General features: G+C 40.8%; 3 protein-coding genes across 9 annotated transcripts; all 3 read right to left on the minus strand.

Annotated features, from left to right (window-relative positions):
• Positions 1-8,367: 8,367 nt before the first annotated feature.
• LOC146498920 (uncharacterized) lies at positions 8,368-108,248 on the minus strand. Of its 7 annotated transcripts, none has more exons than XM_085136788.1 (8): positions 104,148-108,248; positions 54,247-54,560; positions 47,975-48,068; positions 27,332-27,404; positions 21,510-21,640; positions 20,354-20,487; positions 13,651-13,738; positions 8,368-9,381 (listed from the first exon to the last, which is right to left on the minus strand). In XM_085136788.1, the coding sequence occupies exons 1-4, from the start codon at positions 104,153-104,155 to the stop codon at positions 27,386-27,388; spliced, it is 435 nt and encodes a 144-aa protein (XP_084992914.1). In that variant the 5' UTR covers positions 104,156-108,248; the 3' UTR covers positions 8,368-9,381; positions 13,651-13,738; positions 20,354-20,487; positions 21,510-21,640; positions 27,332-27,385. The 7 variants fall into 7 exon arrangements, with proteins under 7 accessions (XP_084992914.1, XP_084992915.1, XP_084992913.1 ...); XM_085136789.1 differs by lacking the exon at positions 21,510-21,640 and adding an exon at positions 15,518-15,558 and having other exon boundaries at positions 13,651-13,736; positions 104,148-108,247; XM_085136787.1 differs by lacking the exon at positions 21,510-21,640 and having other exon boundaries at positions 104,148-108,247.
• sox2 (SRY-box transcription factor 2) lies at positions 48,315-53,606 on the minus strand. Its single transcript, XM_085136784.1, has one exon. It carries the CDS (start codon positions 50,387-50,389, stop codon positions 49,421-49,423), a length of 969 nt encoding a protein of 322 aa, XP_084992910.1. The 5' UTR covers positions 50,390-53,606; the 3' UTR covers positions 48,315-49,420.
• Positions 79,748-93,683, minus strand: LOC146498922 (uncharacterized). The gene is made up of 3 exons (XM_085136795.1): positions 93,070-93,683; positions 91,970-92,059; positions 79,748-91,881 (listed from the first exon to the last, which is right to left on the minus strand). The coding sequence occupies exons 1-3, from the start codon at positions 93,172-93,174 to the stop codon at positions 91,768-91,770; spliced, it is 309 nt and encodes a 102-aa protein (XP_084992921.1). The 5' UTR covers positions 93,175-93,683; the 3' UTR covers positions 79,748-91,767.
• Positions 108,249-144,179: the final 35,931 nt, after the last annotated feature.

Here is a 144,179-nt window from a genome sequence, read left to right on the forward strand (position 1 = left end):
GGACAATGGAAGGAGAAGTACAGAAAGACAGACATGTGATGGGGAGAAAAAGTCTTGTCTGTTGTGTCTCTCACACTGAGACTGTATTGTGTTTTGTGTTTGCGGCAGTCATTGCCATCAACTCCAGTCACTGCCTGCACTTCATTAGAGCTCTGTTCAGTCGTTCATTCAGCCAGAAGTAAAGAGGCGCACAGTGTAAATGTCATGACACGATGTGGAATCACATTAGTTTACACCTATTATGAGAACATGAGAGAAGAAGCTTCACGGGGTTAAGAGATGAAGCAATGAGTGAGGTGGAAGAAAGGAGTGAAATAAGGTGAGGAGAGAGGGGACAACATGACACCAAATATACGAGCGATATTTCAAGTACACAATATTTTTTGTGCTCATTTCTTGTCATTTCTTTTTTAATGAGTTCAATATTTATTTCTCACGTGTAATCCTACTCTTTAGTTTCTCGTTTAGCTTATTTGTACCCAGAAGTGTGACATAACACTGAAAATTGACAAACAATAAATATACAGCATCCTTTGCATAACGAACCAATCCACAAGAACCTAAACGCTGCATTGATTATTACAAAGCATGTTGCGCAGCTCAGCTCATTTAGGTACTAAAGTCAATCTTAAATTGTATTGGAGATCATCAGAATTTCAGGAGCGGGACCACGCCTCCAAACACTTTCCTTCCAGCTATCATCTACATAGGTTCTCCCAGTTCTGCGAGCTGTCACTCTCGTTTACATGAGCCTCCCTACTTCCCCTTTTCAATTCCTAAACTTCTTCACTTCTATTTAGTACATGGGGATCTGCCAGCCCCGGGAGCCGCCGCCAGTCCCCTTTAAGGCTTTCCCCAAACCGCAGCTCAATTCATGTCCAAGCATTCACCTTTACCTACTAAAACGCTGTCAAACATAAAATGAGGACGTGGGCCCAGCTAGTGAACTGAACCTGTACCAGTACCCCCATCAATACATGGGGTTCAAGGTTTGAAGAGGATGAAAGTTATGTCACTCATTATGTGACTCATATTGTTCTGACCATCACAGTTACCAGATCACATCCCAAATTAATCATGAAAGAATGGCGCTTCATACTCAGGTAGAGGTCTGAAGCTGTGAAGAGAAGATGGATTGAAGCTGTTTTGGTGATACCCTGGTGTATCTGTTAATTTGTCATCTGTCTATCATTTCAAATGAAAGACATATTATCTATAATATATGGAAGCCCATTTCCGCCACTTGGAAAAAAAAAAGGATCCATAGCTCGAAATTTTGAGTTATTTTCTCGAAATTTCGACTTATTAACTCGAAATTTTGAGAAAAGTAACTCGAAATTTCGAGTTAGCACTGCCAACCAGTAATCTACGTGAATGACATAATTTCCTTGCTACCCGGAAGCTGAAGCCCTCAGGTACAAATGCTACAGCTAAGCTACCAGTATTACATCCAGTCATGAATGCACAGATTGCTGAGTATTTTCAGCGTGGCTTCAAAAATGATAAAATCCTTGTGTTATTAGCTGAATCACATGGCGTTACTATCAGCAAACGTACTCGTGAAAGCGCGAATTTGTTGCGATACGGTTTTGAGTGCGTGTTACTCTGCACCATATGCTTCCGGGTAACAAGAAAGTGACCTCATTCACATAGATTACTGATTGGCAGAGCTAACTCGAAAATTTGAGTTATTAATTTGAAATGTTGAGTTAATAACTCAAAATTTTGAGTTAAAAACTCGAAATTCCAAGTTATGGATACCTCTTTTTTTTGTTGTTGTTGTTTTTTTAGTGGCGGAAACGGGCTTCCATAATAATACATTAGTGTTTGTTTTTCTTCCTTTTTTTTTTTTTTTACATCATTGTAACCTGTCTATGTCCCTGCCTGTCTTCTTCCTCCAAACAGATAATTACCTGAGGTCTCCTTCAAAGGGTGAAATCAATTTTATAATCTTGTGCCAGATAGACAGAGAGGTGAAGCACTGGTAAGACGGATGTCTTCTTACTGAATATATCTGAACTCCAATAGTGTTAAACCAGTTTGCTCTGTTTCGTTCTACTGTGTGTGTGTGTGTGTGTGTGTGTGTATGTGTGTGTGTGTGTGTGTGTGTGTGTGAGAGAGAGAGAGAGAGAGAGAGAGGTGGAGGGGAATGAGATGAAGAGTATATTCCAGAGAGCTTAAGGGCATTTCACAATGTTAAAGAGGTAGGATTTCAATTACAGTATATGTGTGTATGTGTGTGTGTTCACATGACATATCTCTGAGCCAGCTAGCTCTGAGCCAGCCCACTGTAATACAACTCTTTGACACCATAATTGACAGGATAAAATACCTTCTGTTTGTTTTTCTTATAAGTGTGATCTGGCAGGCCTGAGACCTAAGTCTTTCACAATTTTCATATTATCACGCAATTACACCTCATATGAGAGAGCTATGTACACTGCTCAAAAAAAAATTAAAGTGACACTTTGATACATCCATACTGTCACGGACTGTGTAATGTGTAGGAACACATTAACAAAAAAATCCTTGCAGCAACTCAAAATGGTACTCAGGAGTTTGATTGTCCCCCACATGCTTGTATTCATTCCTGACAACATCCAGCATGCTCTTAATGAGACAAAGGAGGGTGTCGTAGGAGATCTCACTTGCCAGATCTCAATCAGGATATCACTGAAGTCCTGGACAGTCTGAGGTGCACGATGTTCCTGAGGTGTGTGTGGGGACGACCGGTGCCTACACACCAGTAACTCTCAGTGCTATGGCAGTGGTATCACCAGCAGGACCTAGTGCATTAGCTTTGGATCTGGCAATGGGTTCAAGAGTTCATCCTGATACCTAACAGCATTCAGGGTGCCGTTGCGTAGCCTGTAGAGCACTGTGTGTCCCTCTGTGGAGATGCGTTACAGGCAGCATAACATTCTCCATGGCATCAACACACACTTTTATGTCTGTCACGTTATCAGGGTGAACCTGCTTTCATGTGTGAAAAGCACAGGGCACCAGAGGTGGACCTGCCCAGTCTGGTATTCTATGGCCCCCTGGAGGACATTGGGTCTTCAGACCACCCTCATGAAGTCTTTGTTTGGTCATAGCTCCCTCACACCAGCCTCCAGCTGGAGGTCATGTTGTAGCTCTGGCAGTTCTCATCCTGTTGCTCCTTGCGCTAATGAGTACATACGTGTGCCATTATTGAGTAAAAGACGTTCTACGGCCCTGTCCAGCTCTCCCAGAGTAACTTGTGTCCTGGAATCTCCTCCATGCTATTGAAACTGTACTGAGACAGTAAACCTTGTGGCAATGGCCTGTATTAATGTGTCATCCTGGAACAGGAACTACCTGTGCAACCTCTGTATGATCCAAGTATCGCCTTATGCTACCTGTAGTGAAGCCGACCCAAGCCAAATGCAAAACTAGTGAAAACAAACACTCCTGTTTTGGGGGTTGTCTCGTTGTTGACCCTCTTGTGCACCTGTTCATCAACAGCAAAGCAGCTGAAACTGACTAACAACCCCCTTTGCTACTTAGTTGATCAGATCAATACCACAGAAGTTTAATTGACTTGATGCTCTACTTTGATTAAAAAATGTTTATTTAATTTTTTTTAGCAGTGTGGTTTCCCTTCTGATTAGGTGAGCTTTTTGCAACAAAAATAGTTATTTCACAATAAAACACAAGAAATAGAAGTATATCATATCTATAACATAATAGGGTATAACATACAATACTAAGTTATTTAGCAACAATTTGGATGAAAAATGTCTTCACTTGCTGTTTGAAAGAGTCAGTGGAGTCTGTACCGTGGAAAGACAGCGAAAGAGAAATCCTCAATCTTGGTGGCACCGCTTGAAAAGCCCGATCCCCGACTGCGGTATCCTTAATATGACCATCACAGGCACAGCAGCTTCACCCACCTGTGGTTCAAATGTTCTGTTTATAAGGAGCAGACGAGAAATCCCGTAAACCTTGACTTTAGTTGAGTCAAAAATTCAAAGTATGGTGATGGAAATTAGCTTTAGGGACTACACTTAAAACTGCAGAAAGTCATGCAAAGCTAGGAGCTTACTTACATATATGCAGGGGTGGGGGGAAGACAGGACAAAAGGTGACATATCAGTTGAAATTAAGTCACTCATTTTGTGTTTTGATTCAATCGGTGGTAATATGATTGGTTGATTGATTGATTTAATCATCCACTCATTGTTTTGTTTTTTTTTTATCTCGGTTCTGCTACATGTAGTCATGCTGAACCAAATTCATTCGAAGGTCACCCATCAGGACAAATGGCTGCTGAAGAATTTAGCTTGGGGAAATTGTTTCAGAAGCACTAACCTTCAGTATCTTTGTTCACAAGTCCAAAAACTCACAGAGTCACATTCCACAGCTGTGGCATCTGCTCCTGACAGTTTACCAGACACCTTGTGCAGCATCAAAGAAAAACATAAGGGCAACAAAGTTGTGGCATTGTATGTGGGATGCAGGTAAAAATTTTTACTTCAAGTTTTGATTGTACAGGAGAAATGTTTTCTATGTTATGTTAGGTTATCTAATCTGTTCCACATACAGCAAGTGGCTCAAGGGAACGAATGAAAGGTCAAAGAAAAGGTAGAAAAACTTAAAGACCGCTAAATGAAGACACTGCTTTTTGAGTTCTGCCCTTTTCATCACAGCAGGCTCTGCATGTTTTAATCGGCAGAATTTTGTGCCAAATGTCCTCCTGATGCAATCCCCACCTAAATCTGCTAAATGGGAACGTAAATTTGCAGGGGTGCAGTTCCAGGCCTGTGTATTAATAGCTAGCTGTACTCGATAAGATGTTTGTCATCTGCAGACCTGATACAATGCTGCTGTTAAGACCTTTCAAGACATTTTTTAAAAAGATGTAGAAATAATTGCTCTATAAAGTTTTACTCAACAGATATGTCTGCATTGCCGTTTATATTGTGAGACTTTATGGATTTGTAGTCTGAGGCCTCAAATTCTTTGTTAAGATTTTTTTTTTCAGAATATACCAAAAATGAAGTGATCAAGCGTTGGAATGTGGCCTCTCTGTCTGGATTTCACACTTGATTTTTGAACGTTTAAATGTAATGCAAGGCCATTATGGCTGAAACTGACACTTTTTTGTTTGTGTCTCAAGTAAAATATTTTTAAAGTGTCATTCTGGATCTATGATGATATTGGAGAGACAAGAGAGAGCGGTTACACTCACAAAGAAATAAAACCTTCCATGTATTTCTTGAGAAACAAGCCTTTCGGACATATACGTGACTAAGAAATGGAGACAGTATTCACAAGTTATGTGAAGTTACTAAGTTAGTTACTGTCACTGCTGCAATTGCACTTGACTGTTGCAGAGCAAGTCAGAGATGTTGAATTTCACTGTCATGTACTGCAGTAAACGCTCTATTTTCATGACATTATCAGGCTTCAGCAATCATGTCACTCTTCAGTAACAAGAGAGAAGAGCGGAGGAGTTGCAAGGAGCTGAAATCAAGGATGAAAGCAAATACGGGCTCATCGACTCGGTTTTTTTTTCTATCGAATGAAAATGACAAAAAACATAAATATATACTCATTGAAATGGAAAAAGTGAGAAAGTGTTTTACGGGACAAACTTGGAGAACTCTTGGGGAAGCTCAAAATATGTAACTACAGTGACATTAAAGGCTGAAGATCGAAAAAAACAACAACACTAAAAACAAACAATGCTGCATGTGGACGATAAAGCGCACCCTTCATTCATTGTTCCGCATCGTTACACTGCAACTTGTCTTACAACCTCACAAAATCACAGAGTGGCTGTGGTTTAGGAGGTAGAGATAATCGCAGTTTTTGGTTCAATCCCAGGCATCTTCTTTCTGCAAAAGTACTGCCAAAGTATCCTTGGGTGTGTTCATTGGAGTGTGAATGACAGATAGAAAGCACGTAGACATAGAAAAAAAGTTATTGTATGTATTGAGCCTCATGCAGGCTAACGTTGAATGAGAAAATGTGCTTTTTGCATAGATCTAGATATAAATAAAGACCATTTATATTTTTTATTTGAGGTTTTATCAAAGTCACCCACCCAAAGCAGGTGAAAGCAACAGTAAGCTAGTTTCTGCTAGTGCATTTGTAGGTTTTTTCCATCAGGAACAATGATTTTTGCTTGTGTTTGAGCTTGATCTTTACCTCTGACAAAACACACGCGCGCACACACAAACACACATACTCACACACAGGGGATGGTTCCTGAATGGGGCCGGAGGTCAGCAGCCGCATGCACGTGACAAGTCACAGTTAATTCCAGCATCACAAAGGATGCTCTGGACACCAGCAAACACACTCTCCAACAAACAGTCACACACACCAGATTATCCCATCAGGCCAGCTACAAAGGTCAAAAGCAAATGTTCAACTTTTGGTCCTTTAGCTCTTCTATTGTTAACACTTAGATGCTTACTTTATGCAAAACCATCAGTGCATCAATATGATATTTATGGGGGTTAATGCATAACAGTAGACACCAAGGTTATTATAGTTAACTGAAACTAAATTTAGATGTGAAAAACAAAAAAAAAACTAATTGAAACAATTTTGTGAACTTGCAAAACTAATTCAAATAAAGTAAAAATACAGTGTTTTGGTTTGATAATAGTTTAATTAAAATACATAGACAAGTTTATCGACACTTTAGATGACTGAGAATCAACTGCTTTCAGAGCATTCTGTGTCTTTATTGTAACACCTGCACTGATTTTCCTGAATCCCTTCTCCATAAAATAATAATTAATTAGGACCTATTATTGTAGAGTTTGTACCTTACAAGAGAAACCGCCTTGCGGTGACTGTTGTTGTGATGTGGAGCTATATAAATAAAATTGAACTGAATTAAAACCAAGATTGAAACTAGACTGAATTAAAAGCAAAAACAGAGCAATAAAAATAAAAACTCAGCAGAAATGATTGCTTCTAGTCCTCTAATGAAGGTATTGCCCATAAAATGTTTAACAGAGATATTTTTAATGAACTTTTATTTTGCTTAATATGAATAATTTGCATTAGAAATTCAAAACTGAATTGAAATTCAAATTTTGATTGATAGCAGGAGTAAGAGTTTCTATTTGTCTTAATTTGCTCCTTTATTCCGAGAAGGCTGCAAGTATAAATCATGGCATGCTTTTGATAATAACTCCACACACAAAAATGTGGAAATGTCATTGCTACACTGACGTTGTTACACTGATGTTGTTACACTGATGTTGTTACACTGACGTTGTTCATGTCCACGAGTGCACTGTAAGGCTAAAATTGGGGCTTTTATGACCAAAATCGACTCGACTTCGGCTGTTATTTATCAAACAGCTACTTTCATACAATCAGTCTGGTTTGCTCTCACTTCACTGGTCATCAGGTTTCCGTGTCCTCCAACTATATAAACATTAAAAACAGAAGTTTACAGTAGTCTCTGAGACCTATTTGATTATTGGCTGGTTTTCCTCAATGTGAATTTTATATTTCTGACATTTTGCTACTTCCTTTTGATTCTTGTGCACCAGTGTAATTCTCTATAAATATTACTGCCTTGTCATGTAAGAAAACACATTGTTAATCAAAGGGTTTAGTGAAACTAAAGCCATTGTCACTATGTTTGTATGGCTGTGTGTGTGTGTGTGTGTGCGTGTGTGTGTGTGTGTGTGTGTGTGTGTGCGTGTGTGTGTGTATGTGTCTCAGTGCTCTTCAGGTCACTGTGTTTACTGATTAGTCTGCCATCCATCACTATCAACTCCTCTCCGCCCCAGTGATGGATCATCCTGATTTGTATCAATGGGCAAAACCTTATCAATAAGGTTAAACACACTAATGTGGGTCTAAAGTGAGAACAAATACGTGTGTGTGTGTATGTGTGTGTGTGTGTGTGTGTGTGTGTGTGTGTGTGTGTGTGGACCAGGCAGGACGATAGGTGGGGGTAGGAGTCATTTGTTCTGATGTAACAGAGTCAGTTTCATCACCCGAGGCATCGAGGATGAGGAGGAAAGAGAGAATGCACAGAAGGGAAAGGAAGTGACACGATGAGTCTAAAATGACTGTCTCTCTGTCTCTCACACACACACACTCACACACACACACACACACACACACACACACACGCACACCCTGGGTGTCAGCTTCCATCAGCAGCATGTATGACTGTGACTTATAACCACAGCTATGCGATCATTTACACTCAGTGCAGCAGATAGCCAGAAGCTACTGTCCCTCTGTACTAGTGTTCAGTGATTTAGTGTCTGAATTCACAACACTTGCTTGGATGTATTAGTGCATATGTTTTTACATGCCATATACATACACATATACATATAAATGAAACACTAATACATTAGGAGTCTTTCACAATGTTTTTTTTATTTTTATTTTATCTTTTACACAGTGGAGCGCAAGATTCAAGAACAAGAAGGTAAAATAAAAAAAGAAGAGTTTGTGATTAAACCCACATTTAAACCACGTCAAAAATCAGCTTGTGAAGAAGTAACTTATGACTGGCACGATCACACTGAACACATACTTGTTTTTTTTCTTGTCATGTCTCAGTTAAACTCAAAATGCAAAGGTCACTGAATCTGGAGTTGCTTAGAGAGCAGATCTGCTGTACCGGTTATCCTAACACTCTTTAATTGAATCAAGTGTGAAGCTCAGATGGAAAACAATAATTTGCCATCATTACAAAATATTAAGCAAGACTAATTTTGTGCAGTTGTGGTTAAAAAGAAAAACAAACGATTTGAAACGAAACGGCACCAGCTAGCTTAAAATAGCCTCTAGATTTATTTTTAAAAATCGAATTCTGTGTCTAATATTTAATTCCACAATAATGAACAGACTGTTGGCACACAGACAAAAAAGGAAATGTCACAGTACACTAATGTACACTTTTGATGGTTATGGCACAAGCTCAAATACAAAAACAGATCGGACACAAATGCTGAGAGTCCGGAGACGTACGGTTTAATAAATGTTATAGAACGTAATGTAAACATGAAAATGAAAAAAGGAAATAAGTGAATGCAGAACAGGAAATCTAGCGAGGTCACCTCGAGAAACCACAGTGTGCCATCTGCATTATTTCCAAATTATTTGTCATCTAATTTTTTTCCCTCAGCACCTTCAGAGAGCTGTCCAGCTGAAGCCTTCTTTTCAGCTCAGGTCATTTCAGTTCAGCCTGATTCACTTTAATTCAGTTTTCTACACTAGGGAATGACTCACACTCCTGACAGAAGACTCCCATTTACTGTCTGCCTGCATGTGTGTGTCCGTGTAGGCTTGTGTGGGGTTTTTTTGGGAAACGTCAGCATCTTCTCCATCTCTCGTACTCGCCTGATGTTACACCGTCAGCATCACCTACAAGGAGACAGAGAAACAGGATTGTGGCGTGTTGTCAGCAACAAATCGGACTCCGGTCTGTGTAAAAATAATGCCTCGTTCTTCCTCGCTCTCTCTCGTCTAGCATCATCAGTGTGATGTAATATGAAGAAATCACAGCTCTGGAAATTCTGCTTTTGAGGAATTATGGAGATAAGCTTGTGTTTCTTACTGTTAAACAATAAAGATGACGTGTATTTGTAAAAAATAATAACATTTTTCTCATACTTAATGAATTCAAATACTATTAGACTGTGGTGGAGGTGCAGCGGAGGGGTGAGGCGTCTTAGTCGAGTCAAGCTCTCTGTTCTCACTCTCACACACACAGACACACACATACACACACACACACAAACACACACAAAATTCAATCATGTTTCTGCTGCTGCCTGGGGGAACTCACTGTGGAAACCTCACTATAGTGGAAAATCACCTTTTCCATGTTATTTTACACAGCAGCACCTACGCCACATACTCGCAGACACACACCTACACAGTCTGTCTGCATTTACACAAGGAACCCAAAAGATCTGATTTTTTTTTTTAACTCTTTGTGGCGCTGATCTCACACCGTCATGCCTGTCTCAGCCAGAAGTCAGCGAGGAATGAGATTTTTATTCAGCCATGAAGAAAAAAAACATGCCTCAGAGAGTTAATGTCATCCTGTGACAATACAGGGTTTGTTGCTGTAAGCGTGCTTAGCTAGGGTTGCATCAACCTGATACGTGACCTTATCATGAGTGGCCATGTTGAATCGCAGAATCCTGAATATACTTATATACAGACACTTTTCTCTATAAAGTTATTTGGCAATGAATGAGGAATAAAGAGCAGGGGGCAGTTAATTTTGTAGACTATCCACAATATCAAAAAATCAGTCTTTTATTAATTACTGTGGTCAAATAATCAATACTTTTATTTTACATATAAATATATATTTATTATTAGTAGTAGGGCTGGTAGTACTGATGTTGACTCTGACATGGGAACATTATTTAGCTCAGAGAGTAGAATAAGAACAACAGTACAGTAACCAAAATTCCATCTAAGGCCTGAGTTACACAGGTGTAGGGATCAGTCAGAGACACGCTGACAACAACCAGTTGTCAATGTGAAAAATGAGCAATTCCCGACCAGCTGGCGAGAGGTTGTTGGCTGCCTCTGGGTGAAACTGCCCACAAAGCCTTCTTGTGATTGATTTGGTTGCTAGCAGATTGCCACAGTTGCCCATGATTTACATGGAAGATACCAGCCTTCATAGTAAAAGTTGTGCCTTACTTCTGTAACCAGCACAATTTTACTTTGAATGCAAATGTTCTGCATTTCAAGTTTGTGGCACACTTGTCACACAGTAGTTGGCGAATGCCTGTATACTTAGTAACTTCCTATACTGATTTTTCTTTCTATAACATTCTGACAGGGAGTTTTAAACTTTTTACATTTTTGAATGGTATGATCCCTTCCTAGCAATTTGTGTGCACCCTCATGCTATGGATATCGCAGGGAGAGCGATCAAACTGAGGGCCAAGAGCAAGAACGTTGTGATTGTTGCATGGATTCTAGATGGTCTGTAAGAGTTCGTCATGTTGATTGCTCACGGCGTCCAAAATATCCTCGGGCCACTAGGAAATATCCCTGTGCTCCTGTTGAACAGCCTGACAATGAAATGGCATCATATGAGGGTCTAAGATACAGTATTTATATATAATTAAACTTCACCTGAGTAACATTTGTTCATAAGCCATTGACACACACATACACACACAGTTTGTGCTACAAGGAACCCTCTCATCAACCAACCACATTACAAGCAGATGGTGAATATTATATGTGAAGTAGAAACATAATAACACCTTACATGAAAGAACTTTACTACAGAGTTGCTTCTGACTTAAAGGATAAGTCCTGTCATGTTCTGTTCTGCCGTTGCTTTCAACAAATCCCATGTGTCACTGTAATCCAGTAATCATTACGTGTTAGCTATAGCTTTTTTAGACGTCATAGTGGTCCATTATTGTCCATTAACGGTTAAACAAATATCACCGGATCTCAAAATTTCATAACAAAATTAAAGTGCCACAGACAAAGTAGAGCAACTGTTGAGAGTAGTAAATATTGTTTGCTGTGGTCACTTCCCAGGAGGAACAGAAATTATGGGTGTATCAGTAGGCGTATTTGTCCTGAAGCATGAAGAACACAATGTTAAGTTTGGTATGAAATGTCCTCAGAGCAGTACGCCCTGGGAACTAAACTGCCATGGATCTATTTATGGTCACATACTCGCACTCCCCAAATGCTCCACCCTGAAATTTTGGCAGTTCAGCAGTAGCTGTCCATCAGGTACGATGTGCTAGTAAGGTTAGCTTAAGTTTTTTTTCTGTAGAGCTAATTGCCCATTTTCATGTAGCACATAAGCTAAATAAGTTAATGATAAAGTCAATTTAGAGTCCATCGCCATTAGAAACTGCAGGGCTGCGCCGAACAAAACTGGGGTTTGCCAAGTTTTTCTAGAAACCTTTTTAAAAGAAGAGGTAGCTAAAAAAAAAAAACTTTAAAAAAGCTAATGCTAAATTAGCAGCAAACCTTTCAGAGCTAATCTGCACCAGAGGTTTTGTCAGCTTGCAAAATGCTTGTCATATTGTCGTAGTTGTAATCTCTTGTTAAATATTTTACCGTTGCTGACAAAATAAATTCACAGTAGTCTGCAGACAATGAAGTCTATTGTCTGTAGAAAGATGTAAAAAACAAAGGACAAAAGTGATCTGTACACTTCTTAAAAGAAAGTTTTCTATTTTGTTAAACAGCTCAGGCTTTTCTTATTGTCAAGATAAAGAATCTGAGTGTATTAACTGTTACAATAAGAGCAAACAATGGGGAAAGTGCCATTTTTGCTTTATTTTTTCCCTGCTTTGCTGAAAATATACTGAAACCTGAACCCAGCACAAAGTTTTTGTATATGTTACAACACCATATTGGTCATATTGGGAAATTTACATAAAAATATACATAAATATTTGTTAAATATTTGTTTTAGAGTACACATCCACTTTTAGAACTAAAGTTTAAAGTAAGTAAGTTGGTTACACAATCTGAATTATGGCACTTTTGAATGTAATTAACTTTTATCTATTCTTTCCCATCGTTTATGTTGTTTTTCATGGTTTCTTCCTTTTGCTCTTTTTTAATCCCCTCATGCCAGATGGCTGCCCCTCTCTGAACCTGGCTCAGGGAAGAAGTTCCAGTTCAAAGGAACTTCTTCCTCCTCACTGTTGCCAAGTGCTTGCTCACAAAAGACCGTCTGAATGTTCTTCCTCTAAAATTGTGTTTGTAATATGAAGTAGTCTGTTGTAAACGACTGCTTTTGAAACATAAAAACTGTATAAAGTATCTGGGCACTACTGCTGTTTACATACTGTATTGAGGTCTTTGCTGGACAAATGTCATATGAAACTGGAAAACGCCCGACTGAGAAGATGTGAACAAGCTTTGTGTGTGTGTGTGTGTCTGTCTGTCTGTGTGGATCTGCAGTGCTCTGCCAATGCTACAGACATTTCAGAGCCCTGTGGCGTAATTCAGTGTGTCAGATACAAGAGGAAATAATGTGGTGAGCATCTCGTCGAATCGCTCCGGCTTAAACGGTCTCTCTCCAGAGTGTGTTTAGGAAATTAAAGGCCGGGGATTTTTTTCATAATTGTCTAGTTTATCATTTTATTACAGCTAGCTTTCCTCTGATGGGCTCCCTTTATGATTTATCAAATACAATTACTGCATGACTTATTTTAGGACCATTAATGTGTGCACGTGTGTGTATGTGTGTGTGTGTGTGTGTGTGTGTGTGTGTGTGTGTGTGTGTGTGTGTGTGTGTGTGTGTGTCAGCTCTGGTGTATTTAAATAGCATTAAGTAATTGGAAAAACAGGACGAGAAGCTGGAAAATCTAAATTGTCTTTGTGGATTTATACCCCCCATTCAAACACACACACACACACACACACACACACACACAATCACACACACTCTCCTTTTCCTTTTCTCTCTGTTGGTTCTGAGTAAATATCCAAAAAGCTTCTATTTTAAACGTAAAATAAGAGAAAATTGTGTTTTAACTGATAGAAGCTAATCTGAAATAGTTTCATTCTTGTGCTGTGACAATATTTCACAATATTTCTCAAGGAATGAGGAAAATGGGGATGTAGAGAAACAGAGAAAGGAAAGAAACAGTCACAGAGAGAAAGAGGTTAATTCCATACCTTCGCCTTCCAGCTAATGAAGTGTAGGTGGCGTCCCGGTCACTTCAGCTAATTGAACAGTGGAGATTACAGCAGCCGCTGCTCCCCTCTGTGAAAAGAGGGCCGTGTTCATTAGTCGTTGCCATATAATATTCATTCTCTGTAGAAATATGTAGATAGTAATCTATGCAAAGAGCTGCTGGTATGATTATAAAGCTCTCAGCATGTTCTCTGGTAGCAATAACTCAAACAACCATGATTTAAAATACTGCATGTTTAACTTTATTGCTTCGCACTGAATTTATGGGCCATTATCAATTAGACGTATACTCAGAAGAATCTATTAATATTTATGTAGGGCAATGTATTAATTTTGACATTTAACAAACCAGTAAAAACAGTAAACCTAAAGTATATCCGTATCTGAGTATTATTTGAATTATTTGAATGGCTTTAGAGAGCAATAACTCCTGCGCAGATAGTCATAATGGGCACAGTTGATAGTCTTGGTAACACTGTGACAGATTTCACTGAGGCATGTCAGTGCAACTCTAGGCTGCCCTAAGTAAAACAGAGTCTATGGACGGAGAGTCATTGAATCCCCTAGCTGGAATATGTGTCAATTTAAAATCCTCAAGAAAGCAAGCTAGTCATGAAAGGCTCAGTTTAATTCAGCTTTATTTATATAAAGACAAATCACAGCAGCAGTCACCTCAAGGCGCTTCGTATAGTAGGGTCAAAAGCCTACAATAATAAAGGAGACCCCAATAATCAGACAGGTTAGGCAGCAAGAAACTCAGGAGCAGCCCTGAGTTTGAGATAACATGCGGCGTCCTGTTGTATTCAAATTGATGGTGTATAAACTGGAGTTGTGGCCATCAGAGAGTTGTCCCGTTTTTAAAACAGGCAGTCTTTAGTCACCAAAATCCTGAAACAAAATTGTCAACGGACTTGTCTCACATTATAATCTTGGCCTTTTTTTTAATGCACTTCTTCAAAAGCCTTTCCACCACATTTGTAATAATAAAATGTTTATTTGTCATTACCAGCATTCTTCTATTTTCAGTCATTCTGGAATAGAAATTACGGCCATTGTCATCCAACCTATTCTGTGCATGAGAAAATTGATGCTGCTAATTACAAGGTATGTCTTTGTACCCATGTACAAAGATTAAGGGAATGTGTGTACAAAGCAATGTTACATAATTAAAAGCTGCAGCAATGACACTCGTGTAACCGTGAGGTTGATTAATGTCTCTGGTTTGTTGTGTTATGTTCACGAATTTCATTGTCGTCTTCACGCCATGTAACGCTCATGTGACAGGTCGTTAGGCTTTGATTTTGTAGTGCGGTCCTGTGATAAACGAGCAACATGCTATAAGCTTTTCTTACATGTACAGTGAGTTGTGTGACTAAAACGACCGTCTCGGTCATTTGTTTCTACTGTCTGAAAAGGCCCACGTGAGTAAGCCTTCCTAAAATGACATACAGTGCTGTTTCACTCCAAAGGACCCAGAGAGTCCACATCAGGAGGCAGGTGGGTTTGTGGTTTCACAAACACACCCGGCTCCTGTCTCGCGGCTTTCTACCATTTTTGAGTTTCACTTTTACTCCCTTGGGCGGTGGTTAGCACCAGCACCTCACAGCAAGGAGGTCCTGTAGGTCCAGCAGCTGGGGCCTTACTGTGTGGAGCTCGCATGTTCTCCCCATGTCTGCATGGTTTCTCTCTGAAAACTCTGGTTTCCTCCCAATGACATATATGGGGTGAGGTTAACTGGTGATTCTAAACTGGCTATAGGTGTGAATATGAGAGTGAATGGGGTCCCGGCTCTAGACATTAGCCTAACGACAGACTGGTGATCTGTCCAGGGTGTACCCTGCCTATCACCCTATGGCAGCGGGGATAGACTCCAGCACCCCCAAAACACCCTGATGAGGGCAAACAGAAGAAAATGAATGAACTTTTACTCCCCAGTAACTTTTATTGTCATTCATCATTTGGTTAGGTTTAGCGAGCAGCACTTCTTGGTTAATGTAAGGAAAAGACTTTGGTTTGAAGTGAACATACAATAAAATAAATACATAAATAAATTTATAAACACAACAAATTTACCATTTACAGAAACCTCCATTTAAAAAAACGCTAACGTACTATCAGAAATTTACAAGGACATTTTCCATGTTTTTATGCATATTTTTTGCAGTGTAGGATTTAATAACATCAACCATAAATGACAGCGACAGAGCCTTTTTCTGAGGGGAAGTCTCTATTAATAATGGTGGAAAGTGTAATGAAATTGCTACTAAAGCAGAATTACTGTTACATAACTGAAATGTTACTCAACTAAAAACACACTGCCATTAAATAGAAAAAAGTACTTAACATAAAAGCATAAAATAACCTTCGAAACATACTAGGGATGTTTAATGTCAAGTGTTATGTGGGTGTAACAGTTTAGAAAATGGATGGATGAATGTTTAAATGAAGTTAACTGAAGTATATCGCGGAAGGGTTTGTGAATCAGTAATGGGGGCAGTTGTGAATAAATGAATGAAAAAATAATGATCAAGAACGTCCAGTGAGAGCAGAGTTTATTATACTCACAGCCTTTACTGTGAATTTATGACAAACACACCAATTACTTATCTTAACTAGTTTATGGAGTTATACAGACTGCAGGTGTGTCCATGTGTGTGCGGTGCGTGCGTGCATTGACAGACAGAGAGAAAGAGGAGGCAGTGGGCACGACCTGCAGAGGTGGGAGTGGGCCCGTGTAGGAGTGAAAGTAGGCAGACAAAAGAGTTAAGCAGGAAAGTTTGGATGGTCTAACGTGACAGTTTTCTTCTAACTTTCTTCTGGGAAGGACAGAAGCAGGAATGTGTTGCAAGTTAGTAAAAGGCGAGAAAGAAGCACTAAAAGACTAGCACGACCTGTTCATATTCGTACTGCCGAGTCTATCCAGTCTTAAACGTCTTAAAACTTATTTTTTTACTTTGGTTTTTGATTCTGTCTAGTTGGCTGGTCTAGCATGTTGTGTTGTTACCTATTGTTTGTTGTCCTCTTTTATTGTTTGTTTTAACAGTCTCATGCTTTTACTGACTGTGAAGCACTATGGTCAACACTGTTGTTTTAATATGTGCTATATAAATAAATTTTGATTTGATTTTGATTTGACCCACCTCACAGTCACAGTGAGTAATAAAATTACTCAAATATATGTTAGCGTGCAGTCTTAAAGGAATTATATTTAGGATCTAATAACACACAACTTTTGAACTTTTTTTTGTCTTGGTGTTTTTTTTGTCTGATAGCTTTAAAGCTCAAATTGTGGCCCTTGCTTAGCATTTAAAGCAGTAAAATTGATTTTCTAGTGTAAATCATACTTTTGTAAGTTGTGTAAATTGCAACTTGGAAAAAAAAAAGTACTGGCCAGAAATGATTTAATTGGAGTGGGGAAAATATTGAGGCATGCGCACTCTTTCTCCCTGTGAACTGCACTAATCAGCCTTCCCCACCCGTGCGTTAATATTTGCTAACTCACTATCGCAGGATTCATGTTTTTTAAGTCACCTGATGCCGAAGTCACTGAACAGAACTCAGCAAAAATTCGTCATGTCTTTATCAGGACAAAAACAAAACTCCTCTCTGCTTCTGTCACTTTTCTAACCCCACTGAACCCCCTCCTCCCTGCCTCTTGTTGCCTATCCAGCACAGTGGGACCATGTCTCTCTCTCTTCTCCTCTCTCTCTCTCTTTCTACCTCTCTCGCCCCCTCCCTCGGGGCAGAAGTAAACCACGCCTTGAGGCCCTGCTCCCATTGTGTTTTCTCTGCTACTTCTGTTTGGGGCCTTTGTGTGCCGCTAATCAGCCGTGGGGCCATGCTCAGCCTCGAGTGTGTGTCTGCGAGTGTGCGTGCGTGTGTGTGTGTCCCTTGCCCTCATTACGTAGCCACACTGGGAGGCCAGCATGGGAAGTTTCTGCTGCCCTCCATCGCCCCCTCCACCACCACCACCTCACCCCCCTCTAGCTGTCCATCACTCACTTCCTCCCCCTATCCTCATCTCACCAACCCTTGGACCGGCCACAATTTTAAAATAAAACTGCACCTGCTTCAGTGGCTACATCAGAAAGTGATGCAGCAGCGGAGCAGAAAAACAACAGCGCTTTGTTCTAAAGTCCTCACGGTCACAGATATTTGCTGCGATGATTAGCGTCATTATTTTCGGAGCTGGAATGAAGCGATTTTGCGACAGGAACGGATTCTCTGTGCAAATCACAAAGTCTTTTCAACTGAATTTAGCGACAACAAAAGCGGGACTCTTCCACCCTAACACAAGGCTGAAAGAGTAAAAGTTTTAAGTGAAACTTCTCACTGCTTTTCAGGTCTTTTTTCCCTTCTTTTTCCAAACACGAGCACTTACAATACAGTAGGCAGGATGTTGTAAGAGAATTTTTTTTTTTAAAACCAGGCTATAGTTGTTATGCTTTAACAGTTTAACTATCATGACTTGTTTAATAGCTGGTGAACATTCTGTGAACAAATATTGCCGTAATGTCACTGTCATCTGGGGATACAGTCATCTATACTGTCAAAGTCCTGGCTGTATGATTTCAGCAGGATTTATTAAGTAGCGTATTGTAATAGTAAAGAAAAAAACCTGGGGGTTGGAATAGTGTGCAGACCAATAATTAGTCATTTTATTTGTGAATGATTTAAGGCGTCCTCTTCAGAGTTTGAGCTTTTCTTCACAACATCAACAACGACACTTTCTTTTGTCTCACGTTCACGTGTTTAGCATGAGTCAACTGATGATGACTACTTCTCTCTTTTAAAAAGACAAAACTGAATTTCCAATTGTTCTTTGTGACAATCAGTTTGTTTGTTTCTTTTTTTTTTTTTTTTGTCTTTCTTTTCATAATTTATGTCTTTGTGTGCTTCACTTGCCTCGAGACAAATTTTCTCTTTTGGACATTGAGTTAAGTTAAGAGGAAAATGTTGCCCTCGCTGACAAGTAGCCTACTGGGTTCAGTATCAGTGCAAAGTCCAAGAAAACAATCTCAGTTTACACAGCCCTGTTTGTTTGGCGGGTTGTCTTTACAGAGATTAATGAAAGTTCAGTGCAGTAACGCAAAGTAAAGAAAATTGAAGAGTTATTTTTTTAGATTATCTTTCACTTTCAGTGTTACTTAAACACATCAGTAAGCTGGACTGAGTGAACTGTCCGCTGCCCTTTAGTGCTCCTCCCCGTCACCTGCTGGATGCCTCTCTACCCTCATGTTCCCTCCCCGCTGCTCCACCGCCTCACCTCCTTCCCATCTACTTTCTCCCTCCTTCAAGTCTTCACTGTTCATGAAATGTCACCTGTTCACATGAAGTGTGTCTCTCTGTCTTGATGCCCGATGAAGCTTAAGCCGCTGGACCTCTTTGCCTTGAGGACAAGCATAGCCTGTTCATTGCTCATGTATACACACACACACCCACACCCAAACACACACACACACACGCACACACACACAGACTCTGTCTCTGTTCAGTCAAGAGCTACATGGCTGTCTTAAATTTCATTGTGGGACAGAGAATATCCTCCCTATATATGTCACTCTCTCTTCCTTTAGCTCATTTCTTGCTTCCCCTGACTTATCACACACCCCTGGCCCGTCCTCAGTCCTCCTCTGCTGTCCGACAGTTTAGCTCTAGGTCATCAGCTTCGTCTACTTACTGACCTAAATTCACGTTACGCCACATAATTAGGCTGTGTGCTTGTTTCCGTTCCCACTTTCAAAGACAGGTCTAAAGAGCTTGAGAAGCGTCTTGAGAGGGGAGACTTCTGTCCTGTGTCCAATGGCACTCAACAAGTTCTCCAACTAAACGGAGCATAGGAGCATACTGGCAGCAGGAAACAGGCAACAATAAACTGTTAGAATTTTTGTTAGGTTAGAGGAAAAACCCTTGTTTAAATCATCGTTAGATGTCCAAGACTGTGAGTGTTACAGTGTTTCCTTCCCACTGTTGCCAAGTGAACAAATTCCAGTTCCTGGGTATGGGGCCGTCTGATTTTTGAGGTTTTCGCTCTATTATTATATAGTCTGTAAATTTTCCATGAAATTTTGGTACATCACAACGTCATTGAATCTGGACAAATAAAATGTACTTGACATGTATATGAAAGTATGTTTATACCAAACATACTTTCATTGGTGATTAATTATTGGAATTAAAAAAAAACTTTGATTTTTCTATATTCCAGTTGCATTTAACTCAGAACTATTGGTTCATGTCTTTGAGGCTGATGAAACCCTCCATCCACCTTAACCTCCTCTGCAGTGGTTCTGAAACCACAGTAGACTTCCTTTGCAGCCGAGGAGCCTTTGAGAGAAGCACTGAATACTCATCTAATTCTAGTGAAGCGAATGAAACATTTTTTGAGTATAGACACAAAAATACACGTCTTTGACATATCGCCTGGAGCTGAACCGCAGTATATTACTAGGTTCGGACACAACCCACATTTTGTGAACACAGATTAATATATAAATAAAGTAACATTTCCCACAAGAGTCCAATAAAAAAAATGCCTCAGTCGGGGTACAAAACTGACATTTTCACCTTGTGCAATAATTTTTTGCAGAAAACTAATCTCAGAGCTAAAGGTGCTTACTGTTACCTCAATGACATTGCACATGTTTCAACAGAGAATCAACAGCATGAATGTCTTGTTCTCACCTGGAAAAATTTCGATTGGTTTCCTTGCTGGCTCAAAGCAGCAATCTCAGCTCAAGAGGACACACAGAGGAAATGTTGTGAGACCCCCAACACCACGGGTGGCTCTGCAGGAACAGCGGACCAACAACTTAGCTCTAAAGAGAAACACGGGCAATGTTTAGTACAGGAAAATAAGTGCTCTTCCATAAACACCGCAGAAGCCAAAACATTGAGATTAACAAAAATTGCAGAGCAGCAATAATTTACATTCCTCAAAACAAAAAACAAGTTCAGGCCAATCTTCTTTTTTTTTTTGGATTGCTTTAACATGACGATCTGTCATGTAAACCCAGGACAGAGTAAAGGGAAACCAGAATCATAAAATAACAACACGCCTCATAAACTACCGCTATAAAGGTTTAACTAAAGCCTTAAAATAGCAATTACATCAACTGAGTTTCGTTTACAGAAAAAAAAATCAAGTACACAGTGAGTGTATTAATATATATATGTGTGTGTGTGTGTGTGTGTGTGTGTGTGTGTGTGTGTGTGTGTGTGTGTGTGGGTGGGTGGGTGGGTGGGTGGGTGTGTGTGTGTGGGTGGGTGAGAGAATAAAGAGTAAGAGCAAGAAAAAGATGGTAATTAGTTGTGACTCAAGGTTTCCCTGACCATAATCCTCTGAACAATCTACACTCATACAGGTGTTCACTAAATCCAATTACCAACAGAAGAGGCAGTGGAGAGGAGAAGGCTAAATTATTTTTAGCATTAAATAATACTGAAACATTTTTGGGGGGTTGCCAAATAATAAAGTTGTATGTTGCACCTTGAATCGCCTTCAAAATGCATTTTCCAGTCACTCGGGGAGACGGATATGCAAATGAAAATATTCGCAGAGCATCTACACTTCAGTCAGACTTTGAGTTTGTAGTTTACTTTTTCATAAATGACTTTGTGTTTATAGATTTCTGTCTTTTAAATAAGGTCAATAGCACTACCAACACGGAGCTTATGCATAACAATAGCTGATAATATAGTGGACTCATATGACTGCCCCTATGTTTACAGAGCGCAACAAAGACGAGGCATTATATTTCAAAAGCCGCCTATTTATGTCAGGAGAGCTCATGCTCTTAAAAATGGTAATTGAGCTTTGGTTCAGCACATGCATAATTACCTCTTTAAGACTGTCTCTGCTATTTCTTTTGTATTCCCGTGTATCGGTTTTGATATGTAAGTCCAGATATTGTGTACAGTAGATCCAGTATGTGTCACTGTGGTATTGTGCAGACCTCATCCTCTGATCCCCTGTATGGTTAAGCAGACCACAGAGCTCTGAGCAGGCTTTTGCAGCTTATTCAAATCAGAGCACTACTCCATCAAAGCTTCTGTTAGTTTAGCTTAATTGTAACTGAAATGAGATGAGATTAGAAACAAAGGCAGTCATTCTGTTACATAGTAAGCATGGGCAAGATTCTTCTAAACAGCACAAAGTAGTCAGCATAAAACTGTTAATGATTTTATGTCGAAAATTGCTTTCACCTGATTTGTACAATCAAATTCTAACCAAAATAAGACATGACCTGATTGAAAAAGTAATAGAGAGTTAATTTTTAAATAAACGTGCAAAGTATTAAACTTCTTCAACTGAACATCCCATAATAATAATAATAATAATAATAATAATAATAATAATAATAATAATAATAACTATTATAATGAACATATACCTGACATGCGCATCCTAAACTATGGAGGTGTGCAGTGTGGAAAAAAGTTAAAGTTATATTAAACCAAATTACATCATTACACCTCATAGTGCATGTAAGGTAAAGATGCCACATTAATAGAGCGAAAACCCCAATATTTAAAATGAGCGTCTATGAGCAAGCACTTGGTGACAGTGGGAAGGAAAAACTCCCTTTTTACATGGATAAACCGCTGGGTGTGAAGACAGTGAAGAGTAATAATAATAAATGATTTAATGCAGAGTCGTGTATGAACATATAGAGAGTGCATAGAGGTGAGTGAAGAAGAAACAAACAATGCATCAGAATTCATTGTATGTCAGATTTATAAATTACCTGCATTATTTTACCAATATTCTAAATATGTTTGTTGATATATTTATTTACTGCCAATATAAGGTATACGGCATTGCTTGGTGGGCTTTTAACCCTGTTAAAGTACCATTCAATTTTTGGCATCTTTATTTCAGCACTGTCAGAATGTGAGAAAACCCCCAAATGAAATCGTAAACTCAAATAAAAACTTGGGAGTTCTGATCTTAATTACTTTTCTACTGCTTTGTAATATTGTTGTGACCAACTGCCTGTCTATGCTAGTGAGCTTGTTTGTGCTCTTCGTCCTCACCTGTAACTGGCGCTACAGGGAATGCTTGCCATGCTACTTGTGATCAACGTGTAGTCAGAGAAGATGATTTTGGCTTCTTGTATTTTTTTTTTCCTCAAATAAATATCCAGAAAATAAATTGTATCTTGTTTAAATGCTAGCACATCACTGGTATACTTCAAGGACACTTACATAACATACAAGTGAAGAAGAGCTTTGCGAGTGAAGATGAAGGTGGTTTACTGAAGTGAGCAGAAAGGGGAAAGAAGAAGAAGATTCTTGCTCCACTCCCTCCAAACTTGTAATGGAGGTTTGATTAGCAAGCATGTAATGTACTTTACCCTGAAGCTAAAGGCGGGGGGAGGGAGGAGTGGGGGGGGGGGTTAGAGGAGGCAGTGAAAAAAAATGGAGGGAGCGTTATGGCAGGAAGAAGGTGGAGCGCATATAAGCTGCCCTCTCAGCAGGTCTCCTCATCCAACCTCTTCCCGCCACCCTGTCCACCTCCTCCACTCCTTAAGACGAGGACACAAGTTTCCCCCCTACTTCAAAACCTTATGTCTAATGCCACCTCCCCATCCACCGCCACCTTCACCCCCTCCCATGCTGTATAAGCGGTGGAGGTGGGTGGAGTAGGATGGGGTTGGAGGTCAGAAGCAGGAAGAGTTTTTTTCTTTTTTTTAACAAGCTGCACGTCTGCATGCAGGAAGTTGTTTGTGCACAGACACAATGCAAGTTTATTTGAATCCAGCAGGGAACAGTGAGCAATGTTGTCACTCAGCTGGTTTTAAGGTCAAAGGTTAAAGAAAATGTTGAGGTAGCACCCACCAGTATGTTGCCTTCACTGGCAAAAAGAAAAATGAAACTAAAAGTCAGGGGGGAAAAAGTGTTTCTTTACACGCAGCGACAGAAATATTCATATCTGTATGAACAACTCTTCAACACATGCCCCTGGGAGTCAGGTTAAATTGAGTCTTTATCAATTTAAACTAAAAAATTCACTTTATAGATGATGGTGTAGTTTTAATAGTAACAATTCAAGGCACTGATGCTTTTAAAGTGACCCAGAAATTGTTTATCTTACTATGAATGAGCTCCCAGCCTTCAATCGTCATTTTCTCCTTTAACATAACTGATTATCTGCTAAAGTCACTTCCTAAATGTCAGGAAAGTTCCACCCAATCATGGAAATTATGAAAATAAAACTTCTTTTTAATTTTTTTTAAAAAAGTTCTAACAATCCAATCCCAACAATACAGTCTGTCCCTTTCTCTCCATCCTTCTGTCCCATCCACTGCACCGGATCAGCGTTTCTCTCCGCCCCTCCTCTGCCTCGCTGTGCTGTCAGCTCAGGGTGTGAGCAGAACAACGTTAATGTGTGGAGACACCTGACAAGCCTGCTGGCCTTTAGGGCTCAGCCTAATCACTCTAGACCCGAACCCATCGGGAATTAAACCTGCAAAACCAAACAGTCACTGTGGGAGCTGGCTGGGAGCTGGCTGGCATCTGCTGGGGCCACTCCATCGGCTGCTGAGGGGAAAGGAACGTTGCAAATGGCGCGAGAACTGTGCTGTTTTAATGGACTAAAATCCACGACCTGGGTAGATTTATTGCCAAACCTGTTGTGCCATTAAGTAGCCAGGAGACCAAAGTAAAAAAAACAAAACAAAAAAAAAACAATAATAATACAGATGTTTCAAAGTTTTACTAAACTAAGTAAACTAACTAAGTAAACTACTAAACTACTATCATGAGGAGAATTACCTCCTTCAATTCCTGTGAGTTATTCTATTCAGGGCTTTGGTTTTTCATTGTAAATCCGACAGGATGGAAGTGTCAGAGTTCAATGCACGTACACACAGGAACACTTTCACGACCATTATATTAAAAAACGTCTAGAAAATTTAATACTGCACGACTACGGAGAGACCGACAAACGCTGATGTATGACAACATAAAGGAGGTTAAGACAGCGAGAGGCCAAGAGTCAGTCTGAAAATGTCACCGCAATGTGCTTGAAGTAACATTAAAGCTCTTCTCCACCATTCACGCTACAGTGCTGTGTTAACTTTAAAATTAATGGGGATTTTCCAGTGTTTAAAGTACAGTAGCTTGTTAACTCCAGTATCTGTTAAGCCACACTGGGCCCCTTCTCCACTCTCTCTCTCTCCAGATGCCCTCATTAATTTTAGATTGGCTCTAAATGAGTCTCCTTCATCGCAGCCAAGGGTTTGTAAATTGGATTCATTTATATTTAAATTGTGAAACAGGCGTGGTTAATGAGAGAGTCGTTATTTTGGGGGGTTATTTCAGATTGGGCCGATAGCCGGGGCAGCTCAGTGCTGTGCTGAACTAAAACCATCAGAGTAGAGGCACACGTGATGTTGGGCTTAACGTTTTCTCTAACATAAAAAAAAAAAATAAACATGTTTAAATTAGATATATATTTTAGGGCACATTGTTAATGAAAACGGTAGAAAGTACAAGCACCTTGGCATCACTGTTTATTCTTTAACTTTAGAACAACACTTGGATCTAAGCTTCTAAAATGTTTTCTGTATGAAAATGTGAACAAAATTAGGGAGGAAAAACAACCGGCGTGTGTTTGTGTCCTTTGTTAACACCTAATTTAACACTCTTAAAACTAATGTGTCACTCTCAACACATCTGTGTGGTTTTCAGCGCCGCATGTGCCAAAAACAAGCCGGTGAACGTGTTGACTTAACAGGTGCCTCTATCAACACATGACGCCCTGGCAAAGCAGCGGGACGCCTCTCAACCTAAACTGCTAAAACTAGAGTGTTGAAAGTGTCACATATCCGGGGGGGGGGGGGGGGGGGGGGGGGGCACACACAAGGTGAGAAGACAGAGATGTCCCCCCACCCCAAACCCATCCCTCTCATAAAAACCCCATATCACACAGTGCTTTACAGCGTACGTCTCCTTGCAAGGCTTCTTACAGCTCTCGGCGTCCTATAGCAACCCCCAGCTTCTCCCTGCTAGGAATTTGACTGTTAGGAATCTAAGTGCCAGGCGTTTAAAACCTGAGGAATGCTATTGTTCTGGTCACAGCTGCACTAGCACTGGCCTGGCTACTGCTGCCACTGTGTGCGTGGGGAGGGAAGAGGGGGGGGGTGGGGGTGATGGTGGAGGAGGAGGAAGAGGGCGGGAGAAGTCGAAGGTGTGAAAAAGGCAACTTTACGTGTTTCCAGTGCTCTGCGGTCTCATGACAAAGCAGCACATAGTTGACAGTAAGTTGACACATTCCTCCAGCCCGGCCTCCTCTCTGACTAACTGCCCTACTACTCTTCTAATGTTCTTACAGCATGAGATGCTTCACTGTATGTAGGTTATATCTGAAGCTTTAAAAAAATATATATCAGATAAATGTGCACAACAAACATGCTTGGAACTGCTAAAGGCAATAGTAGAGGTCTGGCAACTTTGAGTAACAGGCATGTGTTGTTTCACTAGTAGAGCTGTTCAGTTTCTCTGCTTAAGCATATTTCTTTAAGGCTAGTCAAAATTAGCAAGCTAACCAAGCTAGTGCTACCATTAGCTAGCCTTTCCCCAGATCTACCCCCCAAACTGGCAGCCTTTGAAAGGTACTCCGCAAATCATTAAGGGCCAGGTTTCAGTGTTAAAGACAAAGTACCGTTGGTACTGACAAAGAAACTGCAGTGACAAGACTGTGTGTAAGAGTTGGGAACTCAGAGATGTTTGCGACTGAGCATGTTGCATGTATATTTCTGGAAGTTCCTGGAAGTATTTCTGGAAGTAATTTACTAACACTGACATGCAGTTTACTGCTGACCGCACCAATATTTAATGCTAGGAAAACAGCATGTCTTATTTTTTACGCTTGATATGAAAAAGAACAAACTGCGCCTGTGTTTAGAAAACAGTAAAACCTTTGTAAATCACTCGTAAAACTAGCCACTCATGCAAGTGCTATTTGGGACACTATTTTAATGCCATTTAATAAATCTGGACACACAAAACAAGAATGTGCTATTGCTCTGAGTACCGATACAAGTGTATTTTCTCAAATTATTTTCAGTAGCTTTTAGCCACTCCTCGCGCAGATGGAGTTGCTCACTTTTTATAGAGATATCGGCGTTCCACATCATAACGTTTGCTACTAAAATTATTTGCTGCCTGAAACAAGTAAAAGCTATTTGAGGGATCTTGGTTCATTTTCTTTTCACTTCAAATGAGCAGTTGGGTTCGGGGGTGGGGGGCTTTCTGCCCACTATATTGAACACAATTTTTATGTGACTGATTTTAGGTTGTTAATAAATAAAAATCAATGCCCGGCAATGTACTCTCAAGCGTGTTTGTGTGCAACTTTTACTATATAAATCTGTCAACAGCAGTGAGGATGCAAAGCTTCTCTCTCTCTCACACTCACTCTCTCCTTCTCTAGTAATTACCATCCAGCTGCTTGCAGGAACAATGCTTGGCTCTCTTCCAGACGGCTGACTTCATACACTCTGTGCCACGCTCAATTTGGAGCGCAGCGGAAGCTGGGCATGACTGGCACCCTCCAAGGCATTGCTGTCTTTTTCTATGGGACTCTGTGTGTGTTTGTGTGCATGAGTGCATGTACGTGTTTGAGAGTGTGTATTTAGGTGTGTTCCCTAAACTTACCATTTGTCATTTTGCCATCCCGTTTCCCATTGTCCCGCTCTCTCACTCGCGTCTTCACTCTCTCGTTACATCACTAGAAGAAGAAGGGGGGGGGGGGGGGGGGAAATGGAGTGTTGTTTTTAAGGGAAATCAGCATGTATTCTGCCTTGTTTACAGTATTCACTTGGAGATCTGTTTAGGAGCAGACCCAGAAGGAAGACTGCCACATACAGATGCTCAGATATATTTAATGGACGATCAGCAGAGTACAGAAACACGATGAAATCATTCATTCTGTGTGTTTAGCAGAGCAGATGTAGGTGAATTCATAGAAGGCAGATTTATGAAAACACTCTGGCTTGGTGAAAAGCTGCTGAGACTATAAGGTCAGAGTTCACAGTGAATCCTTGTACACCCACAATAGTTCCCAGTGTTTCCTGATGCAAGGCTGTGTTACCAGGCAACGAGTAGTGTTCGGGGGCTAGTAACTTGCTGACTCCCCCCCTCTGTGCACTAAAGTTTAGATTCAGAAAGTTAAAGGTGACTTTGGTTAAAACGACTACAAACTTTGCCTAAAACTAACGTCACAGCAGATCCACTCCCAGCTGTCTGAATATGAGGAACTCCCTCATTATGCGGGTCAGAGGAAACTATTGTTGTCACTCCACTACAACACACACTCACAGACAGACAGCGTGAGGAGGAGGCGGGATGAGGGCACAACTCAGACAGAAATCGCTCAACACATATCTTTATATGGCTCCCTGCAGTCGCTCTATACAACTGTACACACGCACACACAAGCACACCCGTGCAAACAAAAAGCACGTACATAAACACGTACATAGTGCTCCCCTTTCAGACCCTGTCTTGGCTGAATAGGGGGCAGTACGAGCGGACTCTTCCTCGCAGCATAATGAAGAACTGTTTGGGTTCAGTACGGCGAGTTACGCCGATTTCACTGCCCAAAATAAGCCTCAAACATGCGCAAACATGAACACACACACATACTACCAGGCCCAGTCTGGCTCCTACTGTTTGGGACAGAGGGGCATTTAAAGAGGCGAGATAAACAGCAACAGTTGCTAATTGTTGCGTAACAGCTCGACAAGGACAGAGCAGCGCTAAAACAGAAAGTCTTACAGTTTCATTTTGATTTGGGATTCAAGGCTGTCTCTTGACACTGTGTTTGACCACGTTTTTAAGGCGATACATTTGTGAATATACATGGCGATTTTCTGCTTTTTTTTCTCACAAAGAAGACAGAATCCTTTTTATCCAGACATCGATCATATGGAATTAAAATGGGATTGACATGTTTAGTTTTACAACCATATTGAGCCACCACAAACAGGCAGAAAGATATCATTGAACATTTAAAATAACAATAATAATAATAAATCAAAACTATACAAGACGGGATATGTGATGCACAGATGAAAAACTAATTAAAAAAATTTCCAAGTGCATAAAAATGTGCTGTGGATAAATGGTAATCTGTGTGTAATCCCCTCTTTAAGTGCTCTCACTAAGTGCTCTCATGCGCTCGTATGACTGGACAGGTAGAGCAATGGAAAATGAAAGAGGACAGGCTGGAAAACCGTAAGATTTACTTTGCTGCTAGCTAAACAAAATACCTTTAGCTTGAATTTAAGCTGTCAATCATTTATAGCTGTTTGCAGCATCTCTTAGTCTTTCATCAGTCACACATTTTGCTATCTAAACTTGTTATTGCATCATTATTAACACCTGCATCAGCACAGTGACAGAACATTAATGTAAATTACACCACAAAAACAGTAATGTCATTCCCCATTTGCAAGGCATATGACTGAGGCTGGTACAGCGTGGCACAGGGCCAGACCAAAGCAAACAGAGGTGTGTTTCTGATTTGACTGCTCGCTCAGTGCCGTTACAGAGTTAATACAGACGCTCACATAATGCAGTGTGGCTACCACCAATCAGCGGTGGTATTTTTGGAAAGTGAAGTAAAGAATTCTTGCACCCCTCGATATTCCTTCCCACTGTCGCCAAGTGCTTGCTCGTAGCGGGTCGTTTGATTGGGGTTTGCTATATAGATAAAACTGAATTGAATTTTATCACAAAGCTGGTGTAAGCTGTCATTTCCTAAAAAGTCATAGGGTAACTTCCTTAAAAGGGAGTTACAGGAGCATGCTATAAAAGAAGGTGTGCAGTTGGTTTTAGTTTAATCACATTTGAATTGGTGAAAATTAGCTTAAAAAAATCACGACCACCAGTTTTTGCAGTGTAGTTCTACAGTCATGGGCCCCGTCCCTGTGAGATACTTCTACTAATATACACTGAGTGGACATGTAAGTTTGTCACGTATGCAGGTATGTATGCATCTATTGACCTGTGAGCACAAATGCATACGTGTTCATTTCTGGGTATCTGTGTGTGGATGCGCACATTAACGCACGTCCGTGTAAGTATGTGTGTGTGTGTGTAATTGCAATGGGCCCCCAGAGCTGGGCCCCCCACAGTTTCCAGCGGGATTGTGGGTAGTTGGGAGAGGGTTTGGATTCTGGCTTTGTCTGTCTCTGTGTGCTGACATCACTGTGCTGATGGCACCAAATCCCTGTTCTACTGCACGCAGCACTTTCTATACAAAACACAAATACAAACACACATTCTCACACATGCGGACACATGGTACAAGTAATGCCAACTTAGCCAAAAAAAAAAAAGAAAAAAAATGCGCTCTCTTTTTGACACACATCCAGACATCCATGATGCGGTTATGCCATCATACCGTGAGCTTTTTAGCAGATATTTGACGCTGTCGTCGACCTGTAGATTTTTATAAAGCAATGACAGCTTGTTTTCGAACGAATGATCACCAAACTGACATTCAGTCACCAGTTAAAGATAAATTTCAATAATTCCTTAAAGTTTTCCACACTGACTTTTTCAGATTCCTCCAAGACAACATTAAAACATGCACGCACAAGGATATTATGATATCCATGGTATTTACATGTTTTCCTACATACTGAGTATTTCACTGTTTCCTCTCAGCTGCAGTATTTCCATCTATGTCAGCCATTAGGCTGCTGTGCCACACACGAGTCTATTTGCTTCTAAGCTCAACTATCTGACTGCGTCTTTACATAGCCTGGTTAAATATTAACTGAGAGCCTTTCTCTTCCCTCTAGTGCTGTCTTTGGTATGTATGCAGCTAGCAGGAGGGCGGGAGGCGTCGGGTAATGAGGGTGACAACACTTCCCCCTCAGCCTAGAGGAAATTGGTACTCCATTTTTTTTTTAAATATATCGCTAAATAGTTTATTGGTTGCTTTTATTTGTTCCATAGAGAGAAACGAGGCCAGCGTCAACGTGCCAGAAAAAAGTGTTTACCAGGGGAAAAAAGTTCCAAGGTGATAAATGATGATACCAAACAGGATGCCTTGAGATTTCAGCTGAGAGTCTGAAGCTGCAGCAGGATGAGTTCTTCTCAAATGGGAAGAAATGTTACATTTTAATGCATTCAATGTGTTGATATGAACATATTTAAGAAAACAAAAGAGAACTGGAGCTATGATTCCGAAAGATCCCATTGTGAATTTGTTTTCCATTTCATTCTTGGATAGGGATACAGTGTCTTGCTCAAGGGACACTTCAGGGTAGCAGCTGTCTGCTGACGCAGTTTCACCCTACATCCTCTGTTTGAATAGCAGTCTCTAAAAACCACTCATCCTGCTTGATGCCCTCGTGTGGTTTTGTACTTTGCAGGTCATACAAGGGCTTAATATCTACACAGAGAAATACAACGAGAAAAAAAAGCATGAACATCAAGCACACACACACATGCACACACTGCTCCTAAGAACCCCAGAAAGCGATTGGGATGGACCCAGCACTCAGAGCCACTCAAAGCCAATCAAAGCTGATGATAGCACAGACGTTTATACTATCCATCAATCCACTGCCTCTCTCTCTCTCTCTCACACACACACACACACACTCACACACACACACACACACACACACACACACACACACAGACACACAGACACACACACACACACAAACATTTTTGAAAACTGCCTTCTTCAAGTGATCTCCATCCACATATCACTGAGGAGGTAAAGGGTTATCATGGTAACGGAAAAAATGTGAGCACAATGATGCCAATGGTGCATTTGTACTACCGGAGAAGTGAAAGACTAACTCATAAAAGATTTATCAAACATTCATTTGGCAGGGTGAGCTTTTTGCGGAGATGCTGGCTTACAGGTGAAACACAATGTCCTGAAGTGTTTAGGTGAATTCTGAATATATCAGAGGAAGGCTCTGCGCTCTGTCCTCTGATGAACAGTGGGTGAAATGTATTTGTAAAAGAAACTCAAAGTGAGTAGATGGGTTGAAACCTGGGTTGCCATTCTCTACATGTGACGCACGGGGAATCTGATTAGCGCTGAAGTCATAGTTTTACTGAGTTTTAATGTGCTGCTGTTCATAAGGCACTGTGGAAAAGAAAAAGTGAAGAGGACTCAAACTATCAAGGCAACACGGTTCAGTTCCTTTTAGTGTTGTTGACTTTACTTTGATTTTAGACAATACTTCTGGGAACCTGAATGTCCTCGCTCACCTAATTACTCTCTTGAGGTTAATAATAAAATCCTTGCTCAGCGGCATGTATTTCTATGTTCCCTGAGCCTGGGTTTGTGTTTCCTTCAGGAAAACTGGTGATGTTTAATTTGTTGGGTAAATGTGATAAGCACTACACCGACACACTGCTACAAGACACTCTTCTTTTATAAATAAATTATATTATGTCCCCATAAACGTATGTAAGGAATACTGAATAAAAAATTGAATAGAACACAGGAGCATTTTTTAATCTGCAAAACAATACATGGTTCTGAAGAGATAAACGTCTTCCTGCCTGGTGTTGATTACAGTAACATATGTGTGTTATACGATATAGATGCAGTCTACAGTTACACCTGAGCTTCAGCTGCTTTAGGAAATATTTTCCAATAAAATTAAAAATCACTGCATTTCTGAAAACGACTAGCCTTTGACGTAAGCTCACAAGATATTTTGTTGCTGCTGTCACATCTTTAATCTTTAAAGATAATCAAATGATAGCTGTCTTTTTCTTTGTTCTTTATGAGGATAAAACTTACATGCAGATGATTAATATACTGACAAGTTTGTTTTGTTGAATGTCCATATATGTTTACTTTATTCTTTTAAAAGTTTAAAATCAACTTCTCTATCTATATCGATCTGTCTAGCTGTCCATTTCTACAGACTCACTTGATTTGACTCATTTAATGCTGCACTTTAGATTTCTCGCTCACAAAGAAGCAGTTTACTCTGGGTTTATTTAAACTGGTGGAAAAACAGTCTTATTAATGAGCTAAATCTTATTAATTGCACTCATTTCAAAGAACCTTGAATGATGAATGGGCTGTTTTATTTCATACAAAAAGTTTAATTTTTAGTTGTCCCTTTCCAAAAGTTGTTTAGTCTCATGATTCAAGGTTTTCTACATGAGGGTTAAAAAGTCTACTTCAATTTTTTTTATTTTGTAAAATCTGATAAACAAAATCATAGTTTTTTTTATGATTTTGGGAAAAAAAGAATCTACTTTACACCAAAAAAACATGTCATAATTTTAAAGCTGACAGTTTTTGAAGACTTTACAGATTTAAGAGTTTAAAATGTCCCAAATTTGAATATGATCAAATATTAGTTGGTAAAAATTTACTCAAGGCACACTTTTCCTTCATACATATTAGTTAGTAATGTCTATCTGTTTTCTTTTACAAAAGAAAATGCACATATAGAGAATTCACTTCCAGGTTAACCTGTTTTTCTTCAAAATATTTCAGAAATGCTGTATTAATCACATCAGAACAATTAAAGGGTAACTTTTTTGTTTCAGTCAAAAAAGGATGGATGGATGTGAGACACAGATAATCTAACAAACAGCAGACACTCACGCAGTGCGCACATCTGCCTTCATCTGCCTTAAACCAAATTTCACAACATGTGAAAACCTTGTAATAAACTTTTAATGACCACTCCGAGCACACAGCCCGTCCTTTGAGTGCTGCTTCTCTTTCTCTCACCCACGCACACACACAGAAGGTCCTGTCAGGGCTAACTAAGCGCAGTGGCGGGCAAGGCAGCATTTGGATTGGCTGGACAGGGGTTACCGGGGGTTACGGTGGATTTGGTGGACCACCTGCTGAGCCTCAGCCGCCAACTGACTAAAAACATTTACATCAGAAACCACCCAGGATAGGGAAAGAGAAAGAGAGGGGAAAGAAAAAAAAAGAAAGTAAAACTAAGAGACGGAGGAAGTTGAGACAAGAAAGAAGCACTATTCATGGAAACTTTACTCGTCATCTGCTCAGTTAACCTGACTCATCTCTTGTTTTTACAGATGACTGTTGTGCCACAAGAGAATAAATCAGTTTATCGCGCACAGCGCAGGTTCCAGTAGCGGTTGTTTAACTAATACCGATTCAGCTTTACAACCTGTTCACTCACTTGTGTTTTACAATAGTTTTTTATGAGGAGTCCGAACCTGCAGCGGCAGTGTGGAAGCAGTCGAGGGCTTCTGCGCCTGCTCGGAGGGCAAGCATTTGTCTGAGACTGATGGGCTGAAACTCTTGCCCAATAGCCAGATTGTTTAAGGTGTGAGTGGACACACTGCCAGAGCTGTTAGTGTGCACGGGAAGACTTTGGCTTACAGTCAACGGGACAACAAAGTTTCATTGACAAGGCTTTGGTGACCGTTGAGCCTCGGTGGGCCAGAATTAATGGTTTTGTTTTTTGGGGGTGGTGTCTGTATGCTGCTAGTACTGTACCAGCTCCTCTGATACGTGGACGGGGAAGACCTGAGCTTTAACAGCTTTAGATGCACTTTTATTTTTCCTGTCATTACAATGTTGGTACTTTTCAACAAGTTAGGACATCAAAATCCGCTGTCAGGTAAAATTTCCTTCATAAAAAAGAGAAGGATAAGAGATGAAAGCAGACACTTTCTCTATGTTTACTCCCTTCGATTTCTTCCACTTTTCAGACGTAAAAGCTTTGAAACACCCATTAGCATAAATCAGCATCGAGGTGTGGGTTTGCTGATCATCATACTAAAGGACTGAAAGTGATTGAAGTCAGTGAGCTGCAGAAAATCCCAGCACAACAATGTCCGATATCACTCATAATCAGCTTAATTTCGATCCGAGAAATCTCTAAAAGTTCTGACACCACAACTGTTTTAGTAGCAGAGCTTTGCAGTGGCCCTTGCCCCTCCAAATACATCAATTCCCCCTCCGGATCCCCTCATGTATGAGGGCCCAGGCCCATACAGGGGTCCCCTCAACACCCCTACTCTGTCTCTGGCTCTGTGTGTGTCGGTGTGTGTGTGGTTGGGGAGGGGGGTTAGTCTGACCCGCAAACTGACCTCCTCAAACTTCAAACTGAATACTTCTGGCAGTTACCACGACGACAGAGCTCTCCAAGCCTTATCCTACTTACCGAGACGAGACGAGGAGCGAGGAAGAGGTGGGAGGAAGGAGAGCAGGAGCGAGGGAGGTAAAGAAAGAGAAGAGCGACAGAGAGAGAGAGAGAGAGCGGTGTGGACAGAGAGAAAGATACTGGTGGGGGGGTGGGGGGAGGCAAAGAGGGAGGCAGGGAGGACAGCCAGGCAGAAAGCGAGAGTTGCTGCTGTTGCATCTCTGTGTTTTTCATGAGTAGACAGTTTACTGGGAGATTATTCACAGTCTGGTATTTAGCCTTATTAGGCCACTGCTCCCAATGCAGACTTCCCTCCCATCCACTGCCACATTGGAGCTTTTTTTATATATTTATTTGCTTGTTTCACATTTCCTTCACCTTTGTGTACATTCAACTTTTAGTAAATGCACATTTTGCACTTTTTTTTCCCTCTTTAAATGGAAGAAATAATTCCGGGTGGCTTGTGCGGGGATCTGGAAGGAAAAGTCCTGTTGGTTTTCATTGGATAGCGTTAGGCAGTTGGAGTGCTCCCAGAGCTTGGGGAGAAAAAAAAGCGACTGATTGAATTGTCAGAACAAAAGATGAACGGGTTTGTCAAAGGCACACGTTTGTGTAAACAAAACCTGGAAGAGTAACTTTCAGGAAGCATTGTGCTGAGATAAATCCAATCACAGAGCCTGATAGGCTACAGCAAAAGGTTTAAATCAGTCCAGCTGCAGATTGTGGATCACGGTTGTTAAATGATTGCTTAATTAGAGGCAGTAACCTTTGTAATCAAGGTTAAAACACTTAATACAGTTGGGGAGAGGTTTTGGTTTAAAAAAAAATGTATCATGACAATAAGTGGGCAGGTTTCTCTCTACCGGTCGACACTTTGACACTTTCCTAGTCCAGTCCACAGTTACAGAGTTGTTCGAGCATCTATCCCAGCTAACGGGGGAAAGCGACCAATAACAACCGGGGAAAAAATAAAAGCTCTTTCTTACTCTTCTTGTGACTAATTTCAGTGCAGATAGTGCACTTAATTTATAGCCACTACATCGTGTAATCAACATTTCTTTTAATTTACTACCCATCCACGCAACAACCACGACCTCCTTCATCTGAGGACTGTGACTGTAAATGGACTGGCACTTACATGCTGCCTTTCTACTCAGTTGAGTGCTCAAGGCGCTTTCTTCTGCAGGTCTCAGTCACTCGTGCAATCACCCAATCGCGCAAACATTCACGCAGTTGCATCAGGAACAACTCAGCTTTCCCGAAGACACTTTGGCACACGGGCTGAAGGAGATTATGAGGAGTCGGGCATCGATCCACCGACCAGACAACTCGCTCTCCCACCTGAGCCACACTGTTTGTTTTTTTAAAGGAAAGCATCTATGCCAGTTTTTGTTGATGATCCAAAAGTTGGAAATAAGCAGGTTAATTAAAAATAATAATGATAATAATAATGCAGTGTTAAATTTGCCACAGCTCTAATTTGTGCCTCTGAATGGCTTCTTCTCCATAGCAACCACATCCAAGGCTGATAGATATTGTAGTATTTCAAGCAATCGGGCATACTAAAGTAAATGGAAGAAAGTTGAAATAGTAGCCTTTATATGAATGCATAATACTTTTAACTATTCGAGACTCTTCCACGCTTCTTTGTTTGGGAGCACTGAAGACTGGACTGCTGAAAACGATGTATGGATTAGCACCTCCTTCTGCTTTTTTACTGTTATTGGATAATTTGCCGTTACTTTGCAATTTCTAATACGCGCATTGATCGGCACATTTGAACTTTTTCAGGCTACGCTTCTTCACATGCTTTAACCATCTTAGTAGGCAACAATTTATTGCTAATGGCTTCCTTAAAGTCACCTCCCTCCTACTGTTTAAATATCTTATAAGCTCATTAAGAAGCACAGCCAGAGGGTTCCTGCCCATCGAGTCTCAAACAAAAGTCCTGGTAACTGGACTGTGTCTGATTTAGACAGTAATAGTGAAAGAATGACAGACAGAGGCAAAGCAATGAGGCCTGTCACGATTTTATGTGTGTGCAACTGTAAATGTTTGACGGCATGCGTATGCCTTGAGAAAAGCAATTCAGGAGAGATGAAAATCAATAGTCTGGGTGTTTGTGTCCCCGGGCTTGCTGTCACTCACGCGCCCTAATATTAAGGCGATTGATCCATCTTTGCCTTAATCTGTGCTCAACAGCTTCACCTGGCTCTTTCCCAGGGCGACACAGTCTACAAAGACACTCAAAACTCTCAGTAATGGGACAGCCGGCCCTGCTTCTCCATCCTGCTGTCTGGTTTCTTCTCTCTTGCCCTGTCCTCACTTTTTATAGCCACTCATGTCTCTTCTTGTATTCCCCTGATTTATTTTGCATCTTTTTTATCCTATCACATTAAATATAGCTGCTACACATTGCCCAGGCTGACCTGTCTTGTCCTTCCTTGTCCTGCCAAGTCCATCCCAGTCTTGTCCCATCCTTTCTTTTGCTGTCCTAAATTCCAGCTATCCTCCTCCCTTCCTGTCATGCCTCTCATGCGTACAGTGATTGTGGAATCCTAAAAGTCCTTTTGATAGGAAATTGAAATTTTGACTGTGAAACAAACATCACTACATTATCACTACATTGCAATGCCACCGTGTCATCATGACTTAATCTGCGCTTGTTTAGAAGTCACTGTAGTGATGATCTCAACATCGAAAATGAACAGCATAATCTTTTAAGTGTGTCCTGTGGGACACAGTGGGGTAGAGGATGATGTTCACATTAAAGCAGCGGCTGTGAACATAAACCGCAGGCTGTCTGGGCTAACAGTCCGAAACGCTCCCTCGGGGCGGCGCTGTACGTTTGAGCTCCGTCAGTCTGTAAATCGGTAAATGATCCCGGCTGTCATTTAATCAATATGAACAGGGAGCAGCTGTCGCACATCATCGACTCCCCTGGGGGCCGTTGTTGAGACGCAGCACTAAAAGAGAACGTGTGTGAATGCAGTGTGTGTGTGTGTGTGTGTGTGTGTGTGTGTGTGGGTGTGTGTGGGTGTGTGTGTGTGTCGGATCCATTTTTCACAGGTATTTATTGTGACAAGCAGTGTAGCTGCAGAGCATCCTCTGGCTTCTCAGGGTTATATGGTCAGTGCAAAGAGGGTACTGGCTGTTAATGAATTTTGCCCTGAAGGAACAAATTTAGTGATTTGCTGATGGAAATCGACTGCCAGCCCTTTTGAAAATTAATTGTTAGTTCATCTTCTCATGTTTTATTTTATTTCCCTATAAAGACAATATCTGGAGTCATTACTGGATTCAAAATATTGTAAATGTCTTTACAATATTTTCAGTGTTGCCGTTCATTTTTTTTAATCCGCTTTTTTACTTCACATTTTAAAGACTGAACAAGTTTACAGTGTAAACATAAGGTCTCTTTGATTTGTAGTGATTTTTTTGTGCCACGAGTTTAACAGAAATATGATTTCAACCACTTTCTCCTTGCAGGGACTCTGAGAGACAACAAAGCCGGTAACAGGAAAGATTTCTGGATGTTATATATATTTTTTTTTTTTCGGGGGTGGGGGGGGTCCCTCTCTCTTTCTCTCTCCTTTCCTTTCACCGCCTCTCCTTTCCACTTTCCTCCTTTCCTTTTCTCTCCTCTTGCCTCCTCTCCTCTTCTAACGTGAGACAGTGAAATCTCATCCAGCCACTCTGCCTGCCCTTACAGCCAGCAGGGAGGGACATGTCATTTCATTTGTGTGCATGTGTGTGTGCGTGTGTGTCCCTTTACTGTGCAACACACAATGACGAGAGCACAGGGAGGAGGCAGGTTGTGTGTATGTGTGTGTGTGTGTGTGTGTGTGTGTGTGTGTGTGTGTGTTGGGGGGGGGGGGGGGTGACAGGGCTCTGATCTCTCAGATAGGGAGATAGCCACCTGATTCAAATGGCTCGCTTGTTCCCGGCAGTCACTTGATCGGCGTGTGAACTGACTCCTCGCTTATTTACAATCAAATGCTGCAGCACTGACCTGCCCAACCCCACCTATTGCAGACATCTCTCTCTCCCTCTCTCTCTTTCTCTCTCTCACTTTCTGCCCTATATTTGCCATGTCCCTCTCCCTCCCTCCCTCCCTCACGCACACCCACCCACACACATACAGGTGTACTCATAAACCTGTGATGGAAACTTCCAGCAATGAGCTGCACTGTAATGATCATGCAATCTTTTGAAATATGAGCTCGAGTAAAGGGGGGTGGGTTGAGATTATTTTTTCATATTAATACATTTATCATATTTAATGCTTCAGTGTACAAGAAGATTTTTTGTTTTGATTTTTTTTTTTTTCTGGAAAATATACGCCGGCACTATCAGTGAAGCAAATCATAATAAATGAACAACTGTAGTAAAAAAAAATGTCGGTATTGTAGACTAACAGTGCACAATGAACACTTTAAAGCTCAAATATATCTGTGTGCACAGTTACATTAAGGGACACACTTTCTTCAGCTACAGAACTACGGCTCCCTAGAGAGAAATGCTTTTCCTGATTGGATAAAAAGAAGATGAAGAGCATATAGCATGTTACACTAAAGCCTGGTTTCTAAGTCCGTATCTTTATGGATGAAATGAGAAACTAGGATGAATTGAGGTAAATATAATCAAAGACAAGTTGACATCTTTTTTCTTAACAACAAATTTTCAGAAATAATTAATGTTTTGATATCATCATTAGTAGAGCTGATTTCTATATTTTTATAATCATTACAGTAATCTTAGTTTCTTCCTGTTTAGTGTGCGTGCTTTGCTACAAGAAGCAGCAAGACTCTAATCTAATCCAGTCCAATCTGAGCTAATCTGCACCCACTTGTGAGATAAAACAGAAGATTTTGCTGCACATCCACTACAGATCTGCAGACGGGATTTCAGACCTCGCTGAGTGACTTTTAAAGGTAGAAGAATGAAAACAGCGAATTAAAACACCATCTGAAACATTTAACGTGTAGAAAATAATAACCCCGCCCACCATGACAACCCCCAGTCTCAAATTCTTGTGAGTCTGAGAGAAACAACTTCAGTCTACTGCATCTGCTTGCCCATCCGTCCATCCGTCCGTCTGTCTGTAACTGTCCTGTCTGATTATCTCTCCCAGTTGGCCCCGAGGGGACACCCACACTGAAAGAGGCCACTCTTCCATTCAACAACAGCTTCTGTCAGAGAGACGAAGAGAGGGAGACCTCAGAGTCACCAGCTCCAGAATAGCCTGATAGTGACTGATGCAATCAATCGAAATCTACACTACAGTCCGCACCATCGTCCAGCGAGCCAGATTTTACGCATAATAAAAGGAAATTGCGCTCGCTCGGAGCTGAGTAAATGCAGAAATTTTAAAGAGGGAAGGCTCCATGCCACGCCGTGTTCGCCTTCCTTTAAGACTCTATGTTTTCAATTCTTGAAAAAAAGGGGGAGAAAACACTAGTAGGCTTTTGTTTTGGGCCAAATAAAGAGTCATAAATTCCCTGAACTCTGAACTGTCTGACAAATTTCAGTCAGTTTGAACCAGCACATTTGTAGCTTCTCTAGTTCCTTGCTTCAATGCAAAATGTTTAAACTCACTAAGGATGCAAAGTGAGGGTCAGATAAATAATTCAATACTGGAAGAGTTCCACGTGACAGGAAGTAATCTGCGTGTCGACACGAGTTATCAAAACAGTATCGCCGCAAATCAAAATGCGCCTGCTGCTGCTGAGGCCCAAACCATAAAACCATTTGGCAAATGACACATGGAGGATGTTTTCAGCCTTTATCTGATAGTTAGAGACCAGAGAAAATAAGGGGAAAGTGAGGGAAGACAGAAGCGGGCCCTATGTGTATGTATACACTGCGCTTTTAGCATAGGAAAGTGTCGTGCTGATATCTCAGCAGGCTTTCAGGAACTGCACCATCTCTGTGACATGTTGTAAAACAAGTCTAACCTTAAAAAACCCCATATGAACACATTTTCTTCCAAGTATTCCTTAAAAACGAAAACCAGTGTTGACTGATGACATGTGTCACAATCTCCACAACAATGACAGCAGAATCCCTCTGAAATTACACTGGTTTAATTAAATATTAGTAGCACTGGGTGGTAAAAGTTGTATATTTTGTTTAAAGTGTATAACAATGTTGTTAAAACTGTAGATACACTACTAAAAGGTGGCCCAGTTTAGAAACATCCATTCAAACACTATAAACAGACATGATCAAGCCTGTTTCACTTGTTTGGGTTTGGAAAAAGTGATCAGATTTCTCGTGTTTTTTCTGTCTGTACTGTTTGGATATTGTCCAGGTTTGATGTATGATTCTTCTTGGGTTTGAAAAGACTGAAGCCTGCTTTAATATTTATCATTTAAGAACTTTTTATAATCCATAAATAAGCAAAAAAGAAATAGGTAAAAAGCTCAGTTTGAGAAAAACAAAAAGGCTAGATTTTTTTCTTTTTTTTAAGACTGTGCGTCTATGCTTTTATTTTGAAAAGCAACCTTTTTTTTTTTTTTAGACCAGATGAGCTAACTGCGTTGGACCAGTCTGCAAAATATCAGACTGTTTTAAATATATTTTATCTGTTCTAGAACGGTCTTCATAATTGGTGTATGCTCTTTATTATCATTTGGCCGGACCTTCTGCTGTACTAAAACACTAAAACCACACCTTTTCACCCATTTAGCCCCACTTTTTTTTTCTCAGCAAGCATTTCTAGATGTGTCATATTCTAAAATAGGACAGCACCCGCCGCCCCCTCCCGATTTAATGTGCGAGTGTAGTTGTTGGTCAACAGTTGGGTCGGGGGGCCAGGCAGAGGGAGGGGGGCCCGGGAACAATGGACTGTGCTGTTGTGCTGGACTCGGTGGAGAGAGAGGGAGAGAGTCGGGCTGATGACAGAGTGAAAGAGGTTAGTGTCTATGCTGGGAAATGAGACCAGAGGAGGGAGGGTGGTGGTGGTGGGGGTTCCTGTGTCTGTTGGCTTGTTAATGATGATTCAGTCCCATCAGCTCAACAGCCTTCTCTATCAAAGAGTCTCCGAATGCCTGCAAACCACCTCCAGCTATGGTGCCCCGACAGAAACAGACTCCTGACAGTAAACCTGTCAGCTACACTCATTCTAACATGAAACAATATGTCGCTGTCACACTCATCTTTGGCTTCATGTGCGCAAATCTGGTGCAGAAATTCAAATCAATCAAAATTTGTCTGCCACGTGTTTCCTGTGCAATCGGTATTTTATTGTTTGACTTTTAACAGTTTGGAAAATGAAGAGTGCCGAAAAAAAAGAAAAAAGAAAGAAATGCTTTCAAAACATCGGTTTTCTCCATGTGGAACAGAAATAAAGGGCTTGAGAGCTTCGGTGATGCTCTCGGCTGTGTAGACTAACGAACACTAAATGTATCCAAAGACTGACTCTGGGAGCAAAGAAATCGAGACCTCGGTTTCAAATTCGCCCTAATTCGAAAAGTGACGATGTCGAAAATCAAAAGTAAGACACCTCAGCCAAGTGGATCGAAACTTTCACCGGGGGGTGGTGGTGGCGGTCGGTGGGTGGGTGTGGTGGGTTATAATGAAAGAAAAAGCCAGTCACTGCAGCACAGATCGGCCCTTTCTGTGTCTCAGCAGAACACCCCACCCGTCCACTTTCCCTCTCCTCCCCCCCACCCCCCGGGTCTCCTTGAGTTGCCTGAGCCGGCCTTGGGGTGGCAGTCAGCCTAGAAACCCGCTCACGTTGTTCCAGACAAACGACATGCTGTGGGAGTCGGGAAATTGTCGCTCTGTTTTATAAAGTCTACAGAAGAAAATGCGTATTATTATTATTATTATAATTTTTTAAATTGAGATTATTGACTGAGTTACTACCTTTCTGCCTTTTAATCACTTCCGATGTCCACTCTTTATTTCTAATCGGAAATTGGGTGGACTTTCCCGACAAACTAGTATATGTATAGAATTCTTTAGTGCACGATCACCCCGCCCTCACCGGTCTCCTAATTTCCGGACAACAAAGGACCGACTTTCACTTGTAACTGCAGGAACGGACCTCACACCGGTCACCTGTTGCTCTAAAGAGACGAAAAAGCATAAATATGCGCGACACTGGTTTGATTAAGACACATTTGCGCACCGCCAGCATCACTAGCAGTGCTGAATCTCTGGCTTTCCTCTAATCGCTTTGATTTTTTTCCTTTCTTTTTTTTTTTTTTTAGCGATCATATAGCTCTTGAGTGAAACTCCTGAATTGGAGCTGCATTGTCCTCTCCCCAACAGCAGCCAGCAGGCTCAGCAGCCAGCACAGCCAGCCAAGCGTTTGACGTTATTAAATAATAAAGAGATGCTGATCTGGTAGCATTGTTGTGAAGGGAAAAGGCCAATTAGCATGCCGTTATACCGTCATTATGGCTGTATTAACTCGAATTAGTTATAAGACAATGTGCATTTTGATACTTGCATTTTTTATGTGTGTGTGTGTGTGTGTGTCTGTTTTTTATTTCTAGATTAGATTTTTAATGAGTGTATGACAGAAATGAAGACTGAAAGTAGAGCTACATTAAACCGGCATGCAAGGAAACAAAGATTAAAATAATTAAAGTTATACTTAATTATTAAATTCGATTCAATTATCCATATCTATCTATCTATCTATCTATCTCTCTCTCTCTCTCTCTCTCTCTCTCTCTCTCTATATATATATATATATGTATATATATATATATATATATATATATATATATGGAGTTTAGAATTCATTTCAAATATATTGTAAGTGGCCAGTGAACAGTAAAGATTTGTTTCCTCTAATGAGCCCTCTAATTTATCGACTCTACTCGTTTTTGTGGCAAAGCTCGGGTCCGTTTTAGCGCATCGCGCAGGAAAGGTTTCCTACCAGGCTACAGCAACCTGCGCCAGGCCTTATGTTGTTTTAGCCAGAGGGGAAAAAATATTCACATCCCTCTGTATCCATCCCTCTCCCAGCCTTCTTTCTCCTGGCTTCAGTTTTTATACAAGAAGCAAAATGAGGCGTATATGATCAGTTCCATGATCAGCTTTACTCAAGAAAATTCATTCGATCTGCAGCCCTTACATTATGTTCCACTGAGGTTCAGGAAGCCCGGGAGGCCTTTAAGCGAGGCCTGCAGCGCTAATTTCTAAAAGGCCTTAAAAAAGGAACAAAGTAAGTAGAGTGCAGGAGTAGGCTACATCACGTTTATGCAACCACGTGGGTGTGAAACACGAGTTTTACAAGTATCATTCGGGAACACGGAATGCAGATTTCGTAATGACATGCAGTTAGTGATGGATATTTAAAAAAGAGTTTAGGCACAATAGAAAATAAAGCAAAAAACCCCAACAACAACAACAACAATCAAGCAACTTTAATGTTACTGCAAACTGGAGTGAATTCCAAAGTTTTGTACGTGCGCGTTCACGGCCGATGGAGGACACGAAAAAAAAAACCGCGGACACCTGAGGCACCTCACGGTGAAACAGAGACACTGGTGTTTTGGTTGTGGGGATTTTTTCTTTGCTTTTTACTAAAGAGTCGTGATCCCCCTTCAAACTGTGCATGTCCTTAATGATGGCGCTCTATAAAGCTGTCAGCATCAATGAGCGGAGATGATAAACGGGAGCTGGAGCTACGAGAGTGACGGGGGTGGGGGAGGAGGGGGAGAAGTGGTGGGAGAGGGAGTGAGGGGTGGTGGTGGGTGGGGGCTGTCGCAGAGGCCTCGAGCCTCTGAGAATGCAGGCCGAGAGCAGCGCGAGGCTGATGGCATGCTGGTCTGTGTCAGTGTGTGGTCCTATTCACTGCAGTAGCGGGAGAGAGAGAGAGAGAGAGAGAGAGAGAGAGAGAGAACCCCTGCACCTGCGCTGGATCAGCAGGCTACTGGCTGCCATTCAGTCCCTCTGCGCTCCACACACACACACACGGGCAGCTGAAACACACGACAGCTCTCTGCTCTGACAGTTTTGCTATTCAACTCTTCTCTGCGCTGTGATGCAGGCAGAGATGTCAGGCAGCCTTAAAAAACAAAAAGACTTGAGGGATGCAGAATAACGACGCGACACGAGAGGAAGGATCTAAACAGGGCGTTTGGGATTATTTATAGAAGCGGTCCAATTTTTTTCACGTACCCCGGACCCGGCCCGAGAACAAGGGGATGCCGGGTTCGCCCTTATTTAGGAAACCGTGATCGTGCTCTGACCGACATTTAAACATGGCGTCAGTTACACAGACAGACAGAATGATAAAAACACACACAGATCCATGGCTGTTTGTTTTGTCTCATCACAGCTCGTTTATTACTAAACATGTTTCCCATTTAGTCTTGTGTCTGACTTTTGTTAAAATAATAACAATAAAAACAATAATAATTATTATTAATTATATAATAATAATAACGGTTTGGTTTCAAAGCCAGCGCGTGTACACTTGGTAGAGTTTTTATGTTGTAAAAAACCTGCAAGAAAAAAAAATCATACAGTGATTTTATGAAAACGGAGATAGACGCTTCACGTGCGGGTGACGTCACCCCCCCCCCCCCCTTGCCCCCTATTATTTGCGTGGTGGCGAAAAGGGAAAGTGGCTCTCGTGGGATTACAGGCCACTAAACTCGTTGTGTTTGCGTGTGTGTGCACGCGCGTTTGGTAGGTGGGTCATTTGACCTAATTAAATAATAAATAATAATATAATCTGAACACCAAACACGGGATTTGGATTTTGTCCAGCATAACTGACACGTCTGACTCGATCCATCGTTTCTTCATTTATTTACATTGAAATTCCAGCAGGCCTCGCTGAGCCAGTTTAATCTGAGCTCACTTCACAGCGTTTACACACGCCGGTTTCAAACTGCTCGGCTCCACTTTGATGTCCTGTTAGAAGCTGCGCTGCTTTTAGTTTTTATTTTTTACAGTCATTAATTTATATATTTTTAATTGCATTTAATAGAAACACCTTTGTAACGGAACACGTCAATATCGCGATATGGGCACAGACGCACACCAGGTTATCACAGATAACATCTGAGAGCTTATTGCTTTTCTTTTCTTTCTTTTTTTTTTAACCCGAGGCGTAAAAAAACAGGAGGCGCGCGCTTACCACCTGTTGCAGGCCAAATATCCTCGAGCTGGGGCAGCCAGACTCTGCACGCGAGGAACAGAAGGATGGGTGGGTGGATGGATGGATGGATGAACGGTCGGATGGGGGAGTAGATGGGTGAACGAAAGGATGAAGGGGAACACCTCAACCGGGCCTCCCAGCTTCAACCTACACGGGCCAAACAAAACACACCTGACTGCGTGAAGTGCAGCAAACATACATCTGAACACTGAGACGCGTTCAAAGCGCCCCCGTGGACTAAAAACACCACATGTGGGGTGTAACGTTTTAGGCAGGCCACTTAATTCCCGCTATCAGCTGTGCTGTTTGAACAGGAACGCCGGGCTCGGAGCTCAGAGTCTCTCAGACCAGCTCAGATTTTGGAAAGCACGCGGGGTTAAATGCGGGGCTAATATTTTTCTACCGAGATAGCGCGATATCAGTGTTTTCCGAGTGAACATTCACAGTGTCCTAGTTTGTGACTGCCTCGCTCACACAGAGAGCAAACCATTTACAGAAGGGTTACAAACAAAAAAAAATGGCTGGGTAGGTGGGGCAGTAATAGAAAATAGGAGCATTAATATAATAATATAATAAAAGCTGCCCACGGCCTCAAGTCAAGCATCCTGTGTCCACATGGAAGTCTTTACCAGTCAGCCACAGGTCTTATGACACGCCACAGAAAATATAAGTTGCCCATCGAGCATGTTTGGTGTTCTTTGCCTTTTAAAGGTTTTTACTCTCCATCACATCAAAGGTGCCACGCTCAGCCGGGAAAAAAAAAGATCATTTTGCGGGGCCCTGTGGGCCTGCAGGGGCCCACGGCGCTCCTGGAAACATAACGGGAGATTTTTACGCGTCTGTTGTTGTTTTTTTAAGCTGGAATTAATAAATTAATAAAACAAATTGTTTATCACCAGCGCTCTCGGCTATTACAACCGATTCAACTGTTTACATCAATAATTAATGGGACTCCCAACGATCCCCTGACCTGCCCAAGGTCCGATTAGGAGGAAGGAGAGAGGGAGGGAGATGGAGAAGTGGACGGATGAATACCGAGGGGCCTCTTCATCTGCCGCTCCCCCGGGACACAGCCTGCAAGACACAACGGCCCAATGCGCGCGCGCACACACAGACACACACTTCCCCCACAGATTTAAAACCGTTAGTTAAATTCAGGGCGAGCTGTTAGCTCATCATAAGGATCATCGTTATTATTATTATGATTGGGGGGAATCCGCCTGGTTGGCAGAAAGGTGCATGGGTGGATTATTTTGGAGTCTGTTCTGTATGCGTTTGTTTTTTTGTTTTTTGTTTTTGTTTATTAAGGCAGAGGGTGGATGAGGGTGGATGGTGGTGGTGGTGTGCAGCAAGTCACCGGAGAGCTTGAACCATGAGAAGCGGGGTTAACGGGAAACAGCAGGGCCCGTTTGATTAAACATTAAATTAAAATGACCACACTCGAGTATCGGCGTGGAGCTATTGCACGGCCGAGGAAAAAGCATCCCGGCCAGGCTCCCTTCAAGAGGGCTCCACCTTCAATTTCCACCTAATTGGTCTATTTCAGCCTGATAAGCCAGCTCCATGTTTTGAAAGGAGCGAGAGAAACACAGAGAAAGCTTCCAAAACTAACAGATATTATTGTTGCTGTTATTATTATTATCATTAGTATTATCATTATTATTGGATAAACTCAATGAACGAGAGGAAATAAAGCCGGAACTCAAAGGCTTAAGCTGCTGAAAATACTCCTTAACAAACACAAAAAACACTGCAACACGGAGTCAGCAGACAATAAAAATCCACGGATGACACACATTCTCTTCTCTAATCTAAAATAACCTGGAATCAGATCTGCGCCTGGCATTAGCGCTCCTGCATGATCAGTCATCTATCAGCCTTACAAAAGAAGGCCCAGTAATCCAAGAAGTACAAAAGAAAGAAAGGGAAAAATGTAGTTTGTATATTAGATTTTTAAAAAGAGAAAGAAAAAATATCAAACTGTAAACCGGCTCTTAATAGCAATAATTATAAAAGAGGAGAAATGACAGTCTATACCTGGGGATGATGGATATTTTGGTGGAAAAATCTTCCCCCCACTTTTTAGGAAACAGGCAACAAACTTTGGACTTGATGTGGCCATCCGCAGGAACTAGAAAATAGAAACGTGGTTAACCACGACGCACAGTTATTTGTGGACTTTAAAGGAGGCACGTCGCCCCAAAGCTGTACTCGGTAAGCATTTAATAGAATACTAAGAATACTAGAATTTACAGTACACATTTAAAAGAAGACGAAGAAGACAGATGACAACTTAACATGTGATGACTGCCTGGCACACAACAACTACAACAAGATAAAGAAAACCCAGTGATGAATCAAATCAAAACTCAAACAATTTCAAGTATCCAAATTTCCAAAATTTATTCATTTCAAACTGCATATTGAAAAAAAAATATATACTCAGCTGAAATTGTAACTGTTATAAGGATGGTATTAGTTCCAGTATATATACATGGAGTGGTTGGCTGTTCTGCGTACAGGCCACAATTCTTAAAATACAACTACGGGAATGAAAAAAAAAACCCAAAACAAATTTTCTTCTTCTTGAAATAAAAACTTAAAATATCACAAGAAATATACAGAAATTGTACAAATCAATTAGAAAATAAAAAATAAAAAGTACAAGCGTCATATACCTCTAACAGATGAAAAGTGGGAGACGGAAATATAAATTAAGAACCTATATTTTAAGCTGCATTGAGAGGAAAAACAAAAAAGGCGTCGTTTTTTTAATATATATATATTTTTTTCCAAGAAATAAAATGTTTAGTAATGCTGCCTTTAAAAATGAAAACAACAACAACAACAACAAAAAGAGCAGTTTTACCTGCTTCGTTTCATGTCCCCTTTTTCTTTCCAGTGTTGTGAAGTGTTAAATGAGCTCCCATAAGAATTTCAGCTCTGCTATCTTTCACTTTTTTTGGGTTTTTTTTTATATTTTTATCTGCAGAACTGGCGTTGCTTTATATAAAACAGGAAAAAATGAAACAAATCGAAGGGAAAAAAAGAGAAATAGAAAAAGAAATATGCAACCTTTTGCAGTTTAACAAACAATTTTCGTCTGATTGTAATGTTTCTTTGATAAATACTGTACAAAAGGGTGATTGCAATAATAAAACATTTTTTTGATTGCGACTCCCACTTTCTAAAGTCTTCCAAACTTCATCCGTCAGTGAAAGGGGGTGGGGATGGTGGCTGTGGCGGTGGTGGGGGATCTCCTACCGTTCCTCTAGAGCTTCCTTAGAATAAAATGTGAGACAAAAAAAGACAAAATAAAAAGAGTCGTGTGTCCCTTTTTTCTTTTTCTTGGAGACTTCTATACAACTTTTCCCACCCCGAAATTTTTCTGTACAAAAATAGTCCAACGTTAAGTAGTCCACAGTTTCTCTTATAAAAGTTCTTTCTCTCTCTCTCTCCTTTTCTTTCTTGCTTTCATGTCTCTTACATGTGTGTTAACGGCAGCGTGCCGTTGATCGTCGTCCCGGGCACGGCGCTCTGGTAGTGCCCGGACATGTGTAGCCTGGTCTGGGCGGTCGGTTCGCTGACCTCCGCCCCGGGCAGGTACATGCTGATCATGTCTCTCAGATCCCCGCTTTGGCAGCCCGGGGCGGCCCGGTGGGATGACGAGGTGACGACGGGCGGGCTGGAGCTGCTGGACTCGGACTTCACCACCGAGGAGGGCCCCATGGAGCCCAGGGCGGTCATCCCTGGCGTGGTTTGCTGGGAATAGGACATGGAGTATGTCGGGGAGCCGTTCATATAGCTCTGGGAGCTGGTCATTGAGTTGTACTGCAGGGCGCTCATGTCGTAGCGGTGCATGGACTGCATCTGGCTCGGGTTGTGAGCGTTCAGCCCCGGGTGCTGGTAACCCAGCTGGTCCTGCATCATGCCGTAGCCCCCGTTGGTCCAGCCGTTCATGTGCGCGGCGTAGCTGTCCATGCGCTGGTTCACTCCGCCGCCCAGCCCGGCCCCGACACCGACACCGACCCCGGTCCCCATCCCGTTGCCTCCTGGAGCCAGCAGGCCACCGGGCAAGGTGTACTTGTCCTTCTTCATGAGGGTCTTGGTTTTCCGTCGGGGCCGGTATTTGTAATCCGGGTGCTCCTTCATGTGCAGGGCCCGCAGTCTCTTGGCTTCGTCGATGAAAGGTCTTTTTTCGCTCTCCGACAGGAGTTTCCACTCTGCGCCCAGCCTCTTACTTATCTCCGAGTTGTGCATTTTGGGGTTTTCTTGCGCCATCTTCCTCCTCTGTCCCCGGGACCACACCATGAAGGCGTTCATGGGTCTCTTGACCCGCTCGGGGCTGTTTTTCTGGTTGTTGCCGGTGCCGGACGTGTTGGTGTTGCCCGTGCCCCCCGTGTTGGTCTGGGGAGCTGGGGGCTTCAGTTCAGTCTCCATCATGTTATACATCGGGAACAGGTTTTTAATTTCAAAAAAGTTGAATCCCAGAAAAAAAAATGTTAAAAAAACAAAGAAGCCAAGAGAAAAACTCCAGCAGCCAGCGGAGCGGACAGTGAGGAGCGAGCAGGGCTGCAGCGAAAAGTTACCTGCCGGGATTTCTCTATGCAACTTTTCTCTGGACAAAAACAACAAGCATCAAGCCGCTTCTCTCCACACACACACACACACTCACGCATATACACACACACACGCACACACACAGAGACACGCACACACAGGCTCACGCACACACACAGACACTCGCTCTCTTTTCCTCTCTCCCTCTCAGCGCGCAGAGAGAGAGCCTTCTTCCAAAACAGCTCCCCGCTAATGTTGTGTCCACAAAACTTCTCCCGTCGCTTCTCCGAAAACGAGCGTCAACAAACCCGCACTTTTTTGCCTCTGTCCGCCCGAGCCGAGCCGTGACAACTCCGGATAGTTTGTGAAACAAGTTAATAGACAACCATTCATGCGACCGGGGGCTGTCAGCGTATAAATGGGTTCGACTCGGCCAATCAGAGCCGGCCTTTTTCCCAGCGACACGCCAATGGGAGACATTAATTAGCATAAAGGGGCGGAGTCTGCCTGCCCCAGACACACACACACAGAGCCACACACACATACACAGGGTGCCCATATGAGCCAATACCAAGTACATATTTACTATTTCCAGGCTGATGGGGATTTTTCTGTGGGAACATGTTAATGGGAGCAATTGATGATTATTTCCACACTTCATACTGAAAGAGAGCGTGATGCAGAAGCGAGAAAGTGGCTGCTTGCAAACTTTTAGACCCACACAGAAAGTTAAAGTTGGATTAAAAAACTAAAAAGAATAAATGACAGTATAAACGTTCAGGAAATGATTTTTAGAGCCTGTAGACTTTACTTCTAACAACAAATCCACAGCTGGGAGTCTATCAAACTATCAAACCCGTTCAGCATCATCTGTCCCTAAAGGTGGAGACAGCGTTTTGTTTCCGACACAAGCCACAGCCTGCGGGAGCTAACCCTCGGCCCCAAAATCGAAAAGTCACTCATTCTCCTCCGCTTACAACAATCGCCCACCAACACCACCACCCACATCCATCAGAACAAAAGCACAACAACACTTAAATAAACTTTGTTAGTTAACTCAAAGCATCGAATGACTGTGTGTGAGTGTCTGTGTGTGTGTGTGCGTATGAAGGAGGGAGGGCTGGGGGGTTATGAGCTGGTTTTTAGCGTTGAAAAGAGGAAAGGTAATCCAAGATGTTTCCCCCCCTTTTTGTCCCTTTTAGTGAAGTTGAATGCCAACACACAGAAGGCAGACGGGCTCATCTCAGCACAAATAAGCGCTTTTTTGTTTGGGATGTTGTCGCTACATCTGTCCGGACAAAGACCCTACTCCACGTCACTTCCACTGCGAGTGCTGCTGTTGTTGTTAGGGCTTTGTAGTGTGTGTGTAAGAGAGAGCGAGGGAGAGAGAGGGCGAAGTAAGGCCTTACCGGGGGACGCGAGGAGGGGGAGAAATAAAGGTGAGGAATATTTTAAGATAAAGTGTGTTTGCACAAAAGGCGCAGCTCATTCAGTGAGCCCGAACGAGCGTGTCAGCCAAATAAAGTGAGTGTGTGTGTGTGTGTGAGAGAGAGGGAGGGAGAGAGAGAGAGAGAGAGCGGCCTCCACCTGCTTCACCTCAGGCCGGATCAAACCGAAGCAGGCCGAGATTACTGTGTAGGGAAACACACGCCGTAGAGTGCGAAACTATCAGGCTTTAGAGTCTCTGGGAGGAAAAAAAGTTTTTGTTGTGGGGAGGGGTCTGTGCTGGAAGTGTTAGTTTCACTTGTTTTAGTTCTTTCTCCCCCCCCCCCCCCCCCCCCCGCTCAAACTGCATTTGAGGTGCCCAAAGCCTCTGTGCTGCGTGACACCAGTGCCGCCTAGTGGAGAACACGGGACCTACACGCGACTGCAAAACTTGTGGGGAGTAGAGGATGAGTTAGAAGTTCAGTTCAACGCCTAGGAAATGCTTTAAAAAGAGTCTAAAAACGTCAGTATTTTTTTTTATCACAAAAACCGCCCTTAGACAAAAATATATATATAATAAATATATTGTAATAAAAAAGCTCCGTAAAACCCGAGTCACCTGTCACACATCTCCTGGCCTGGATCGCTAAGCCAGAGAGTCACGATAATTAAAGAGAGATGAAGTCCAGACACCTGAAAGAATTCCGTTTCAACCAGATGAAATCCCAACTGAAAGTCAACATATCGGGCCTTATTATGACGATTTTCTGTTGTTTTTGTTTTTAATCATTTGATAATAAATAGAGGAGCGGATCCCCCACGCACCCACCCCTTCCCTCGTGCACTCATTATGCCGGCCCCCGGCAACCTTACATAAGATTCATCTTGTGCTTAAAAGGCTGCGAGAGGCGACACATGCAGCTCGGTCCATTCTAATGCAAGGTTGAAATGGGCCGCTCGGCTGCTATCTGCATCTGAGTGTGTTCAACCTACCTCTAATCTGCTTATGATAATAAAGGAACAGCGGGGCTCTGCGGTTCTCTGAAAGCAGGCCCCAGCCAGTCGGGAATGGCCCCATGCATCCGCAATCATCCTGAATTTGTTTAACAAAAAAAAAAGAAGAAGGAAAAAAAAGGGACAAACCAGTGGGGCGGCTCCCTCGGACCACATATAAGCCCCCATGGTATATTCACCAGGTTTGGGGTGAAAAACTGCAAACGCGCAGCGAGCCGTGGCGCTAAAAATGCTGTTTATGTGGTTGCACCAATTTAGGTGATGTAATCTCTGCAAGAGTATTTTTAAAAACAACAAGTATGAGTGGAAAATGATTCAAGTATCTCCTGTCAGAATCCTTCTACAGAGGATCTCAATGATCAGAGTTTACCGGTGACAATTTTCAAATGCAACACATGGCAAAATCTATGAAGGGATTTAATACTGTTACAGTGAAACAAAATAAAAAACACATTTGTTGTTTTAGGTGAAATAAACTTGTTTTTTTGTTTGTTTTTTGTTTGTTTTTTTTTGGCCACAAGGGCTAAAGAAGCAAACAAGAAATAATCTAAGCAGAATCTTCACGATAATAAATAACGCAAATAATACAAAATACAGGAAGATATTGTTTTCCACACACACACACACACACGCACACACACACACACACACACACACACACACACACACACACACACATAGTGATATATATATATGTATAATCAAGCAGGTTAAATATTTAAACACGGTTTGCTGTTGATTTTCTAAATGACAGAACTAAAAATGTCAAAGTGAATTAAATAAATTCGATTATATGGTGAAGCTTCTAAAGTTTAAAGACATTGCAAAACTGAACTGATGTCATTAAACATAAAAGACATCGAGGAATTATGAAAAAAAGAAGATACAATGTAAGAAAATGTGAAATGTAAGTAAAATGTAAACATGGATTTACTGTAAATTTATGGCGGTCCGAATACAGTAAGCACAGAGGCGCGTAAATTAAGCCTGTAAGTAACAACAGTAAGCCGGGGTTGGTTTGGAACACAGCTCAGAGCAAATACTATGATACTCGTGAGTTTTTAAAATAAAAAAATAGAACATATTTTTATACTTTTGTCAAGCTAAATCAATTTAAATAATTTTTAAATGTAAATGATTTTTGAGCTACACAAAAACCAAACCGGCCAACAACAACACAGACAGTCAGTCAAGCTCATGATTCCAGGCAGTGTCATTCCACAACACTGTTTTATACACACACACACTGACACACACACGCACACACCAACACGCACAGGGCTTCTCCACTCCGCCGCACTCCAACTTACTGCCAGTTTGGGAGTTGTCTTCCTCTCGTCTTGATTGGCAGAAATTAAACAAGTTGCCATGTCGCTCAGCCTCCTTCGTGTCTATCTCTCCCACCGCTGATGGAGCCTCAGCCTGTCCGGGGCAGAGCTCCAGTTGCCGGCACCCAGCCCGCACTTTCCGTTCGTTTCCCCCCCGACCCGAGCCACCAACCACCAACACCTGGTAGTCCGTGCGCTTTCGACCCGGCAGCCGGTGCGCTATTGTCGGCGTGCAGATCCCGGCGTGCAGCCCCGTCGTCTGTCTGAAGCTCTCCGCTGTCTCCTCTCCGCTAGCCCTGCAACAAGAAAAAGCCGTTTATGGCGACACACAATGTGAAAAGGGGGCCGATTTAAAAAGGAGAAGAATGCAAGCAAGAACAACAAAAGTCAGTTATAGCAAAGTCTGTGCCTCTCCTCTCCTATCTTCCACCCCCTAGCTTAGCCCACATAATGAGCAGGAAAAAGCTTTATATTTTGTTCACTGGGTATTCACAGATAATTTGAAGCCATTGTTTCTGCCACAGATGGTTCTTTTTAATACAATAACGGTGCTCTTTGTGAATAGCGAGCCCACAATAAAAATCTAAAGCGTCCTCCTGAATAACCATTTTGTTCTCTCTTGTATAGGCCGAACAAAAGCGCCAGTGAGGTAATGGCCTGCCTTATTGAAAGCCTCAGAATGGGGATTTGATAAAGATTTTTTTTCGCTCCTTTTTTCCTTCTTCTTCTTCTTTTTTTTTTTGCAAAGTACACGGCAATGTCAAAGAGAAACTGACACGGGATAAAAAGGAGGGGGAAAAAGGCTGGAAAAAGTGCTTGCATTTGCAGATTGCAAAGATATTATTATTATTATTATTATTATTATTATTATTATTATTATTATTATAACTGGATTATAACTGGCACAAGTCAGATGTGAGGGGTTGTGTTGCAGAGCTGCAGCAGAGCAGGTCAGGTGCAGGCATGTTCCTGTTTTTTTTTTCTTTTTTTTTCTTTACAATGGAGCTTAAATCCAGAATACATTAGCTTCCAGAGGTCTGCTGTGGATTTTGCACAGGGTGTGTCAACTTCTGGACTCCACATAATTAAGTGTCCAGGGTGCAAAATAGCAGCAAACCCTTCTCACTACACAATCACAGAGCAAAGATAAATAAATAATAATAATAATATTGCATGACCTTAAAGTGCTTATAAGGCACTGGGAATATAAATGTATGAGTGTCAATGGGAAAAGGGGCGGGGGTGACTCATGTAACTTGGTAATGTTGAGATGCTTGCCTATAGGCCTATAGGATGGATCTTGCAGAAGTGTGCAGCAAGACTCCCCTGCACCCCCCCCCCCCACACACACACACACACACAGTCTTGATGTAATTCGTAATTAACTCATGGCTAATCAATAAAGCGTTTAACACAACACACAATAGACACACAGGGGATGATCCCCAAGCCAAACATATTGGATGTCACTGATCGTTACAAGGTGAGGACACCCTGTCTGTCACACAGGGTTGGAGGGTGAGGGTGGGGGCAGCTGGAGAAGATTGCAAAGGAGAGGAGAGGGGGCATGAATGGCAGGATGGAGAGAAGGGCAGAGAGGGGATGAGGGGGATAGAGGGATGAAAAGGCGAGAAGGAGATGCAAGGAGAGAATCACATTTCAAACTCACCGAATCAGCCCCCCAACACACACACACACACACACACACACACACACACACTACCACCACCACCGGCCATTATACTTACAGAAACATATGATATGTACTTATCAATGACATCAGTGAATAATGGATTAAGAAGAAGGCCTCACTCACGCTTCCAGACAGAGTTCATTCATTTATCAGTTCATAAGATGAGAAAAATGCCATTACGGCTGATAATAACAAACTAGATGAGAGCATTTGGAAAGTTTGGTGTCAGCACCATCATCAGCACAAGCTTTTCTCAGTCTGCTGGTATTCTTTCACTGTGAAGCAGGACTGTTTTGCTACAAGCACCATCTTCTTCAAACGCCTCAATTTCAAAAGCAAAAGCTCAAACTTTTTTCCTTTTTTTACATTTGTATGAACTAAATGAGTTTTTCTCCAAAGTAGAAACGCAATGTGTGCACACAGTTAGTGTGCTTGTTGAATCTACAATCAGCTGTGACAGGAAGTGGGTGGGGGTGGGTTTGTTTAACAACAGGTTCTGCATGAACTCATTTGTATTCTTATTTTAAAGAAATAAATGCCTAGTTACTTTCATTTTGTGTGTCTTTTATTCGAAAACAATAACCCAGTAGCATTTTTATGCCCTCGTAAAATCACTTGCACACAGGCTAAGCGATTCTCTAGAACTTTGCTTGAAAAGACAGAAACTCAAGCATCAGAAAATCTGAAATGCACCTAGTGTGCATGCACCGCAACCACTGTCTGCGCGTCACTGAGCTCGTAACACAATTACATCTGCATTTAGGTATAAAAAGAGGTGGAGGTTTACTCAAAAGGTGTAAAAGAAAAACCAAACACAAAGTGATGACCAATAGGAGCAAAGGCCTAAAAGGCATCCAGAGAGAGAGAGGAAAAAAGAAGAGAAAAGCACAAGAGCGAGATTTAAAGAGGAAAACATGGCGGAGAGAAAGCGAGAGGGGATCAGCGCTCTCAGTGTGAATAAGCTTAGCTGCAACGAAGCACAACTCTCTGGCTTTATCTGATCAGTCTGTGCCATGTAGTCTAAATCACAGCCATACCACTCATATTAGAAGAGCCGGAGCACTTTTAATTATAAACCCATCCACAGGGGCCGGAGAATATGATAGCATGTTTGAAAAACTGGAGCCAGAGAAAGCGAGAGACAGAGAGAGCGGGAGAGTTCACTGGCACCATGAGAGCTTTTTAGAACGACCAGCATCATCACTGAATACTAATGCGTTTTACCTTGAGGCTGACCATTAACATACACAAAGCAAACGGCCACACACAGACACATATTTATGCTCTCAAAGACATTCAATCAGATGCATATTACACATACATGCCTGCATTTCAATATGCATGAGCGCGTATGTGGTGCTGTTTTGTTTGTGTGTGTTTTGTTGGGTTTTTTTTTCCCAGCTCGGCCTAATGGGAGAACCACGGTGCTGCCCCCAACCCCCAGCCCCTCATGTGTCTGCATAACATGTGTGTGTTTGTGTCTGTGTGATGCAGACACACTGACACAGTAATCAGTGAAAAGGGAAGGCCCTGGATGAAGGAGACGTGGCCAACCAGCTGTCAATCATGCTACAAACACAAACATTACAGCACAAATACCCATTCATTAGCACCAATAAACTCGTCCTTGAGAAGAAATAGTAACATCGCTGGAAGGGTTTTTTTTTCTTCCTTCTTTTTTTTGAGGATCATGGGTCACTGCGCAATGTTTTCAGGACTACCTAAACTACGTTCAGTATTACGAGTTCAAGTCTTTTTTTTTCTCAGTTTAAGCCATTCTCCTTCCTGCCTCTCATCATCGAGTATCATGCCATGATACTTATAACCTCAAAAGGTATCAGCAAGGCAATTTACGCCACATTCAAAGGCAAATCTAAGCCTCCTTTGCTATAAATCTCTTTATATGATGATGCTATTTTAACACTTTCATGTTTACCTGAAATTGACCAAAAAAAAAAGCACAAGAAGTTAAAAGTAGAATTTGACGGGGCTCGACAGATTGAACCAACTTCAGCAAAAGAGCTGACGGCCGTGGCGACACGAAGAAGCATGCCAAAAATAGCAAAATCCTCAATTTAACTAAACAAACAGTTAAAAACATTGAAATTGTTACGTTTTGTGAAATCAGCAAGGCACGTAAAAAGAGACAAGTTAGAAACAACGTCTCTCTCGTTACTAAAAATGCGCTCCCACACTTGTTTATTAACGATGTCACAAAGCCTCACGTTACAGTTGGGTCTCTTAAAAGAACCACACTCATCTATTGCACAGCATTCTGAGTGACAAATCCACCTCTGTGGTGCCAGTGAACAGAAGGTGATTGAAGGTTTCTGCAGCAGACTCTGCAGAGTAACCGGCCTGTGGCTGTCCCGCTCCTCCGCATGATGTAATGCCCAGCTTTGATGTTGCTTTCAAGTTTGAGAGTGGACAGACAACTTTTCAAAAAAGAAATACATAAAAAAGAAGAAGAAGAAGAAGAAGAGGTCTGAAAATGCTAGAGTGGACATAAATTTCCATATGCGGACAGCATTTTAAAAGTTATCTGCCACAATGTGGACATGGTCGGACTTTGAGAAGCGCAGGGCACGAAGCTGTGGAGTTTGAGGATTAAAGCTTTGAAGATACTAAAATGCTGACCGCCAGAAGAAGGGAGGTGGCTGGTCAGTCCTGCAGCTGTTTGTTCAGGAGGCAGGAACACATACGGACACAGCTGTCAGATATTTGCTGAGCAACACAATATACTGGCATCTCATTAATGAAGAATGCAACACAAACTGTTTAAACACAGAAGCACAAACAGCGTCCTTTTGTAGGCCACCACGCTCTTTAGCTATAGTTCATGTTACAGGACTGTGTCAGCATTAATGCAGTCTCAGTGGAAGCTCGTTTCCCCCACTGAAAGGGAAAAAAAGGCTTCCATAACAAAGAATTTTGAGTTAATAAGTCGAAAATTTGAAAAAACAGTGGGTTGAAATTTTGAGCTAGCTAGCAGCCAATCAGGAAGGTCTGTGAAGGACATCATTTCCTTGTTACCTGGATGGCGATGGTGTTAAAATGCCTTCTGTAGCTGCATAAAAGGTTTAGAGTCAGCGAGTTCATGTCAAACTACTTGACAGCTAATATCTTCAAGGTAGCAAAGAAATGACTTCTTAACACTAAATCATCGTTTCTAAGACGATGTATTCTAGATATTTAGTAATTAACTGACTCTTCCTCTTAAACCAGCATGAAAGAAAGTTTGCACTCACAGTTTTGAATGAAATATCTTTCAGCCAATTTTAATAAATGTAAATACACACAATTATATCTATTCTAAGAATAATAATAACTTTGGAGAGTCACAGACTTTTTTTTAAAAAAAATCTATAATTCTCTGCTAATTAACACATACCTTCATTTGAGATTTTTTCTTTAACAGGGTGCATACAGGTAAACATTCTTACATAAATAAAAGCATTGCAACAGATGTCAAACAAGATAACCAAAACACTAGTTAGATTCTTAAAGTCATGATCTAGCAGTGCAAATCAATGACTTTATGTTAAATCTCTGGTTGTTTGGAGCTAATTAAAAATGCAACAAAGCTATTAGAATAAGTTACGCATTCTAACATATTATCATACCAGTGTTAGCATTAACACTAATCACTGCTGTGCAGGCTGAGCTTAGCCTCAAGTTTGTACAGCTGTAAACTCACTTCTGAAATGTTGCTGTTTATTCATTCTGATCATGTTTTGTTTCTCTACAGTTGCAGACTATCCTATATGATTATCACTGTTCTGAACAAAACCACCATGCTCATTTTTCACCTCCCACTGGCTCTTTCACTGATGTAGAAAAGGCTGGAAATGTTGTTCCAACTATGGCCAAGAAGCTAATCCAGAAAATGGAGGTGATAATGACAGAGTGCATGACATGACATGACAATGATTCTGCAATAACTATGCACTGAAAAACAATCGTCTATGCTATATTACAATACTTCACTGAAGAAATTGCAAACACCCCTAAGAAGGCAAAACATAGAAATGGTTTCATTATACGAGGGAAACACTCACAAAAAGCTGAATTATAATACCTGTTGGAGAATTCTAACATAGCAAAGATGATATTCAAAAGTCAACTTTCAGTTAAAAAAAGTTTCTTAAACCTTGTTTTGTACTTAAGTCACAATTTCTAAACTGTACAGATGGGTGAGTCTATATAGTTTCCATGCCCTAGTTACCGGCATTATTAGAGTTCATTTAGATGACGCTTAACTACTCAATCCAGTCTTTAAGTCTGACATCATTAAGTCAACATCCAAACTCCGCTTCTGGTCCCAAAGTCAAACAAACACTGCGGCATCACGGTGAGTTATAAACTGTCTAAAAATTAAATCTTTAATAAAATGATATGTTTTAGTTTGAAGTTAGCAGGGAGTTAGCTCGCTACTTTCCATCTAAAGATGATATTCCATGTTCTGACTGAAGGATTTCTGAAAAATTAAAATGTACACCTCTGATATCACTTTCGACATAAATGCAGACAGAAAACTAAACAGCAGTGACATCTGTGGGGTTACTGAAGTTGGACTAGCTGGTACATAATGATGTGCTATGTCGTTGCTAGCGCCACAGCTAGAGTTAGCATAATGTAAAAACAAATGCAATTGCATGGTAGGATGCTGTAAACGGACTGAACTTCAATTGGGAGAACAACTGCGATAATCCATTCACAATGCAACGTTAGTCATTAATATACTGCTGCATGGGCTGGGCTGTAGTTACACCGTAAAGTTTTAAAAACTGAGCTTTAAAACATGCTGCAGATGAATAGTGTAATAAAAACCGATAGAGACCGACAGTGATCACTGACTTTTTGTGCAGATTAAATAGAACAAGATACAAAAGCATTAAAACATGTTAAAATAAGAACCTTAATTAAAAACAGTGTAATTTGGACCCAGGGTTCTTACATCATCACTTAACAACTGGATAACTGCTCAAATGAGCCTAGGATTTCCCAAGCTGGTGACTAAGTTGTGAGTTTTGCCTCTAAAAGGACTTTGGTGTGAGCTATCATTACTATCCATTTTAATAAAGTGCCAGTCCAGTTTTTTAGCTTTCTTCTCACTGTCCACCATTTCCCCTTTATAAGTTTCTTTCCTGTTCTTCAACACAAGTTAAGGCTCAATCACACCAATGCAAAAATAAGTCTGCCACATTCTTGTAAAAACAAAAAGTTGGTTGTATTTAATTTTGTTGTTCCCTGACACCGACTGAAACAGTGGCTAACATGTCTCCCAGGGGTTGAGGGTGTTGCATGCTCAACCTCTGGGTGACCACTTTTGTTTGCAAGGAGATTGCACAGGTCGCCATGTAGTGAGGGAACCTGTCTCCAAACAATCGTGGTTAGACTTGGAGTGACGGCAATCACTCTCAGACAGAATGACGAAGCTTTGCAAATATTTGCTGTCTAAAAGCAGACAGATTTTCATCACGTTGCAATCCGTCTGCACCAAGGAGCACGATATATATATATATATATATATATATATATATATATATATATATATAGAGAGAGAGAGAGAGAGAGAGAGAGAGAGAGACAGAGACAGAGAGACAGAGAGAGAGAGATATTTACATTTATTTATAACAGTGATCAAACAGCAAAATAAGATAAAAACAATCTAAGATTTCTTTGTGTTCTTTTTAATTGCTGTGGTTCGTCTTTTCCTGAATTAAAGAAGCATCTGTGGCCTGATCTGACAAAAACCAACACCACTCTGAATTTAGAACAAGCTATCTGTGGAGTACTTCTCTACATACTGAGATCAGCATGACATAAAAACTCCAATTAAACGAGCAGTTAAATGTCACTGTGTAGGAATGACAAACCCAAACAGGGTTAGATTTCAGATTAAACATGACATTTGCCTGGCTGTACAAGTGAATGCTGTCACCACTACAAATTATCTGGATGATGATTAAAATGACATTTCAGCTCATTTAGCGTTTATGGATAGTTTTCATAATGTTTTTATTGCTAACTTGCACAACTTAAAGGCTTCATCATGTTAAACAAACCACAACAGCTGGTTACAAATGCTCAAACGTCATTTGAATTACAGGACTACATGACCGATATCATAAATTAGAAGCATCAAATTCAAATGCCTGAGGAAAAAGTGAAGATATTCAGTTACTGGCATCATATTAAAATTATGATTTTATAATAACGAACTTGTTTGCTTGATTGACAGTTAATAATGATCACACCCAGCCAAAATTGGCGTTTGCAAAAATTGATGCGTGTCAGGAAATGCAGCTGATCTGATATGTCAGGGCGTCTGGTGGGACTGCAGTTCACCATTAAGCTAAAAGATAATCTAACCCAAACATCAGTCACGGATCAAGCCAGAGGAAGGACACTTTACTTTGAAATAACTTATTCACTGAGCTGATTGACGATTATTAGTGATCAAGTCAGATTAGCAGGCAGAGTGAAAGGACAACTCCCATGGTTTGAGTTGCAGTTAAAAATGTACTTCAGCATGCTGAAAGGAGCTGAAAATAAAATTGTAGGAATCTGTTGTAGGGCCATCTGCCTCATGGAGAGCCAGAGGATTGAAGTTAACAGAAAACCCAGTCACACTAAAGCAGGTACAATACATAAGCTCTAATATCAGTCAATGTAAATTCAGTGCATATATGTCAATGACACCACTCTTAAACAAACACTGAGATTATGTCTTGTGCATTACAAAACCCAACAAGGGGAACGAGATGAATCCTGGTCTGTCTCCATGTGTCAAAATGTCCATGACATCTCCATGCTAAAATGCTAAAGGTGTAGGTTGCACCAGGCAACCAAAAGTGGAGCCACATCTCAAATGACTATTGCAATCTGAAGTTTATTAAAGCTTCATTGAAGGTGGGCAAAAAATGCACACTGTGTGTTATTAGGCTCAGTCAAAGGAGGGAAGTAAGGCCGACAACAGCAGGGACCTCACATGGTGAGTGTGTGACAAATACAGTTAAGCACTCTGTTATAGTGGGAAGTGTAAAAGGTGCTATAAGACCACTCACCATTATTGAAATTTCCCTATGCTCTTGGCTTAAATCTGATTTATGATTGCTTTTGGGAACAGACCGGAAATACCACTGACTTCCCGTGTATTGGCTTAACTTCAAACGTCTCATATTGACATTCCCTCACCTGTACAAATCAACATGAGTACATGGCAAGAACACCAGTCAAGGGAACTAAGAAAATAAGCTCTCCACACTTTGCATGCACAATGGGCTCCAGTTCAAACTCCAACAATTTCTTGGCCTCTTTTGTACACTGAAATATTCACAGACGCAAAATACAGATTTGTCTGTAATATCGCACACACACACACACACACAAACTGCAGCTATATTACAGATGTATACATATAAGATGCTTCACGCTCACTCCATCATACACTCATCTCTCTCCTCTCTCCACTCTCATCTCACTCCCAGCCACCGCTGGTTTTGTTTACAGGCCAATTTGAATGAGAATGAATCTCTCTAATCCACGCCGGCTGCTGCGAGGCCCTGGCCCTTTGTTTGGGATTACTGCAGCTTAGCGCTAGCTAACAATGAGGAGATGAGCAGCTCACCTCATCTCTGCTAATGAAGTGTGGAGAGTCATTTAGCCGGTAGCTAGCTGCTACCGAGCCGGGATGATACCTTCACACGTGCCTGCACGCACACACACTCACACAGATACATATACGTTTTTGTATTTCTACACATGTGAGGACACTAACTGTTGACACTTTGCTTTTGTTCCTCGGTCACATGCTGAGCCTCTCGATCTCAAGTGCTGACCTTAAATACTGTGAAGTATTTAGAAAGTGCGACAAAGGACATGACTACAGCTTCTCTGACAATTTCCATGCATAGCCTTGATCATATGTATATGTTCAAGGCTATATGAAGCTTTCATTGTTCTAACCTAAGATGTCTATTTTTGCACTGTTGCGACACCAATTGTTTGTTTTTAATTTTAATATTAGTTCAGTAAAATATGCTGAATCTCTTTAAAGATTTTGGGCCTGTTTTGTACCCTATTCTATGTTTGCAATATGAACCTAAAATTCTATTTCTATTTATGGGTTCTATTTATGGACTGACCTTTGTTTCATGCTTTCACAATATATTTGCAAAATAAGTTCGAGAGTTTTAAAACCATATTAAAGAAAATTTAACAGCAAAGAAATGTGCTTTATGTCAGCTCAAAATGAACAGTGAACGTTGTTCAAACACAGTCCAAATGTGCTGATTTAAACAAAACAAACAATGCCATCACTCCAAGTTTGTGGCCATAATTATTATTTTCAAGGCCCTGCATCTTCCCCTTTCCATAGACTAACCTCCTGAAATATACTGGGCATGGCTGCATGGCAGAAAAACCGATGCAAGAATGGGATACCAATTTTCAAAATAAGAGACTCTAATCCACGCTTTAATTTAGAAACTGTGTGTGCCTTGGAAGGATGCAACAAGGCACAGACACCCATAATACTTGCTGTATAGTTACGCATTAAATCTCTCCAATATGCCCCAGACAATAACTGCAAACTGCATGTCACAGCAACACAGACCTCAACAACTGGCACTAATGGCTTGATTTTAATATGCGGCATAAACTCAGTATATTGGTTAGCACAAGGACTACATCTCTGTAAAAACTGAATGTTTTAGGCTTTAATTGCACTTGGCATGCTCATTATGCTAATATAGTGGATAGCATTTTGACAGTGCAGATCGTGCACAAACGTGGGCCACACTTCTAATCTTTGCGTTCAAGTGTTTTTATTCTCATCGTCATTGGTGTGTAACAATAAGCACCTAGCCATGCAGTTCACCGTTACAAACATTTGTAAAAGAATGACTAGGAACCTGCTGACTGCATAACTGCACGATAGCCACAGAGCTCCAAACCTCCTCTGTCATAAACTTCAGCACAAAAACTATGTGCTGGGAGTTTCGGAGCACTGGTTTGTATGGCCAAGCAGATCCCATAGGTTTAAAGTGTAGATGGAGCAGTCCATCTAACGCACGTTTTTCATATTTTCACAGCTCTGACAATACATGTACAGCCACTCTGAAGTCTTCTTTCCATCCTATATTTCATTCAAAGTAATTATTATTTAATATTTACTGCAGCACTACAGATGAAGCTTAATGAGCAGGCCAGCTAGCAACATGTTCTTCGTCATTCTCATCTTCAGGGTGATGAAAGATTTTAGGGGATGGTTTAAAGTTATAGTGGAAATGAACTAAAGACATTGAATTTAAGACAACTGAATACTTTCATGCCTTATATTCCTTTTTAACTAATGCCATCTCTCGCTGTTGTCTGATAAGCTTTCTAATTCATGGACATATTACTTGCTATAACTTGCTATCGTCAACTTATCTTATACCTTGTTTTCAGTCTGACTGCACATTGACACATTTGGAAATCTAACTGAAGCATTCCCTTAAAAAAACAACAACAAACACACAGTAACTGCTGTAAAACATGCAAAACACACACATTTATGCTCACGCTTACTGACTGGTATTTGTGTGTGTGGTGAGGGGTAAGCCGTGGTCACCAGGGTAGGGAGGCGTCAAGGCAACAGGAGAATCAGGAAGATTTAAGCCTGGCACAAACACACAGAGATAGCAGCGGTCCACACTGAGAGCATGTTGGCGTGTCTTCTGACAAAGTGACTGAGCCTGGCATCTGATTAGCAGAGAGAGAGAGAGAGGTGAGGAGAGAGACAGAGACCGAGTGGAGAGGAGAGTTTTGATGTTTATCCAGGTTTGTGGATGAGCATGGCAGGATCAGAGCTCTGTGATTGACTTGGATGGTGAGCGAGGGAATGGCCCGATGTTGGTCACATACCAGGACATTCCCCTGGCCTTTACTTACACACTGGTATATGTGACACGTATGGGTACACACTCAAACACACGCACACACAAACACATGCTAGGTTAAACAAAGGTTAATGAAGGGAAGAGGAAGAACGTGCGTGGTAATGTTTATTTAATTTGCTCTCTTCTGATGACATTTAGCACTCTTGATCACAATAATCACTCTGTTGTCGTCTACATAGTGCACGCTTGAAGCTACTGATCTTGTTCAAAAGTGTTTGCTCTTGGGTTTATTTTCTTGATTTATTCATTGATGGATTTGGCGAATAAAACGTTAAAAATGTGTGTGTGTTTGTGTGTGTATGTGTGTGAAGGGGAAGAAGCAGATTGTCCTCAATTGTCCTATACAAAACGCAGCAGCCAGACTACTAACTCGCTCTAGCAAGCGAGCTCACATCACTCCTATTTTATGTTCTTTACATTGGCTCCCAATAGATTTTAGAATTCGTTTTAAAATTATTGTTTTAATGTACAGAGCACTAAATGGCCAAGCCCCAGATTATTTATCCAAGCTTCTCACAAAATACACTACTACTCGCCGTCTCCGCTCACAGACTCAGAGTTTGTTGGTTGCTCCCAGAACACGTCTGAAGACGAAAGGGGACAGAGCCTTTCAGTCTGTGGCACCAAGGCTGTGGAACAGTCTACCTCTACAACTACGTTTGGTTGACTCTGTGGAATCCTTTAAAAAACAGTTAAAAACTGTACTGTTTAAACAAGCTTTCTTTTGACCAATGCTTTTTACATTTTTATATTTTTAATTTACATTTAAACTCTATATTGTGTATACTGTGCATTTTGCTATTTATCGTACTGTTTATTTTAATCTCTGTGTGCAGCGCTTTGTGACTACCTGTCTATGAAAAGCGCTTAATAAATAAACTTTACTTACTTACTTACTCAAACACAAAGAAACATCAACAGATGACAATAAGAAGAAGTCCTAAATCCACCCGTGTTGAAAGGACATGAAAAGACATCTAATTCTCTCTCTCACTCTCGTTCTGTATTTTTGCACAAAACAATTTCCGCTCATCTACCAATCAGTTAATCAGCTTATCACTGCGGCTCTAATTTGCAAATGACAAAAACGGAAAACACGGAATAATCTGGTATTAAATATAGAAAAACAAAAGAAACAAAAACACAATGTGATACTTCTTTGCCACCTATCAGGTGTGAGACATGGCAGCTTGACAAACTAATAGTCCCTACACACACACACACACACACACACACACACGTCAATGTTGAAAGTTTGATCTCTTCTAGATCTTTTCCTGTCTGCTTAGCAGCTACTTATAATTCGAATAAGGATTCTCCCATGGACTCACCACTGACTGTGCGGACAGACAGGTTCAGACTTCCTGTCTCCACCTGCACACCATTTTAAAACAGACTCTACGAAATAAAATTAATGTGCCATTGATTTCCCCCGTCCTAAATTAGCCTGGTTTTTATTAAAGAAATGATGTAAAGACCATGACACTAACCAAGGCTGGAAACAACAGTCGAGGAACCATTTACTTACACTCAAAAAAGTGATTCTTTGTCCTCGTGAAGACATAAAGTAACAAACACTAATGACATAAGAAACACAAAGCAATCAATTTGGAAAAAAAAATGCAACTTAAACATGTCAAATCAAAGGTTTTTTTTTAACCATTTAATTACAGTTTACGTTGTACTTTTGTAACAAAATTAGATGGAAAATTTATATATAATCCAAATACTTAAAGTTAGCATTTTGGGCATAAATATAGTGCATAAAAAAAGAACAGCACACAAAGTTACTGATTGAACAGGCGTATTTGCTCTTTGTGTAACGCCTGTCCACAGACGCAGGCATTTCATCCTACAGTGTCTACGACAGGCCTACAGACAGTCTAAGTTTGAATCACAGAGTCAACAAGCTGTAAAGTGTAAAAGCCATAAACGCTCAGTGTTTAACTTCAGGCTGAGAAACCTCACACCTCACTGATAATGTGTGCGTTTCGGGAAAGACTCAAACACTGCGGTCTTAGCGAGTCGTGACTTAACGTGCCCTGAGCTCACACGCGTACACTTGGCTTGTCTCCGTCCTGTTTAAACAGGATCTGTTGAATTTCACAACCAGCTCATAAAGGACGCAAAAATGTGTTAAGATCCGCGGGAAAATAAATCAGGACTGTTTGCCTCGCTTCTTGTGTACATGTGTGTGTGTACATATATAAAAGAGTGTGTGAAAGGTAAAGATCTCTGATAGGCCCCGTCAGGGTATGAACTATTGTTTCCGCTGACATCAGCACCTTTATTTAAATGACAAGTCAAACTCCGAACTCTAAATAAGGCCTTTTATGTCATAGCATCTATGAGTATATTGACATACTTCTTATGCAGTATTGGTATATTTTAGAAATCAACATTTTTATATCAGTAACTACATAAACTAACTAGATTATAACTACGTATAAATATTCACATTCTGCCTTCAATTTCAATTACAGGTTAGTGGACGGGGTTTGGACCTGTCTCTCACTAACATTCTTCTGGGTTTCCTTGATTTTGCTTCCTAGTCTTTGTCTCCGTGGGGGATTTTCTCTATACGCACGCTTGATCTTATATCCAAGTGTTTCTAGGATTATTGTGGCGTCCATGAACTCATTGGTTTCAGCGATATGATGAACAGCGCTGTGTTCATGTCTGGAAGTATCTCCTCTGACAGGACCTTGTCAGCAAGCTCGGAGAGTCATGCTCTGGGCTTGGTGGCTGGTGTTCACCCATGATGTTCCTCCTCAGCTCAGTAATGCATCTGTCATTGCAGGTGGCTGGGCATCATCTGCTTCAGTTCCACTACACTCTTCAACCAGGGTTGGCATATGGCCCTAATGCTCACTGGTGTTTTTATTTTGCTGTAGCCTCTGGCTCTTTTGATATTATAGCACTGAGCTACAAGGTGCTTCCTGGTCAGTGTGCATCGTAGCATTCCATCAACTCCATGTTCTCAGTCCTTCTCCATGTATGCCTGGTTCCAGTAGCCCACATCTCATCAGTATGTCCTAGTTCTCCAGGACCTGACCTGGACCTTATTAAGCTGGGTGACGTCTGAGTCGGTATGGCTTTTGCTTTGTGTCACTTCCAAGACAGGCTTTTTGCTCATGCAATATACAAGGTGTAAAAAAGAATCATCAGATTTCAAAGTTCTTTAATTCTGCAGCTGTTCACTAACTAATGGAACACGTACTGTTAGAAAGCACGTATTCGTAAGTTCCATGTGGTTGATGGTAGGTTGCATAGCAACAGCAGTGGCTGCAGCAACTTCAGACATGATCACAAAAGCATGGGATGAGTATGGACCAATGATGTTGAACACTTAAAGTTTACAATCACTTTAAAAAATAAAGCCTTTTGAAATGATAATTCTTTCTAATCTACCCTATAAATGTATATATCTACAGTCAGGTGGAAATAATTATTTCATCCCCTGCTGCTTTGTGTGGTTGCTCACTTACAAAGAACTGAACAGTCTCTAATTTTTATGGTAGTTTTACTTTGATGGAGAGAGACAGAATATCAACCAAAAATTTTAAAAATTGGACATTTTCTGCTAGACAGGTAAAGTACTGCAATAGTATTACAATTTGTGAGTGTTCCCTTGAGTTACTTTTCAGTTACCTTTTAATATAAAAATGTTGTTTCATCTTAAGTTTTATTTAAAAGCCTTGGTACAAGTTGATTCAAGAGCAATATATAATCTGAAGTGAAAGCAGAGACAGAGTGCATTAGGTTCTCCACAGAGATGCAGCATGTGTTCATTTGCATGTGTGGTCTAGGTAAACTGTCCTTGCACACGACCTACACCATCATAAATTCTGACCTACAGATGGCCTGCAGCTTGCACAAACCTGGCCACGTGATTGTATTTTCTTCATTCTGATCCTCTCAGTTTTTGGAAAAAATACATTTAGTTGGGCTACATTATACTTTATATTTCTACTTTGTGACTTTGTGCCTACTTCAACAAATATATCAGTAGTTTTGTTTTTGGGAAATTGCAGTGCTATCACTTTTAAAATTGTATTTTTCATTTCACAGCCATTTTCATTCAGGTAATTCAAGTCTCTGTTGCTGGAAACACCTGTGATGTTGAAATCTGTCCTGCATGCATTTCTGTCTGTGTGTGAGTTCACCAGCAGGCACATTATTAGGGTAGAACATATTAATATTTTTCATCATGGCTCGCTTTTTGCCGCTAATTATCATTGTACATGTAAGTCAAGTGTGTGCCTGTGTGCCTGTGTGTGTGTGTGTGTGTTCACCATCCACCAAAGAGTTCCAAGCTGTCATGCTTTGGCCTCCTGCAGCTAACATCTGCTGCATTTAGTGCTGCCATGCTGCTCTGTGACACACACACTCTCTGATAGAATCAAATGATCACACACTGCCAAGGTTTATCATGTAACACCAACACACAGCCTCATTATTCTGTCCGCCAGTGTATCGCACACATGCTGCTTGTCCTTTTAAACACTGAAACCTGTTGCATAGCAGCGAAGGATTTTTAACTCTTCCGCATATTTTTAAGTGTTATTGTGTGTGAAATTAAATATTAAAATAACAGCAAGCGTGAATATTGATGTCATTATATAGCATTAGATGTTGCTTTTCGTTCTTTTTCTTTCAGTTCAAATTTGTTATGATGCTGGAGTTTTTCCAGGAGGTTCACGTATGTAACAAACCTTTTCATACAGATTCTCTCAGTCAGGAGTCATTCTGAAAGACTTTTTTTTGCCCATTTAAAGGGCTTTAGATGACAATCCTTACTTTATCACTTACCCAAAACCCCTCTCCTCTTCTTTTCCTGACAGACAACCAGCTACACACCTATTAGCTCTGATGTGGAAAACTGGATGACCACACTGATGGAGTCCCAATACCAAATATTTCTGGGTTCCCGAACCCAAACAATGCCGGCATCTGCTACCACACCAATTCTTTTATGGAAAACCCTCTCTCTCACTCTCTGTCAGTGTCCTTCGCTCGCCCATCCAGGCACTAATGTAAATGAAAAGCAGTAGGAGTGGGTGTGCTGCTAATGTCTGGACAGGGACAAAAAGCCGGGGTATTGTATTGGCCATGTGACACACATCCGAACCTCGAAACACACACACACACTCCTTCCTCCATCCCTCCCCTCATTCTCCTCTATTGACGGCTCTTCAAAATCAATAAAAATGATCTTGGAGTCCATCCACCATTTGGCTGCATCATCTTGGAAGTGCCTTCTTTAGAATATAGCAGCCATACTGTACAATGGGCCAGCCGAGCGCATGTAATTTGCCATTGATTTCCCCCCTCCTCTCACTCCCTTACCGACTCCTTAGCCCCTAGTCACTGCACACAACACAAAAAAACTAACTTCATCATACACCCCGTTAATGCACATGCACAATAACCCTCTTTTCTCCTGCCCTCTGGTAATTTCACTCTTTCATTATCTTTTTCACTTTCTCTCTCCTTCCTCCTTTATCTCCTTCGTCCACAGCACTCTGTGCTCCGGCCCTGCTCCTGAACTCTCTTCACAGGTCACTGTTCTTTGCCATAATGGACTTGTACAAATGTGTGTGATTGTGTATGTGTGTGTCTGTGTGTTTTCAATCTGATTTTTTTATTACTTTTATTTTCATCTCTTTACTTCTCTTCTTTTGTTGAAGTGAATGTCCCACATATTGATGTTGTCAACCACTTCTAAGCACGTCTATATCTTGTAAGCAATATGTAGTCCACAACCTTTTACTAAGCTTCAAAATATATCATTTTTCACATCTGTTTAAAGTCTGAGCTTTCATTTCCATTCCTTATGTCACTGCAAAATTTTAAGGTAGTAATTTATGACTGTCTATAAGTTTGTAATGTAATAAAACCAAGCGCAACGTCCAGGGATAAAAATTAGGCCAACACAAAATTTAATCTGAGCCCTTCAGATTAGCTCCAAGCATAGTTTCAGCTTCATGGACTCCCTTATTAAAAAACTCAACTCCAGCTATGTAATAAAAATATTTACAACCTAGCATAAAAACATTTTGGGTGTCTATAGCCAGTCATGGGAATAACGGCGTTACAAGTAACGGCGTTACTAACGGCATTACTTGTTTCAGTAACGAGTGATTTAACGAATTACTATTTCTACAAGAAAATGAGGTGCGGTCGTGTTACTATTTTTCAACAAACAGACGGTGGAAGCTGTCTTCAGCTTACTGTATCTTATATCAGTTGCACGGAAGTAGCTGTAAGTAATCTGGGCGCTACAGCTTTAAGCAGCTGCGCGCACTCCCGCGGACGGCAATCACTTTCTGGCAGGGATCGCTTTTTGGCACAACACCTGGAGCTAAGGGGTCAAAACAATCGCATGAGTGCTGCTGTTTGACTGAGGAAGAATAAAGTAGTCGTGGTAAGCCAATCACATGACCACTTCAAGATGGCAAAGCAACAAGGTGATATATACCAGTTTTTAAATTGTGTTGATAGGCCACGTAAAACCAGAGTCACGATAAACAATATATACGCGTGTTTTTTCCTCAATAGTTTCGTCACGTTTACTGTCTAAGGGAAGCGCTACCAAGCACACTCTGCTTATGAGCAAAAAATAAAAAAACAAAACAAAAACCAGCCCGTTCCTTTTGGTGGGAAAATGCACCATGTCGACCAATCAAAAAATTATATGGTAACATGACATTTGGCTGTTTAGGAAGAGGGGGAAGTTTTAGGAGTGACGGCGAGAGAGAGAGCGAGAGAGCAGAAAAACAGCAGAAAAAGAGAGAGAGTGAGTTTTGAGATGTGAGAGATTTGTGACATTTAGCGTGTTTGGAGTATGTAGTTAATGTGTTGTATTGTGTAGTTAGTGTGTAGTGTTGTGGATAGTTTTGTGTTTTGTGTCAGAAAAATGTCTGATTTTAGATCAATTATGTTAATACAGTATGTCAAAATGAAAACATAACTGTAAATTCAGACATGTGAGGTTGTGCTGAAAAGGATGATACCAAACAAGGCAAAGTAAATAGTTTTTAAAGGTGAAATGTAGAAGTAAAATCAAAAGTAGTTAAAATGGCCAATTATACAATTATACCCTGGACCCCAGAGGGTTAAACATTTTTTTTAAAGCAACGCAATAGTTACTTTTCAAGTAATTAATTACTTTTAGAATCTTCTAACTCAGTTACTAACGCAGTTAGTAACTAGTAACTATAATTAATTACTTCTTCAAAGTAACGTGCCCAACACTGTCTATAGCTAACCTCCTCTGCATAACAGGGCATAAAGATAGCGGTTAGCCGGTAACTGTCTGCTAGTCCTCACCTGGGCTAATTCAATGCGCTAATCTCCACCTCTCTGTCATGTTTGTGATGTTGATGTCTTTCTGAGCAGAAAAGTGGAACCAGGCTTGTCAGTGAAATGTTTAGCATTTACGTGGACTGTTACTTCCCCCTAATTAGCAGGTACATATGCCAAAATGTTTTGCCCAAACAGTTTATAGATCCAGTTTGCCAGCCAAACTTGTTAGCCAGGCTTGCTAGCATTAGCTGAAAATACTCCATCTTCTTATGAAAACACAGCGACTTCAGCTCCAAAAAAAAGAGCAAATCAAAAATGCTAACATTGAGACTTCACACTACCAGGGTTCAAAAGCCATTGGGTAACAGAATATAATCCAGCCACTGTTATCATCGTCAATGCCCTGTACCAACACAGAGCAGAGCAGCTATCTGAACGCTACCCCAACAGAGGTCGATTATCTTGTTAATAATTTCACCTCCTCACTACGTACGACTCTGGATACTGTAGCTCCAGTGAAAACTAAGGTCTCTAATCAGAAGCACCTGACCCCGTGGTATAATTCTCAAACACGTACCCTAAAGCAGATGACTCGTAATCTGGAGAGGAAATGGCGTGTCACAAATTTAGAGGATCATCATTTAGCCTGGAGAAATAGTTTGTTGCTTTATAAGAAAGCCCTCCGCAAAGCCAGAACAGCTTACTACTCATCACTGATTGAAGAAAATAAGAACAACCCCAGGTTTCTCTTCAGCACTGTAGCCAGGCTGACAAAAAGTCAGAGCTCTTTTGAGCCAACCATCCCTTTAACGTTAACTAGTGATGACTTCATGAACTTCTTCACAAATAAAATTTTTATCATTAGAGAAAAAATTACCAATAATCATCCCACAGATGTAATATTATCTACAGCTACTCTTAGTTCCATTGATGTTAAGTTAGACTCTTTTTTTCCAATCGATCTTTCTGAGTTAACTTCAATAATTACTTCCTCCAAACCATCAACGTGTCTTTTAGACCCCATTCCTACAAAACTGCTCAAAGAAGTCCTGCCATTGATTAATTCTTCGATCTTATATATGATCAACCTATCTCTAATAATCGGCTATGTACCACAGGCCTTCAAGGTGGCTGCAGTTAAACCTTTACTCAAAAAGCCATCTCTAGACCCAGCAGTCTTAGCTAATTATAGGCCAATCTCCAACCTTCCTTTCATATCAAAAATCCTTGAAAGAGTAGTTGTCAAACAGCTAACAGATCATCTGCAGAGGAATGGTTTATTTGAAGAGTTTCAGTCAGGTTTCAGAGTTCATCACAGCACAGAAACAGCTTTAGTGAAGGTTACAAATGATCTTCTTATGGCCTCTGACAGTGGACTCATCTCTGTGCTTGTCCTTCTTGACCTTAGTGCAGCATTCGATACTGTTGACCATAATATTCTATTAGAGCGATTAGAACATGCTGTAGGTATTACAGGTATTGCACTGCAGTGGTTTGTATCATATCTATCTAATAGACTCCAATTTGTGCATGTAAATGGAGAGTCCTCTTCACACACTGAGGTTAATTATGGAGTTCCACAGGGTTCGGTGCTAGGACCAATTCTGTTTACATTATACATGCTTCCCCTAGGCAGCATCATTAGAAGACATAGCATACATTTTCACTGCTATGCAGATGACACCCAGCTCTATCTGTCCATGAAGCCAGATAACACACACCAATTAGTTAAACTGCAGGAATGTCTTAAAGACATAAAGACTTGGATGGCCACTAACTTTCTGCTTCTTAACTCAGATAAAACTGAGGTCATTGTACTCGGCGCTGAAAAGCTTAGAAATATGGTATCTAACCAGATTCTTACTCTGGATGGCATTACCTTGGCCTCCAGTAACACTGTGAGGAACCTTGGAGTCATTTTTGACCAGGATATGTCCTTCAACGCACATATTAAACAAATATGTAAGACTGCGTTCTTCCATTTGCGCAACATCTCTAAAATTAGAAATATCCTGTCTCAGAGTGACGCTGAAAAACTAGTTCATGCATTTATTATTCCAGGCTAGACTACTGCAATTCATTATTATCAGGATGTCCAAAAAACTCACTGAAAAGCCTTCAGTTAATCCAAAATGCTGCAGCAAGAGTACTGACAGGGACTAGAAAGAGAGAGCATATTTCTCCTGTTTTGGCTTCCCTTCATTGGCTTCCTGTTAAATCCAGAATTGAATTCAAAATCCTGCTCCTCACATACAAGGTCTTAAATAATCAGGCCCCATCTTATCTTAATGAGTATTCTGAGAAAAAAAGTCAGAATTCTGAGATTAATCTCAGAATTCTGACTTTTTTTCTCAGAATTCTGACTTTTTCATCAAAATTATTTTTTTTCAGAATTCTGACTTTTTTCTCAGAATTCTGAGATTAAAGTCAGAATTCTGAGATTAATCTCAGAAGTCAGGAAAAGAAGAAAAAAAAAGACGTGCCCACTTTTTTTTTCCAGTGGCCCCAATCCTCTTCCGTACAAGTGAGATATATATTTTAGGTCAAAAAGAAAAAGAAGTGTGTCATAAACAAAGTCACTCTTAGTGACTATTTGAATATTCAAGAATCTGTGATTAGTTCTCATCATTATGTGACAAGTGGGGAGTGACACCTGTCTGTTTTGATAATTCCTTTGCATTTAGATTTTTGTCATAGCTGATGATGTTTCCACTCATGGCAGTGACATCTCTGTGATGATGCTTCTGCTTAGAGCTATGACCTTTCAAAAGCCGGCAATGACGCGCCTGGCCACATCGATGACATTCCATCACTTGGTGATGTTTCTATTTCAGGGGTCGGCAACCTGCGGCTCCGGAGCTGCATGCGGCTGAGCCTGGTTCTGCCGGAGGTTTCTTCCTGTTAAAAGGGAGTTTTTCCTTCCCACTGTCGCCAAAGTGCTTGCTCATAGGGGGTCATATGATTGTTGGGCTTTTCTCTGTATCTATGAAGCGCCTTGAGGCGACATTTGTTGTGATTTGGCGCTATATAAATAAAATTGAATTGAATTGAATTGAATAGTCCTTATAGTGCGGCTCCCCGTGGTTTGGGAAAATTAATTAGAAGTATTTAGCTGAAGTGTATTTTATTTATGTTAGTTCTTTTTTAACTTGTAGTTCTAAATTGGAAGATTATTGTGATATTGAAATATAAAAATACAATTATATTCTATTATGTTTTCATCGCTCAAAATAAGCGCCACACTTGCGGAAGCCGGCGTACCCGCCGAAACGCCATGCATTTATCGAGACTTTCAACCCCAGGTAGGCCAATTATGGACCTTCGGATCCACATTATGCCAGCAGCTATTCTCCTCCGTGAACTATGTTAAAAACAAACACCGCTCAATGACAGCTTACAGTCCTGCGTAAAGACTTCGTACAGCCCTGATGTGCAGAAGCTGTGCGCAGAGGTTCAGAAGTTCCATTGTAAACAAACCACGGCAGACCCGATGCTGTTTGCATGAACACGCTTTTCAGCATCTCTTTATTGACCACTTTTCACACAGTTGCTGTACGCATACAGCCGGCTGTAGCTTTTCAGCTCACAGCCCGACACATACCAACACAACAGCATAGATAGCACAGACGTTAAGACGGCAAGGCGTGATTGCGGGTGCCGCTCAGGTGCGTCCGCCTCCCCTGCAGTGGCGCTGCAGACCACGCCCCGCCACACACATTAACCTGGTAAAATACATAATTAGGCAGCATTTTGCAAATATCTATTTTTCATCTTTTAGCAGCATAGTGCTTTTTTTCCAATTACTTTTTAAAAGTCAGGTCAAGGCTCCAAAAGCCCAAAGGCGATATAATCGAGGCGGCTCACAACAGATTTTGTTTGCTGGATCATTTTAGTTCAGGTTGGTGTCTTTCCTTTTGTTATATTTCTTTAAGAGTTCAAAATGTCTTAATTACATAAATAAAATGTAATTTTCTCATTAGCACTTCAAGGATTTCATAAGCAACACACCTTAGGTGTTTACACAAAGCATAAAAGTAAAAAAACAATGTATACAGTGTTATCTTCATTTTAGATGTCAAAAAGTATTCGCGGCTCCCAGAGTTTTCATTTGCGTGGAAACCGGGTCCAAATGGCTCTTTGGATGTGAAAGGTTGCTGACCCCTGTTCTAATGTAATCATCAGCATTTGTTGCCCGGTGATTGCCTTTTTAGGTCAGGTGATGGCATTTTTAAACTCACTGAGGGCCGTTTTGAACAGAAGAGCTGATGTTCACAAAGGTCTTGATCTCATTTTAAAACCTGCTGTGGACTGGGACAAATGTACAACGAGACACGCTCGTGTTAAAAACAGCTTGTTGCACACTGAATCACGTGAACTGTTTACGGGGAGACACGCACGTATCAAACACACAGAGACAGCTGTCAGTCAGTCTTTGAGATCAGTGTGTTGTTTGTTAAGTCTGACACTCTGCCTTAGCCGCTTTAAGCCTATTACTATATTCTTTCTGCGCTGTTCACAACATACACACACATATGCCAGTGCTATCACTAAGACTTTATTCAATAAGTCTTGGATATCCTCCAGCCGTACCACACATCATTCTCCCTGCAAACACACACAAACACGCACACAGACACAAACGATATCTGAATCTTTTTTTTTTTTCCTGAGTGGTGTTGTCATTGCTGTTTGTTGAGAGTATCATTTACAGCCAAGGTGTTTGAAGAAAGACACCTCTCCCATGGCACAGTGTGTGTGTGTCTCTTTAGAGTGGGGCTTTGCTGCTCCTGACACCGTTATCAGCTCTAGTCGAATGTATTTCTTATCGAGGTGGAGGTGTGGAGGGAGGTGGAACGGAGGGGTGTGTGCGGGGGGAGAGAGACGACCGACAATACAAGCTTATCAAACGTCCTCAGCCACGATTCGGCTTGTCACTCAAGACCCGCGTGCACGCTCACACACACGCATGTGCGCACACACAAACACAGCACACACAGACAGCTGGGCCTTTTTTGATTGATAGATGGCTTTCCCCAACAAATAGAAGGCTGGGATCAACATCAATGCCCCCCCCCCCCCCCCCCTATTTTTTCTTTTTTTTCACCTTACACATGCTTGTGTGGTTTATAGTGCTACGTATGGATGTGTATGTGTGAGAGAGAACATTCCAGAGTAACAAAGGTGGGATTAGGGATGCATTAGTTGGCCGTGGAGCGAGAGGCCTGTCAATAACAGCAGTCAGAATAAACCCCGAAACCTCGATAAGAAGACAAAGGCCGAGCCAGATAGCAGCAAGCAGAGAGTGAGAGAGAGAGAGAGATGGAGTAAAGGAGGGATCGATAGAGGAAGAGAGAGAAGAGGACGAGAAAGAGAAGGATGGATTAAGAGGAAAAGAGAGAGAGGATCAATATCAAGAGAGGCAGGAGGAGAAAGTTTGCACAAAGACCGAGGGAGGGGTGGGGTTGGGTGAGGACAGAGAGAGAGGATGCAGGAGAGGATGCTGAGAGGTGGAATGTAGGTAGGAAGCAGAGATTGACAGACGGGTCGATAAAGATAGCAGCAATGTTGTATTACATCCTGCTGCAGCTAAACATCTGAGGCTATTTTGAGCATTTTTACTGACGAGAGGCTGTCAATGCTCGATGTGAGGTTGTTGATTAGTCTTTATGAGCTTGGCTGCCTAAGAATCTGTATTTCTACTGTCACTTCAATTCCACTGATAAAACTGAGAAATAACCCAAAGATGTTTTCACTTCCTTGTGAAATTGTGTCCTTCTATTCGTGTCTGTCAGGTTTTGAAAGAATCCTGTAACCCTAATCCATTAACAAGAAGAACCTTTCCAGAACACTGGGAACTGGTGCCTAAATAAAAGGAAAAGGAACAACATTTGGCCCAATCTATAGTGCGTGCAACCCAGCAGACGATCCAGGGTCCTAATTTAGTCCATCACCAGTTTGTTCCACTAAGACCAAGCAGTGGTGGTATCAGGAACATTAGGTGGAACTCAAACAAGTACCGTTTTCCAATTTTTAGATTTCTCTATGTATTCCATGCAGGTCTGCCTGCCTGATATATTTCCTAATTATCCCAAACACCCACTGAAAGGTACAATAAAATGAGCAGAATATCTAGCAGATTTCAACGTTCCTGAAAAACTTTCCATCAACTCTCCCAAAACTATTTATGCCCAGTATGCTGACTTTAAGTAGTTTGAATACATGTGAATTTTTCCATCTAATTTTGTTACATAATGTAAATTGTTGCATTTTATGAAATCTCATCCAATTATTGATACATTCAATTTATACCACCATATTTTCCTCAATGATTTAATATTTGAATAAATCAACTTGATTTACATATTGCAGTCGTATTTTACTAAAAATTATTCATGTTTTTTTGAGAACTCAACAAAACTCTTTAAATATTCCTCCAACACCAAAATAAGTCAGTGTTTGAATTAAAGTCTGTTTTGGCAGTCAGTCACATTTTGGTCATTCTAAAATGATTCCCCCCCCCCCCCCCCCCCCCGTCGCCGAAAGCACCATGATTGCTAAAATGGTTAAAAGAAAAGGTTAGTGTATTTTTCGTGTTGTTGATGCTCATATTACAAATATGGTTCATCATAAAGGAAGTAATGAAACTGTAATCGGCACTAAGGCAAGATTGTTTTGAGGATCAGGCCAAGCTTCATTAAAACCTGATGAAGCTTGAGCATGTATGTGGTGGATCCAGACGGCTTGATTCAAAACTGCATAATATGACATTGGGACTGGTTAAGCACTCTGATCTCTTGGTGACCTTTTAAGGTAAAGAATTTGAAGACATAAACTGACACTACGTAGTTTACCTAAAATACTCCAAAACATTACTGTCATAGACAGGATTTGAATTTTTCAATTTGAATTTTTTTGTTTCTATTCTCTAAGTTTAGTATGTAACCCATTGAATTCTGTTTAAATAAATGTCTTTTTGTGTTGTCACATCTATTTTATGTATAGCCAATAGGCCATGTAAACAACAGAAGTTGATCCAAAGTGCTTTAGAAACCGGTGCATTTTCATTTCAGGTCTCCAAAAAACAATCCAGTTTCACAGAAAACTGAAAGGCGTGTTTTGTTGCGTTAACTAATTATTGTGGACACTAATAATAACAGTGACTTAGAGCAAATTTAAGATAGTTCAACTCATGAGTCATTACACACTGCTCTACCCTACATACGCTGCCTTTATAGGTTGAAAGTATTGGTATCGGCATTTATTTGGTATTGATACCAAAACCTGCAGTATGGCACACTACTAGTGGATGCACACCCGATGCCTGATGAGCTGTGCTTTTGATGGAAAAGTACACAACTAGCCTCTATGCAACTTATCATCTTGCCAAACACATGCCAGCCTGAACTGGAGGCGAAAACGCCGGTTGCTCTTAGTCACAACAATCCTACAGAGGTTTGAACCAATGACAGCAGGGTGGCAGACAGTAGCGGGTGGGGAGGGGCATGTAATTGTTTCAGGCGGCTCTCATTAATTAATTTCCCTCCTTCATTTAAACTGAAAACGCTACATAGGTCTGGGAGGTATAGGCGATGATACAGAAGGAGAGACATGAATACTGAGAGCGGGAAGAGACACGGAGAAAGACGAGAGGGAGAGAGAGGGAGTGCATCCCGCTCCCATCAGCATGGCAGCGAGCAGCTAGCTGTCACACAAAGACACAATGAGGCCCGGCAACAAACAGCCACTTAAAAAAACAGCCTGGCAACAGAGAGCAAATTCAATTAGAGAAGTAATTAGTAGATACAGGGCCAGGCAGCGGGCTGCGGCGACGCCACAACACAGGAATTAATAGGCGCGGATAGGAGGAGGACGTTGTCATAATTAAGAGGCAATCACCTATGTCAATGAATACCTAAAAAAAAAAAAACACAGCCCCCCAACGCAAAACTATTAATTCAGTGATCAAAAATATTTCAGGAGATGATTAATACAGCAAATTCATTTTAAAAGACTAATTTCTGGAAAGATAGCAAGACAATTGCACATAATGTAGCCCGCCCGGCATTTATATTGCTAATTAAATTTTTTCTTTCTGATAATTTGTATTGGAAGGATTGCTTTTCTCTCTCCTTCCTCCCCTCCCACGTGTGTTTGCTTCTTCGCGAGTTGTGAACCAACGGAGGCAGTGTTGCAGCAGTGAATAGACTGCAGAGGCTGCTGAACGGTGTGGCGTCAGAAAAACAGGAATTGCTGCCATGCATGGGCGAAAAACACAAGAACATGAAATACCCCCCCTCCCCCCCCCCAAAAAAAACCCAAGCAAACAAACAAACAAAAAAAACCGCTCACCGCTTCCATCTTTCCCTCCATCAACATCCTCTCCAGACTCCACAGATACAAAAAGACCAAGCACTTAAATTAGATGATAAGGATGTGAAATAGTTTATTGATTGATTTGCTTCCCTCTTGTTGTGGGGTACATTGAAGGACGACAGCAGCTATCATTCCACGCCAATGGCTTCTCTGTCGCTAATTACTCTAGTTTTTAAATCCCTCAGATGAGCCACCGAGGTTTCGTACAACAAACAGGAGAGCTTTGAAAAAGCAAAGGGACAAGGACAGATCTGAAGGCTGAAGGGAATCATCAGAGAGTGTAAAGAACAAGAGAAGCTGGTTAGCTTCAGCGTTTCACATGCAACAAGCGACAGGATTTTATGGTGTTGGGTCTGATGTTGCTTTCATGCATGTTGGTGTGGAAATTCTTAGAATGTCTTAAAGCCACTGATCTGAGCAATACTGACATAGCAGCCCAGAGAAGCTGCAGGGCAATAGGTCTATAAATACAACAGGAATGAATGACTAGCAAAGCCACACAGCTAATGAGCATGTGCATAAACAACGTAGCTGACACAAAGTAAGCACAAGGAGAAATCTGGATGCTTGTATGATAAGGATCTTTCATGATCAGAGCACCAGTGGTACAAATTATTGATTTCACCTTACTTCCATTTGTTCGGCTGTTCTCAGGAAAACTCCTAGGAAATGAAAAAGAAAACATGCAATACAAAAATACTTGAACACAAAAAACAGAAACTGCCACTCAGTGGCAAAGAAAAAAGAGAAGAGAAAAAGCATCACAGCATAATATTATAATGTAATGTAATACCACGTAAAAACAGAAAAACGTGGTCCACGGTTCCATCAGCAGGTCTAAAATTACCAACGTGTTTTTTATTCAAGATCAAAATTAAGCATTTGTGTATCTGTTGCTTTTACAAGTAAAGAAAGCATTACTATACGTTCATCCGTGATCCACCAATTCTTAATGAGCCTAATCGGGAATTTCTCTGTAATTTCAACCCATCTGTTTCATACATCATGACACAATAAACCTTCTAAACTTAACTTAAAAAATTAGAACAGCTTCCTCACCGAAGCTAAAAAAGAAAAGGCTATAAACCAGCGTGAAAACGACAGTTACCAACATTAAACACCATGCTCTCAATAGTCACGCTATCATAAATGAAACTTTTTATGTGACACATTTTTCTGGTGTGGTCTGGTGTTTATATTGGCTCACTAATTTTGTGCTCAGCTGCAAAACGTATGATAACCTTTTACCACCTCGAGGTTTCTCTTTATGATCTCAGAAACAGAATTCTTACCTTTATTTATGACATTGTAGTTTTCTGCACTAAAACTTTAATTGACCTAAAACAATTACACAGGGTTTTTTTCAAACAAAAGCTAAATGATTAGAATTTTCAAATGTATATCGTGATAAATATTTTTGGTCATATCGCCCTGCTCTAATCTGATGTCCATCTTTAATGATCCTATGCAAACTGTAGCCTCAGTTTCCTATTCTTCTTACCTGACAGAAGCGCAACCCAGTATGGTCTTTTGCTACTGTAGCCTAACTGCTTCAAGGTTCAACGTGTTGTGTGATCAAAGATGCTCTTCTGCATATCTTGGTTTTAATACATGATGATTAATTTAAGTTGTTGTTCCCATCCTTGGAACAGCTTGAAGCAGTCTGGCCATTCTCTTCTCACCTCTGCCATCAACAAGGTATTTTCTCTGCAGAGAACTGCCACTCACGGGTTATTTTCCCTTTTTCTGATCATTCTCTGTAAAGTATAGAGGTGCTTGTGTTGGAAAATCCTAGTTTCTCTCAAATGCTCAGTCCAGCCCATCTGACACAGACAATCGTGTCACGTTCAAAAGTACCAAACACTCTTCTGCAATGACCCGCTTCAGTTGATCTGACTGTAAACAACTATTAGAGGTGTTAGACTTATGATGGGTTGTGTTTCTACACCAAACTTTACTAAACTTCTCATCCATCACTTACTGTAAATGCCTCTATCAAGACCTGAAAATTGCTAAGAAAGTTTCAAAATCAATCAAGAACCCAGCTGGACGTTGGAAGATTAGTGTCTATTTATTTTATCCATGCGTAGACATAAAAAGTAAAGTAAGGGCTCTATTAAATTCAACAAAACCACACAACAATCAAGAAATGATTGACCTCTGTGCTTTGTATTAAATAAGTAAAATCAAGCAAGTGCAGATGACTTTAACCTGATTTTGAGAACACAAAATCGACAAAGAAAAAAAATGCAAATGAAAACTATTTACCGTTGGCTCGAAACGTCCACACACTTTATCTTCTAAGTGGAAATGAAAGCAGGGCCTACACGTCGCAGAGGGGCCCAGACTGTGATGATGAGCTGAGTTTCCACATCCACATCTTTTAAATACAGATTTAGTTTCTTAGGCTCTGTTAGAAAATGGAAGGAGATCTCCATATGCAGAATTTACATATTCATCTTTGACAGTTGGGGGTTATTTTGGGTCCCATTTGGGAGTGATGTGAGAAAGAAAATATCCACTTAGCCATATCACCTCCGGCGATCGGGACTCATAAGCCTGGCAATAGGCTGAGAGGGGAGGATAACACTAATGTGGCCTCAGATTTCTATGCAGGACTAGTTAATGCTATTTACTGAGGAAGGTAGATGATCGACTGCGGAGCAGAGAGGAGAAGGGAGGGAAGGAGATGGACATTAAGTGGCCTTCGGAGTCTGTGGCCGCTGCTTTAAGAGAGCCAATTACCAGGCTAATGGAGTTAATGCCAGAGATGAGATGAGCTTGGGAGATGAGAGGAGAGAAAGGATAGCGTGGTGGTGGAGGGGGGGGGGGGGGATCCTGACAGTGAGACAAGCCTCAGCAGAGAGAACGATTAGTGTTTGTTAATCTGATGGGCAAATCATTAAGCATCAAACATTACCGCAGCACGTCGTGAGGAAAGAAACCGAAACGGGGATGCAGGGCCAAGGACACACGGACCAGATCTGTCCCGCGGTTTCATGATCCGTCATGTTAGGCTGAAGATTAAAAGTGTGATCTCCGGGCTTATAAACGATTTAGCCAATTACCAACGTTATCTAAAAACGCTTTAATTTGCCATTCAGAGCTGCAACAGGGGCCCTCGGAGCCGTCAATGAGGGTGATTAGAGCCCCCGATTGCAGCTTCGAAAAGGTCCCAAACAGCTGCTGTCAGAGTGACTTGGAGATGTCAACGCAGGAAAAAACTCCACTTCAGAGGCTGGCATCTGATTAGAGAGGAGAGGAGAGGAGAGGAGAGGAGAGGAGAGGAGAGGAGAGGAGAGGAGAGGAGAGTAGAGTAGAAGGGGGCAAGAGAAGAAGAGATTGAGATTAGAAAAGAGAGCAAAGAAGAGGTGGAAAACCTGAGTTGGTCGGCTGCCAGCAAGCTCAGTGTAACAGGGAAGGCCCATCTGCACTCTCCGACACTCAAGATGGCAGATGTAGAAGCAGATTGATTTTCATTCAGCTGTCATGATACACAAGTGGAGGAAGAAAATACACACGCTGGCGAGCACACACACACAATCATGGTGTTTGAGAGCTCTGTCAAGTGCCTGGGCTGCTGTTGGCTGTCGGTCTGCCAAGCTGTTTCTCTCCTTCCTGTCATTTCCTCATTCTCTTTCCCTCCCTCTCTCACGCTCTCTTCCTCCCTCTGTCTCTCTCTCAACGAGCGCTAGAAGCATCTAAACACCACATCTGGCGCTCAAATTAAATCATTTACAGTCCATAGAGAGAAGCGGCGTTTAGTGACAATACAGCCGGTGGGGAATCAGCGTGTTTTCTCTAAGCTCTGACACCAATCGTCTCCTCTGGCATCTGATTAGATGTCATTGCGGAGCTGTTCAGATGCGCGAGACGTGTTTTCTTGCTCGCACGCTACAAAATCAGAGGGGTTGAAAATGTCATGGAGGGAGCTGATCATCTGCTGGCGTCGCCTCTGACACCTGCACTCCTTTCTCCCCGCTTCCATCTGCGGGTCTGTTAACTTGAGCAGATTTTATTTTTTTGCACCATGTTTTCTCTTTCTACTTTCACAAATGTTTACAAGGTCACCTATAAGCTGGCTTCAGAATTCATAGGGTAATTTAAAAAATGTTGTAATATAACAGTGAATCGCCACAGTCTTTCAAAATCATCTTCCTCTGACAATAATAATAATAAAATAAGCAAACTGCAGGTGGAGCTGCCGGCTGTATCGGTCAGCTCCCAGTTTACACAAGACTTAAAATACTTTTAGAGCCAAGGATAATTAGAGCCAGTCCGACTGTATCAGACCAAACTGATCTCAATAGAAAGAGCGCTGGCTACCAGTGAAGAGAAAAAAAGCAATAATATTTGTCGTTTTACCTGTTCACACTCTTTTTGTCATGTCAAAAAGCACATTTTTCTGTAATGACTATCATCTGTTAAAAGATAAATCAGGTATTAAACATATAGACGCTTGCAGCATCCAGACTGAGCTATGTATGACTTTACCAAGGTCAGGTCAAGTCTAACAACTAAGTGAATCCAAGAAGAGCTCCAAATTTAACGTTTCATTCAGAGTTCTAAACATTGCATTCAAAGGCCATTATAGAAAACAACTGAACATCCAGCCACTGTTACAATGGCTTCATCAAACACAGCACAGGCACTGCTTTGAGCCTGGTTCTGCTGGAGGTTTCTTCCTGTTAAAAGGGAAGTTCTTCCTTCCAACTGTCGCCAAGGGGTCAAGCACCTTGAGGCGACTGTTATTGTTATTTGCCGCCATATAAATAAAACTGAACTGAACTGAACTGAGGGTGTTTGCAGACAAATCAGCATCCTCCATGCAACCTGCAAGCCACTCTGACAATCTGCTATAGACACAGTATACCTCACTGTGACCACTTTCACTTAGTGACAACAAGTAACCTTTCACAACCACTCACCAACTAGTCAGGGAATAATTATTTTTCTCCTCATAAACTTATCAGCAATTTTTTTTCATGAGGTCATAATTCAAGGGAGCAGAAGGATTGTTTCCCCATAGATTTTTATACAAATGTAACTTTTTTTAAAGAAAGAAAGAAAAAAGAAAGACTTCCCCCTGCTGGTCATTAGGGAGATAGTTCTTTTTAAAAAATGCTTCACTATTTAGACCAGGGATGTCAAACTCATTTGACATCGTGGGCAACACACAGTCCACTTTGATTTTACATGAGACGTTTAACTGCACATATAAGAAAAAGAAGTGCATGTTCAACAGCACATCTCACTACTACAGCTTTACTACATGATAAAAAATGCTGCTGTATTAAACGAAAGAAATCTGTCAGACCTCTTTGGTCTTAAATTGTAAGAAATAAATGTGTAAAGTTCTGGTAGCTCTTTGCTGATTGTCGTGTAATTATAAAACAGAAAAGTTTCGTCAATTCACAGAAAATGTCGTATTTTATTGTTTTTGGGTTTTTGGTTTACTGTACACTCATTGTAATGAAAAAACTAAACAAAACAGAAATTTCAATAGTCAAAAAACAGAAATGTTTCTGTAACTTAGTAGTTTCTCTATTAATTACTTTTCTGTAGATTGAAGGGCTGTGGGGGACATCTTTATCATTAAAACAAGCTGAAATGTATGGAAATGCACTTAAAAGTCCAAAATGTATGCGCTCTGTCACATTTTCCAAAGACATTCAGTGGGCCAGTCTGGAGTCTTTGCCAGGCCAATTCTGGCCCCCGGGCCTTATGCTTGATACCCCTGATTCAGACCCAGAGGCTACATCCAATTTTTAAGTGCCTCCAGCACTACCAGTGTAGAATACTATGTGGGACGTATAGGTCAGGGTGGATGAGCATGAAGTGCGTGTGACTTTCATTCAGTAGAACAGAGTTTCCGTCTCACTACAGACATGTAATTAACCGGCATACAATTAATCCTGTTTTTATTAACAACAATCCACAATTTTCTCTGACCGTAATCAAGTGGTTTAACACTAATCAGACCACATTCATAGCATATCTGGCACAACCACATTCTTTCCAAAACCTTTTGCAGCTGCTATTCCAAAATCTTGTTGACATCCTTCAGTGTAATAAGGTTTTACACCACTGTCTACTTCACTTTCCTTCTTTTTCAGTAGGTTTGGTAAGACACCACTGCTCATGACAGGCTGAATATGTCTTTGCATTGCTCTTTAGTTCAACATGAACACATTTTTTGCAAATAACTGCTTCTGCAATAGCTATAGAGTGGAGCCACAATCAATTAATAGTGTAATTAAGTGTCCCTGAATGCCATCTACTGAACTAAGTTCATTCAATATAAATACTCTTTTGAATAGTTTTTAAAACCTGCAGCAGATAAGAAAAAAACAAGCCAATCGCAGCTTTTTACTGGTGTTCTGTGATGCATTTTATAATGGTTATCAACTGTTTCTTTGGTGCGGTACACTTTAAAAGGTCCATCTTGAAGGTTGTTAGTTCCAAAAGACTCAATATGTATTTATCAGAATACACATCGAGAAGGCAATGAGGTCGGTCCATTAGCATCAAGAAGAATTCCATTTCATTTGTGAAAATGATTCAAATGAGATTGTTCAAATCAAAAGTGCAATAATGCCAATCCATTAGTAGCCTATTTAGGAAAACAAGATCTCAGGACTCAATAAAAGACTAAATGACTTGTTAAGACAGAGATTTACTTCGTAAAAGGTATCGTGGCAATTCAGTCCCACTAAAAGCACAAAAAACACACTCTCACATGACAACTGCTGTGCACAATATGTCCACACACTCCAAAAGCGAACAATAATGACCACCAGGGCTCCGTCAATCAGCTGACAGTGACACTTATAAAACATTCCACTCTCTGCTAATCACATTCAGCCGTCATTAACCACTGCTCTGTCAAAGACTAATTCAGGCCTAATAAAATCATGAAATATTTCTTCTTCATCATCTTTTTTTTTTTGCCAAAGAACTCAGAAACATGGTTTTAGAGATTTGGGGAAGCATGATAGAAGACTATTGACTTGTAGCTTAGCCTGGGAATGTAGTGACTCCTGTGAAATCCCTATAAAATGCGAGACTGGTGGTCATCCATCATTATAGTCAGACAGCACAGGCCTTTGTTTGTCCAGCACCGGCCAGCGCTGGACTGGCCTGGCTAACAGAGAGACTGTAATGTGTGTGTATGAGAGAGTCTGAGAGAACGACAGCTGAAACAGAAACAGTGTGAAACAGAAAGCAGTGTGAGAGTGCGAGAGAGGGAGGCAGTTGACCTGGTGTCAATTAGGAGCCCATATCGTTCCATTCCCTGGGGGCGAGGCCGACTCTGAAACATTAAATCATTTCATTCACTTCAAACCGATCCTGCTGCCCCCCACCCCCCCAAGCACTGCCTGTGTGCCCGAAATCTCCCACTGCCTGCTGCTTTGGCGACATTTTCACTAAACTGTGGATTGGATGAAAGCAGCTCGGATCTCGGAGGCTATGATGCTGCAGCGATGCCTCATTTAGAAGGCAACGAGGTAAAAGACCAAAAGAAAGGCTGTTTTAGTTATCACATATTGGGTGAACCTTCTTGTTTGCTTAATTCAAGGAACAGCAGCATTTTAAACCACAAGTTTCTTTTACATATATTTTTGAGCAGAAATTTACACTGCAAAGGTATGATGGCGGTATAAATGACCTCTTAGGATCCTAATCATGGAGACTTTTGCTTTGTCTCAAGTGGAAATGGAAGTTATGATGATTAAGATCAGGTTTTACGGAGAAATAATTGTCCAGGTGGTGCAGAATAGCATATATTTTAGCATTTAATATTTCTTATGGAACATCACTTGATATCAGCAAGACAAAGTGAACACACGTTACAGCAGGCATGGTAATCCAGTACTGAAGTCTTCAACTCCCATAAAGTTTCATGTAGTCAACCTCATTATCACTATGGATGACTCTGCATAGTCAGCAAGCTGCTAGTGCTTTCAGAAGAATATATATAACCTCACAGCTGGAAGCTCTTCATTCAGTTTCATTTAGAGTATTGTAAAATGTTCAGCGCACCAGGTGTCTTACTGTTGGTGTCCTGACAAGCTTTTTTTTTTTTTTTTTTTTTTAAACTATAATATATGTGACTGTTAAATACAGTTAACAGCTTTTAATGCCACTGAAATGGATGGTTAGGTCACAGTTCAAAGTGTGAGTGACTATTTTTGTATGTGGACCTTATTCTTGATTTAAACACAAGTACTTACAGGATATTCCTAAACTGAATTCAACATCTCCACGCTGAAGCAGACTTTAATTCATAGAGACTGTATGGGCTGGAGATCATGCTTTCTACTGTTCAAACTTGTTTTAATTTATTTGCTTCTTTCTTACAATAAGGACATAATCCTAATAATATAAGTGAAACACTGAGTTGACTTTGCTTAATTTAAAATGAAACAGCCATATTACATCACATGTTTTGCTTGGGCGGGAAGTATCCAGCTCATGTACTTCCAACACTAACTGAAGACTTGTTAATTGAAAACTATCTTCACACAGCAGAAAATATTACCGAACAAAGATCACATTAGCACAGTATCCACAGTATCTGCTAAATACCAACAAATGAAAACTAAAATAACTCTTAAGTCACGTTTTACAGCTAAAATTGAATTTGGATAAGATTTTGATCGAGTTTGCGTGCACAGTTATGTTTGGAAATTATCGCCTAAGCACTGTTAAACTTCATGCAAATTCTCAAAACTGATTTAGTAATAAATCCCATATTTCCAATCATTGTTTGTTGGTGGCAGACTCTAAATCAGCTTTTCCATAAAATCCTCTCTGACAAAATGTGACAAACTATTGTTGTTCTTTGTCTCCATATCGCTCTAATCCTCTTTCTCTTTTTCTGCCTCTCCATCCCTCCATACGCTCTCCCCAACCACACAGAAAAGGCCTCAGTACTGACCGCCACATGAACACATACACAAACACACAGAGCTATGGTCGGCTCTGTGGGTCTTAGTGGGGGGCTTAGCTGTGTGGTCACATTTTACATGTGTGTGTGTTAAATTGTGAGTTGGCCTGGGTGTCACTGGGTTTTGGCCGTGTGTGTGTGTGTGTGTGTGCGTGTGTGTGTGTGTGTTTATGGCTACAGATGATGAACTTGGCCAGACTTGGGAGAGGTCTAGCTGGATTTTGTCATTCACATTGTCTGTGTAACTTGTTGGCACTTATATTGAATTGGGCTGCAGTATGCATACATGTGCATGTCTGCATCTGTGTGTGTGTGTGTGTGTGTGTGTGTGTGTGTGTGTGTGTATGTGTGTGTGTGCCTGTGTGTGTGTGTGTATGCTTGGCAGTTGTCATAGGTATGCAGCAGATCAGTTTAAGCCTTATAAGCCCATTGTTGTGAAATAAAACCATCCTTTCTGATTTGTCATAACCCCTTTGTTTGATATTCTATCTATGCTCCTGTTAATATGCAAACACACTTTGGACTAATAGTATATAATATATCAGTCGGGACCAAGCAATGACATTTTGTCATGAAACATGGATCCACTATGCAGGACAGAAATGAGAAAATGGGAGAATGATGAAAACAGAGTTAGTTTGAAGGGGATTAAACAGAATTTCTTTTCATTGAACTGATCACAAATATCAAAAACACAATCTAAATATCTTAAATGACAAAATTAAATTAAATTAAAAAGACATTCACCAGCTGACCACCCAGGAATCATTCCAGTGTTCTCTGTCTTTTCTGGTGTCAGGCTTGTCAGCCCCCCATATGTCCAGTTATGAGCCCGTCCGTTTCATGCACGTGCAACACACCCACACCGGAGCAGGCAAATAGTCACACACATACTCATAGCTATATTCACTAAGTGAACAAAACGTTAACCAAAGTAAACTGCAGGGGGACCACCACCAAAATGTTTGCAGCAACAAACCTAATCGCATACTTCTGTGTCAATACAACATAAATGAAACATTACAGCAGCCCTTTAATTATAAATGACTAATTCACATTCGTTTCACGACAGAAGTTTGCACTTAAGAGACATTACCAGTGGACTGGCTTTAAGCCCATCAAGTTCCAGAAATACCTTCTGGAATACCTCTAGAGTGTTCTTTACTTGTTTTGGGTAGCTCAGATTGAGAGCGTATATAAGCCCCATCATTAAGGCATATGCTCTGGGCACATCAAGGTCTTCCAGTTCCTTCAATCACAATTTTAGCGACGGCTGGGAGAGACACTGCTGCACGTCTGGTGACTACAATCTTTACCACTTCTTCTGGGAACTGTTCTTCACCATCCTGGCAAGTAGGTGGGTTAAATGGAAACATGTCAGTATTTTATGTGCCATTTAAAAATAAAACACAAAAGAATGTGAGATTCACCTACCAGCTGTTCTCTGAAGAGATCCTCTTCTTTCTCTTTCAGATACACCATCAGGCAACGAATTGCGACCTCTCTCTTCATTTCCACCGAACTCTGGAGAATAAAAAAAAATCAAAACAAAACTTAAACTTACAGTTTATTAGGTGAAAAGTCAAAACTGTTACATTTATGTGACTTGCGTTGTGCCAAATATTGATTTTAAATATGTTTTTAAAAGAATTCAAGATTTCATCTTTGTAACTTCAATTTAAACTGTTACACACTGGCCTGCTTTAAATGCACCCTTTGCTAGCAGTAGGATAAGGTGAGTAAAAGTAAATGTAACCTAAATTTAGAGACTATTTCAAACTGTTTTTGTTGAGTTTTGTTCTAAGGATTAAACTGTAATTGTTAGATGTAAGATATGTGCAAAAGTACCTGTGGACAAGTCTTGCAATGATGTGATAAACCAATAAAAGCTCCTATCCACCCTCTTTAATGTGTTTGTGTAACTTGTCTTCCTCAAAAACATTTATTGTGCAGTTGATGAAGATACTTGTAACACTCCAAATTATTAACTCAGGTTAGTCTCCTCAGGTTATCTGCAACATGACCAATACTTACATTAATGTATTCTCAAGTTACCAAGTCACCTTACATGAAAAGTACCTATTTGAATTTACCAACCTCAGTTTGCAATAATGTGACCAAAAGTTATATTACTGGCCTTTTAACACACTTATGAGGAGGTCAGCGTTATCTGACAGTATGTTTTGCACTAAGTACTGCAGCAGTTTCCTAATGTTGTAGGCCTGCTCAACATTTGGCAATAAAACACTTTCTGATTACTGAAGTTTTATGTTTTCTCTCGAAGCTCAGTTACCCATTAAGTTACAAATACATCACTGTAATTTTGACTTGGACAACCCAAAAAACAACAACAACAACAACAAAAAAAAAAATGTGTTTTGAGTGATGTGCATTTTAGCAATTTTTTACTGTCCACCTCTGATTTTCACTTATTCATTCTTCAATAAAAGATAGCCAACAATGCTCCTAAGATAATGAATTAGATAATTAACTTTTGTTGTGTAAGATTATCAGTTATATTTTTTTATTCTTACCTCTTGCAGCACGTTCCTGATGCGCTCGATCTTAATTTTTGCAGCACCTGCTTTTGAAGAGGCCAGGGACATTATTCTTGTGGAATACCGGTCCAGTTCTGCCATGAATGTTGTTTCCAAGTTAACAGTGGTGATCAGCTACATCTGCTAACTGTGCAGATGTTGGGTAGGCAACATACTGAAAGATCGTTTCAGACAATTTCTCAAGGATATCTGAAATAAAGTTAAGTTTAGTTCCATCCTTTTTGAAAGTTTCATTTCCTGAAGCAAGTAAAAGCTCAGTATCATAAGCAAAGCGAGGAACAGAAAAACAGCCAGCGCTGTAAACGCTGACTCAGAAGTTCAGGTGAGGAAAGAATTACTGTATCCTGAGATCCAGATGAGCAACTGGTGCCACAGGACACACTGGAAGTCTCTGACATTGCTGAAGCATTGACCAAGTTCTCTGATGCAGATATAAAGGAACTGTCTACATCACTAAATGTCAGAGTAACTGTAGGGGGTTCAATAATCTGAACCACCTTGAGTGTGTTCTTGTCCTTTATATCACCTGTTGATGTCAGAGAAAAATATTCTTCTCCAAAGTCAGCATCCTTATAGTGCAAAGTAAACTTCAAAAGCAACAGACTTGAGGCACAGCAAGGTAGTTGTACTACTAATTACTGATTGAACATTACTATCCACAAAATTACCATTTGAGCTATAGTGAAAAACTAAAACAAGGAAGACAAAGCAGCTTTGACAATACTGTATTGAAATGGCTACTGTGCTTTCTACGGCACATAGATGTAGTGCTTTAGGGTCACCATACGCTTCCCTGCTACAGTGTATGCTGCCAGTGGGATGATATCAGACAGATCACTGGGCTCAATAACTTTAACACTTCTTGTGTTTTCAAGCTCAAAGCTCCTGAAATGTTCAGAATACCATGCATTTAAGCATTTCACAATGAAGCCAACATTTCCATGAACTACAACCATCTGAGTCAGTTCCACAAAATCTGGCAGACCACCTGTTGTCCATGTGCCAGGTTAATTCCAGTGGTGTAACTGGTGCCACTGTAAGACACAGTATTTGCCATCTGGACATTTGACTCCCCAGGGAACTTATTTTCCACTGCTTTCCTAATGTCTTCTCTTAGCACAGTCAAATTCACAGTTAATAGTTTTGTTGCCTGCAAACACGGCTGAGCTGTTTGATGTAGATGGTAGGAAATCATTAACTGATGCTTCACTGATAAAGACAACAGAATGTTTCAAAAACAGTGGGTATGCCTCATGCTTGGCTTCAAAACGCATAGGCCACAGAAAAACAAGTGGACCAAAAGCTTTTATGAGTTGTGGATAGTGCTCTAGGAAATGATGTTTTGGTATCAGTCTTTCCTGTGGGAAAACTTCCTGAAATCTTTGCCGATGCTCAAAAATCTTGCTGTCAAGAAAACAAATTGTTGAATCTGTATGAACAGGTGAAAGGACAAGTTCAACTATATCCTTAAGGTTGAGAAGCAGCAGCCATGCTGGTTCACTCTCTGGTATTCTTTCCCCAACTATAAGGGGGAGAAGGCGAAGCAAAGCCCAGTTTTCATGCGCATTCCCTCCAACTGTTTTTTTGTTGCAAAATTCAATGGAACTGCTTGTGGTGCATCAGTTTTATCAGCCCATGCGTATGGAAACTGTTTAATTGATTTGTTGAGCTCGTCTAGAGTAAAACACTTTCCCTTGATTAAGGTACTAAGGTAAAGTGCTAACTCCAAAGGTACAATACCTTCAAAGAGATCATGTAGCAAATCCAGTGGATAGCCAGATAAAACATCAAAATGTTTTAGGTTTTCGGTCAGTGTACTGTACTGTTTTGTTTTTTTTTTTACTAAATTCTCCACTTCGAACATCACTTACTTGGATTTGGGACCATTCTCCAAGACAAAACCTGCAGACATACGCACTTGAGAAACTCTCCACAAATCCTCCGAGAAAGTGTGCACCAAGGTTGTCTGTACCAACACAAAACACAGTTCCTTTGACATATATGCCTAATGAGGGAATGTAAAGTCCATCTTCTTCGAAGCATGCAAGATCTTTCAACAGTGGCTCAAAGACAGCACTGTAATCAAATTGTTTTATATCATCAGATTTGCATAGAATGGCTAAGTAGATTGATGTCAGTGAGGACCTGAGCAATGGCGCTACATGAGCTAAAACCCAATATACTGCTGTAATTTTGTGCTTTTTTCTTGAGGTGCCAAGTCAATTACACAATTCAAACTCATCCACATACAAAATAAGGGAAATAGCTGGACTCTCTTCTGATAACAATTTATTGTTTTTAAAATTAGTGCCATGACGAAATGACGTGTATTGTGTTTCAGAGCTAGTATCTGTTTCAGAGGCCTGTGTGAGGAAATCTTGGATCTCCTTTTTTTTCAAGACTTAATTCAGGGACTTTAAAACAGGTACATACTGGAAATATTTCTGCTCCCCAACACTAAGCAAATACTCAGTGGGTTCCACCAAACAAAAATGCTCCTTGAAATATTTGCTTCTTTTGTAAGAGGTAGAAAGAGGACCTTTATTTCCAAAAACCAATGTGATTGGGTTGCACTGACAGAGGTCTGCCACCATATCTGAAATCACTAAATCATCAACAGCACAATTATGCTTTTTTAGGCTTAACTGTAAAATCTTTTTTAGAATAGGACCTGAAATGAATTGTAACTGTTCGACTAATTCATCAATACACCTGCGAGGTACATTGTATATACTTTCCAGTTTTAGTAGTAGGTGGGCTAAATGTTTCTCAATTAAATTAGGCAATTCACCAATTTCTTCATCCTCTGCATTTGCTTGAAGTCATCCAATGAGTGAGGAATGTGTTTTCGGTTCCTATGAGAAGCATATGTTCCATGAACATTTGTTTTGAAGTTGCAGTTTTCAAAAATACAAGCAACAGTTTCCAGTTTTTTTTAAATGGTGCCCAATATGCTTAAAATATTCCCTTTCAGTTGAAAATGTCCTTAAAGAGCAACATGGACATTTGAAAGATAAGACCTCTGAACATGTCACTGTATCAGAGGATGAATGGCTTCTTGATAAATGGCTTCGGAGGCTACTCCATGTTTTAAATGAGCAATCCCAGTATAGGCAAGGCATAAACAGTCCACCATGGCTATGTCTAAGCCTGTAATGCTTTCAGAGCTCATTCCTTCTTGATGTTTCAAATTTGCAAATTTTGCAAGTCCAATGCATTTTGAAATTTACTGCAACCTTTTGTAATGCAAATAATTATTGAAGCTTTTGAGATAACAAGCTATTTTAAGTATAAAACCTTCTCTAAAACACTAGGATGCAAGACTTAAAAGATGAATCATAAAGTCTGAACAAAATAGAATTTTAAAATGTACATCTACAGACTGCAGTTTAAAATTGTAATAAGGTGTCAAATCCAAATCTGTAAGAGAAATTTCTTTTTAACTGTTTAAATACAACTGTGGTTATGCCACAATCCCACACTTTACATTATGCTTACATTTACAGAAAGCAAATGGAAGACGTATGGCTAGGTCAACCAACTTTAACCTCAGGCAGAGTTCGCAGTCAAGCTTAGAACATCAACACGATTGATAAAAATACTTTTAGTCAGGGATAAATTCACCACATTTTACTCTGTCAGTAATTAGTTACTTCACCCGAGACCATCTTGTGGAAACACGAATTTACTCTGACACCATGATAAAAAAGCAGGCAGCTACTGACCGGTTAATTTGAACATATACGGGTTCAATTTGAACATGCTCTGCTGTCGGCATGGTCTATCAGCTAACCAAATGTACCCTGACAAGTGACAAATTTTGCTCTTTTATTTGTGAGGAACGTTTGCTAGCTAAACTTAAAAAACAACCACTCTACTCTGCTAAATTACGGTTAAAACCATCAAATTTCAGTTGTTTAAAGATGACATTTTAAAGTGTAGGAATATAACTTGTAATTCTTCTATTTAGAATTCAGTACTTAGTTAACTCACCGAACACAGTCTAGGGCAAACACACCTCTTCTCCCACGAGGCCACAAGTATCCAGAAACTGTTGCGCACGATATGAACATATGCTACGGGGTTGCCCTCTGCTGTCTGCATGGTCTCAAACACACCTAAGTCTAACGACCAGAGTGACATATTTAAATAACAGCAGAAAAAAATACATCCCTTTTTACATCCCTCTTTTGTAGCATAGCAACTAGCATAACACACGGAGAGACACAGCCAATTCACAGCATGTAGCTGCCATTTTCAGCTAAAAAATAAAAAATAATAAAAATCTACACAGATATAGGGAAAAACAATATTAAGCACTGTATTAGCTGGCTAAAAGGACCAGATATCTAATTTTTAAAATAAATTTTATAATGCTGAATTGCATTAATACAAATACTTTGTAGCGTGACGAATATATTTTGCATAGTAAACTTATATAACCAGTACATATTAATAAAAGACAATAAAATAAGGAACTTACCAGGTGGTGTTGCCAAACTCTGTTTTTTTTCTGTTTCTTCTTCTGTTATTTATGGAAGTTGTAATTATTTTTTTTGTTATGGTCCAGTGTATGGGCAATTCAACAAGAAGGATGTTGAAACTCATTTTTACATGTTACACAAACTTAATATTTTCTGTCGTTGATTGATTATAAAAGTATTTTGTTGAATATACTCAAACATTTAAGTAAATGAGCTGTTTTTTAATTTTTGTGTTGCACTGACTTTTAACATTGATTAGTCAACTCACTGAAACGTCTACATGTAGACAACTTACTTTTTTTTAGCAGAAAAATGCTTTTTGTTCTACCGACAAACACCACAAATATTTTTTTAGAGTGTAGGAGAGCCCACTCAAAAGGTATGACTTTTTAAAAATGGATTATGGGTGTTCCCCAAAGCATTTTCTTTCTTTCTTTGTTATGATATCACGATGGGCTTTTTTTTAACCCAACACTGACTGAACTAATGTGCATGTTCATAAGGTGCATAAGGTAGTAATTTCATACCAAAAAGTATCAAATCATGGCTCCCATGATTAAGTATACATATTAATTATGTATAGTAATTCACAACTCATTCTTTGGGTGTCTTGTAGTGAAAACAAAAACAAATGGGAAATTTTAAAGTTACAGTGTGTGATATTTTCAGAAGAAGTCCGTAAATTGTAGACTTCAGTCAAATGAGTTCTCTTTTGCTATCCTCCCAATTTATGTGCATAACCCTAGCTACTGTGGCTGCCGTGGGCCAAACATCTTTAGTCAGCCAAGAGAGAGAAAACGTTAGATTTAGACTGCCAGCCAGCATGTTTCTACTACTGATTGTGTAAGAAACGCACTATATATCCTGTCTTCCTTCTCTCACCCAGCAGATGGCCGCCCCTCCCTGAGCATGGTTCTGACGGAGGTTTCTTCCTGTTAAAAGGGAGTTTTTCCTTCCCACTGTCGCCAAAGTGCTTGTTCATAGGGGGCCATATGATTGTTGGGTTTTCCCAATTTATTATTATGTATTATTGTAGGGTCTACCTTACAATATAAAGTGCCTTGGGGCAGCTGTTGTTGTGATTTGGTGCTGTACACCATTTGTAATACATTTGAACATATTTGAATCATATCAACACATAGCAATAATAAATTATAAATAAATGTGGAATAAAAAAAACAGATCTGTGTCAACAGAATACTCTGTGGCATTTTATGTTTTTACCCCCAAATCACATCACAATATCTGGCCACTGCTCCATCTGTGGTGAGTCTACTCAGATTGCAAATTGACTCTGGATTGGACCCACCCTCGGGTCTTTTTCTGTCTGAGTGGACTGTCAGTTCACTGTTTACCTCTGCTGTCGACATGGTGAATGCAGAGGAGCATGTGTGTCTATTTACTCTGGAGGAAAAAACATTGCAAAAGGAATCCAATACAAGTCAGTGAGTCACTGAAGTTCACTTTTGTCTGACGACAGTGATACTGAAGTGAACTGTTAGGATAAACTTTTCCTTTGATAAACGTCGCTGTTAGCCTCTGTTAGCTGCTGTTAGCTAATGTAGTGAAACCTTCTTTGAAGTGACACTTAGTGAATAAACTCATTTATTCAAATTGTTTATCATAGGGAAAATGTGATTTGTCAGACACTGAAGCCTAACGATAGCTTTCAAAAAGCTAACTTAGTTGCTTACCCAGTTCATTGTCCGGAGACAGGAGGGTCACACGTCATCTGCTGACAGAGAGTAACTGTCGCAATATCAGGAATAAATGAGCATGAAAGAAGGGCGACATTTTATTAAGATGCCGGTGGCGTTGCCTGTTTTCTTTGTGTTTTCACTTCTTTGTTGAAGGAGACCTCTTACTAGATGGTAAAACTTAGATATTATTCTTCATATTTCGAGTCTGAAGGTGCAGACGCAGATTCAAATGTCCTTCCACGGCACATTAATGCCTATGAATTTTTTTCTCCTCCGCCTATGTAGCCGGTGTCTTGCTACATATCTAAAACTAGTAAAAAGGGAGATTTCCTTTCCAGTCACGGTATTCAAATATGGCGGAGCAATAAAGCAGCTTCCACAGACCCGTGCTTATTCTTATGCATTTCTAACAGATTAATTACAATTACATGTGAATGCATCAGTTGTTGAATGACACACACAATTACACACAATGTATGGTTATGAGTACAACATTCTTTCTTTCTATTAAATAAACTTAGAAAAAAAACCCTGACCATACCAAAATGTTGATGGAGTTTCACATACGTTAAATAGCAGAAAAACTGCAGCAGCCCAACTCTGACTTAATTAATAGGCAGTCACTTTGACTGATAGAACCCAAACGAAATAACTTGAAAAGCCAAACTGCAAGGAAAAATATATGATTCACTTACTTACTGCTTGTCATCCTAGCCCTTGCATCCAGATTACAACCTTGATCATCAAAATGTGTCTTTAGTGCGACTTAGCTTAAAGTTTTGAGCACAAACAAGTGTCAACAAGCATGCATTTATTCCTCAGCTCCTCAGAAATGGTGCTGTGAAGTCTCCTTGTTGCTAAACCAACACAGCAGTGCCGATTAAAGTGGATTTCAAGCTCGTTGCATTTGATCAAAGTCCAGCTGATATCAGAATCACGGAGCAGCTAAGCTCCTAGAGCCAAATCCATAATAACACTCCTACACCACCCACAACAAAGAGACAGCCAACGCAAGTAAATAAATGCAGGCAGAAAATATCATTTGAGGACCCCTCCCATCTCAGTGAAATAATACTGCCGAATACAAACCTCCATAATTGGTTGAAGAATTAGGTTGATAAAAGATGGAACCTGGACACTAAATCCATTCAGCTCATCTGTTTACTACGGAAGCCTTTTAAACAAAACTGTTGTTCTGGTTTGATAGTGTGTCACAAAGATAAGTGTCTCAAAGAGTTGTGCGTTTGTATTTATTTTGTATTTATTGTTCATTGATCTCTTAACGGCAAGAAAAAAAAAGAAAAAAAGTGAAAAGCTTTAGGTTTCTGACTCAAAAAACCCCCATCACCAACGTCATACCAAGATATGTTTGATTATGTTAGCATTTTACTGCAGTTGGTCTGTCAGTTAAGCTCCATCTTCAAAAGCTGTTTTTGGAACAAATTAAAAAAAGAAAAACATCGAGCAGCGCTTCAGCTCTCTTACTGTGCTGCACTGTCAATATTTTCCTCCTCAGCATTAACCCTAAAAACACACAGACACTAATGCGTAATGTCTTAATGTACAATAAAAGAGGAGCGACCTCTAAAAGAAGCGAACGCACGCACTTCTATCCCGTCCACGTGCGTGCGCCTCTCCTCTGCTTCAGGGAGCGGAAAAAAAGTTTTTCTCTGTCAGCCTCTTAAGTGGCTGGCCTTCAGCTATATTACCCTCGTTTCCTCCTCCCTCCCTCCTATCCCTCCATCTCATCTTAATGTGTTTGATAAAACATCAGGCGCAGAGGGAAGGGCACACAGCGCATGATGTGCTTTTTTGGCCGAAAACAGGCATCAACTAAAGGACGGGAATAAAGGGCTGAGTCCGCTCTGTCTGTCTGCCCGAGTCTGTCCGTCCACTCGCTGCATTAAGAAGCTGCCCGGCTTCTTTTCAAAGCCAGCCACTCTCGTCGGGCCGCTGCATCTCAGGCCTTTTGTGCCCCCCTCAATCTCTCCATCCAACCACCACAACCACCCCCACCCCTCCTCAGCCCATTGCTGAGTGTCTGTAATGGCCCAGACGTGGAGTGGGGTAGGTGGGGGGGGCGGGAGAGAAACTAAGGAAGTGAGAGAAATGGAGGAAGAAAAAGAGACCGAGCAGGAGCAACTGGAGGGTGAAGGAGAGAAGGTACAAAAGGAGGAGAGAGGGAAGTGATGGGAAAAGTGGTGGCAGAGCAGAAAGAGGGGACACAGGAGCGAGATGGACAGAAGGGGGTGGTGGGTTGGGGGGGAAAGGAGGCCGAGTCTTTAGGAGGAAGCCAGGCGGCACTAAGCATCTCTGTTGCTGAGCAGTCAGGCCTGCCTGCCCCCCTGGCAATGAAAACCTTTCCCTCCCCACCTCCTTCCCCCGCACCACATCCCTCTCTGACCGCAGCCTCCTCCTCTCCTCCTTTGCCCACTTCCTCCTCTCATTCCACCTCACACACTCCCACTTTCATTCAGATTTGCTACTCTTATAAGGACTTTCCAGCTCCATGCTTTACCCCTATGAACCCGAGGCCATCTCTCATTCGGTTCAGACACTTACAACATGGTCACTACATGTCTCTGTGAGGTCAGAGTACCGTACAAGCTCTAGGCTATTTTAATGACAAAGTATGTGAAAATAAAAATACTTTTCATATCCAAAATAGCATGTGAGGAACTGTAGAAGATTGTGTTTTTCTGTAGTGTGCACCCAGAGGGCAGACGGTTTAAAGGGCCCCATTTTAATTCCACCATAATGCAGTTGACAAATTAAAACAATTACCAATGAAGATAAACTCATAAAAAGAGCAGCAGTTTCTGCACTGCACATTTCTTTGGAGCAATTTCTTTGTATGAAGAAAATCTGAAGAGGGTATCTTAGAAGGCAATCTAAAGGCAATCTAAAAGGTGGAAAAGAGATTTTCAAAGATGGAAAAGTTTCAAAATCTTCCCGAAAAGTACACCGAGTCAAGTCGCAACACCTTCTTTCACAACCCGATGGGTCATGCTAACTGTATCTTTTGACGTCCTGTGACAAAACACTCTGGCGCTTTAGAGGCACACATTGTGAAGGTGGATCAGTTCATTGAGTACAAATGGAGCTCAAATTAAAAGTTGCTTAGTTTCGCAGCAGGCAGAGACACAAAGAAGGTGACTAATAACTTGCAGCAGCATCTTTTAAAAGGGTCTCGGGAATGAATGCGGTCTTAATTTTGAGGAATACTGTCATTGGTGTGAACCCAACAATCATCTTGCACCGATTTGTTTACAACAATTACAAGAAAAGGTAGGAATATTAACTTGCCGTCGGCACACATGTCTCCGACTCAAATGAAAAGAATCGCTATTTGGCCTGTCGTCAACTTCAGTGATCCTGCTCGGTCTTCAGGACACACACACACAGACACACACACACACAGTCAGTGGCCTCAGGACTAATTGCTAGATTGGAGCAGATTTTCTAGTTCAGTTCAGGGCTGTAATTGTGAGGAGAGCTGGGAGGAATGACATGGCTTCAAGCTGAGAGGACAAATCACCAGAGGCCAGCGATTAGGCTGCACCGATGTTCACATATCCGTGTGTCTGTGTGTGTGTGTGTGTGTGTGTGTGTGTGTGTGTGTGTGTGTGTGTGTGAGAGAGAGAGAGAGACTCTATGTATGTATTGGGGGTGAGGGGTTAAGCCAACCATCTCTCACTTCCAAGTTTCTGTGGCAGTGACCCCAAAGAGGCACACGTGCACACACACAGACACACAGGCACACCAAGTTGAACCCTGCAGACTCCACGGTGCTACACACCAGGCTGTTGAGAATAATTTGAGAGCCTTCTTGCGATTTACTACAAAAGAGAAAACTACAGCACTGCAGGATGCATTTATCTCTCTGAAAGGAAATTGAACTTTTTTTACAATTTGTCATATCTTCTTCATGCTTGTGTGCATTGTGTAATACATCTTAACATGCACAGAAATGCAGGCTTCAAGTTAGAGGATAAAGACAAGAGCAGGAGAGACTTTTCACCTTTGAGCTTTGACCTTTGGTCAAATGTGAGCAGGAAAAGTGCATATGGTCGCTGCGGCCTAAAATTCACAATTTAAGTAGGTTTTGAGATTGCGGTGAGTTACCGTAAAAAATGACAGCTTTATGGTAACAGCATAACAAATGTTAGTATACAAGAATACTCATAATCTTAAACTAACTGCAAAAACACTAACAGAGCAGAAAAGAACTGGGACACAATCTTCTGCTCCTCTTCTGCAGTGCCCTTTAGCAAGGTATCTGCTCTTGAGACATGTATGCAAGTCCTGGTCAGCTGCTTGAGAGAATGCCTGCAGGACTTCTGTACAGCTGCTGTGTTCAGCTGATAATTCACTATAATGTTACTCTACCACAACTCTGAAATGAACACACACAGTTCCAAACAGAGCCAAAAAACAGAAAAAAATAACCATTTCCTGCAACCCACGTCTAGCTGTCTTCCTCTCCCTGCAGGGGGACCCTCAGACACAGCAGGACGGGAAGGATGCATGCCGAGTGAGATGGCAACACACACAGAGACACACACAGCAGCGCCAGCATTTTGCTACCAGATAAACCTGCATGAAAACACTAGCACAGCCAGGAAGGCCTGCTTTAGAGACACTTATTCCTCACTCCCTCTACATCTGCACCCGCACCTGGGCTCTCTCATGGCATAGCCAGCTTTTAATAAGAGTGAGAGCGAAAGAGGAAGAAGACAAAAAAAAAAAGGAGAAAGGATATGAAGATATTCGCACAGCCAATCGTACAACTCCGCATCGCTCAGCCAGCCGGTAACAGGGAATCAGGGAGTCAGTAAATCATCCAGCCCGATCTTTTCAGTCAGCTTACCTTGCCATGATGTCATGCTTGTCATTATGACAAGGGCCACAGTCCTCTCATCTGATTGGATGTAATCCAAACCAGCATTACATCCATGGCAGGAAAAGGAAAGGAGACTCCACACTCACAAAACACTAATACTGATTTTCTGGCTCTCCTTTTTTTTCTTTTGGTCTTGTTGCAAGCGTCTTGTTTCTCTTTTTTCCCTCCATCCTCCAGCCTAGCCTCCTAACAGGCTTCACACTTCTGCAGATTAAATGTCCTCCTACACTATGACCTGCACTATTTCTGTGACAAGTCATTTATTTCTTCACTAACACTCCATCTTCGCTACCTGGTCACCTAATTCTACTAGCATTCAGTGCGGCCTGTTATCAGTCACCACTGCCTTACCTTTTCTCACCTTAGCTGGGCTGCATCCCCTGCCCTCCCGCCTTCTCACTTTCTCCCCCGCCTCCCTCCACCCAGCATCCCCTGGCTTGCCATCCCCTTATCCCCCCCAGCCTTGGAGCTCGTACCCCGGCCTCAGCTCTCCCTCTCCCTGCCTCTCCTCCAGCCTGCCTTCCCCTCCACTCTGCCTCCCTGAGCCCCAGCCTTCTGCTCAGTGTTCAAGGGGAGAGCCAGCTAGGAATGCTGTGGCTCTAGACGTTTTGTCCAAGCCCTAGGTCTCTTTCACTGAGGCAAGATTAGTTCATACAAAAACTCAACAATACACCACTGAAAGCCATTGTTGATATTCAACATTTTTCACATAGCGGAGCAGAATAGACAATGCGGCAGCCGGGAAAGCCCGAAGCGGACTAGCAGGGCTGATGGCTGATGGTATCTCAGCTGAGCGAGGCCTTAATCCCTTTTATACACACACACTCACGCAAGTGTACACACTCTCAACAGCCTGGAGACAGCAAAATCAATACTGCTCACTCTGTCTCTGTCTGAGTGTGTATCAGTGGGTGGATGAGTGTGATAGGAAGAAAAAAGAGTATACTGTTTGTGTGAGCGTGTGTGTCTGTGTGTGTGGGTGGTGTCGGACTGTCTTGAGCATTCTTAGATCTTTGTATAAGACCGATTTCTCAAGGTTTTCTTGCACAGGAACTAACTGAAGCAATGTGATGACAACTGTACTTTAAACGAATTTAAAACAGTAAAGATTGTTGTTTTTTAATGAAACTGACAGAAAACATTTAGAGATCTGTTAAGCAACCACCTAATTTAAACCCGAGTAAGATATCTACCTAAAATACAGTCAATACAGTCAACTCTCAGTGGAATTGTATGGTCACAACACAATCCTGCTGTTTAAGTGCCTCACAAAGGACCAATTTTATGGGTTAATTTCATCAATAAAATAAAACAATACAGCAGACCTCATGTTAAAAAACAATATCTATCCACTCTGCAAATTCTGCAAACTTTCAGCATTATAATAAGAAACACCATTTTCATATGAATTAAAGTGAAATCTAACTTTAATGTAGATATGGCTTTATTCTAGAAATCACTTCTGACTTAAAAACAGGGCCATTATGGGGTTTTTTTATATATCTCTATCATTTGCTACTTTTATATCTTATTTAACACAAAATTGTGTTCATATCATGATTTATGGTTCACATGAAAATGAAAAGTAGGATACAGCAGGATATGCTGTATGACTGGCCATTGGACTTTGGACTTCGCTTACTAATGGATTAAGATCACTGCACTCAAAGAAATTATTTTTAATCCTCAATAAAAATGAAGCAATAATTTGGAGAAAAATGCAAATGAAGTATATAAAATGATAATAAATCCTCATTAAAACATCAGGTAAATGTCATTTAAGTAGAATCCTTTGAATTTAACAGTTCGCATGTACTTACGTAATAAGCTTACATGGAAAATGTACCTGTAATGAAATGACAGCAATGACTCTGACTGAAATTTGCTTTAAGTACATGTCCATTTTTTACATACAGTCTATGGCCTCACAGTTGATGAATAAAAGGCTATTTCAGTGGTTTAAACCTACAAACATCAAAGAAACCAGACTTTTATTCTAGTGCAACTTACCATCCCAAATAATCAATAGTTTTAAAGAAACCAGGTGGTGCTCCCAGCAACAAGTGACCTGAATCTGATGAGAGAGCAGCTCTTTAATAGACATAACACCCTTTTAAAAATCCACATGTGGGAGACACACTCGAGCTAGAATCTCTGGGTCTTCAGTCCAACTAATCACAACATAACTGGGTTATAAATATCTTCCAATGGTGAGAGCCGGGCCAGCTTTAAAATTTTTTTACCTTGACACAGTGGAACGCTGCAGAGAATTTTAACTGCATTCCTTAAAGATGAACAGCAAGGAGGTACTGAAGTGTGAGAATGAAAGAGGACATTTTTAAAAAAAATAAAGCACTGCCCAATTTTCAGCCACAAGGACAGCTGCTGGATTCCAACTCTGAGCATGGAATCAGTCTGAACAAGCATTTATGATTACAGCTGGTTAATGTAATGAATGCCATGTCATGTAAAACTCATAAATCAAGTCACGCCGGCGGAAACATTTCATAAAACATGATTAAAAGTGTCATGTAACACTGGGAGCAACGGTGTCAGAGTGAGACATGTTAATTGTGCACTAATGATATGTAATGAATGTCATCAGCCCCGAGGCTCCGGCTAACGAGCTAAATGAACTGGCACTAATGGGCCCGTTAGCTTATCTTAGCGCTAACATTAGCTAGCATAATAAAGGGTTTGTCTTCTGCTGACAGCGGCTGACGACTGTGAGTGGCACTGCAAGTTTCTGGAGGTGTCACATTAGAATTAGACGCTTTTTTAAAAAAGCCTTCAGATGTCAACAACAACAGGAAAACAAAGACTCGGAGGACTTTTTGTCACGCAGACGACTAAATGCAAAGACCTGAAAACAGATTCTCAAATGTATTTTTTAAATGTTTATTTTTCTCATGGCGCTGTCACAGGTCTTCCTCCTGCTTTCCACCTGGACTCCAAATCCAGATCCAGATCCAGCTGCCGGGCTTTCCCTGGACCCCCAAGTCCGCTAGGTAGCAGAGGAGAAGAAGGAGAAGAAGAGGAGGACGAGAAGGGAGGGGACAGGGGCCCTCTCTCTCTCTCTCTCTCTCTCTCTCTCTCACTCTCGCTTTCTTTCTCTCTCTTTTCTTCCAATTGACCAATTGACAGGTGATTGATGGCTATCTCTTCAGCCTGACAATGAGTAGCATTAGCATAACTAAAGCAATGTACAGTAGAGTGGGGCAAACAGTAAATTACATGTTACCCCCCACTCAGCTCTCACTCGCTTCTCTGTACCTCTCCCTCACTCTCACTCTCTCCCTCTCCCACTCCACTCACTCATTCAGCCCAACACTACGGCAGGCAAACAAAACAAAACAAAGTATGCTTTTTGTCCCTCGTGTGAGCCCTTAAACAGTGCAGCTTGACAGCTTCTTTAGAAGGAGGCACACAAAAGGCCTGACAGTGAGAGAGAGAGAGAGGCTGAAAGAGAAACAGCACAGTACAATGTGAATAAGACACTGACCTTGGTGAGGGTTTGTGTGTGCTGTTGTTTGGGATGGCTCTCACAATGTATGTCTAGTTGAGGAGTGTGAACTGTAAATTGATTGCCAGCATTCAGACCACAGCCTTGTTCTAAGTGTTTAAGATATTCTTCATCTGAAATCTAATTCAAGCTACCAGTGCCCAAAACTTTGCACTTTCCTTCCATGTTAGTTTTTTCTGAACTGATATCCATCTCAGCCACAGACACTATTCAGGTTTCTCGTATTTAGTATTCAGGATGTTGAAGATGGAGGAAGAAAAGAGGAAGGTTCATGGTTAAAGATGAGGGTTGGTGTGACAAAAGAGGATAGGGATAGGGTGAGATGGAGGCAGGTAATCTGCTGTGCTAAAGGTCAGAGCAGAAAAAGAAGAACAAGAACAAAAACAACCAGCCAATTTATCTCAGTGACAGTAAACAACGTCCTGCAACCACTCACCAACTGGTCAGGGAATAAACACTGGTGACTGGTGGTTGCCACTCAGTGAGTATGACTCGGTCTTTAGCAATCAGTTTCCCAACGACTGCCAGCAACGGTTGGTGAGGGAATATATTTTTTTTCCCTCCTGACTTGTGGTTTCTAGTTGGTCTCCAACTGGCCTCTAAGTCGGTGGTTAGCACTGTTACCTCACAGCAAGAAGGTCCTGAGTTCAATTCCACCATCAGTCTTTCTGTGTTCTGCATGTTCTCCCCGTGCTGTGTGGGTTCTCCCTGGGTACTCCGGCTTCCTCCCACAGTTCAAAGACATGCACTTTGATATGTTTATTGAAAAATCTAAATTGCCCATAGGTGTGAGTGCGAATGGTTGCCTGTCCCTGTGTGTTAGCCCTGCGACATACTGGCGACTTGTCCGGGGTGTACCCCGCCTCTCAGCTAGGATAGGCTCCACCCCCCCCCCCCCCCCCCCCAAGAAAAGGATAAGAGGAAGCTGATAGATGGGTGTCCAAAACTGCTCAGAGGTGTTTCCAAGATGGCTGCCAAATAGTTGAAGAATTAAAAACAATAAAATAAAAATTGCTAACTAGGTATTAAAAACAAGCTTTACACATGTGTTGCTAGCAAATTGACAGCAATTTAGGAGAATGTTCTTGGATTTCAAAAGCTAAAACTTTTTAATTTAAGCATTATCCTCCTGCTGCTCTAACCACACAGGTGACGAAGGTCTGCTAAGCCACATCTGCTTGTCAGCAATTCAATCATACCTGAAAGGCTTGATTTAAATCCCAGGCAGCCGAACAAGCCTCGCATATTCTGTTTCACATAAAAATATGTAGATGAGAGGAGATAAAGATGCTCGAAAATGTGAGTAAGTTTGAAACCTCTGCAGCGATATTCACATTACTATGATTCATGTCGTCCTGCCACCGTGACCCCTCAGACGCGTTTGCTCAACACTTTACACAAACAAGCTTCAAGCAAACTCGGGCTTTTAAGCGCTCGGCTGAGGTTAGGAGAAGATCACAGTCAACACGAGATACAATCAGCAGTCTTCCTTTTCAGCATCCACACTTTTTTAATTCAACAACCACATGCACATTTTTCACGAGAACACCACTTAACCAATGAATAAGTAAATGCTACCGTCTTATTCATTTTAATGAAAGCAGTGTTCTCAGGCAGAGAGCCTACAGCATGGAGCGCTAAAAAGGTGAATGTCATAATGCATTGGCCAGAGAGGAATGCATAGTTATTCTATCACTCAGGCCACGAGTGCCACATTTTCTACTTCTTCTTCTGCGCTACATATTATATATATTATTGTCTGCACCATTTACACTTATCTACTCTGAGCAAGGATGATTGTTTGTCCTTGAGCTCAGACGTTCGGAGGATGAGAAAATGAATGCTTGTGTCATATACTGTTGAAGTAACAAGACCTTTGCTGGATAGCAGGAAGGATGGATGAACAGACAACCAAAGGGGTGACCACATACTGGCCCGGTCTCCTTTCGCCGCCACTTGGGCCAGCAATCTGGTCTCTAATTGTTCATTCATGGTGTGAATCTTTAAATGGGGGGCCCTAGCCTGGCGCTAAGATAATGACTCGCTCTGTGTCTTTAGCTAGTGAGGCTAAATTACCACTGGGTGCAGAGTTACCATGGAAATAGGCCACAATGAGAGTGATTAGTCTTGTGTCTTTTACACACCGAGACACAGTGCAGTTCCTCCAGTTCAGCGGGAAACATGGAAAGCCTCTTTCGTTCCCTCTTTCTCTGTCAGCCTCACGTCAAATAGTATTTTATTACAGTAGGAATAAAAGTACAAAGAGCATCCTCGGGTATAATTAACGGTGATTAAAACAAATTGCATTAAAAAAAATGCAATGCATAAATGCACATGCATTTATGTATCAAGGCTGTTTTTTGTTACTCTTTTTCTTATCTGAATGGGCAGTGAACCCTTTCAGGTACAAGCCCGATAAGGAGATATTTATAGCTGTCAGCAAAGATATCAGTTTCATCTTTAGTTTACTTTTGTTTGCTACACCAACAGATGCTCTCAGATGCTTCTCTCTCACCACAAGTTTCTATGACAACCTTTTCAGTTACCAAGGCACAGCACCTCATCTTTTGCTGATGCTTCTTCTTTCCTTCACTGAGCCAAAGAGTTCCACTAGATTTCAATGTCTTTGTGGCGATTTGCTGCAAGCTGATGCCGGTTAGTTTATATCTCTCTCTTTTTATTTATTTATTTTTTTTTGCTTATTTGGCTTTGTATCTTTGTATCTTTTTTGTTGTGTTCACTTTCTTTACGTTATCCCTTTTTTCTGCTTTTTTAAGTTCACTGCCCAGTTTCCCCCAAATTGTGTTTGTTCTTTTCCTGCACTGCCTCCTCTACTCATCTATGCTGCTGCGTATGTGTATACTTCTGTGTATATGTGAGGATCCTATAGAGCTGAGTGGCATACAACTGATACCGAACCAAGGCAGAGGAGAGGAGATAATCTGTCTCAGTGTGACGCTGCCAGTGAACATCAGGAGTAGAGAAACTGAAATAGCCATCATTACCTGGTCCCGCTGTTGGCACCCGCCGAGAGGTCTGTGTATGTGTGCATGTCAGTCAAAGCAGTGGACCGCAGAAGACCAGTGATCATAATATTTCTTACTAGAGCAGGACGGATGCTAATCAGTGGAAGAACAATATGATTCATCCTACAAACACATACAGCTTTCATTGTATCTTATAAAGTGTTTTTAAAAATGTATAAAAACAACTCAAGGTTGCACTGCTGCACTGAATGTACAGAGTTTCATTTTCCCGATGACATTAACATACCATTTACTGAAAGGCCACAGTCAAGGCCAAACAAATGCTCACCTTTGATGGGAAAATTGTCTACTTCAATGAGCCAGTTTTTGTTTGATCAAAGACTATATAGTTATAGTCTTTGATATAGTCTTCCTTTAAACTATAGTATAGTTTAAAGGAAGATGGCTGTGGTACACTGAGAGCATTGGATCCTTTATTCTACCTTTTAGCTTGATTTAGGCAACAAAAGCACTTGGGTTAAAGGGGACCAATTATCCTCATTTCCAACTACATGTTTTTATTCTTGGACTATTAGAGTAGCTCTCCATGACTCACAGTTTGTAATGATCCTTCTTTACCTTATACTGGGTCTCAGCTTGGCACCCAGTTCCTGCACTGGCTGAAGTTACGATTTAAGCTCTTTCCACCCTTTACTTTCTTCAGATTGGCTGCCCCAAACAAACAGAAGGTTTGAAGACCAGTGCTCACCCGCCAGAGCGGTGTATGCGCGATGCCTCTTAGCATACTGCTTAGCCCAACCTTCAATATTTAAAGCTTTGGCCATGCCATTATAAGCATCTACGATTATAATCAGGGCACAAATAGTCGCTAGCCCGACGTCCCGGGGCGATTTTTCCAGTCGGGCTACCAAAATCTATCTCTGCCCTGCCCGTCGGGCTGTTTTAGGAAGGAAAAATATATGTCAATGCTTTTGCATTCTTTCGTAAATGTAGCTGGGTAATTATGTCATTGGCATCGGTGAGCCACTGTCAATATGTGACATATTGAAATCGCGTTTGAATTTGCGCTTGTTTTTTGATTTCACTTTGCAATCGCACGAACTGTGTATAGAGAGCGACAGCACTGATTGGTGAGTGACGATAATTTGTGCACCAATTCCTCTGACATCGTCTTATCAATTGTTAGCTTACTATGCAAACATGAAAAGTGAAATCTCCTGCAGCAAGCTTAAACATGTGACATGAGTGCGTGTGTAAAAAGCAGCAGGATATATATTTTAGTTCTGCTGAGCCAAATAAGACAGGTCAGGGTGAAGAAGTGACCACAAAACGGAAAAGTTATGACAAATCAGACTGAGGCGAAAAGAAAGTGCAGCTTTATGGTTTCATGGACAAAAGAATTTCTGTGGCTGCAATATGACGAGCTAAATAACCAGAGGTGCACAAAAGTGGTCCGCAGGTGCGCATTCGCTGTCAAAATAAAAAGAGCGCACAAGATAAGAAGTTGCAACGCGTGTTTGTTGGTTTTCCCTTGATTTCTGAGTCGACTAGCGCCTTTGTTACTGGGACCAGTAATTTTAAGAAAGGCCCCCATTAGAAATGCATTATTGCTCAGTCTGCAATATCTTTCCCAGAACAAACACCAATTGCAAATAACATACTAAAATTAAACCTGAAAAATCAGTTGAAAACAGCGTACTATGTTGCAAAGAGTGAACTACCACTGGCACAATTTAGCAGTCTTTGCAAACTTCAAAAAGCAAATGGCCTCGATCTTGGTTCCACTTGCCTCTGACCCGTGACTTCAGTGGAAATTTCAAATTCAGGATCTGACACAGACAGATTCATGTCCTACACAGTTCTTACAAGTTCATAGAAATTTCTGTTCAATTAGAACCAAGTATTTGAGTTGATGACTGTAATTTTTATACAATGTTGTAATTTGTGTTTCAACAATTTTTTGATTAATGTTTTGTTTCCGTTACAATATTAAAGTATAATATTGTAACGGAAACAAAACATTAATCAAAAAATTGCTCTCTTTTTTATTCGGGCTACTTAAATTTATTTGGGGCTACCAAAAACTGAAGAGTCCCTGCCCGAAGGGCTACCAGGGATTTTGAAATTTTGCGAGCCCTGATAATATTTTAATACGATCCTTAATGCTTATGAGACCACCACCCAATTATAATGTTTGCCACTGTGCCACTAATAATAATAATAATAATAATAACACTTGGAATTCTTCAATGGAAGCTATTTGTGCCCAGTCTCTTTCTTATTGTTGTTTCATGAACTCTGACCAACTGCAGGCAAGTGAGGTCTGCAGTTCTGTAGGTTTTGTTCTAGGTTCTTTTGTGGCCTCATTGATGCAGTCTTAGAGTAATTTTGGTAGTCTGTCCACTCCTGGGAGGGTTCACCACTGTTCCAAGTTTTCTCATTTTGTGGGTAATGGTTCTCATCTTGGTTCACTGGAGGCCCAAAGCCTTAGAAATGGCTTTGTAATGCTTTCCAGACTGATAGATGCCAGTGACTTTGTTTCTCATCTGTTCTTGACTTTATTTAGATCGTGGCAGGATGTGTTGCATTTTGAGATCTTTCAGCCTATTTTGCCAGACAGGTTCAATTGAAGTAATTTCTTGATTCAACCGGTCTGGCAATAATCAGACCTGTGTTTGGCTACTGGAAATGAGCTCGGCTCTCCAAAAACTGTGGTTAGTCTCAGTTCATTTATGATTTAACAAGGGAGGTATTACTTTTTAATATAGGGTCGGGTAGGTTTGGATAGCTTTTCCCTAAAGTAAAATCACCATTTAAAACTGCATTTACTGTTTACTCAGGTTGTCTTTCTCTAATATTGAAAATTGTTTGATAATCAGAAACATTTAAGCATGCCAAATAGGCCACAAACAAATTAGAATTAGAAAGTGAGCAAATACTTTTTCACACTATATGTGGTCAACTGAAGAGGAAGATATGTCATGATTACAGTGTTATGATATTATGATGAGTAGATGATGTTATTCACTCTGAATAATTACAGGATTATTTAACTGTACAGCTTTTGCAGTGCATGCAAACAAGCTAAAAACATCATTGTCAAAACTGATGAAACGCACATTTGAGTAACACATGTCCACATTATTAAAGAAAAACCACAGTCATCAAAATCTCTGTTAATGACCTCTGTTTCCGGGATTTTGGATAAGCTGATGAAGTCCACTTTCCTCCGTTGTTTCACTGATTAGGACCGTGACATTCACTTACAACGCAGGCTCCAAGTTTCATAAATTTTTCACCTAGACAAACATTCCTTGTCCTACGTGAGTTTTATCCAGAAAACCTCAGGCTTTGCTTTACTTGGTCTTACCAACTCAATTAATGGCAGTTCCTGGTTATTGTCTGCTACTTTCTAGCAATCTATTACCCCACCCAGGACCAAGCTAATGCTCTTAACACAGATTACTAGCACAAATCTCCAAGCTAAACGCATTGTGTCTGGACAAGTGAGTGGGACTGCAGCAGTGACAGCAGGTGCTAAAGCTGCAGCTAACCCTGGTTAACGCCGCCTGAGCTTCTAAGACAGGAAATGCTGGAAGGGATACTTACCTACTTACTCACCCACACTGACTCTCTCTCTCTCTCTCTCTCTCTCTCTCTCACGCACACACACATATGCACATGTGAACACAAAGGCCGGGGACTTAAAACAAAGACAGCGTGCTGAATGGGAGAGATGATCATTGGGGTGCATCTACATGACAGTGCAGCTCTGCAGGAAAACGACGGGGCTTCCTAAACCTTCTGTTTAAGGACTTCTGTTCGCCCCTCGGGACAATAACCCATGTGTGAGAGTGTGTGTGTGTGTGTGTGTGCATGTGTGTTAGCTAAAGAATAACACATTTACAATTCTAATTATCCTAGCTGCTAAAATTAACAGCGCATAAATCAGTTACATTAACACCTGATGAAACTTTAACTGTTTAAAATGAATTGACTGCAGCTGTAAGGTCTCTAAAGAGATTCAAACAAATGCATTGATGCTTTGTTTAGGATTCTGCGGTTATCTGACATGAATATAGTGAGAAATTTAACTAATGTTTATTATCTGCTAAATCATTCGGTGAAACAGAGTTCATGCAAATTCGAGGGTGAGAATGTCAATTTTTAGCATCAATTAAACAATGCTGGTTGAAAAAGTCAGTCAGCTCCTCACAGGCACAGTAATACTGAAATAAAAGCTGCTTGTTCAAAAACCCAGTTGTGCCAATTAAAGAACTCCTACTGTACTGATTGTTCTGTCACAAATGGTGCAAAAAGGGGAAATTATCAGAGTTTGGGACAAAAGGTCAGATGATAACCTGTCAGCGTGACGGGAAAATCCACATGACAGAAATATACGCAGACAGATGGAACTAAACACACCAGACAAGAAGAAAATTCATCACAGCTTGACAGAACAAAAAGAGAAAGAGGAAACATACTGCAAGTCTAATATGATGTGATAAGAAAACAAGAGGGTAGTCAAAGATCATGTGTAATCGAATTGAAACTCTTACAACAACTTTTTTTTGCCTCTGAATCAGTCTGCCCCTCACCGTCTGAGGGGACGTGCATCTGCATTTTCAGGATAAAACTCCTTTTTATAAAGACTGCAATTGGACAAAGAGTATGAACAGTTGGATTGCCTAAGAAACAGCTAACTGCACTCAGTAGCAACGTTTACGTTCACATGCATCCACATATACACTCACGCAGATGTGGTTAACCTGCTTCTTCCCAGGCAGCTGCTAGTGGCTTCAGCCACACAGACAGGTTAGCAAAAACATGGCCATTATTGGAGAACCAAGAGCTGACACCAGTGTAAAAAGTGGATGCAGGAAACCACAGACCCATGCTTAAGAATTTTAAGACAAGTCAGCTCATCACAACGATCATTATTACCATTTAACTTTGTAAGCACCTTTAGTGGGTAACGCAAACGCTTTCCATATTTAAGTTGTTTCATTGCTGATTTTCTAAAGTAACAACAAAGCTCAGCAGGAGTCTGGACACATGACAGTGACAATAATATAAAATACCCACATATTCACAGTGTGTGAATATGCAGGTCACACGCTGTGGTGACCCTTTGGGAAACACGGAAGTATCTTAAAGTATCTTTCTGGTTTCTACCTGCATTAATACTTTAATTCAATATTGAACTACAAGATTAAAACCAGACTAACATTAATAAGATTGCTAGGAAACTGCCCGCATCTTCATCATTTTGTTGTTGTTATTTTGAGTCGTACCACCCACGTAAACATTACAGCAGACAAAGCATACCCCTCATCCATGGCAGCAGTTGTCTTACCAATAGGACAATGGGCTGAAACCACAGACAGAACTTGGCCACTGTCATATATTAGGCCATTTTTTATTTTGGTGAAACGGTGACACTCTAAGTTGTTAGCTAATGCTAGCTAAGTTGGTTAGCAAGATGCAAATATAAAGTGTGTGACACAAACACACACTCACAGATACACATGCACATATCTATTTGAACTAGTAATGGACTAAAAAACAGAATTTTTACTCACTAAAGCACAGACTTCTTGGATCCTCTGTACCAAACAGCAAGCCATAATATTCGGCAGAAAATGCACTAAATTTAAGTATCCCCAAAACACAAACAACACAAACACAACAATTTAATTTAATGACCCAAATTAATGGAGCAGAGGCCCACCAGACAGGAAACCAGCCAGCCAGTATCTAAATTAAAAAGAGATATTTTAAATCACCCCACTCAGAGTTAAAAACGAGAAAGCTATCTTTACTGCCCAAAAATGTCCAATGTACTAGGCTATTAGCATGCTTTTTCATACAGTAACATTTTAACATGGGCGTCTAAAGGGATTAAATCCCTTGTGGCCATTAGAGCAACAGTGGTTTTGACACATCACCTTCATTTTTTTCATCTCTGGGACACACCACAAGAACAATTCAGGGGCAGTCAGAAGGACACAACAACCAGCCTGACCTCCAAACCCAACAGCTCCCAGTCCAGTGGAGAATTTGCAGGATGTGATGGAGCAAATCTGATAAATGACAACCCCACTTAATAACACACAGAACCTAAAGAATATGCTGCCAATGTTCCAGTGCCAAACTCAAATACACAGTGGGCCAAAATTCAAAACTGGAACAAAGTCGCGGGCTAACATTAATATTTATTGAAAAAAAATCTTCCTCCAGATATAAGAATGAATCTTTTCTTATGGACTCAAATAAGTTTTGCTGGAAAACTGAATATGGATCAAGCAAAGCTTAATACTAAACAATATATATATATATTAGCTGTATAATACCAGTAGGCCAGCTCTAATAGTAAGAGCGGGCCAGAGTTTGACACCTATGACCAGTGTTGGGACTAACGCGTTATTAAGTAACGCGTTACAGTAACTACGTTATTATTGTGGTAACGAGCACGGTAACTAGTTATTATGCCAAAATCAGGAACGCGTTAGTCGTTACTGGGATTTAGATAAGGTCGTTACTCGTTACTTCGTGTGGTGGCTATCGCGGAGCTTCCACAGATTCTGTAACATTAGCAAGTGGTGGAGGCAGCAGGTGGATGAGGGAAAGGGGACGTAGAAGGAAAAGAGACCCGAGGCGGCCGCCGGTCCAAGTGTGAACTGAACTTCAGGTAAGAAGTTATGACCTGCAGTCTATCTGGGTCAGATATAAACCAAGTTTAGGTGGAGTTTATTTTCGTTATTCTGACTTTTTCCGTACTGCGTACTAGCTAGCATGACGGAGTTTCTATACAGCTGGGTGGGTGCTATGATGTTAATGATGTTGAACTTTATTTTGTTCATAAGTTATTAGAGTTGCCAACCGTCCCGTCTGGTATTCAGAGAAAATATTACGCGTTTCTTATTGAGGTGAAAAGGAACAATTTGTCCCGTAATTCAGCTACAATGAAAAAGGCACAAAGCTGGAGTTATTCTGTGTCTTTGCTGCACAGCTGCCTCTTCTTCTTTCATTCCCCTCCCTCTCCTGTTTCTACTTCAATCATGAAAACTGATCAATGATCAGCTGATCGGCTCTCTTGTTTGTTTATCGCCCACTTTGCGCCAGAAAGAGGAAACCAGCCGATGTCGCGCTAAACAACAGCAGCACGTTTAAGCTTGATCAGCTGTTGTTAGAATTTATTTAATATAGTATCAGCTGATGATTGCTGGAGCCACAGCTGCAAAAAAGCTGCTGGTCATAATATCGGTTTGGTTATCTGGTGAGAGGGAAACATGAAGATGAAACCAGGAGATGTCCTTACTGAATCATCAGAGCTGAACAGGTGATGGAGATACAGGTTTACCTTTTAGGTGACATGAATGAGTTGAAGGGAAGTTATGAACTGTTTCTGAGAGACAAATAACCCCAGGATCCTTTTTTAGGTAGCTGACAGCTGGTAACTGTGCAGGAGCGGATCTAGCAAAGGTTTGCCAGGGGGGCCAGGTAGCGCATTAACAGGGAGAGGGGGGCACAAGGAAATACTTTTCTTTCTTATTCTCATTTAAAATGTCTAGCTTTTAAAAAATAATTATCTGAATCTTACAACAAACGATTGATAGATTGGTGCATATATACCATCAAAACAGTGAACATCACTGTCACAACAGCGTTTGTTTTCATTCAAAGGCTTTATGATTTTTCCTATAATGGCCAGTCTCTAGTCAAAATGCCCGGGCCAATTTTCTGTCCCAGTCCAGCTCTGTATGCAGCTCATCTGCAGTCTGGTGTTACCTACATCTTCCTATTCAGAAGGCAGAATTTCCGAGTTCTGAGTACAATCGAAAGCACCACGACTTCAGTTTTTGTGTTGGATGTAAAAAGCGCACATGACACTGTGACGTAGGCTAGAATCATGGCAGTGGTCAAAGACGGTCCAGGCGTGGGATTTCTCTGGTGGAAATATGCACATTATCTTTTCCTTTCTATTGGTAGGTGGCACAGTGCACTTGTGGCAAGTAAGCAAGCTAGAAGACTGGCAAAGTTATGGAAGCAACACATTAACAAGAGAATTCTGAGTAAAACCAAAGTTACTTTCCCTAGTAACTAGTTACTTTGAAAGTAACAAGTAACTTGAAGTAACTGAGTTACTTTTGATAGAAGTAACTAGTAATGTAACTAAGTTACTATTTTAAAGTAACTTACCCAACACTGCCTATGACTTATGGCAAAGTTACAGTCTCAATGTTATTCTTTATTTTTTCTCAGTGTCTTCTTGACGGACAGTATGTGTATATGTGTACGTGATGTTAAATGAATGTTTAAGTGCAGGTTATTGTGCAGACTCAGCACAGAGCATCAAAGAGTTGATTTGTAGTGTGTCACATCAGTGTGGTGGCAGCTGTCCTGGCAGCCATTTTTGGAATTCCATAAGATACTATGATTCATATCAGTATGTCACACATAAACACATTGTATTGAATGACACAAAAACAGAATCTTATGAGAATTATAAGATTCTGCTAACATTCTGTCCACATTTGATAACCTGCTTAGTGATGTGAAATCATCATCAATGTGTGTGGGCAAAACAGAAGCAACTTTCGATTTCTAACTACAAATCCATTCTCTCTTGTTTTATCCCACTCTAAAAGTTGGATGTAACAGTGAGACCAAATTCACAACCCAATAGAAACAGATCCAGGTACATTTACTGCAATATTCAAACTGAATACAGGCTGCTGGCCATTGACATGTAGTATCCTTTTGACTTTAAGTCACCTGGAACTGTAGCTGTGCTGTAAACAAGTAATGAAGCACAGTTTGACCAGAATAAGAACTAGAATCTTTAACACACTAAGATAATAAAATACACAAGCTATTTGGCTGGTAACTGGCAATAAGCCAGAGGACTAATGGCCCAGAAGGCCCAAAGAAACTAGTAATGTCCAGACATCTAGCCTATATTACTTAATATTCATTAACCTATTTAAAAAGCACTTTTGCTCTGTTTCAGGTAAAGTGTAAATCTGCACCTCTGATTTGTGTGATTACATTTTCTCTTTGTCTTTTTCTGCTGCAGCAGCCAAAGTCTGATTTATTAATGACAAACCAGTGGTAGAAGCATCATAACATCAAGAAAACTGGACAGTTAAAGGATTTTTCTTTTTACATAAAAAAGAAAAAAAATGTTTGATGATCTGAAATGTTTAAGTGTGACAAACATACAAATAAATAGGAAAATGCCTTTTCACACCATTGTCATATAAAAGACTTACATCCTTCATTCTGTTCATTGACCCCATTGTGGACCACTAAAATTTGGTATACTATGTAGTATATACCTTATTTACTTTATTTATTAAATTTTGGGTTTGTTTTGTTTTTTTGCACTACATTAGACAACATCAAAATAGCGTTGTCAAAAATGACAACAGTGTTGGCATTTTTGTTATTTGTGTTTTGTAATCTTTATAAAAACCTAGAAAAAAACACCTCTTAATCTTTGGTATATGGCGAGGCGCTGTGGACATCCAAGTGTGTGATTGTGTAGATTTTTCAAATCAATACCATGGTTGCATCTACTGAAAATCTCTGTGAAGCTTAAATCTCAGTGACCTTGACTTCAAAGTCAGAGGTAAACTTTTCTGAAAATCGGAGGAGTTTCACATTTATAACACAGGTATGTATACTAGGAGGCTGAAGGGTAGCACTATATATTTATAAACAATCAAAAACAACAATTTATTTCCAATTTGTATGGAATTTATTTCTGTAAACATGGTGTTTTAGGTCGGATTAAAGGACTGATGTGATGGTAAGGTGTCCGCTGCTCTGCTTTGAATATTGGTAGGCTTTTTTTTTTTTTAATTTTCACAAGAATTTCTAGTTCCCCTAGAGTTTTGGCCACCCCAGCAATCAGAAGATTCCCTATGAGCAAGCATTTAGCGACAGTGGGAAGGAAAAACTCCCTTTAAAAAGGAAGAAACCTTCGACAGAACCAGGCTCAGGAAGGGACAGTCATCTGCCGCGACTGGTTGGGGTGGGGGGGAGTGAAAATTAAAAAAAAAAAAAGCCAAAGTGATAATTATTGGAGCAGCTTAATTAATATTTCCAGTGTAATTTGCTGTTAATATCCTTTTCCAACCCCAGTTTGTGTTTTTATCACTTTTGTCCAGGGTGGAAGATGCCATGGTGGAGACTGATTCAGTATGGTTTTTCAATGTTGATACTTGGGAACCTGTTGGAGAGGCCGGGTTGAAAAAAGGGATGCCGTAGAACCAGAGAGGGTGTTATCCGCTGGTGTGCATCCAAGGCCAACATCTTTTTAATTAGGCTGACAAATAAGCGTTGGCCATCTTCTGGTCCTCGTCTAAACATCATTATTTGTTCGAGGTCATCCAGACGTTTAAGTTTTATGTATCTTGTCTCCAAAGATTCATATCCTGTCTCGTATTTAAATTGTTGGGCGGTCTTAAATGTCCAGCGTTGTTGGTTGTAGTTGTAGTTGTCTTTTGTGAAATAGTCTTCAGTGTACACGCCAGGATCGAGAACATGATCTGGTGGCTGACCCTGAGTCTCTATGATGAATTTCAAAACATCATAATATTTTTTTCCAGGGTAGAGTGGCACCCCTGTAACAAGCTCAACAGCCACCAGCCCCAGAGACCACATGTCACATGCTTCGTTATAAGGAAGGCCAAGCATAACCTCAGGTGCACTATAACCAACTGTCCCCGCACGGTCACCAGGCATCACTGCAGACGCAGGACATGCGAGGCCAAAGTCTATAAGTCTGACTTTGACTGGAGACTCATAGCGATTTACAACCATGATGTTTCCAGGTTTGAGGTCAGCGTGCACTATTCCCAAAGAACCCAGGTGGGACAGAGCATTAGTGAGTTGACCTAAAATTGGCCTGACTTCGCTTATGGGGAGACGCCGGTTATTCGGGTCCCGTATGTAGTCCCACAGGCATTGATCAAGGAGTTCAAATTTCAGGCAAACCCGCTCTCTGTCAAGGAAAAAGCCGTTCCATTGAACAATGTTGGCGGCATCTGGATCCAACCTTCGCAGCTGCTCCAGGATGAAAATTTCCTTTTTTGCCTGTTGCAGAATATCAGGGCGGCTCTTGTTCACCTTAATAGCCACAGCTTGGTTGGTTTTGGTATCATGGCATTTGGCTACAATACCAAAGCCCCCTTCTCCGAGGAAAGCCTCTACCTTGTAGTGGTTTCCCAAAATGCTCCCTTCAACTATTTCAACCTCATCTGAGCTGAAGGATGGGCTGGCTGACGTGTGGACGAATACTTGCTGAGAAAATTCAACCGAGTTTTGAAAACTGCAGTTGATTTTCTCTGATCTCTTGCATTTCAAGTTTGAAGGGTGCTGAAAGACCACAGGGTTTTGTGGTCTTTCAGCACTCATGTCAATGCAAGGGGAACTCTTAGGGTTGAAAAAGGGATGCCGGAGAACCTCCGACGGTGTTATGCGCTGGTTTGCATTCAAGGCCAACATCTGTTTAATTAAGCTTACAAACAAATGTTGGCCATTTTCAGGTCCTCTTCTAAACATCATTACTTGTTCGAGGTCATCGAGACGCGTCAGTTTTATGTATCTTGTCTCCAGGGACTCATATCCTGTCTCGTACTGAAATTGTTGGTCAGTCTTAAATGTCCAGCGCTGTTGGTTGTCGTTGTCTTCAATGAAATAGTCTTCAGTGTACACGCCAGAGTCTAGAACATGATCTGGTGGCTGACCCTGAGTCTCTATGATGAATTTCAAAACATCATAGTCTTCATTTCCAGGGTAGAGTGGCACCCCTGTACCAAGCTCCACAGCTACCAGCCCCAGAGACGACATGTCACTTGCTTCATTGTAAGGAAGGCCAAGCATAACTTCAGGTGCACTATAACCAACCGTCCCCACACGGTCACCAGGCATCACTGCAGACGCAGGACATGCGAGGCCAAAGTCTATAAGTTTGACTTTGATGGGAGACTCATGGCGGTTTACAACCATGATGTTTCCAGGTTTGAGGTCAGCGTGGACTATTCCCACAGAACCCAAGTGGGACAGAGCATTAGTGAGCTGACCTAAAATTGGCCTGACTTCGCTTATGGGGAGACCCTGGTTTTTCCGGTCCCCTATATAGTCCCACAGGCATTGATCAAGGAGTTCGAACTTCAAGCAAACCCGCTCTCTATCAAGGAAAAAGCCGTTCCATTGAACAATGTTGGCGGCATCTGGATCCAACCTTCTCAGCTGCTCCAGGATGAAAATTTCCAGTTTTGCCTGTTGCAGAATATCAGGGCGGCTCTTGTTCACTTTAATAGCCACAGCTCGGTTGGTCATGGTATCACGACATTTGGCTACAACACCAAAGCCCCCTTCTCCAAGGAAAGCCTCTACCTTGTAGTGGTTTTCCAAAATGCTCCCTTTAACTATTCCAAGCTCATTTGAGCGGAAGGATGGGTTAGCTGACATGGTGAAATGTGTCGGCTTGGTCAGTCAATTGCTAAGTAATGCGAAATTCTCTCAAAACTCTCCAAAAGGGTTTGCTTACTGTCAGGTCAAGGTCCGTTGAGCAGCAAAGTTTAACAGAGCAAAGCTCCTATTTAAGGGTTTTTTCTCTCAGCAAGATGATGACATCACAAGGGATCAAAGAATTCTACTTTGGATCAATGGCATTCTATTTTTTCAGTTGAAACACTGAAAAAAAAAAAAATGTTTCAACAGGGCAGGCTGGCGCCCTGTGGGAGGCAGAGGTGATAGGGTAAGGATGCAGAGGATAAGAAAAGATCTTATCTGTCAGCTCATCAGCGAGCAGCCACAGAATCACAGGTGCAGCTTGGCAGGGGATGGAGAGTGAAGACAAAATCAACAATGACTTATGGCAGGGGTGTCAAACTCAAATACACAGTGGGCCAAAATTCAAATGTCGTGGGCTAACATTAATATTTATTGAAAAAAAAATCTTTCTCCAGATATAAGAATGAATCTTTTCTTATGGACTCAAATAAGTTTTGCTGGAAAACTGAATATGGATCAAGCAAAGCTTAATACTAAACAATATATATATTAGCTGTATAATACCAGTAGGCCAGCTCTAATAGTAATTTGGTATGGCTTCGCGGGCCAAATGTAATTAGGCTGCGGGCCAAATTTGGCCCACAGGCCAGAGTTTGACACCTATGCTCTAGTTGATGCCAAAACAAACATTTATCCTATAAAAGCTCCTTTATTTAAAAAATGCTTTTAAAATCACTGGTACCTTATATATGTGGTTTTACACAGTCCCTGTGAAACTACAAAAGCTGAAAAAATAAGATATGAAAATGTCACATGTTGCCATGTCAAAACAAATCATTTTTCCAGGGTTTCCACATTAAAATCATCCTGTCCTGACTTCATTCAAAGAGATGCTGCAGGATGATAGAAACCTTTTTTATCGTGCCCCTGATTCAGATTAGGAAATGAATTAAAAGATGCTGCCGTGCCCTCTCTTTGTTGGAGGTTGAACAATTTCTTTCAAGAGAAAGTATCAATCAACATATTGATTAGCACTAATTAGGAACAGTCCCACTGTGGTTAGCTCAGCAGGTGGAGTCTGCTATACGCATTTGTGCAGTCATGCATGTATGTGCCTCCGTTTGTGTGTGTGTGTGTGTTTGTCCATATACATTCTTCTGTATGTGTGTGTGTGTGTGTGTGTGTGTCTTTGTCTCGACTGTCACCCTGAAGGTTATCTCCGTGGTGGCAGCATCGTCAGGTGACAGTCGTATCCCATGATGCCAAGCGAGACGTCAAACTGTCTTTCCAACCAGGGTTCCCTTGACGACTAGAGAAACACACACACACTATCACACAAAGACACATAGTGAACACACACTATATACACCCTTTTCTAGTGGTAGGTGAAAGGTGTGCGCGTGTGTGTGTGTGTAGCCGAAGGGCTGCTCAGACTTTGATAAGCTATCACATGTCCCAGGTGATGGTCTCTAACAGCACATCAGTCCAAAGGCACTGCCTGACAACCAAATCAACTGCACCCAGACCAGACATCCTAGCAACCCAAATCAAACAAACCAAACCCGACAATATACATCATACATACGTTTCCTTGAAACACACTAACAAAAAGGAGAGGCTTTTATTTGCGACTAGTTTCTCAAAAAGGGAAACAGGATCCCTGATAAGAAAGTATATTTTAGGAACCCGCAGGTGGTTCACCATGTTGGCCCAGAGAGCCACTGGAGGGCCTTAAAGCACAGTACGCCACTTTGAGGCCACGCTTTCAGCTCTGCGGTGTTACTACAGTGCAGTTTTTAAAGAACATTTCGAATCAGTCTTGCCAGACAGAAGGCGCAACAGTGGACGGATAAATAAACAAACCTCTAAAACAATTTAACATTTTATACATATCCTTAAAAATCCAAAAAAAATCTGTCATTGCAGCAACCCAACTAATCTGCATTTGTATCGTGAATGTGCATGTGTACTTTCAGGGCAGCAAATGTAGGCTACTTAATGTGCTTGTTGCCATTTTACTCTGACACTATAGTGGGCACTGTAGATTACTCTAGAGCAAGCTCAATTGAAGGCTACTGTAGAAGAAGAAAGCAGACAAAGCCAAGGCTAGCAGTTTGTTATTAAAAACTGTGCTGTGGATGTGTTTGTGCTGGCAGTGGTTTCTGTTCATTTTGTTGAGGCTGTTCCTTTGGTCTCCACAAATATGGAGGTAAATGCATAACTGTTGTCAAAGGTGGTATAAAAGTAGTTGGACTGTGTATGGTTATAGTACCATAGATCTAGATATTGGGAGGCTTGAGTTTGTTTTTGTGGAAACTCCCAGCAAAAATAATGGAAGCTTCCACGTGTGAAAGGTTTCTAATGGAGCAAATGTGCAGATCTGCATTGTATTGATAAAGAAAACATGTCCTGTAGTTACAGGAACTAATAGCTTTTATTTGCTGATCCGGTATCTGATGAAATAAAAAACATCCCAATCATTGCCTAAGCCGTATTAAACTACAGGAAACGTACAAACCACTAAATGCTTCCCCTTTTTAAAGATAATACAGAAAATAGATAGCCTCCACAAGGGAAATTATTGGGTTACAGCATCAGGATAAAGATTAACAATAGTATAGTCCACAATTAATAAACAACATAGTTAAAGTGCCACAGATGTATAACGAAGGCCTTATACTGTGAGAAATTTTTACATTTACAGCAGTGATGAAAAAATAACAAAGAAAATACAAAATAAAAATGAAGTAGAAGAGTACAAACTAAGACTGTTGGCTGTTGAAACTCAAATGAAAGTTGTGTTATATTTTACAACCTGAATCTGCACTTGTCATAACAACATAGCATTACATAGTAAAAGACACAGTAATGCGGGGATTTAGATTGGCAGTTAAGCTCTCAAAGTAGAGCTGAAATGAAAATGAAAGAATTAAATTGATTTTCACAAGTTTTGTAAATGCCTCCCAATGTAGCTGGCGTCCACACAAACGGGAAATCAAATGAACATTCATTGTAGTTCAGGGTCTCTCTCTCTCTCATAGACACACACAGAGAGAGAGAGAGAGAGAGAGAGAGAAAGCGTGCCATGTACAATTACAGAATTACAGCATCTTGGAAATGAGACATGACAGAGTAAGGATGCTAGTAATGTAGAGAGCTGTTTTCTTTCACTCAGCTCTCTCTCTCTCTGACACTCACACGCACACACGTACAGTGCCATCCCATAATGAAGTGTCTCCCGTGCGTGTGATGTCAGTGACACAGGTTCCATTACCTGACCTGTCACCACATTGCCGTGGTGACAGCCTGTCAGATACTGTTTGGTTGCTATGAGGAGAGGCACAGGAATCCACATGATTCAATAATACAACACTGATTGGTTTAGCTTTTGGGAAATGATGCCTATTCCCGAGCACGGCAGTATTTGAACTTTTATTCTTCTTATATTTCAGGCTATGAGAGCTGAATTTGAGTTTTTGATTATAAACTAACTTCAAAAGCACAGAGTATTTTATACAGTAGTTTACTGTTTTTTGTTTTTTATTCCTTGCGTTCGTATGTATAGTGTACTTACTGTATCAGTACCATTATGGCTGAATACTGTAAGGAGATAAAGGAGATAAATGCCTCTGCTCACAGAAAGACACTGCACAATTTTATGTTTTTTAGACAGTTTTTTTCCATCAAGTAAGACTGCTGAGCAGAATTATATTGGTGCAGGTCTCACTACCTCATGCAGAATGTAAGAAGTATGCATTACAACTACAGCAATATTATTACAATTATAATACTAAAAAATATATAATCATAATAATGTGTTCACAATATTGTCAGTACAAAGTTATAATAACACTGTGCAAGTATATGCAAGTATTAAAAAAATTCAATTCAGTATGATTCATTGATGTTATTTAAATTCTTTTGCACTTACAATTTGTTGTTGTGAGTTCACTTTCAATGATAAATGTAACATCCAAAAAGCTAGCAATGGAGAACCATGATTGAGGCTTGGCTTTCATCTTCATGATGGTTGATCAAGCACATTTCCATAACCATAAAGCACAAGGGTTAAAGGAATAATAACAAACCTGATATATTTTTATAGCTGAAGGAAAAAAAAAAGGAAATTAAATCAGCGTGCAAGGACAAGAGCATGAGAAATGTTGTTGTTTTCAGATAAAACTACAGTTTAAAACAGTTTGAGGACATTACAGTAGAACATTTATTTCACAGTATAACTGCAACAACACAGCTGCCAGTATTGTTCTGTAAAGCACAGCTTACAATACTTTTACAGTAAGAAAAACAATTAAGATCAGAGTAGGTACACTGTTGAGTATGCTAGCAAATCTACCTGGCAGAACTTTACTGTTATTTAATGGAAAGCGGGTTTTTTTGAGAATGGCTAATCTGATGTGCTTCACGGGTGTGCTCTGTCCTTATGAATTGCAGAGATTATTGTGATAAGTGAGTAAAATTCTGGTAACAGTATAATTATTTGTTTCTCAGAGGTGTAATGCAAAAATAATTTACAGAAAATGAATTTCCGATTTCACTTGGCTAAAGGTCACAACATTAAACGTGTAGCCTCTGAAAGAAAAAAAACCCCACACGCACGTGTATATATGTTAATATTTATGCTGCTCTGATAGGAAATGTGTAGTAAATACAGACACAACAAAGGGAACTGATCACACAGAGCTGCAGAGTATGAAGGGTAAATGAGCTTCAGATAAGTGAGGAGGAGGAGTTTTGGTTCCATTCAGTTGAGCTCTACAGTGGCTCTTGTGTGTTCTTCCCCACCGCAGGGAGAAAATAAGAATAATTGATTTCACTGTTTTCTTCTGGTGTCAGATCTGCTCCGTTTATCATCATCAAATCTATCTCTCTGTCCTTCTCCTTCGCTCCAACCCCTCTCTCTCTCTCTCCTTGTTTGTTCTGCTAATTAACTTTATTACCCTGATAGCTCCCCACTGCCTCTGACGAAAACAATTACCATCTCTTCCCCCTCCACCTCTTTCTCTCCTCTCCCTCATCATCCTTGCTCTTTCTCTTTTGGCAGAGAGCACTAATTAGTCCTGAGGCTTTGCTGCTGCTACACATCCTATGTGTCGTTCTACCTCTCTTAGAGGCTTTCAACATTACTATCTAACTATCAAGACTCTGTAAGATCTTCTGAGGTGAGAAAAAGTGAAGACCAAAGACAGTTTGTGGGATTAAAACAAACATGTTTTAGTAATATATCTCCGTTCTAATACATTTTCCTCTGGATTTAATGTATTTTTATATAAATATACATACATAAAAGAACATTAGAATTGGAATAGAATAGAACAGAATTCGATTTTATTGTTATTGCACATGTCACAAGGCAACGAAATCAAAGGCTTCCTGCATCGCAACTATTCCTGAGCCCTTTTTTTTTCTTTTGTCTACTCCAGTCATATACAGTGGGGCAAAAAAGTATTTAGTCAGCCACCGATTGTGCAAGTTCCCCCACTTAAAATGATGACAGAGGTCAGTAATTTGCACCAGAGGTACACTTCAACTGTGAGAGACAGAATGTGAAAAAAAATCCATGAATTCACATGGTAGGATTTGTAAAGAATTTATTCGTAAATCAGGGTGGAAAATAAGTATTTGGTCAATAACAAAAATACAACTCAATACTTTGTAACATAACCTTTGTTGGCAATAACAGAGGTCAAACGTTTACTATAGGTCTTTACCAGATTTGCACACACAGTAGCTGGTATTTTGGCCCATTCCTCCATGCAGATCTTCTCAAGAGCAGTGATGTTTTGGGGCTGTCGCCGAGCAACACGGACTTTCAACTCCCGCCACAGATTTTCTATGGGGTTGAGGTCTGGAGACTGGCTAGGCCACTCCAGGACTTTCAAATGCTTCTTACGGAGCCACTCCTTTGTTGCCCGGGCGGTGTGTTTTGGATCATTGTCATGTTGGAAGACCCAGCCTCGTTTCATCTTCAAAGTTCTCACTGATGGAAGGAGGTTTTGGCTCAAAATCTCACGATACTTGGCCCCATTCATTCTGTCCTTAACACGGATCAGTCGTCCTGTCCCCTTGGCAGAAAAACAGCCCCATAGCATGATGTTTCCACCCCCATGCTTCACAGTAGGTATGGTGTTCTTGGGATGCAACTCCGTATTCTTCTTCCTCCAAACACGACGAGTTGAGTTTATACCAAAAAGTTCTACTTTGGTTTCATCTGACCACGTGACATTCTCCCAATCCTCTGCTGTATCATCCATGTGCTCTCTGGCAAACTTCAGACGGGCCTGGACATGCACTGGCTTCAGCAGCGGAACACGTCTGGCACTGCGGGATTTGATTCCCTGCCGTTGTAGTGTGTTACTGATGGTGACCTTTGTTACTTTGGTCCCAGCTCTCTGCAGGTCATTCACCAGGTCCCCCCGTGTGGTTCTGGGATCTTTGCTCACCGTTCTCATGATCATTTTGACCCCACGGGATGAGATCTTGCGTGGAGCCCCAGATCGAGGGAGATTATCAGTGGTCTTGTATGTCTTCCATTTTCTGATGATTGCTCCCACAGTTGATTTTTTCACACCAAGCTGCTTGCCTATTGTAGATTCACTCTTCCCAGTCTGGTGCAGGTCTACAATTCTTTTCCTGGTGTCCTTCGAAAGCTCTTTGGTCTTGGCCATGGCGGAGTTTGGAGTCTGACTGGTTGAGGCTGTGGACAGGTGTCTTTTATACAGATGATGAGGTCAAACAGGTGCCATTCATACAGGTAACGAGTGGGGGACAGAAAAGCTTCTTACAGAAGACGTTACAGGTCTGTGAGAGCCAGGGATTTTCCTTGTTTGAGGTGACCAAATACTTATTTTCCACCCTGATTTACGAATAAATTCTTTACAAATCCTACCATGTGAATACATGGATTTTTTTTTCACATTCTGTCTCTCACAGTTGAAGTGTACCTCTGGTGCAAATTACTGACCTCTGTCATCATTTTAAGTGGGGGAACTTGCACAATCGGTGGCTGACTAAATACTTTTTTGCCCCACTGTAGGTGGGTGATGGCATTATTTCAATATATGTCAAAAAGGACTGTGCGCACCTTTTTGGGAGACAACAGAAACCAGCCTTTCAACAATACTGAAATTAAGGTTCGTTTCTTAAGGATAAGGCCAAGTTTTACAGCTTCCATTTACACCTGGCTGTGACCTTGTCACAATTCAAACCACAGTCTGAATGGTTCATGTCTTACATTATGGTGCTGTTATCTAAGACATACAGACACAAACTGTTAACAGGTCTCAAAAAGGCCTGGATGTCATTTCTACTACATCTTTTAACACCTATTTAATGTAATCTTTGTAATCTTTTAGCTCCTATTTAGAATCCATATTTTAGAAAAAAAACTTTTTGCATGTTGAAGGCATTTACACATTTTTCTATTAGGCTGTCCATTAAGCTAAATTTGCATGAAACTAAACTATGCTCTGCATCTCTCACTGTCTGTTACTCCCTCTCACGTCTGTGTCATGTCCTGGCAATCTGTCCCCCTCTCTCGTGCTCTCTCTCTCTCTCTCTAGTTGCAGACAGGATAGCATTACATTGTCAGTGGTAATTTAACTCTCATCTGTCTTCACTAATTATTGTCACATTCATCAGATTCATCAAGGCAAGAGGGGCTCTCATGGGGATTGCACCATTTGCCGTTAATACAGCATCAGCTGCTATTAGGTCCGGGAAACTGAGAGGTGAGTGTGTGTGTGTGTGTCACTAGAGGGACAGCGTGTATTCATCTCTAATTAGACCAAGCTGTGTGATTAATTATACAGTCCGCCTTTTTTACTCCAAGGCCTGAGGATGGTGTTGTTGATGGGAGGAGAAATAAATATAGAAGACGAAAAAGGGGGCGACAAAGATGGAGGGAGATCAGACGAGGAAAAGAGAGGGAAAAACAGATGGAGATGAAGAAGTGAGAGGTGGTGAGCAGAGGAAGGGATGCTAATATGAGGGGAGGGAAGAGTGGAAAGAAAGAGAGGAAAAGACAGTTAGCAAAATCCAGAGGGAGAGAGAAGAAGCGAGAGATTGGAGCAGAGAGGTGAAGTGTTTTGTCATGTGCTCTCAGCGTAATTCCCACCTGACAAAAAGGCCTTGAATCAGGGGGGAAATTGCAACTTGTCACCCAGCAAATAAACTGCCCTGATAACTGATTAATAACGCACACCTGGGACAGCTGCACACACACACACACACACACACACATACACACACAGACATACACACACTCTCACACGCAGATGTAGACACATGCTGAGACACACTTGTAAACAGAGAAAGAGCCAACACATCATCAATGCATATGCAAGTACTCGCACATGCTGATGATTGCACTTACCCTCTGCATGCACACACACACACACACACACACACACACACACACACACACAATTATATGCATTCAGATTGTGAATTTGGAGCCAAACTCCAAAAAGAACCCCACAAATTTCAGAAAAGCAACTTCCATGTTAGAAAAGAATTTTAAGTTTCATCAATCAGAACAAGAGAAACATTTTTATGCCTTTTCAAAAATGTTTACCCATTATGTGAACAGCACAGGTACACACCCTGGTTCATTAGTTAAATTGTACTATTATGAATTTCATGTTATTTATGTCATACATGACAAACATGTCAGAACTTATCAAAACAGCTAAATTCCATATGAGGCCTCAGACTCCAACATCGTCTTTGCGTGCACCTTTCAGCTCTACTTGATGATGACTCTCGTCACTGACTTTGGGCAAAACTGTATAATAACACTGAGTTACTTTGAAGGTGCAGCCAGTTGTTTTTGAGTTCATTTAACAGAAATAAAGAACATTTTGCTCATTAATATATATTGACTCATGTGTAACTGCCGTCCAAACCTATGCTTACTTTGAATTAATGAATCAAAGCAGGTGCTAGTTTGTGGAAGCCACCATGTTGCCACGCCATTTTGAATACAGTGGCAGACAGACATATGCAATACTTTTAATTTAAAGGATACAAATATTTCTTTCAGTATATTCATCACATTTCCACATTATCATCTTTCTCCTCACCTCAAACCGCTCCTGAACTAAACCATGTTTATGAACAACTAAATGCTCATAAACATGGTTATTTATTCCCAAATGCACTTACTTACTGTCAGTTAAATAACAACAATGGCTGGTTATAAGCTAACGTTATAACAGGTAATATTAGGCCCGTGTGTCCTGAAAATGCTTCAATAAACTTTGATAATGTTCTCACATACTATGGGCGAGTTTATTTGCCAAGTGTCCCAGTTCAGCAAACTGAGATTTGCTTTAAAGAAAGTTTCACTGACAGGCTTGCTGGAGCCTATCCCAGCTGTCACAGGGTGAGAAGTGGGGTACCCACTGGGTAGGTTGCCAGACTCTCATGGGGCTAACACAGAAAGCCAACTAGCATAACAAAAACACAGTCACATTCACACCTGCATCAAATTTGGTAGAATTATCGGTGACTCTAATGTTGAGTGTTGTCAGGACACTAACTCCAGTTTTGTGGGTGAAAGTCTGTGTTTGAGTTTTTCCTTTGGGATCAATAAAGTCTTCCTGATTCAGATTTCATCCACTACAACCGCATCTTAATGTGGACTATCCTCTCTGCACTTCTTCTTCTACTACTGGATAAGACACACTACAGAATCACACAATGGCCAAAATTGTTATGTAGCAGGAATAATGGAGTGGTGTTAGCAAACCTGAAAACATCTATGTCTATCTTTAAAGTGTCTGCATGGAGCTGAAATTTTAAGGTCACTTGACCTTTGCACTAATGTTAAAAAGAAAAGGCCACAGATCATTTTATATGATGTGTCTGTAAGGAAAGGCATAGACGATGCAATATAGCACCACCTGAGCAAGAAAAAGAAAAATCTGACCACCCACTCCCCAGAGACAAAGACAACAACAATGGAAGAGAGAGAATTCAATTACAGACATATAAAGGATCAGCTCTGTTCCTTCCTTTTCCTGAGATCACACACACACACACACACACACACACACACACACACACACACACACACGCACACGAGTCAGTCAATATTGGCACACATTGACCCACCCAGGAAAAGCCATTTAGAGTGACATCTACTCTCAGTGTCTATTATACCCTTACACCTTTCTCTCTGTCCTCATAGCCCGGATGTGTTTCTAAATGCTTGCAGGTTCCTGGCCTGTGATCTCCACTGTGATTGGACAACAACAGTGAGACCAAAACGAGGCCAGGCCAGGTCATGCTCAGTGCCCCCATACTCTCACACTCCCTTCAGCACGCGCACACACACACACACACAAACACTGCAAAGCCATCTCCTCCAAACAAAACCTCTTCATCTATAGCACAAAGGAAGCTCTCCCGAAAGCCTATCATTTTCACTGGCACTGGGTCGAACGGTGACGGAGCGAGGGAGGAGGAGGAGGGATGAAGGACGGGAGGAAGGGGACAGTGTCGGAAATTGGATCAGAGCCGAGTGTTGTCATTTTATCTGCAGAGCCTGATGCCCAAAAGGTCATCTGACATAATGGCTGATGAATTAAAAAAAAAAAACGTGCTGAGCAGGATTTTCATTTGCAATTTTCAATTTATCCAGACGGAGCCTCTCGCCCCCCTGATAACCGTCTCCAGCCTGTCAGCGCTATCGCACTGCCTGTCACAAACATCAAGCAGCTGTAGAGACCAGAGAGCGACTTAGACAGAGATGGAGATAGAGAAAGGGAGACAGGCCAAAGCACAGACAAGTGGTGAGGAGACAGATACAGCTAATCCCAAATAAAGGAAGAAAAACAACAAATGGATTACCATTAAGTAGTAATATAAAAGAGAGAGAGTGGCAGGCATGGAAGAGGTCAAGGAATCAGAAACATGAAGTCTGTTTCACCACCTGATCTGCAGCTGTCAAGCACTCATCAGCCCTACTTACCCTTATTTAAGCAGCATCATTTTAAAAACGATTTTTCACATTTATTGTTTCACAGCGTTGATTTTCGGCGCCTGACTGGAGAGTCAGACTTTCATGATTGGCAAAGAGCCACAAGGGTCACAAGGGTCAAGTGAAGGTTCAGACCTCATGGTTTGTTGGATTTGGCGCTCCAGCATCAAATGAAGCACTGTGGGGTGACAGCAGGGAGAAAGCCATCATAATGATACGTATAAAACATGTTCGACTGAGGCAGAGGAGTGTTGATGACACACGTCTGAGCAGCTTTTGGAGTTTTTTTCTTTCTCATCACCAACCGGTCATGGCAGATGGCCCCGCCCCTCCCTGAGCCTGGTTGTGCTGGAGGCGTCTTCCTGTTAAAAGGGAGTTTTCCTTCCCACTGTTGCCAAGTGTTTTCTTAGATGGGGTTGTCTTATTTGGGGGTTTATCTCTGTGTTATTGTAGAGTATTTTTCTTACAATATCAAGTACCTTGACGCATGGTTGTTGTGATTAGGTACAATATGAATCAAAACTGAATTGAACTGAATGTTTTTACTGAATTTGATTTCATTGAAAGATATTCCTCTTGTCACACTGACCTTCAAGTTGTGTTTTTAAATATTTCATTTTGTAGCCTTTGTTAGATCACAGTATCAATCAGCCTTAATAAAAAGGAGAAAATCACTACTTTTTAGTCTTTAAATTGCTCACAGTGGTCTTCACTTTGAATAATCTTGAATGGTAACAAGTGAACATTCGAGCTGCCAAACTGAGCAGAACCTCTGTTGTTGTCTTAAGGATTGGTTATGATGTCAACTTTCATGTATGTAGATTAAATATTGTGTTGTGTATGTGTTAATGAGTTTGTATGGCTTAGTTAGTTAGTTAGTTTGTTTGTTTGTTTGTTTGTTTGTTTGTTTGTTTGTTTGTTTGTTTGTTTTTTCCAAACGGTTGTGTTGACCAAATGGTCGCCCAGGGGTTGAGGGTGACGCAAGCTCAAACCCTGGGCGACCTTTTTCAATCACCTGGCAACTGAAAAGATCATTTCTCAGAACACAAACTGTCTCCAAGCTATCACGGTTTAACTCAGACTGGCTGCAATCACTTGCAGACAGATTGAAGAAAGCTTGTAAATAACTGCCCTCTCAAATCTAAATGGTAGCATGTTGCAGTCAGTCTGAGTTAGTTTGTGCTGATGAGATTAAGTGGTTGCCAAGTTGTAGTATTCTGTTTTTATTGCTGCATAAAAGAAGAATTGCAGACTGCTTGTGATATTTTTCTAACGTTTGTGCAAAATGACACAAGACACAAAATCTGTGAGCTTCTGGCTGAAATTGAATTTGGCAAAGTTTGCAATTTTCATCAATTTGTCTCAGTTAAGGGACATATTATCTGTAGATTATAGTATATAAGTAGACTGCTTGTAAATGCAGGCTTGACCCCGTTTATTCACAAACTGAGAGCAGGCTGAATCTGTTTTATGGCCGTCTTGACACACCAAAGTTCCTCTCAAGATAGCAAGTGCCTGCAAGTGGTCACAGGGTCCCTGTCTGTGAAGCAACCAGTTCAAACGCAACAAGAGTGCAAGTTCAGTGTGCATGGTCACATTTTTTTTTTGTTGTTTTTTTGGTTGTACCACGCTCTCTAGCCACTGTTTTCCTTAGTGTGCACTTAGCATTAACAAACATTGATCACAAGACCATTACAGCCAACTTTGAACCTCTTTGAGTGTGTATAGTTGTTGACACATTCACACAGGTCATCTATCATAATGAACAGCCCAGAGTCGCACAGTACCCACATGTGGCTCATTTAAGCTGCAGGAGAGCTTGCTCGGTATCTTGCAAAAACTGATTTTCTGTATGTTTGTTGTGAACAAGTCATGTCTGATGATGTAAAATGACAAGATGCCACAAAAGCTATAAGATTGGGATCTTCAGTATCTTTGAATCATTGGTGGATATGACCAGATATGAACAGGATATTCTGTTTTCACTGACAAGCGTTTGGTTGAAACATTACAGCACTGAGAAATTGGCAGCTGAGACAAAGTCAAGGTAGCAACTCGTAGCTGGACATCTTCTACTTTAAAGCTGAAGTAACTATTGGTTTTGTCTATCGATGATTTGTCACATTAAAAAAATCTACGGAGTACTGACCATGATCAGCAAAGACTCTGTAAGTCTCTTCATTCACGGCAAAACCATGGCTCATCAGTGGGGTTGCTGTGGAGAGAACCAGGGCCCGGAGCCAAGGTTTCCAGAGCAAACAGCCTCATATAGCTGCTCCCCATCACTGCCTATTCATCCCTCTGCATCCCACCTGACAGAGAGAGTGAGAGAGAGAGAGAAGCACAGACCAGGCACAGAGGCACAGAGAGGCACTTGGCAGTGAATCCAGGCCTTGCTGGGTTCGGTTGAACAGCTGTGTCTAATAAAGTGTCTCGCCTCAAAGAAAAACGGGGGGGAAAACGGAGTACTTCACAACAATCCAACGCTAAGAGAAAGGCAGCAGAGGAGGAAGAGGGGGATGGATGATGAAGAGATTTTGATAAAAGCTTAAATGACAGGGGGGCAATTTCTCCTAACAGGGAGGATAAGGTACAATGAGTCCACTGATTGGTGGATACTCAGGTTTAAGAGCAGACTGTTTGATTTGAAGAGGATCCGCCTGTGCCTGTTTAGATCGATAGCACATTGAAAGTCCTTCCAAACTGCATCTGTCCCTCATGCGTCGTGTACCGAGACTGTAGCATTTGTCGCAGAAAGCAGTGTGCTGCTGAAGGTGGATCATTTTAAGCCACAGATCAACGCAATGAAGAAATCTACATGCTGTAAAAAAAAGGTTCTTAATCTGCTGTGTGTGAAATGCAGATCCATACAAACATGTGCGTTTGTATTCTGTATTCGCCTTTTAATGCAGAAGTATGCTGGTGGTGAGCCCTGTATCTCAGAAGGTCATACTGACCTGGATAAAGACAACAAAGAATGCCAGACGCAAAATTGTTATAATGAACATATTAATAACATTAAACATAAAAATCATCTCAATGTAAAAAAAAGTAATATTGCCTAAAGCCAGTACTGGACTGGGAAAAGAGGCATTTAAATATAGAAATCTTTCTGTGTGGAATAGTTGCAAAATCAACCTGCTCTCTTTGGAAACTGGAACCTGCTAAATAAATTCAAGGTAATTATTAATGGTTTGTATGTTACTTCGTTCTATATACAAAAAAAGTTCCCACCTGACCTCTTCAGAACAAGCATATTTTTTTATGTATGATAGAAAGTATGGACAAAAAGCCTTATAGTTAGAAACTATGATTCTTACAAGTGTGGTTTGTATCATCAGCCTATAGGAAGTACTGTATAAAGACATAAAATATGTTACATTTGACCTCTGACCTCTCATTCACTAGATTGATCTGAAGGTATAATAAGGCTATATCTCGAGCTATTTAAAATGTTTCTTACGGCTATAGCTTGTATTGTAACATATTGGCATATAGCGAATGTTATATAGGGATTCTAAATATCACCTTACTTTGGATGTTCGACCTCTTCTTCAAGGTCATAAGTCAAACCTTCGTGAAATGTCTCTTATCTTTAAAACTGCTTTAAACTGCTGCCTTTGCCTTTGTTTGTATTGGCCACATGTAGGACATGATGCTGGTGTTCGGGGATCCTAAATATCACATTGTGGTTTGCATCTATGTCACATATGACCTCTGACCTCACTTTTACATTTCGCATCTGCCTTTCTTTTACGTTGACCCCAAAATGCATTATATTGGTACAATAAGCTGCCTAATAAGTTACAAATATACTGGGATATAACATTATATAATATGATCAGGATATTCATGTAGAGTTATTTACAAATCAATACCTTCTTATAGTCATTAGATTTACAATTCTTTAATCATGGGTCACATGATTTTTATGGGTTTGTTTTCCGTTCAGGATGTTGCAGGTGAGTTTACATGGGTGGATGGGTCTGTCCCTCTTGTACAACATTGTAAATATCTTGTAAAAAGGCGCACTTGATTCTTTTCTACTCTTTTTATTTCTATTTCAAACAGCCAGTACAATTAATGCCTTCTGCCCCAATGCGCAAGTCAAGAACACTGAATCTAGGAACTGAATCTAGATTATTTCTATTCATCAATAGAAATAAATGGGCTGAGTTATATATTTCAGTTAAAGACTCGTTATTTTATTATTGTTGACACAAGGACACACCATTGCTAGTATTTTTTTTTCCTTTAAGACCCTGTGCACTGCTGGCCTTGTCATAACATCCCATTCTGAAATCATTTAGGCTTTTAACAGCCCTTTCAGACCCTCCTGAAAGGCTACCATACCTTTATATATTTCCCCACAAATCAAACTTTGCCCAAATTTACCAAAAAACCCCCAAAAAAACACAACAACAACAACTTTAAAACAAACTGGACGATTACTTGCTTGCTGTTCAACTCCCGGTCAAAGCAAGCATGTTATATGTGTCCATTCCTGAAAAAAATCTCTACACAAAGCACATACTAAAATCAAGCACACCTTAGCAAACATGTTTTACGATTACAGGTAGAGAAACCCAGAACAAAGTATGAAAAACACTCTTTCATTTTAAGGCAGACTGAGGGGTGGGGGGCATCTAGAGGAGAACAGCAGCACGATGGCCTTGAGAAAATGGATCCTCGCTTCCCAACACCTTTGTTTGTCTCAGAGTGCCACAAGAGAGCCCTGCATGTGTACATGTGTATGCGTGTGTGTGTGTGTGGTTTGGGGGGAGAGTATGTGGGGAGTGGGGGGATGCTGGGCTGTGTGACAGAGTCTCTCTCTGCATTAATTGCTTAAATTGAAGCGCTGCCACGTCTCTCTGAGAGACGCTTTGATATGATAATGGCAGCCTTCTCAGCACAGGAGAGGCCTGCTTTGTGTGTGCGTGTGTGTATGTGTGCGTGTTTGTGTGTACGTGTGCGGATGGTAATTTAGTGGCATGCACCTGCCAGCACGCCACTGTCTCCTGTCGCCATCAACACAGCCAAGGAGACAGGCAGAGTCAGACAAACAGATTCAGGGAGAGGGAAGGCACAGCCATGTTGATCGGGTTTGGGAAAAGATGGTGAGCGGGATGAAAATGACAGCGCTGCGTGCTGCCTACAGATGGTCGACAAACGAAAGGAAAACCTTTTAGAAGAACGATGCTCCCTCCATCCCTCTGGTAAAGTTCCAGAAACTTGTAGGATCTTTAAAAATGTCACTGATGCTCGCTTGTCCTCCAAAACAACTACTACTTTGATCATTTTATTACGAATTTTATTATTAATCTTCAAATCTAACACTTCTTGATGTGTCTGGTTTTAAACACAAGACAAATTGTTGTTAATCTTATTTAGTTTAGTTAATCTTACTGGCTGCCACAGAAATAAATGTGATGTTTATGGTTGTAGGAAATCGTATTACTAAGATACAAAGTGATACTATCTTGTCTGGATCAAAAAACAATCAGCTACCAGTTGCAATGATCCTTGACCAGATTTCTAAAGTAATAGACAGTAAAGTCAGTTCTAATATTTTAAGAATTAACATTTAAATTTTTTCTTGTAACAAGCAGTGCACTGTGTGTATTCTTTGTGTTTTTATCTGCTTTAATTTCCTGTAATTCCACTTCGATGTGTCATTCCCACAGTTAATGATCCAGTCCTTCCCAAACTAGTTAAAGTCAACCTTGTTCATCATGCGTCATGGTCACTGGCGCGTCAATGAAATAACGGTTCCTCTGGTGATGTCACAGGTCAGAGGGGTGCCATTAAAAGACTGGCATTCCCATGGCAACACTGAATTTGCTGCCATGGTGGTAGTCGTGGTAGCTGTGAGAGATGGTTTACTGGAAAGGAAGTGAGTGTGTGTGTGTGTGTTGAGTCAGACTTTACCCAGAAACCCCTGCAGCTCCAGGAGGAGAAAGGAAGCACTGTGTTCCAAGCTCTGACACACACACACACACGCATCCTGGTTACTTGCTAAGCCAGCTGACCTTTACACAGGCCGCCCACAGATGACAAGTCCACCACCATGTGATGCAGTAGGTGGCCAAATCTACTAGACACATACACAGCCCCTGAGCTCACACATAATCATGTCAAAGCTATTTTAGATGGCAAACATATCTCAGGATCTTGTGAGCTATTTTAAAAACTCTGTAGTGCATTTAGAAAATGATTTAGAACTATTATTTAAAAGATGGACGTAGCCGCCGTGACTTCACCCAGACGCTCAGTATGTGAAGTCCCAAATTGAAGTGTTGTTTGAAGCATCATATCTTGCTTTATCATCTATTTTACTTTACATGGAACCATAATTCACTAAACGAAACCCATGCTTTATCGAAGCAGGTTTGAGTCTAGCATTTAAGATCACAAATTCATCATTAGAGTGCTTATTGAAGTAATAAATTACGTGAGCAGTGGGATAATTTTTCCCTAGCCTTTTATACAAATAATTCTTATCACAACCTGGGCAGTTGTCCCTCTGCTGGACATACTGGACATGGCGTTACTTTTCTCATTGGGAGGTTTTGTCCATCTTTTATACAGTTTTATTCTATTGACTTCAATAGACCAGACCAGAGCAGAGAGCCCGTGATTACTTACAATGATGTTATTAAACTCTTGCTTTTGACATGGTATGGTAGCTACATGTTACAGGTTTGTAGCCATAACGAATAATTTATGCTAAATTTGAGCAAGTATTACCTGGGAGTCTGTGACATAATAAAGTGTAAACTTTATAGCTCATCATAGGTTGTTAAACGTTTTTCAAAGTTTGGCAGGATTTTGTTGTAGTGCTAAAACATGCAAAAAAAATATTATGGTTGTCTCCAAAACTAGATCTGTTATTTAGCCCCATCTTTCTATTTTTTTAAATTAAAAAAAAAAGACAAAGAAAAACAATCTAAAGACCACAATGAAAGAAAACAACACAACACTTAACACTTAGCAACACTTGGTAAAGTGCTTTCATAAAGGTGGAGGGGGGCAGAGCCTCAGTATCCTGTTCCTTCCTGGAGATGACATAAGTGGTACCAACTGTTGTCTTCTGCTGTGCATTCAGAGATGCTCTTCTGTATACCTTGCTTGTAAGGTTGGCTGTAGGAGTTACTGGATTACTTGAACAACAGTGCTACGGAGTCATTAAAATCACCTTTCTTTCCCATTGTGATGCTCAGTTTGAATAATAGCAGGTTGTCCTGACCATGTCCATGTGCAGATTTGCTGGCACATGACTGGCTCATTAGGCAACTGCATTAACAACCATTTGAGTAGGTGTATCTGAATTACAACGACAAAAGCTATCCTTAGAGTTTTGAACCTTATTTTATTATGAATAAGCTTTGGGAGTTAAAGTAAGGAGCTGTGAGGAAAGGAGTGAGGCTTTGGATTTTGTCGATGTGCTCTTGAGCTATTTACAGTTTGAGAGCAGTCTGTGGAGCTGGGAGAGTCAGTCAGAAAATCAGTGTTTTCTACAAACACTGGTTCTGACTGAACTATCACACACTATTAATAGACTCTGGGCAGTGTCACAAAGAGTTGCTCCTCTTGTTCACACTGTATGTGTGTCTTTAGTGCATGTGTGTTCATCTTTCGCCTGATGCCAAAGGCCCCATTCCCATCCCTTGATCTGGAACAATGTGCTTCAGTCAGAGAGAGAGACAGACAGAGCTGCCTTAGAAACTGGGTGCCCCGAACGCACACACAGACACACAGCGCGCACACACACACTTCCCAGCCAGTTTCAACCCACTCCTAACCCACTACCACTCTTCCATTCAAACACAAAAAAGCTAAATATGAATATATGATTCCAGTTAGTTATATAATAAATGCAGCCTCACATACAGATTGTAACACCATGTTCCAACACTCGCTCACACATTTCTACAGCACACGGTCCCATGAATAATAAGTGTCCAACTATGCCAGAGGTCACATCCACGCTCCACTCCCCACAGCTTTCCCAACCAATCTCCTCATTAGGGAAATGTTTGTCCCAGTTGGGAAGGTGGGAAGGGTGAGAAACAGCAAATGAAAAAAGACAGGGAGAGCACTGAAGAGCTAGAGACTTCAATGAGTAATTGCAGCTGCCTACTTTCTTGCCAAATTTTGTCACTTCAAGCTTCCACAAGAGGTTATAGACTTTTAAGCAGTGAGAAAGAAATCTCATGAAAATTCAAGTTCTCTCCCACACAAAGACTACAACTGTGGTTAACAAGTCTTATTTCTAAGGCGCACCATGTTTGTGCTCAGTCATATTCATCACAACCATGCAGCCACACACACAAACAAACTGACAGTCAGCAGTTTGCAGTGTGCTCGCAAAATTGGGGTGAGCCTGGCAAAAAAGTGTTTACCTTTCAGAATACAGCAGAGGCAAATGCAGGAATGAAAACACTTTAAAAGCTTGTATGGATGCAGGCATCATTTGCATTTCGCAATTTCAAAGTAAACGATTTAATGAAAGTGTTATTCATGAGTCTTCATCTTTAGGTGGATGGGAGCAGTTCGTGAGTTGTAAAAGTCGTACAGAAATGCTGGTCTGCTGTCCTCACAGAGAAGGGAACAAACAAAGGAAGGATTTTGTCCACCCATTCTTGTGAATACATAGCTATTTAGATGACTTTATTGGGGGGTGGGGGGGCTCTTCTGGGTCAGTAAAATAAAGCCAGTGCAAAAGGGCGTTAGGGAGTTAATGTGCTCAGTCAGGAATGGGAATTAACAAGAATTGAGTGATACCGATTCCATTATTGATATCACTTATCAATTCAGTTCCTTATCGATTCTCACTGGCTCCGCTTTCAGAGTCACCACCACCACTAAGCAGCATATCAAAGTATTACATTAGTGCAAATTGACTGCGCGCTCTGTGGTCCAAAGTTTGTGCATGTTGGAACTATTTGCCCTCTTCGCTGTGAACAGTGTTGGGCTCGTTCCTCTAAAAAAATTGTTATTGTTACACATATTACACAGAACACCTTTCTTAGAAGTAAGTAAAAGTTGTTACTTAATTACTCCGAGGAAAATATACTACTCATTACCTTGCTTTCACATTGCTGTTACTTAAACCCATAGGCTACAGTCCTAAACAAATACAAATGCCCAACCTAATGAGGACACACATATGATCATGCTGTCAGTATTACACAAAGTAACTCTGAGTAGAGCACAAGGCTAACAGCACAAAGCAAAGTTGAAAACCAGCACAAAGAGACTTCAAAGCAGTTGCCACAGTCATGCTACTAAACACAGATAGAAACGAAGGCTACTGCCTGACTTCTCATCACTTTGTCACCTCTTTAAGTTCAGGGTCTGGCTGCTGCGCTGTGGCCGGCATTCACTCAACTTTAACATTTAACTCAAAACTCTGGGTTCTTTCTGGGAGCATTATACTGTATAGCTTTATACTGTGAGGTAAACACCCTACAATAATACAAAGAAAACCCCCAAAATCAGATGGCCTCACCTTTCTCCTTTTAACAAGAAGAAACCTCCAACAGAACCAGGCTCAGTGTGGGGCTGCCATTTGCCATGACCGGTCGGGAGTCAGGTGACTCACTAAACAAGATTAAAGCAACTCAGGTTTTTAATGCAATTAGTAGATAACGCCAACCTCTCATCTAAATCTCATTTTCCTTCTGACTCCAAATAAACACCATGGTGGCATCTAATATGTTATAATTGAGGATTCAAAGGTAGGTGATGTCACAGTGAAAAGTGTCATCTTTTATAAACAGTCTACGGTCTGATGGCATGGTAACCACAGATGACATCGAATGACCTGCAATCAACCAGCTCAAACTTGGACTATGGTTGCAAATGTGAATATCTGCTAGTTTTCATAGACTTTTAAGATAGAATAAAAATATTTGGGTTGTGAATCATTGTTCAGCTCAGTAAGCAACATGACAGAT

The sequence above is a fragment of the Neolamprologus multifasciatus genome, chromosome 17 (genome assembly GCF_963576455.1).
Source record: "Neolamprologus multifasciatus chromosome 17, fNeoMul1.2, whole genome shotgun sequence".
Lineage (NCBI taxonomy): Eukaryota > Metazoa > Chordata > Actinopteri > Cichliformes > Cichlidae > Neolamprologus > Neolamprologus multifasciatus.

What these genes read in the sequence shown, in the direction of transcription:
- sox2 (XM_085136784.1), bottom strand. Translation starts at nt 50,389, where the DNA reads ATGTATAACATGATGGAGACTGAACTGAAGCCCCCAGCTCCCCAGACC.
- LOC146498922 (XM_085136795.1), bottom strand. Translation starts at nt 93,174, where the DNA reads ATGGCAGAACTGGACCGGTATTCCACAAGAATAATGTCCCTGGCCTCT. An exon ending in TCAGGAACGTGCTGCAAGAG is followed by an intron (nt 92,060 to 93,069) that starts GTAAGAATAAAA and finishes TTTATTCTCCAG; the next exon opens with AGTTCGGTGGAAATGAAGAG. An exon ending in ATCTCTTCAGAGAACAGCTG is followed by an intron (nt 91,882 to 91,969) that starts GTAGGTGAATCT and finishes CCTACTTGCCAG; the next exon opens with GATGGTGAAGAACAGTTCCC.
- LOC146498920 (XM_085136788.1), bottom strand. An exon ending in AGACAACTCCCAAACTGGCA is followed by an intron (nt 48,069 to 54,246) that starts GTAAGTTGGAGT and finishes TCTATTTTCTAG; the next exon opens with TTCCTGCGGATGGCCACATC.